Below are 137,540 nucleotides of genomic sequence, written 5' to 3' on the forward strand. Positions count from 1 at the left end.
ATGGATTGTTCTCCGTTTAGATGCTGGGTTGCACAGGTATGCTGCAACAGCACCCTGCACACAGTGTTGTGACAGCTGCAGGGAAGAATTTCACATGCTAAAACCAGTGTGAAATCTTAAGAGACCTCTGGCTTCTATATCTTTATTCATCCCACCTAATCTTTAGTGTGCCCAGGGTATTTTATAATGCCATGATATACCATGGCAGGGTTTAAGGGCTCAAGGATTTAGCAGTGTGACGTGATCAGCCAACAGACTGAGAACTAGTGGGAATGAGCATTATTTTGGTCTTTATGTAAAAAGCTGCTTTAATTACCCTCCAACAGCTGAAGATGAGAAACATGACTTCTATCAGCCCCAGATCTAAAATTATCAGGGATATACTTTCTAGTGTTTCTGTCACATTTTGTCTGTTTTTTTTTTTGTCTGTTTATTTTTCCATTATACACCAGCTGTTACTGTTTTCTGGGTCTCTTTTCTTATGCAATGAGGAGGATGATGTCATTATTATCGATTAGCTGATTTGATTTATTTAGTAGGAAGACCCATAATGCCTCAGCACAAAACAGTAAACATTGATTATTTCACTGAGTTTGTAGTGAAGTGAAATCAGTTTTCAGACTTTCTACATTTCGCAAAAAATAGATATAAAATAAAAATGTTGTTCTTCATAAGATGTCTGTTACAGCTCTAATATTATCAGCTGTACAGATGGAGCTAACGAAGTGAGAGGGAGGACAGAAAAGGAAAAAAAAGAAAAGTCTACCAGCTTGGCTTTCTTTTGTAAGCAATTCATTCAAAACAAGGTCTTGTATGTGGGGAGCTGACACAATAAATTGCCTAAATCAGTGTGGTGAAGAGAGGAAGGTGGAACGGTTATGAATGTAAAGACAAAACTTAGCAACAAATTTATGAAAATTATTGTTTTGAAAGCAAAAAGCAATAAGGAGTTGTAGAGTGGCAGAAGGCAAAGTCATATTGTAACTGCTGGGCTCTACATTGCATCAAATGTGATGCACATGCATGTGTGTGGACACCGTTTTATGCATTTCTGTGAGTGTATAGTGGACAGAAATTGCTACTGGCAAAGCACAGAATCAATCCCAATAATGTTGCATCTCTTAGGTAGTCAAGTTTCTCAGACAACTTGAATGAAATGCACGCTTCACATCTACAGTCTAAGACATTCAATTTCCAGCTGCTTCTTGGGGCAGAATTCTGCACTGGAGGATCAATGCAAAATGACTGGAAAATTGCTAATGTTATTTACATCAAAGTGAGACTGGGGGAAAGCAATTACGGCACTGATTCAGTGCAATAATTTTAAGTGAGTTGTCCTTTGGGTAATAAAGGCAGAATATTTTGATTATATTAATATTCAGAGACCTTCACAGTATTGTTTTTTTTTATTTTTTATTATTACACATGAACTCAGATGACCTAACTTCATGCGTCCGCATTTCTTTTAGTTAATATTTATATATATATTTTTGCTTCAAATGATCTTTGTAAAACTCATTTGTTTTGGTGGAAGTCCAGAAAATAAAATGCATATACTGGGTTTTGCTGTGGTGAGAAAATAACAGTGTGACATAACAAATGATCCCTTTGCTGATGTCTTTTCTCAGATGCAGTTATGCATCTCGTAGCAGGAGTTTGGTTGTATTTTTCATGTTTCAATTTGCAGCTTTACCACCGTCTAAAGGAAAGAGCTGCGAGATGATCTGTTACAGAGCAGAAATCAGATTTTCTCTCTGAGGTACTATAGATGAGGTGTCAAGAATGATGCAGCAACATCGCACAGTGTACGTATTGTTTGCTGACACTTGTGGGAGAAGGCCTTTTCAAAAAGAAAGCCCATCCACGCTGCTAAATCAGCAACAGCAACACGTATATTCAGCATCTACAAATGAACACGGGTAATTAAGAACAAAGCTCACTCTTATTGCCTGTTCATACTGTCCTTATCTTCAACGTTATGCTGCTTTGTTGCCCCTTGGGGATAAATAAAGTCTTCTGATTCTGATCCTGAAGAAAAAGTCTGATTGATTTTCTTGTTTATGAAGTAGAGTCCATTGTAACTGTAGTGTTTGTGCCCACAGATGCAAAAACTGGTATTTCGTGATCACTTTGTTCCCCTTTGCACCGTCATGCCTGCATATATAACTGAGGCAGCACAGAGTCAGTTTCAAATGAAGCTCATTTCAATCAAGCCATTTCAAAGCAGGCAAGCTGATGGAAAGAGAACAGCTTTCAAAAGTCTATGGTGCATTCCCTATCTCCCAGACCGAAGGAAGTACTTATTTAGTCGGGGTGCTTTATGAGAGTGCATTATCGTCGCAATTCGTCTGACGGTGAACTACAGTAACCTGCCAAGTGAATGCCAGAGACCGCGAAAAAAACATCTGCTACCATGAATATGTTGAGCATCCAAATATCCTGGTGTTATAGGTTTTCTACAAGTATTCTATCACTGCAATTTTAGTGAATTCTACACAGCAAAGAGCAAGTGGCTTAATTCAAGCTCTGCTTTCAGGACTAGTGAGGAAATTACACTTGATTATAGGAAATTCTTGGAACAAGCTGACATCATTTATTATGGCTATAATAAATTAACATGGAGTAACTTGTTAAGAGAAATACTTTTGCGGTCTAAACACTCATCCAAGGTTGTCCAAGCTTTCAACTGTGGAGATTTTTTAAAAGTATTTATTATACAGGTTGTTCACTCTTTTTTTTTTTAAAATTGTGACAGTCATGGGCAAGGGAATCATTTTTTTTTAAGTTTTAATAATAATTTCCAAAGTAGTTATCAAAGTGTTGTCTGGCGGACTCCAGGAGTCTGTGGCCTGTAAAGCGATCTGTGCAGAATTTGCTTGAAATCCCAGAACTGGGCTGTACCACTAAGAACTGCGCATAGGCGCACCGAACAAATAAGCATCATGTGCCCACAGCAGAAACTCTTCTTTTGTGATTGTGACACATCACTTCATTCTGTCATAAAATAACTCATCTTTTATGATAAAACACATGGTGTTGTTGCTTGTATCTTGGCTTATTGCTAGGAATGTCAGTCAGCCCACATCATCAATGAGGCTAAATCAAAACCATTGAAATCATTATGTTTGTAGCAGTGGTCCATGGAAAGATTTCTCCCTTATGATTGGTGCCTGGTGTACACTTGGATGAAGAAAAAATATGATACCCATTTTACATATACACTCACTGGCCACTTTCTTAGGTATACCTCTCCAACTCTATTTGTTAAAACAAATATTTAATCAGCCAGTCACGTGGCAGAAGCTCAATGCATTTAGGTAGACATGAACAAAAAAACTTGCTGAAGTTAAATTCAAGCATCAGAATGGGAAACAATGGTGATTTAAGTGATTTTGAATCTGTCATTGTTGTTGTTGGTGCCAAATGTACCTGTCTGTGTATTTCAGAAACTGCTGATCTTCTGGGATTTTGCCTCATGACCATCTCCACAGTTTAAAGAGTGTTCAGAAAAAGAGAAAATATCCATTGAGAGGCAGTTTTCTGAGTGGAAATATCCTGTTGATGCCAGAAGTCAGATTATAATAGCCCGACTGCTTCCAACTGATAGGAGGGCAACCATAAGTCAAAAAACAAAACAAAACAAAACACTTGTTACAACTCATCTTTAAGCAGATGGCTACAGCAGCAGAAGACCACACTAAATGCCACTCATTTCAGCTAAGAACAGGAAGCTGAGGCAACAATTTGCTCTGACTCACCAGAACTGGACAATGGAAGATGAAAGGAAAGAAGCTGCAGAGTCTGATGAGTCTTTGACATCTGGATAGAAGGATTGGAATTTGATGTAAATACTACCCTGCCTTGTATCAGTGGTTCAGGCTAATGTGGTGGATATTTTCTTGGCACACTCTGTGCCCCACAGTACAAGATGAGCATCACCAAACAACACCATAGCCTACCTGAGCATTGTCGCTGACCATGTCCACAGTGTACCCATTTTCTGATGGCTGCTTCCAGCAGTATAACAAACCGGTTTCTTGGACATGACAATGTCACTGTACTCAAATGGCCTCCACAGCCACCAGATCTCAGTCCAAAAGAGCTCCTTTGGGATGTGGTGGAAGACTAGTATCATAGATGTGGAGCCAACAAATTTGCAGCGATTGTGTGACGCGATCATGTCGCTATTGTCCAAAATTTCAGAAAGGTTTCCAGTACCTTGTCGAAGCTAAAGGGGACAAAAGGGGGTCGCCCTGGAATTAGGAAGGTGTATCTAAAGGTATATTCAGGTTGACATTAATTTTACTTGTCCTAACAGAATTACTTTTATTTAACAAATTAAAGAGTTAAATGCAGTTTTAAGATGTTTGTGTTCTATGTTTTGTGAAACACTGTTATACACCACGTGTCACTTGGCAAGTGAAAGTAGCTATTCTCAGTATGTGTTATGTATAAATGTCAACTACACAATACCTTATTGTTTGACACCAGCCTGTGGTGGCCCCCCCAGCGTGGCTTGTAGCATCAGGCAGTCTCTGTTTCGTCTGCTGCAGAACAGTTATAGAGATGGAGATAGAGCACCTGCCCTCGTGCCTGAGCACTGTTCCCAGCAGCTTGCTAATGTCAACCTGCCTGATACGCACAGCAGGGTGGGGGCTCCAAGACAGCAGCAATTTTCCACTGTATGCGAATGAGACTGGAGAGCAATCTGCTGGTCTAAGAGCCTCATAATCAGCACATCATTATCAGGAGGGGGTTGGTGCATGGGGTGGCAGCGGAGGAGAGAGGAAATAAAGGGAGGGAGCAATGGATGACACAAAATGAGCCTGTGGTAGCAATGAGACATTGTATTACATACGGGGGGGAAATAGAGAATTTTAGAAGCATTAGAATAAAGGACAGTGAAGCAGATTCACAGCAAGACTATATAAAGCAGAGAGTACCACCTCTGTTTACACTTCAGCTGGGCTCTTTGAAAAGCAGCAGCGGGCTTTACTTAGCTCACCGTAGCTGGGATTTTCAGTTAGTGAGTATTAGTGCTGGTCTTCAAAACTCACAAAATCTAATGGGACACATACAGATATATTGTGACAGCTCTTTAAAGCTTACCTTGACCTGCATGCATTTTTCAGTGAGTTCAAAAGGAGCAAGGACAACAAAAGCTGATATCACAGCCCATATGTACTCTTCTCTGTTTCCAAAAGTGCCCACCATTTCTGTGTACTCAAACTTGCCTTTAATCCTTTGTCTGGTGATGGAGGAAGCATTCTGGTGGGCTGAGAATTCACAGATGGCAACAGCCTGCCATTCTTTTTGATCTCAGACTAATTCCTGAATCACATTTAATTGCTCAGGTGTTTTTGTTAGCTATTTCTTGTGCTATTCTTTAACGCCTTGGCTGCTTTTAACCTCACCATCAAGCCAGATTTAACTGGGACCAATGCAAAGTAAAGAGATTTACTGAGCGGCACCCATACCACTTTTAGACTGTGACCCAGTTTATTCTTCCTGCTTGGCAGTAAAAAAGAAAACATCCAAACAGAGCTATTTGGAAAAAGCTTTAGTTGCCATCAGGTAGTTTTGTAATCCGTGCTTTAGGTTTTAATGTGTCAACAATCAATCATAGCTGTCCAAATAGAAATCCCCTACCGCTTTTTGCCGCAAGGTGGCAATAGCGCACAGAGCACTTGGCCTGGCAATACTTGGCTCGGGTTGGGTGCACTGCTATAGTCTATGTGATGGGCAATTCATTTAAAAAATGACTGTCCTGTCAGAGGCCTTCCTTAATGGCAAACTCTGAGCAGCATATGGGTCTTTTTTTCTTTTCAGTGTTTAAGATGCAAAGAAATCTTGTTAACCTATATTTAGTCTATTCCCACTGTCAACAGCTCATACACAAGAGCACACGTACAAGCGAGTTAGTGTGAAACCTTACTGCCTGCCACCGGTCGCTAAAGTGCCTTGCTTAAGGACAGCTGTAGTGAGAATTGAGGCTGTTTAGAAAACAAATAAACAAATACCTGTTTTTTTATGTTGTTGTTGTTTGTTTATTTTAGTTAGGAGGGGCTAAAAACTGTCCATTGTATCACAAGAACTTGGGAGGCTGTGTGCAGTTTCGTCAGTCCCGTCATTCCCTGTTATTTATTTCACTGCTCTCTGTGATATATTCAGAGGCTATTCGGAGCAGTAAGAAGATGATGTCAATACTCTGTCTCGCACACTTGACAGCCGAGCAAATTCAATTGGACTGACTCCGCCTTGCTCATGCGGGACTTGTCCACAGGCTTTTCATACTACCGCGTGCCTATCTGATGCACGCCTGGTGCTCTCTGACGAAGTCTCCCCGTTCTCCTCCAGTCACTCAACCTCATCACCAGTGAGGAGCATTCTGACGCACAGGACCAACGGCAAACAGGACTCTTCCCGGGAGTGTGTGCCCACGGAGCAACATGTTCCCAGCGTGGAGACGGGGAAACCGCACCGGGAGCTCGACGGTACCACTGCGGACCATGACTACAGCTGGACGGACTGAACCGGTCGGACAGGTGTGGGTGTCCTGCTGGGTTCTGCTGCTGACGACTTGTGTCCTCGGCGCCAAGGCGCAAGGTAAGACGCGCAAGTCAGTGGTTTTTATTCACACCGGACTGCTGCTGTTAATAAAAGCAAAGAAGCGCGCAGGAAAGTCTGTGGGAGATGTAGGTATGTGACTAATGTCAGTCAAACAAAAACTGTGGCAAAACTGTGTGCGTTTTCAGTTGAAAAAGTCACATTTGTTACAGGACAACCACACTTCAATTCGTCACTCGTTAAATTAATTGCTTCAGACAACGCGTAAACTGTCGGGGTTTCTTCTCCACAACGTACCCCCACTGTGACCACGGGGCCACTCGACTGCTCCAAACGCTCAAGGAGAACCGCCTGGCTTCTCAAAAAGAAAAAGAAAGAATAAAAAAGTCGCTAATATTTAGAGTGTAATGTAGATATGTTTTGTCTTTGTGTCATAATAGCTGAAAAACACCAGGTGTCTGACTTAATATTCATGTCATAACGTGTTGTATTCCATGCTATAACTGCTTTACAATGTATTATTTATAAGATTAAGCCTCATAAAATCAATCGGTCCTGAAAACCTCAGAACATTTCACCGTTGCTGAAGTTTGATCTTCCCCATCCGCCTATAGGTAGTTCAGCAGATGCTGTTATTAACGTGCATGAATATGGCTTTGGGACAGTAATGCAAGGCCTTTGTTTGAAGGCTGTGCTGCTGTGCTGTGCCTCTTTTGGTCCTTTGTAGTCTCCCACTTAGAGAGTGTGTGAAAGTAACGGGCTTGACGCAAAATGAATCCATTACAAAATATGTGGTGTTCATTTCTTCCTTGCACAGTTAAAGATGTAAGGAGGCAGGGAGACTATATCTGCACTAATTAAACAATTACTGTGAACTGGTATGACTTCTCACTTTACATCTGTTCGTGGATGTCCTCTTGGCCAGTGAGAAGATAATGAGATCTATAGTAAAAACTAAATAAAGACAGAAAATCAGAGAGAGCATTTCCACCTTGCTTTCTAATTTCACAAATGGAAAAGCCAGTTATCACAAGAACGGAAGATAAGTTTCTAAATAATAAAATGTACTTTGTGGGCTCACTTGACTTTGAATTTCATTAGTAATCTGAGTATATTTGTATTGAATCGTGTTTAACCTTACTGTTGGAATTCAAACACAGGATCTTTTTTTGGACAGCAGGTCTCGCAGAAAGATTAATGTTTGACATACAGAGCAGTGAAGAATTTACTTCTATAGATCCCAAAGGATGAAGAAAGTCTTGTTTTGGAAGTTAGTTCATATGAGAAGTGGCTCTCCTATGCGCGCGCCATCTTATAATCACAATGCTCAGTGAATCAAAGTGCTAAAAGCAGCATAATCCCTTTGCTTGTTTGTCTTTGAACAGGTCGCATTGCTCTAAAGTGCTTCCAACCTTATCTGAAAAGAGTCTCAGGCGTCTCTTATTATGCAGAGCACAGTTCCTCTAACAGTTATTAGCATCCTTTTCTCAAACTAACATGCCTGGAGTCTGTGAGGATCTGTTGAGCGCTTCTAGGCTACTTGACAGGGCCATACCTTTTCTCCCCAAATGGACCTTTTTCTCATCTTTGCTGTTGGTATTCTGGCCCCTTGAATGTTCCCGGGTGTGCATTAGCATTGGTGAGAGATTCACTCTTCAGTCTGCCTACTCTTTCAATTGAGAAGGGCCTCCTCTATTGCGCACAATTGCTGCTTTTGGTTCTTTAGTGAAGATGCAGTCGCAGTCTTTGCAGGGGGTCATCTCAGCATCCAGAGAGGTCTTGTTTTTCTGAAGTTGGAAGCAGATCTCCTCCTCATGGGGAATCCTTGTTTGCAAATGAGTGGCAGTGCAACAGTGCCTCTGGATAAAGTTAGACATGCTGTAGTCATTCCCTGAGAGGGGAGAACCTCTGAGGATGTCATAAATTAGGTGACATAGATGCACGTGCTTTTCCCCAGGGAGCCATAGGTGGTGTGAACTTGTTTTTCAGCAAGTTCCTAGCAAGGCTCCAGCTGTGTTATAAAAGCTGGTTGCTTCAGTGCACAAGAGGATACATGATAGATCCATGGGGGAACCTTTCTACAGGCTGCTCTCAGCAAGCCATTTTAAGACTCATTTAGAGCCCCTCATCAAAATACCAAGTAAATTGATGTGAGTTTTTGTCTTCCCCTCTGTATCTCCTCATTTTCTCCTCAAAGCCCCTGCTGCTGAAATCTTTCTTGCAAGTGATTGTGTTTTTTATGTGCATCTTGTCGTGCATTTGTAAAAGTGTGTGTGTGCGTGTGTATGCTTAGTGGTGCTCATGTTCCTGTCTATTGAGCTTTAATCTAGATAGCAGCATTGACATTCTGCCAACCGGCAGCTGCTATAATTTTCTGGACGTACGTTATTATGCAGCTTGACAGCTGTCAGCCATTTCCAAATCTTTAAATCTTATGATAATCCACCATGCTTACAAAAAAAGCGTTTGTTTAAAACACTCTGAATCCTTGTGTGATTAAAACTCCCTGCTCTAATGCGGGCACCAGATCATAATTCATCTACATCAGTGACACACAACTGCGCATGCATGCATGCAAAGTGCATCCACAGAAAGATACAAAAATCTATATGTACAAGATTACACAACTCCATCAAGAGAAATATAATACAGTTTTAATGGAATCAAAGTCATCTTCCCACAAAGACGGATGACAGACCTGTTCGTCTGCACCCACACATACAACCCTCCATCACAAATAATAGAAAGCTCAATCTGTTTCGCATGTAGCTCCATAACAGTAGACCTGCATAGTCCCATTGTTTCGACATTGGCCTCTGGCATCTGATTTTGTGATATGACAATAGATCATGAGATCTATCGGTGACAAAATCACAGCATATTCCAAAACCTGAAGCTCTTTGGATTGTGTTGGGAGTCCTATATGTGGCTTGGTGATTTGGGAGTGCTGTAACTTCTCAGCTGCCATTGCATAATTGCACGGTGTACATATTTATGACATATGTATCTCCCTGTTTGGTGAAATGCAGTTAATTAAACATGTTGACTGCTCCTGAGAGCTAACAGCTGCTGAAATTTGGACTAAATGCTTGTTTACTTCTCAATTTGGCTCATGCCAGGAGAGACCTGCTAGTGGCTTGCACAGCCTCAGGTGAAATGTGGCGGCAGCCTTACGACTTCCAAATCAAACAGCTGCCTTTTTTTTCTTGCCTTCATCTCTGTTTTTTTTTTTTTTTTTTTTTGGGTGGGGGTGCTTTTTGTTTCTGTTGCCACAGGAGGCTTTATCCTCCAAGATAGAACATATCACAGCTTAACTGGGGGGGGGGGGGGGGGGGGGGGGAATGAAATGGTGCTTTCGAATGACTGAATGAAAAAGACAGACTTTTTTCCTTCTAAATTAAGGGTAATATTTTCCCCCAAAAAAGAAAAAAAGGAAATACAAATGCCTCAAATGGGTTTAAGTGTGACAAATGATTACAATCAAGTTTATTGTTGAAGAACAATGGGGCTGTTGTGCTGTCAACGCTTTTTAGCTTCAGGAAGCCTTTAATTGGCTCAGTCGAGCAGCAAAACTGTGTTTATAGTTCATAAAGGAAATGTAATCAAATTAACTTGTACTGCAGGGTTTTGGCATTCGCCCCTTGCCCAGTAATTGCCATTTGCCCAAAGGGCTATGGAAATGGCTATTTGCATGCAGGAAATAGTCTTATCTCCTTCCATGTGTGTGCTATGCTGATGTCTGCCTATCAGCATAGCAGAAATCAATACTTTCTATGAAGAATGAAGGTTTTTGGGTTTTTTTGCTTTTTTTTGCTTTGTGAGTGTTTGGGACTTAGTGTGCGCCTGAGAATACAAGATGTGGAAGAACCTGTGGGATCTTCACTCAACAAAATTGTGTTATCCAGATTGATTCGTTACCCACAGAGAGTCCTTCTTGTCTTACTGAGTCAAAAATACAGTTTGGGCAAGGTATAGGGTACTCAAATTAAATTTTTCAATAATAACGGCATTGATCTGGAGGCAAGCTCTTCTTTTGGGGCCCATTTTAATCACATAGCTGAGAGTAGTTTCACTTCCATGTCTCCTTGTTTACAAATGAGACTTGGAGGGTGGAGTGCTGCAGGGGAAAACAGGCAAATTCTTCACATATTAATTCTCCTGGCTAAACGTCTAATCAATTTGACACAAGGCTGAAAGGCACCTCAACTATCAACAACAACAACAAAAAATGTCTCAAAAAAGGCCCTGAGCTGGGACGTAAGCTCAAAGAGGATGTGACCTTGAATGCTAAAGGGAGGGGAATGTGAAGGGGCACTTTTTGGTTAATTTGTGTAATATCATTTTGAAAAGGCAGCAGGATGTTGTGCATGCGTCTTCATCAAAGTATTATTGTAAGGAGCCATATGAAAGCCTTTAAAATTGTGTCAATACTTTTGTCCAGGGAAAAGAGAGATTGTACTTACCGACTATTCTTGGACCATACATCTGCCTTCAAGCCCCCAAGCTGTTCCATGTAAACATTTAAACAACACAAAGGCAACTCAAGGAAAACCATGGTGAGAAACAATGCTTTTTACAGCATAATGTGCTCACTGAATCTCTGCTCTCATCCAGCGTGCCCCTCCTGGGGACTGGTGAGTGTATTCTTGTGTTGTGAATAAAATGGCAAAAGAGACAAAGACATAGAGAAATGGAGGAAAAAAACTGTGGCGAGGCGGGGGTGGCGGGTACATTTTTTTCCTCCTGTCCTCATAAAAACAACTGGCGGTACAAGTATCTATTTTCTGTGTCCGTTCACATGAACGACTTCACATCTTGACATTCTGCTCCATTCTTGTCCTGACTTCAAACCAAGCCAATAACGGCGCTACTACCAGCTGTGAGTCCCTGCAGTAAGTGATGACATGAATAGGCACGCCGATATTGCTGTTAAACTTGGTACAGACACCCAGAGTCTGCTGAACAACAAGCTCCTCAACATATGAAGCTAAAGAGGTCCGAAAGAGTGTGTATATTCCTGTCTTTGCTTCCAGTGCATTTTTTTGTTTCCAATGAAAGCTGTGTTTTTCAGGTGATATAGGCACCTTTCCTTTTATTCTTCTTGCTTCGACCATGTATGAATGCAGGGTCAGTTGGTAGCTTTTAAGATTAGGCTTAAAACGTTTTTGTTTTTGATAAAGCGTATCCTCCCTAAGTTACACTACAGTAGGTCTAGATTATTGGGGGATTCCCAGGATGCATTGAGTGTTTCGTTTTCACTCACCTTTTCCCACTCTCTGTGTTTATACACCACTTTGCATTTAATCATTAGTTATTATTAATCTCTGGCTCTTTTCCGGAGGGGCAAATGGCTTCCCCTCCCTGAGTCTGACTCTGCTGGAGGTTTTTCCTGTTAAAAGGGAGTTTTTCTTTCCCACTGTCGACAAGGAGTTGGGGGGTGTCATTTGATTGTTGGAATTTTCTTTGTATTATTGTAGGGTCTTTACTTTGCAATATGAAGTGCTTTGAGGCAGCTGCTTTTGTGACTTGGGGCTATATAAATAAAAGTGAATTGAACTGGTTGGGCAGACTAGTCCAAGGCAAGGTTTTGTCTGTAAAGAAGGAGTCTCAGTGTTCCCCAATCGCAGGGCTGAGTTTGCTGCTCTGCTTCGCAGCAGTCTTACCAGACCCACTGGTGGGCTGAGAAAATGTATCTTCATGCCTTGTGCTCATTATTGATTAGGGCCAGAGCTGCTCCTCATTCGCCATTGTCCCGTTCTTTGACACATGGGATTTCACTTTGTGGCTGATTTTTCTTTTTTTCTTACACCTGCCATTTTGCACTTCTCCAAGATAGTAGGGAGCTCAACATCAGGTCCTCCCCCCTCCCCCCCCTCTCATGTCATGGCTTGACAGTACTCCACCTTCACTAAAAAACAAATGGTGTGCTAGAGAGTATCTCTCTTGCATCAGGGGTATCATTGCAGATGTTAAAGCATGGAACAGCCAAAGGCATCAACTGAGATAAATCTACAGAAACTCATACCTACCATCACATCCAGCAGAGCTTTTGTGTTTGTTGATAAGGAATTCTGAGCTGGTAGGCATGGCAGAGTGGAGCAGGTTGTCATTGTAGTATGACGGCACTTTAATGTACATATATCTTTGATCGGCGTCCTTGCCTGTGACATCAGCAGAGTGTCTCATAAGAAGTGTGATGGTGACAGGCACTGACAGTGGTACTGCTGGCTTCTTCTCTATGGCTTGTGTCACATCTGGATTCTCTTTTCTTGGCCCCTCAGTACAAGCCACAAAAGCGCTTCAGGTGCAAGACTAAAAGCATAAGAAGGGGTTCAACTTCAGATGAAAGCTGAGACAAATGCTGTTTACTCCTTTTAAGGAAGGTTGCATGTAGGTAGATATAGTCACACCTAAAATACAAACTTCAACGTGATCAAGTCCTGGATAAATATGTTTTTGCTGCCATTTTTCCTGAATATATTAAGTGATATTGTGTTTGACCATGTCCTTGATCATTGCTTTTTCATTTATCTGCCAAGGCAAGCAATGCCTGGTAAAACCTTACAGTACTTAATCAAAATACACACAATGAACAAAGCCTCCGGAAAAAAAGGTGGCCTGAGAGTTTGACTGTGTGAATGATACAAATTATGCAAGTGTACCGTACATACAAAATCAATACAGCCTGGCAGCTCCTATTGAAATTGGCAAATTGAGAAACTTGTGGTATTCATTCTTTTACATGCTTACAGGATTAATGGGCGCAGAGCCATGGAGAGCCAGTGTTTGACAATGAAGCATGAATCTGCCAATACGCAAATCGAGTTGGCCATGTGTTTCTGCCTGGAATGATTTAGGATCAGTTTGGGAGAGCTCCTCAGAGGTTAAGTGGGAAGTCTGTGGTGCACTGCACCTCTAAAAGCAACCAATACTGACAAGGATGAAAGAGATCCTGCGTAGATACATTTGCCTATTTATTTTAATTTCAAAGGCAGCTTGAAAGAGGAATCCAATAAAGTGTCTTTATTGCTTTAATGCATGTTAGCAGATGCACAAGCATGCACACGGCAAAAGTGTGCAAGTATGCTAATAACCAAACACATTTCCTTATTCAAACACATGCATTGACACAAATACATGTAGATTGTTTCATTATCGCTAAATAGAGCTTTCTCAAAAGACCAGTATTTGAATGCTACTTTCGGCACAACTAATGAAAGTGGGGCACAGCCATGGTGTCTCGTGTGAATAGACAAAATCAGAATCAGCTTTTTCAGTGTGAGGCGTCATGTTCTGATGGTCCTCTGTGCAAAATACTTTCCAATTTAACCTGTCTCATTGCCATGTCGCAGTCACTGCCAGCTGCAGTGAGGTGGAGGAGAAAGAGGAACAGAGAGAGAAATGAATATTACTAAGGATGTTGATGCTGGGTGGGGTATTGATGGAGGAAAGAAAGGAGAGCGCTGCATCAGTGGGGCAGAGATTGCTGTGGTGTACAGTAGCACAAATCCTAAATTCTGTGCAGATCCGACGGTAGCTAGGAAACAGCTGACAGTAAAATGGGGGGATCAAAGGGATTAGTGTGCCCAGTTTGAGCCCAAACAGTAACCCTTCCACTTCTCCTACTGCCAGCCTTTTTATACATTTACTGTTGTATTTCAGCACTTTACTCGGCTGATTAGACACAACCAATTTCTGGTTATCCCCCATGAGTCTAATTTTTTAATTTGGAATCACCCTTTTACACACTCTTTAGGTTTTGCGTACTCTCACAGACAGCTAATATTTATGAAAAGGTCACGGTTTCAATTTTAGATGAGGAGCAGGCTGAATGGACTCTTGCACACGCATGCACATGCACATCCGTAGACATAAACACACAAACAGAAAGAGGCTACACTAAAATACAAATGCCTACACGCAAGTAATCCAGACAAAACAAAGACATTGCATCTGAAGGAAAAGGATGCACATGTCAGACGCAATCAGTGCTGCCTTTTGTGATCTGAGTGAGATTTCCTGTCACTGGGGCTTGAGACGCAGCCTGTTTAATTCTGCAGGGGACTACCATATCCCAGATGCCTCGGTCACTGTCTCCTCTTGTCTCAAAGCCAGAGTGAAGTAGCTAAACAAATGGGCCCCAGTGTGCCCTATTGGGGACATGCACTGTACTGCACCAGCAGGTCTTCTGACAAAATTGGACGTCTGTCTCTACACTGGAGACTCTGCAACCTCTTGTATGCACTATGGGCTGAGACAGAGCTTCACTCAAGAGAGTAAAGCCAAATCAGATTTGCATCACATACGACACATATGATAGCTCAAAACTGATTTGTGATGCCCGAATTAACCGAAAGCATTACTGCAGCAACAAAAGAAGGGCTGGCTATTGTTGTCCCTCTTAGTGAGTAGATTGTACACGTGGAGGCCTCGGGCTACATTTCCACATCACTGTCCCCAAATCTTTTGTCAAACTGCTGGTCAAGCTGTTTGAATTTGTAAGTGGTGGTGGGGTGGGTGTGCTTTCAAAGAATAACTTCCTCATTCGGTGAAAAAAATGTTTGAGCACATATTTTATTGTAACAATACTGGACATGCTCCTTGCCTGTGGCACCTACAAAAATGGGGAAGTCAGCTGGATTGTATCAGTTAAATGAAGTTGCTCTGGCCAACATGGAATTCAGTAAGTAGTCTTGATTTCCATTTCTGTGATCACTCAAGGGGTTGTCATTATTAGATTACAGTGAGCAAATTGTGAGAAGAAATGACCAGTCAAAAATGTGTTCTCTTAGTCTTTGTTACACCAATCTCCAGATGCTTTAGAATGAATATGCTTGCTCTGTTAGGGGAGGAAAGCTGCAACTTAATTGTCAAGCAAAGAAACAGAAAGGAACAAAGGTAGTGTAACAATAGGTTTGCATGATACATGAGTACAGGATGTAGAGCTGCTAGAACCGTATCCATCACTGTTGCACAGCAAGTACCTTTCTGCTTTTATGTTCCTTTGTGGGCTTTGCTCTTGATGTTCCAATTTTATTACTGAATGTTGCTTTATTACTGTGTATGTTAAAGTGGACCTAGTCTTGGCCTTACTGCATTAGTGAGAAATAGGGAAAAAGGAAAAAAAAGACATGATAAGGGAAACTACAGAGGGAACATTTACCCTACCAGCCTTCTTGCAAACAGACTGCAGAGCTGACATATGCAAACTCAAAGGGTGGCGATGTTTAAAAGCTTTAATCACACCACTGCTCAGAGCCCAATGTGGCGTTCCTCGCTGCATCATTGAAAGCCTGTTTTATTTATGTTGTCCAGAGTGAAGTACAGTGGAGTAATGGGGGGTGTGGGGGGATGGGTGTGGGGGGGGGGGGGGGGGGGGGGGGTGCATTGTGCTGTTGATTTAAAGCAAGGTGGAGCAGAAACAATGGCCATGAAAAAAACATGGCAAGGCTGTGAGAAGAAGCCCACTTCCATCACTTAGGAATGCACAGTGCCCATAATGGTGCAAGAAAAAAATGCATGGGCGGCATACAGAAGAGCATCCGCAAATGAGTCTTCATGTAAACTTTATTTTATTTCAAAAAGTACAGTCGTGTCGGTCTAACCGGGAGAGCCGATTTTCCCAGCTAGTGCAGCGAAGGATCATGCGCTCATCATGTGCCCTATGTGGCGCATACAAGCCAATCAAGCCAAAGTGTGGAGTCTTTGAGCAAGCGTTTGAAGTTTTGTGCGAGCCTAATGCCTAATTGCTCTCATTAGCAGCCAGCGTTCACACAGTTATTCTGCACAATTAACCGGCTGCCACAAAGATGTCATGACGCAGAATATTGCAGTGGGTCAAGGGGAAAAAAAGGCTGTAATTAATTCTCACTTAAATTAATGATTTCATATTTCAAAGGCTTTTACAATAGCATTTTTTGGTGTGATTCCCTGAGGGAAAACCACTGAGTGGTTTTTTTTTGTGTCATCTGGAAGTGAGGAAGTGTGCATAGGTGATGGAAATCAGTAGCCATTGTTGTTTGACAGTAGGCACCTTTGCAGTGATTGCCTGTGTTATTAATTTGTGCGATGAGAGGAGGCAGGCTCCTCCAGCCTCTGATGGTTACGCACCGCATTAAAGAACTGCTGCTATGAATGACACTCAGGACTAATGAATATGAATACATTTATAAAAATAGGCACAGGCTCCCCTCTCATTGCAGATTGGGAGTGACAGTCACATTGGCTGGGCATGGTTGATGAGAGAGGGAACCGGTGCCCCTGGAGATGGAAGATGTTGCAGGGATCAGACAAACAGCCACACACACACACACACACACAGGTGAATGCCCCGGCATGATCATACTTAAAAAGGCTCCAACATTTAAGAAAGACACGCTTGTCATTTCATTGTTATTTCACGATAGTGTTTACTCACTGGATGCAAACAAACCCATGTATCAAGCATCTCTCTACCTCGCTGTTATATCACTGAAATTATAATTATCACAGCATCCATCATAGCTTATGCCTCCATTTGTGCACGATGTCACTGCACAAAAGATCGGTTAATATTATGTGTGAAATATTGAGCAGTTGGGAGGCTTGAAAGAGGATTTCTTTTACTTTTGAAAATCCACAGGTGTTGCATTGTTAGCTTGTGATTTATGCTGCACAAACAACACATTTACATTGCCTGTCAACCAACTTATAGATTATATCCTGTGGAAACAAAGTGCAGCAATTTATTGTCATTACCGCACGATTCATTTCTTTGAGATTGACTTTGGGGACATGAAGATATGTTAATTTATCTCTCTGTGGTTTGGCATTTAAGCACAGTCATTACCGTACATGCCCATTAATAATGAACCACTGTTAACTCAACATGAGCGTTCATATTGCATCCAGTATATAAAGCAAGGAGAAAGGCTTTCAGTTCTGCACTTGGCTTTTTTGCTGCAGCTGCTTGAAGCAGATTTTTTTTAAATTCTCAGTATGAAATGTATTTTATTTTTCTTTTCATCACTATCAAAAGCTCTGTCTGTCAGTCTTCCCATCCTAAACACATAAGAGAAACTGAATAGTGTGTGCTTCCCTTTACACAGATGAGAGGTATGACAAACAAGGATATGCAAATGCTTTCATCTGTTTCACTTGGTTGGCAACTATTTTAATTGATTAATTGAAGATGTTTATTTGATTGGTTGCGGCTTAATAATTCAAGATGTTATCTGTCAAGCTGTTCAATTTAGATGCAACAGCGTGACTGTTTCCCCCTCATCAATAAGAGTTAATGTCCTTATTTTTTTCCATTTTTGAAGCACAGGCAGAACCGATTCCTCAAAGATTTGTGAAGGACTTTGATTGAGATAAGTAGGATATTCATTGCCATTGACAGACGTAACCTTGGTGAGTGTTCTTTGGCAAGCACTTGAGGAGCATGGCAGGCTTTCAGTGTCGGACACTGGGCATGACTGACACCATGGTGCTAACCTTGGGCCAGGTTCCTGTAGAGAAGTGGTTCAGTATTTAAGGCCCAGAAAAAACTCATTGAGCAACTGACTTAACTGGGTTAGACTGCACCAATGGATGCAAGCCATCAAGTTGAACTAATTAACAGCCAAAACAACCTTGGGAGCTGCAAACAACAGTGTAATTGCAGCATTTGCTCACCCTTCTACATTCATTCCCCAAATATTTTCTGCTGTATGTTTTAGGTGTTGTGCTACTCAGTTCATTCCTTTTTGCTCTTGAGCAACAGTTACTTCTTTCTGTTTCTCTCTCATCAGCTGAAATAAGGTTAGAAGTTCTTTTTCATCACATTCTTTCTGCTGAAAATTGGAGGATCATAACAGAAAGAAGAAAAAAAACAATATCTGTTGTCCCAGGAAAAAAAACCACACACATTGGTTTGCAGGGTTGTAAAGAGAGCGAAGAAAAGAGCAGATGCAAAACCAATCTTAGAGAAATGCTCATCACTTAGGATGCCTACAACGACTCTGCTTATTGGGGCGACTCACTTATTTACTTGTTATTTCTATGTCGGCATGTCTGTGTTGATGGTACTGCCCTAGAAAGTGAATGTTTGTGCTTCTGAAACATGTTCACATAAATCAAAAACAGCAAAAAAGGAATTACCGTAATTGTCGGGCTATAAGCCGCTACTTTTTGCACAAGCTTTGAACCCTGCGGCTTTTAGTCAGGTGCGGCTTTTCTATAGATTGTCCATGATTTTTGTGATATCGTAAGACGATTTGTTTTGTTTGTTCCGCTGTTGTACGGCACTACGTTGCCTGGCGGAAGGATCGGGGTTCAAGAGTGGTATGTTGGTCACATGTCCATCCGCCAGGCAACATAGTGCCGTACAAGTAGCGCGAAAAACAAACTTCAAAGTAGCGCTATGCGTTCAGCGGGAGTCGTGGATGACGAGCGGCGATAAACTTGCGAAAAGCAAGTTGTGCTCAACTCTACCGGTGGATTCTGACAGCGTGGAAAAGTGTGAAAGCATCCACGATCACCAACGGATTTCGAAGGGCTGGACTGCTGCATGATGAAGAGGAGGACACCGCCACGGCCCTTCAGAGGGTGTTCGACTGACAATGACAACGAGGATTTCTTTGGTTTTGAAAGTGACAACGAAGGAAAGAAGCTGAGAGTGGATGACGAAGCCATCCTGAGCCTGTTCGTTTCCGACACTGGAGAAGAGGACTTTGGTGGTTTTAGTGCGCAGGAAGATGGTGGTGAATGACTGACTTTTCTTCTTGTTAAAGCCGTGTCACTGCACCTGAGCCTAAAAGGTAGTCTGAATCTATTTTTCTGGTGTGCTGTAGGTTACTGTTATGTACTACATTTGTTACTCATTTATGAAGCACAGCACATGTGCAAATATGTACCCATAACTTGATTTTCAAAATATTAATAAAAGGGGTGTGTCTCCAAACAGCCATCTCTTTCCTGACAATTCGCTTTGTGCATATTCTCTTACATATGATAAGTCAATATTGAAACACCTGCGGCTTTTGGTCAGGTGCGGCTAATGTATGTACAAAACAGGATTTCCCCCTGATTTTAGCTTGTGCGGCTAATATTCAGGTGCGCTTTGTAGTCCGGGAAATACGGTACTCAAAAGGGAGACTCATCAAATTCTGTCAGATTTGAACTCTCATACCACTGAGCCCCAGGGATTCTGTTTGATTTCCTCTCGATTCAGCAATGCTGCGATTTTCTTCTGAGGGTAGTTTGGCGTGAGCTGCTACTGGGGGTCAGGGGCCAATTCAGCCTTATTGAATAATAAATAAATAGAAATGTGTTCCGGTCGTAGCTGATCCCTGTTGTTTCTTCTCCTCTCGCTTCCCTGGGCGGATAGACAGCAGCTGGAGCCTTGTATTCTCTGTAATGGCCTGTATATATGCAGGGTTTCATATTTCAATCACCAGCACGGCAGTAGAAATTGGTGCTTTAGGATGAAGTTGAAATTGGAAAGTGGCTATCGTGTCTGCATGAGGAAACACATTTGAATCCCAGTGGAGAAGGTGCTTGGCAGCTGCATCTGGAACACAAGCGGACAAGTTCTTAGCATGGGGAGTTTAAGGTGGAGCCACAAGTGCTTCGGTTTCTCGCAAGCCATAGAAAAATCATTTTTCAGTGGAGATTGCTTCAGGGACACGTGATTTGAGGAAGTCTTTCATAATAGCACCATAATCAGTGATTCATCATTCAAAATGTTATTAAGCCATAAGTGATGTATTAGATTCTGATGATGTAGATGTACAATCACACCGTTAAATGCCACAGAGCTGTCTGTTCATGGCAATAAGATACATGTATTAATTTGTGCTTTAAATTTATTGGCTATAAAGTCATGTATGGAATGCTATGTGCATTCAAGAGATTTTAGTAGTTGTGCTGTGGCACCATCTGAAGAGATTTACCTTTTGCTGTCACTTATTTCTGTTCCTCACACACTCTCCTCTCTGCTACATTAACTGAATATTCATTATGTGGCTAATAGTGGAGCCTTTGAAGAGGAATGATCATATTTAATTTTCTTGCCTGAGAAGGAACAAGTCAGTGAGGAGAGAGCGTAGGAGAAGAGTGTATGGGAAAGATAAAGGCGAGGGAGAAGGAGAATTAGATCAAGCGATGAATGGAGCAGCACTGGGGCATTGAGTTTGGGACATATGGAGGGAGGTGAGATGAGTCTACAGATTACAATATGATTATGTCACTCTACCTGCCTGCATTAAATTGACCTACACCTGCATCTCATAACTTTCCTAACTCTTAATGCAAGTAGAGTGTATCAGGGTGCATTATTCTCTCACCTACAAGAGTCCCCTTGGAAGAAGGGGATCTTTCTCCTTTACTTTTTTTCTTTTACTCTTTGCAAGAGACGGATCAGATTATGAGAGGGGGGAAAAAAACCTCAACCAGTGGCCGCAGTGGTATTTCTTCGCTCCAGCAGCTTCGGTCCCCGGCTGTGTTTATCGCTTTATCGATTACCATCACAAGGCAGTAATTTGCCAGGACTTGCAGGGACATGATTAAAGATCCGCTAGCGATGCATGGTGGCTCAAGTTGGTGCCAGGGTGTCATGTTGATGAACACATGCTGACATACATACACGCGTACACACACACACACACACACACACACACACACACACACACACACACACACACACACACACACACACACACACACACACACACACTACTACATTGGTAAGCAGAGAGTACTTGAAGGAGGAGGTGTAGGGTGCATTGCTGTCATAGACATCAATGGCTTTAAATCTCCTGAGCTAACCTTTTAATGCTCTCAGATCCTTGTGGCTGGCTGGATAATTGATTGTGTTTGGTCTAATGGGATTAAGAGGCAGTAGTGGCCTTGGGCTGGACATAGTGGCAGTGATGGCAGCGTTGGTAGTGGATTGGAAGATGCTAGATAGGGGCATATAAAGTGAATGAAGTGTGGATGGAATTGAGGGAGCGATATCCTTCGAAGAGTGAGCATGTGAGGAAGAGAGGGAGACAGAAAGAGAGTGAGACAAAGAGGGGCAGGATGGAGACAGAAAAGCATCACTTTTGAAAAGGATTGAGAGAACAGAGAATAAAAAAACAGGGTGTATAGATAGCTGCAGGTTTGCTTCTCAGTCCATCCCTAATTAGCTGTACGAGAAAACCAGGGAGCTGATGGTATCCCCAAGTGAAAAGCTTGTTAGCGTAAGAGATGCTATCTGCTGGCTATTGGTTTTGGCTGTGTTTTGCTCACTGGGTGACTCACTGGGTCTACGCTGTTCAGCAAGATGAAAGCAATGGGAAAATAAGAGCCAAGGTGGTGAGACCCATCCCCCTCTTATCACCTGGGACAAAGCCTGTCCCATCCTAACATATCAACAGCACTGTGCTTTCGCTTCATCCTTTACACCAGAGCTTGTTGGAGTGTGTCAGTTTGCTAGCCCCCTCTTTCTACTCTGAATTATTTTTAACTTTCCTTCACACTTGGGATGAGATAAAAGCACAAGTTTGTGTGGGAGAGTAGTCAGGGATGAGGCTGCAGTTAGTAAATTTTTGCTGGAGTTCTCCCTGACTTGTCGCTCAGTATATTGCAGCTGTTGTACTGTGTGTGGCCATATCATGAGCGCACATTAAGCAGCACGAAGCTGTCATCAGTGGGTTCATTTTTTCTTAAATACCTACCCTGTCTCTAGTACAAAACACGTGCGTCACCTCTTTCAAACTATGGCACATATACGTCAAGGCAGAACCTCACAGTAAAAAGGTTAACGGGGTCTGCCATTGCTGGATTGTTGGATCTATTCATAAGTCCAGCCAGCCAGACCATGCAACAGATCCAGGTTTTGTCTCCAGTGAATAGAGAGGCCGCTGCAGCCCACCGGCCCTTTATAGTGGGCCAGATTTCCACTTGGGCTCGGAATATGCCAGGTCAGGATAAATGTTGCCATTTTTACCAGCTTCCTCTGGCACGAGTAATGCTGAAATGTGTCATTGTGTGCACGTGTCTATGTGTATGTCGGTGACAGTACAAGTGTTAGTTAATGAGAGGCAAACAGAGAGTGGAGAGCACAGCAGAGAACAAAGGGAGGGTATGAGAAAAGACAGATGATAAATCTGGTGTGCATAGAGTAGGCTGTATGTGTCTGCTCATGTTCTGGTAGGAATAAGAGAGATTATGAGTAACTGCACAGCACATGAAAAATCACCCTGCATGTTTGTGAGTTAGAGAAAATGTGTCACTCTGACCTGGCTCTGTGCTTATTCTTGTCAAGGAGACGACAGGTGATGGGTTGCTATGGTTACCCTGAGTAGGGGTAGGGTTGGAATGAATGTTTTTTTTGTGCGATGCCCTCACAATTTCACGGTAAGAACTTTTTTTTACGCCTCACATGTTCTAGTTTTGTTTAGGTGATAAGGTGATATTGTAGCGCCATATGGGTGCAGCAGGTGTTACTAGTAGGTGTGTGCCAGTCTGTGCACATAGTGGGTGTTAGAAAGAGCTATCAGTCAGACCCTTTCTCGCTCCATAGAGACTTCCCAGAGAGCTGTGTTGCCCCTACAAGGGCCAGATGCTGCCTTGGTGAGCTCTGCTGCCCTCTTTCCTCTCTTCCCTCATTCCGCAGCCTGTTTCCCCCACAGCTCTAAATCTCTTTAATTCCATCATCTGTTGCCCATTGAGGGCAGCAATTTAGTCTTTACGCAGCATTTTAGTGTGCTATTAAAAAATCTGTGAGGTTGGTGGCCAGGCCCTCAAGCAGAGAGGTGGGCAGTCTTCAGTGTGTGTTTCTGCGCTCTAACCTCTGCACTGCTGTCTCCAGGGACACATTTAACCATAAAGATAGTATTGCAACAGCTCAGTCCGGACACATAGAATACATTACATCTCCTGCATCACCACTGCAGCCATGCCATGACTACAGTATGATTGTCTCCACATCATTCATGCATCCCGGTAACCACAGAGGCACGGCAAAAGTAGTTTTCAGGTGTTATTTTTCTTCTCTTTTGCATTTAATTGTCTTACATGTGTGAAAGTTAGTCACTGGACACAATCTTTGAGCTCTATTATATGACATCTGACCTTAAACAAAATATGGGCAGGAAGGTTATAAGTATTGCTGCATGGATGCTAGTTTTATGCAATTTCCAACAATTCAGTGATTGGAAACGGTCTGTGCAGAGTTAATGACTTCCCTATCTCCCAGATGGAATGCAACACCCACACTCAAAACAATGACAGAACAATAACTTGCAAAATAATTGTCTCACAGTATTACCACTATGAATTGTTTACATCATTACAGCAACAGCACTATTGTCTAACCTGAAACTGCCCAAGCTTAATAAGCTGGCAGTATTGAGTCAGGGGTCTCCAGAGGTCAAATTTCACTGATTTGCTACAACTAATGGGGAGTTGGATGAACTGGTGTTGGTGCTCTGGCAAGCCACTCATCTTCTATGAGGTGAGAGAAAGGCTGTGTCCTTAGCAGACCTGACACTAAGAGTGATTGGCTTCTCTTAATCAGTGGAGTGCCTTGCAGCAGCAGGGAGTCCCTGTCCTTGGCGCACACCTAACCTGCCCCACTGCCCTGCTGCCCAACTCAATTTGTGACTTCCCTTGAGTAAGAGGGTGTTTGCAATTTCTCAGTCAAGTTTAACTACTGGAAGAGACAGCTATAATCCGAAATGCTAAAAATAAATATTTTATAGTGTGGTGGTTAACACGTTACCTGGGCAAGTGAAAGATCGCAGGTTTGATTCCAGCTGGAGATAAAAGTTGTCTTTGGGGTTCTATCAGGAAGGGCTTCCAGTGTAACACTCTATCAAAACCAAGCATGTGAAGCTAAAAGCTGTGGTGAACAGTAGCGTTTTTTTATTCGCTAAGACTTGATGCCATTTAGGCAGTTCATTCCACAAAAAGTCACCATGTGGTATCACAGCAGGTTTTTTTTTGTTTGTTTTTACAGCACAATAATGCTACAATTAAGGATGCTAAAGATTTTTTTTAAGTCACAAATCCCTATAAAAATAAATGCTGATGAAAAACAAAATAATAATAATGAAACAGAATAACAGAAATTATTGATGGAAAAGGAGCGGGCTGAATCTTTTCTTTATTACACCTCTATTATTTATATTGCATATTCTAAATGTCAATATTTTTAATAACAGATTTAATCAAAACAGAGAACAAAGGAAATGACAAATTAAGAATAAATAAATAAACAAAGGGAAAAAATGTTGTTTCATAAACAGTGATAATTATTCTTAAATTTCATATTTGCTTACTCCTGGATATTATTAGATTTTTCCTATCTTAAATCCTTGTCAGAGCCATTCATCATTTTTTAAATTTAAGATCTCTTTTTATGATAATAAAATAATAATAACAATGATCTCATTCTATGTAATAGTACAATAGTCTTAGACATTTTTCAATATTTCATTGTTTATTTGAGCTTTCCAACATAATTTATGATCACTTATCCTGCTCAAGATGATCCTTTTTGTTGTACTTTTTATTCTATTGCTTCCTTTTCAGTATTTGTTTTTGCTGTAATTTGTTAATAATTTGGTAAATTTGATCATTTATGAAAGTCAAACCAGTCCCAAACTTTCAGTTTGGCTTTCAGTTTGACTTTATTCACAAGCTTTTCCAAGATTTTTCCAGCATCATCAGCAAACAAAGTGAATTTTAACAATTTAAACATGTTATTTCTAAACAATATGCTATAAACAGTTTAGGACCCAGCACTGAAACATGTGGGAATCCACAAGTAGCCCTCAGTATACAATAGTCAAGGTTATTTATTTGTACAAAGTCATATGTATTGTCCGCGTAACTATTTAGCCAAGGATACGTACATTTATTTACATTTTTACTTACACAAATGTTTTATTAGGATTCGAAAACTGGGAAGATAACGATCAATGTTCATGTTGTTTGCTGGAAGCTAATTTCAGTACTAGTGATACCCAAGTTAAATTAAATAAATAAATAAAAACATAAATCGTATGAGACAAACTTCCACACACTAAGAAAATAGATTGAAAAATGTTTCATAAAAAACACTTTTTGTTCATACATACATTCATTTGATTATGTTTGTATGTGAAGTGACAAGTTTGTCCAATATTTAACATGAAAAATAAGTGGCATGCATTTCTGCCTGGAACGAAAAACTATAGATACATTTGCATGATATCATCCTCTTAATTTCTCACACGGTTGTGTAGTGTGACACTGATATACTCCTGCAGCTCCACTTACCAACGCCCCTGCGACCAAATGAAGGATCAGTGTCAAGTGACAAGAGCTAAACAGACCAGGCACTTTTATTGTGCCTCCATTCAGCTTCATTACCATTAAATGTAAACATGAATCATTATTTTACCATTTAAGGAGCATTTTTTTGTTTTGTTTTGTTTTTTTTCAGGAGTCTATGAGGCTGCGCTCCGAGGATAGCTGCAGAATATATTATACCATGTCGTATCTCCACAAATCTAACACACAAAAGATGTTTACTCCTCAGAAAAGCTTCATTCATCTGTTTGATGAGATTATTATCAGTAAATATTTCCTGTCTACTTGTTTACTCTGGTACATCATTGGCAGTACATTGCTCCCATTTGGAAATGTTTTCGACCCAGTATTTCACAGACAAACAATGGTGTTGTTTGCTGGTGAGGCAATGTCAGCACGTGTGATGTCATTGATACCCATTGTAACAAAGGAGACCGCGAAAACATCGATACAGGATTAGCTTCCCCACAATCAGGGATAGCCCAAGGACAGCAGAGATACATAGGCCTCCATAGTGTTTTGGGTTTGCTGACAGCTGTCTGTCCAAATGTCAGCAAGAGCAACAAATCTAATCCAAGGCCACATGGCACCTCAAACATACATCGACAGTGACAGTAAGGGGAGCAACAACATGTCCCCCCTCCCTTTCACTCCTGAAATGCTAGGTCCTGGATTACTCTTGGTGCGGCAGATCCTCTGAAGCCCTCTCACCCACCCAGTCAGCCTCAGAGGTGGATTAGAGTCCTGATAATCTGGCTGTGTGTGGTGACACATGTCAGCCATGGGATGTCTGCTGAGAGCAGTGAAGGTAAGTTAGAAATGGCTGGCTAATCCAGGATATACCACCCTGGAGTTTTTTTTCTCCTGTATTCCCACACCCTGGATGCGCAAAAACACACACGTACACACAGGTACGGAGGCATTTGGGCACACATATGCAGAAATTCCTGTGCTGGGCCTGTGGTCTTTCTTGACATTACCACCCTGACATTACCTCCTCAGCACAAATCCAGCCTGGGATTCCTGTCACATCCTTCCTTGGGCAAGACTCACATTTTCATTACGGCGGAGCCAGTGGCGCTGCACAACCTTTTTCTCCTCTCTTCCTCGTCTCTTCATCACCGTGTCAATCATCTCAGCGCTGTCACTCTACATCTGTCTCTGAACTAAGCTGTCTCAGAGTTAAGATCCAGACACACTTGAGAGACTGAGGCAGACGACTCACCCAGATGCGTCTCTCTTGAACTTGTACTAGTACTTCACTGCTTTCTGCCCCTCGACACTTCCCTAAGTTTTTTCTTTACCCATCTTTTTTTTCTTTTTTCTTTTTTTTTTTCTTTACTGATCTAATTTGCAATATTTCCACATATTAGATGAAGCCTGTACACGCGGAACAGAGTACACATGGCCAGGGAATTGAGAAGTGCAAATAATTCCCTCATGTGGAAAGGCTGCAATTAACTGGGGATGTCAGCCTTTGTAAAATATAATTGAGTTCAGGACGAAATGAACGTCTCTAATCCGGCCGACAGAGCTCTGTCAATCAGTGTTCTTCGCATCCCCAAAACCAACTGTCATGCTTGTTTATATCTGTCTCTTACTGAGTTTTTGGACACTTACACTCTGGCAGCTGCCTCTCTTTAATGGATGGGTGACTGGGTGACTTTGTGCATGCCCCGTGGGAGCTGGATACTGCACTATAGGGAGACAGTGGACATCTGTTTTCTCTGCTTGGCTAGGAGATAGCATTGTGCACTCAGGCATGGTCTCAAACACCTGAGTGATTGAAGAAACGTTTTCCCCATTATTAAGCATAAATCAACTGATGCTATCATCAGAGGATATATCTATTAGCGTGGCATAGCTTCACATTGGTTCAAACATTCTTGACCATTTTGCTGTCTCTCTAGGCAACGGGCCTTTTTCACTCCTGTAGATACTGCTTGTGAATTGCCTTTCCCATCATCGCAGTCCTCTGTAAGGTATCTTCAAGACACCCTCCTGAAAATGTCAGCCATTTATACTCAAATATTATCTGTCATGGCGAAAAGACCAGCTGACCTTAAAGTGTCTGGATAAATGAGCCTACTTAAGCCCCTTTCAGTCATGCACTCCTTTTTCTGTTAATCTGATGGCATCTGAATATGTTGGCTTCATGTCTGAATGAGCACCCCGGTAACAGCAATCAAGGTAGTTCAAACCTAGTAATATTAATGTATCACACGAGCGAACCACATGCAGTCACAATAATGGATAGATTCAAGGAACATTGTGATTATATTTCTCTTGTGCCTTTTTTGAGTTTTATGTGTTCATCAAAAAATCAAAAAAAAAAAGCTTAATTTTGTTTAGTAAGAGATGTGGGATTATAATTAAAGTGTGTTGAATGATGAAAAATGATGTTCCGCATTTGTCCTGCACGCAAGTCTTGGCACCCGCTTTTTGTCCAGTCTCACGCTTTTGGCAATTCTTTCTTGTGTACTATGGCTTTTTCCATCACTGTTGTGGGTATTTCTAAATAAAGCCTCGAGGAACATTCACAGCACTTTAATGTCACTTTAACACACTAATGAAGCTACCAGTGTAGCTGTTGCATATCTTGCCTTAAAATGGTTCTGACAACAATGCATTTTTTTTTCCATCTTCTGTATCACTTTCCCAACTGCCTCTTTTGTAGCAGCAGCTGCTTCAGGCTCTGATCTGTGGTCTTTTTCTAATCAAACCTCTTACTCAGAGTCAAAGGGTTAGGAACACGTCAGAGTCCAGTGTCACTCAAAACACGTCTGTATCTCTTTGTCGAGCATGTGTGTGTGTGTGTGTGTGTGTGTGTGTGTGTCTCAGAGCTGAGTTTTTGTGTGTCTAATAATTGCCTTTCAAGGGCCTCCTTAGTGATCCCTACAGATTCCCAACAGGCTCCCATGGAAATGGATTAATTACAGGGCATCTGACAAATGGCGGCCCACAGTTGTGGTGGCTTTGTAAACACTCTTGACTAATCAGCTGAAGACAGAGCATGGTCACTCTGGACAACCTCATCAACAGCTTGACACTGTAGTTGCTGCTAAAGGGCCCCAGGCAGAGATTAATTGTGCTGAACTCTCATTGCAGTTCTCTAACTGAGACTGTCATCTCAGCATTGTCGGTAAAAGATGGTTCTTCACCCCAGACACCTGTGAACTCTTTGTGATTGTGAAAAATCTATGTGGTCCTCTTCAAACCCTTTTATCTCTAGGGGTTCTAATCTCTAACAGATTTAGGATTGATTGTGTGCACCCGTTGTTTGACACGCCATGAATTTGCTTTGCTTATTAGAGGTGCTGTGTTAAACTTTAATTTTCTGCTTTGGGTTCGTTCACCATGTGAACGCTCTCGCTCTTTTAGCTTTCTTTGAGTAAGATTTTAGTTGATATTTTTATTCTAGCCCTTTTAAAACTCATGCCAAATGCATAATAATCTTCTTCTCTATGGTACATCCTGCAGTGTGTGTTATTATAAGAAACTGATGTTCACATACGCAACATAAATTGCTCTAAAATCTCTAATAACAAGCAGCCTTTGTGTTTGTTCCTGAAGACTATTCTGATTACTTTACAGTCTGTGATTGCACCTGCTCACTTACCATATGCTGGTTTTGAAACTGTTTACTTATCCAGTGCTTCAAAGTTAAGCAGTCAACTCTGAATATTCATTTAATGTATTCAATCAGCATTTTTCTTTTTCTTTTTTCTTTTTTCTTTTTTTTGCTCAAATGCAAGAAAATGCCTGAAGCATCTTTTATGAATTTGAAATCATAGAATATAGCAGGAATACAGAGCAGTGCTCTGGTGTACCTGTAAGAACACCTTTGTAAGTGAGAAAATGTGTGACAAATGTGTGTTTGTGGAGGAAAGAGGAAAATGGATGAGACAAGGTTTGGTGGGGTGTGGGCATGCGTGATCCCCTTGACTGGAATCCAGATCCAGAGGCAGAGAGCACTGAGCCCTCAGTCAGCACATCACATAAAAGCAGCAGGCTTTGCAGGATTGCAAACTGAGAGTTTATTTTTTTCCTCATTTGTTTTCCTTCCTCTCAGTGAGGACAGGTTTTCTACCATTGTGAGCACACAAAAGAGTCTGCCATTATCACAGCCATAATCGACCATTACGGTTTCTCTCCCGCTAGAGTGCTCGTTAACTGCAGGACAAAAAGCCTCAAAAACAGACAGCGTGTCCTGGTGCAAACAACGGGGTGGTTCTTCGTGCCAGCTTAAACCAGCAGCTTGTAAATTGAATCCTGTGGCATACAGTCAAGTTTACAGTGTTCAGTGGAGCTTTGCCACTATCAACCAGCCAGCAGAGCCCCAAACTGACCCTCAGGCTCTACAACACCTGGCTCTTCCCTTGTTAATCACAGGCAAGGATCCAATCCAAACACTAATGTCTGTGTACTCATTGCATTACATGTCTAACTTAAACCACGGTTCTACATATTTTAGGCTTCGGAAACAGTTCTTGTGGTTCATGTCTAAAGGTTTGCAGTCCGTGTCGGCTGTGCTGCAATGCGCCTTTTCACGGGTTAGTCTAATTCACTGTGCTTCTCACCGTGTCTGTATCCATTTTCAGGTTTTTGTTCCCTTTGTCAAACCATATTATTGATGCTAATGGGCTTAGATGCCATACACAATCCAGACTGTCACCATCAGGATAAAAATAAAGGCCAGTTGAAGATGGAGAATGTGTTTTCATGTGTGCTTCTGCAGGTGTGTATTTGGAAGCAAACGTCTATCTGTGAGTGTGCGTGCATGCAACTTTACCTAGGCTTCGGGTGGCTCATTTTGAGACCTCACTTGCAACAAATACAGTCACATCAGAAAAATAGTATGCGACAGCAATCACTTTGCATTCTCAGACCTTAACAGATGGAGCGTGCTATACAGTGAAATAATCTCACTGGTGAATAGCACTGGTAAAATCAAGCCACCTTTGTGGGGGGAAGAGCAGAAAAGTAATAGAGAAAACAACATTTGGCACGCTTTGTTCGGAACTGCTGATTATGTTGATGGAATTAAGGTAGAGAGTTAATCTGTTTATTAAAGTAACCGTGCGATCCACTCATATCAAACACATCTTTCCATCACTCACTCTGCTTTCTACTCTTTAGCTGTCTTCCTCTTTAAATGAATTGTGGTCAAATGGGATTATGAGGGACTGGACCACATACGGCCTGTGCTGGTCCCTATCTCTGTTGGGGAATGTAATCCCACCCCCCACCCCCTTCTGCCCTGCCTCATTATCAGATGGCCAGCATTTGTAGCAGTATTATGCCAAATACTGGCACTATCAGCAATACAGCGAGGGGAACCTGGTACTTCATAAAGGGTTTTTTCAGTTAACTGTCTCCTTTCTCTTTTTTTAGCTCCCTCAAATTGTGGCTGACCGAGATGTTTGATATACTATATTTGGTGGACAGAAAGGACTTGCAAGGAGATTACAGTGAGGGAAGCAGAACAACAACAATGTACGGATTACAGGCAGGATTTGTGTGAGGAACACATGATATCCTCTCTCATCCCTTTATCAGATTGGCCGTGATGGAGTGGCAGTCGTGGCTGCATGGGACCAGGGAGGAGTAGGTTTGAATTCATTTGGACAGCGCTAGGATAAGGACAGAGAGTGATGAGTGAGGCTTGGTATTTAATAGAATATCATCTCACAGTCAAATGAGATGACTGCCTGCAAAGTCTAACCTCAAAAGCAATGTTAGAATAATCTTTTTTTATAAAGCGAGAATAAATTGCTTGTTGATCGGATAACCGCAGCAATTTATCTAATCTCACGTTACTGTGTTTTAGAACAAGCAAAGTGACTTTATGGGGGGGAGACAGTCCAGTCTTCAGAGTAATTGGTCATGTATAGCAAAGAAATGATTCAGGTGACATGTTCAAGCACACGGTATCAAATGCGCCCAGTCCTGAAAGCACGAAACACAGGAAACTCTTGTCTCCAGCGATTTGGTGAAACCCACTGTGAGTAATATAAGTATGTACATAAAAGCTCAGACTGAAAAAATGCCACAAAAGCAAACAGAAATATCATCTAAAAGAACACAAGGCATTGGATTTTTTAATATCAATCACATGTTTGTTGAATGTCTGACAATTCTCAACAAAGAGCATATTAGGATTTGAAGGAATTCATAATTGAATGGCCGGAAAATTCATTATATTCCAACCATGAAGCTGTATGCAAGTAAAGGCTAGTCAACAACATGCCCTTTTTCCAGCTGGCAATACTCACCAAGGGAGAATGAACAGATTTTGTAGAGCCCAGCTTTGACAGCATCCACCCATCACTAGCCAAGCTGACACACCTTCTCTCAGTGCTGTCCTCCCACACCTTTCTCTCCACTCCTTCCAGTTGTCTCATCTACATAGGGCCTTGCAATGCATGCAATTACTGTAAAGACACAACTTGCTAAGGTCGACTTTCTGCAGTATACTTCTGCTACAATGCAGAGAGGAGGATTCGGGAAAGTGATAGACAAATTAAAATGCATCGAAATGAAATACTGAGAAACAGAGAAGAGTGGAACTAAGACAGACAAAGAGTTTAGGAAAAATAGACTAAGCTGAATAGGAAAGGAATTAAAAAAAAGAAAACAGTCCTAACAAGAGGATGCCATGACAATTATAGGTAACAGAGCCCCTTACGTCAAAGTGGAACCCTATTTCTGGGAGCTGTCTATTCTCCTGAATATAAGACTGTAAATACCTTGTTTCTATCTTTCCCAGACGTCATTGTGACCACCAGTGTCACAATGAAAACCCTGATGAGGAGCACATGCAATTGCTCTCTCTTAATAAAATCTCACAGTTCCCATTACACTCCAGCACAATGGGCCTCTCGCCTGGCCGCTGATTGAGTTCCTGCTTTCTGGGAGCTATAATAGCAGCCGAGACATTCCCCCCCCCAACCCGTTTTACCCCACGTCCATGCTCCGTTTTCACCAGTCTTCATGGAGTTCTCTCTCATGCGAGGGTTTTACGTTTTAACACAAGTGAGATTTTATTCCTCAGTGATCACATCCTTCTTTTTCCCTCCCTGCCTATCTTCTCTTCCCCCTTCATGCATTATCTCTTCTCACAGTGTGGAAAATAAAAATTAAAAGCAAGCTGATTTCTTTGGTTCATTTTGATGTAATTGATAAGTGGCTACTTGTAGAGTGTAACCTGGCTTATTGAGGTGAGTCACACCTTTATCAGGACAGCCTTAGCAGCCGCAGGGACACTCTGTCAAGGAACACTTGATGATTATGAGAGATTTTGAGGAGGTTTGCTAGAAGAGTCACGAGGTGGAATGGATTCTTTTGCTGGGGAAAAGGACAAAATAATTCTCAGAAGTAGGGTAGGTTGTGGGAAAGGGGATTTATTCAGCCTAATTGCACTCCTCTCTCTTGCAGTACTTTCGTCCTTAGCATTGAAGGAGAATTAAGCCAAAATTAGAAACAGTTTGCATGTACCAGTGGATGCTGACACTTTTCTCTGATTTCATTTTGATTTTCATTGCTGGAATGACTGCTCAGTTCCAGTGGTTAAAAACAATAAAACTTCAGCAGCAAGTACAAACTTTCACAGCTAATTAATAGCAAGTCTCGCAAAGACGGTGTCAAATATTAAGATGGCTTTGCCTAATGAAAGCAGAACTGTAAATGAGATGTAGTTTTATTTAAAATTATTTAGTCCATGCTGAACAGACTGTGACCTTATCTGACCTTTGCAACTTTTTAATGAGTGGTTTTGTTGTTGAAATGCAAAAGTGCTGGGAACAGTCTTGGTAATCACAAATTAAAGGATGAGCGTGAAACTCAGATTTATTAAAGTCTACTGACTCACATTGACTTTGAGGGCCTTCACAGCACAGCCCACATCCACTTTCTAGTGGATCAAAAAAGGTAATTTTCTTTTCCTTCTTGACTTATAATCAAAAGATGACATGAGCATATGCATAGCAGAATTATGCATGCGGAGACATACTTCCACACATTATGACCTGGTATATAAATAGAGACACATCAGTAAATGGACAAACACACACAAACACACACAGGTGGTAGGTAACCCATTAGAGACCTTTTGATGAGCTGTTTTCAAGCTGTAAGCCAGGTAAACCAAGGCACCCCCTGCAGTTTTGTGATCCTAGGAAAGGTCAGCAGCTGGTGGCTTCACTCCTATTTACAACAGCCTTACTATGTGTGTGTATATATATATATATATATATATATATATATATATATATATATATATATATATATATATATACATACACACACACACACACACCTTCAGGGTCATACGTCACATGAAAACCAAAATAATGAGGGTGGGGGAGGTTCAATTTGCCATGTTACAAGGAGACCTTAACTTCTGTCTCGCTGGCTTGCCCTGCGCTCTTCCTTCTGACGATGCTGTCTGTGTTGAGCGCTCAGTGGATCTGTGCTCGACAGTGCAGCCTAGGCGGAGTAGTCGAACGCAGATTCACTGAGCGCTCAACACAGACAGCATCGTCAGAAGGAAAGCTGATAAAATAAATTACAAATTTTGTATTGTTTGATACATATGCGTACCGAACCGAAAGCACTGTATCGAACGGTTCAATATCGATATTGCACCCCTAATGTATATGTGTGTGTGTGTGTATATATATATATATATATATATATATATATATATATATATATATATATATATATATATATATATATATATATATATATATATATATACATACACATATACACATACATACCTATGCAGAATGGTTAGCAGATTTTTTTTAGAAACTGCATTTTTATAGACGGTATGATTTCTTGAAACCCCCTTTTTCCTCCAGACAGTTTTACAGATTTCTAAACTTGGATCAATACTGAAAGCAACAGAGGAAAGTTTATTTCTGGTACTGTCCAGTCTACTATATAGCCGAAGCAGTTTCATGTAGGTCAGAGCTTTCTTTGCAGCAGGCTTTGTTTCTCTCTGATACTCCCTGACTTGGCATCAGCTGCTTATGTCATATTAATTTCATATGGACTAGTAGATGGGCAATCTTTGATGTACTTTATATTGATTTTGCGTGTGTATCTGTGTGCCTGTGTGTATTACTTACATTTGATTCAGCTGACTGACTTGTCTATGTCTGAGGGGACTGATACCATGAAGATAAGGGTGTCAGATCAGTGGGCCGCCATGCTTTATTTCCCCCTCGACAAATTTACCAAAGTTTTCACGTCTCATCTTCACACCGTGGTGACAGCCCGACAGGAGGGGTCCAGCCAGACGCATGACAACGATAGGCAGCTCACGCTGACAATAATGCCACCGTTGCTCACGCTGAAGAGAGCCCGTCCCCTTTCATTCCATTGAGAAGGAATGCAGAGAGGGAGAGGGGGAAAGAAATTGAGTATTGGGAAAGAAGGGGGAGACAGACTGGCATCCAGTCAAGGCAAAAGACAGTTTTTTGATCTGCCACCACTATGGTAATCCTTCAGCAACACCCTTCTTCGGCTGTCAGATTGAAAAACACATGCGTGGATTATATAAACCAGGCTTGTGCACACATAGTCGACTTGTATATATGATAACACTTTTAGTAATAGATAAACAAGTACCAATGGAAATTAATTAATTATTATAATAATCAAATCTAAACACTGCACAACAAAAAAACAGGCATTGTTAATGATGACCAACTAAGCTTGGAGGTCTTTTAATTTTTATGAAGGTTGGAGATTTTAATTTGCTTTGAACACTGAGCTGGTTCTAGTAGGAGCAGTCAATGCACTGTTCTCCCAGGATGTCACTTAATGCTGTTTTGTTAGACGCCACCTGCATCTCTTTGGTACCTTGATGCATCAGCCGCTGCAATATTAGACACCAAGAGATTATGTTTATGATTATGATCATGTTTTATAGACCTCTCCTGTTGGTTTATCAACCAGGACTGGATGTCCACTTTGGATTCTTCTGTTTTGCACTTTGTCTCTTTTTTTATGCTTTGTTTCACCAGCAGATTTATTTCCTTTTCACTTAGTTTCACTGACTGTTTAAGTTTGGGCCATAGAAAGTATTCGGTTTAGGTATTTAAAAGTAATGGGTTCTTTTTTAGGGAGTTTACGGGACTCCTTCGTCACTAAAAACTAGGGTTTGCTTAGAAAAAGACTGATCGCTGTTACAATGCGCTTCTTTATAATAGTAACCCTGCACAATGAAAAATGACACATTGGGAGTGACAGACCATAACCCAGTAGCCATAACCCAGTGCATCGGGCAACATAACAAAAGGACACCGTGTGTTTAACTGAGACACGCCAGCTGCTTTGACAAAAGGTCATTGTTTTCCCCAGGAAGAAGAATGAGCAGGAGATTTGTTGTGTCTAAAATCACCTCATTTGCACATATGTACATGGAAGTGTTTGATGTCAGCAAAATACTCCTCAAATGTCTTCAAATGTCAATGTGGTTACTATTTCAGCACAGCTGCTTGTTTGCACCTAAAATCATTAGACATTTGCTTTTTGCCTTGTGCGATATGTGCAGAAAATATGTCAAACTCACTCCACTGGAAACCTGTCAAAAAATCATGACTGATTTATGTTATATGCACTATACTGAGACACATGCACACATTCATCGCGTTCAAATGCGGGTGTGTGGTTCGTCCAGATTAATGCTATTGCGTTCTTTTTTTTGTTTTATATTGCGACTTTTTAATCCTGTTTCAAAAGTGAGTTTAAATCTATGACTCTGGTGCGTATCACAATAACTCACAATTTTTTCAAAATTTAAACTTTAATTAAAACTGGAAATTAAATCTATTTCCAGCCTTCTGTAATACTTGAATTTGTTTTCAGAGTTTGAAATACATCCTGTGAAGTCTAGCTTACATTTATGGAATGTATTAGGCACGTTTGTATAAAAAAGGACCCAGTGAGTAAGCAATGACAGGAATGACATATTACACTTTAATTAAATACAAGTATATAGAAAAAAGTAGTGAAAAACCTGCATTTTTTTCTGATGAGTGCGGATAGGAATAGACAGAATAGCATAGCAAAGCAGAACCTGCTACTCAGTATATAAACATGACACTGTTTGGCTGATATGCATTAGAGTATATCAGAGTGGATTAGAGGAATGTGGAGGCAGGTTGGTGAGAAGAGATCACCTAGATTGAAAAGGGATTTCTAACACTTCTAAATGAGATATGGGCATGCATTGAGAGATAAGAAGCTGCATATGAAAATGGGTCAATTGTTCTGCAGGTTTAGATTGTGATTAAGAAGATTACATTCCTCCAGTGAGTAACAATAGCAAAGTCAGACAGCAGCCCAGTTGTTAGCCACTCTAACAGCCTGGCTGATCCCTATTCTGTCCTTTCACCAGAATTCTGAGTTTCATTTTTTTGAGTTATGGGACTTAAAGTCTTAGGTTCTGCTTGTCAGGCAGCAGATTTTCTGCTGAAACAGAACATAACAAAGCATGGTGTAATTTGACTCATTCCCAGACCAGAGGCTGTTTTGATGAAACAGTGCAGGAGTGTGTCTGATCCCACCACCTCATCCTCCATTTTTCAGAAAGGAATGATTAGACCAGGGCCACTTAAGCCAAAGTTAGTGGACTTCTATTGATTGATCAAACCTGGCCGTTCAGTCCTGAATAAAAGGGAGGGTTTCTGTCACACCCTAATGAAAGGGAGGCAAGGTTTGCAGCTGCCTTTGATCCTGAAGGGATTAAAACAGTCTTGCTTATACAAGTAGAAAGATCATGCCTGTCTGTTTCTCTGTCTATCTGATGCATTGCTGGGAAAGCTATACAGCTCTCTGCTGTAGAGAAGGCTATGAGGCTGGGTCAAGTCACGGTGGGGTCAAAAGATTGGAATCCCTGTGTGGCCAACTAAAAGACCACCTGCTATTTCCAAGCTTTGATCACTGGCATCATTCCTTATTATTATGACTTGTGTGTCTGCAAACAGTTGTCTTTGTAATGCATCACAAGCCTTTGACTGAAGGCAGGAGATCTGAGGATTTTGACAGTCTGTCTGTTTGCAACAAAGAAAGGAGGTTAGAATCAATAGAATCGTTTTGATATGCACGACATCTCCTTGGACGGCATTTTGAAGGAAGTCCTGAAAAACACTAATAAACTTGAAGCCACGCTTTTAATAATTAAAGCTGATTTTCTCTGAGAGAAAACATTTTTGAGCGAGCTGGTGAGGTGGAAGGCTTTGATACAGCCTAGAAGCATTCATAAAAGTTTCAGATGTAGAGAAAGTAATTGACATTTTTCACAAGTTGGCAGTCATAACCACATGTGCTTTGCCAAGTGGACCCTCAAGTTTGTGTGGTCAGTGTCTCTCTGCTTTCCTCTCTTACTCAAACAGACTGTGCACACACATACACGCGCTTTCTGTCCGGTGCATTTTCAGTTTGATCTGTTTTATGGATTTCTCTTGCAGCTCAGTTGAAAAATCCGATTAATTGAGCCATGCTGTGAAATATCTATCAGATGAGGATGCAGTCATTTTTCAGAGTGCGAACCATGCAGTATTCATATCTCCTTGACACACACAGTGCAAAATATAAACTGTTGGTAACATTTGATTTATGCACATATCTGCCTGATTTATCTGTACGGTAACTTGCATACACACGGTAAAGCATTCACTTTAAGTGATGAAGCATTCAACCAGGTTTTCAAGCCCTGGGGCAGTGGGATGCTTTGTAATATGTACAGTCACATGCTGCTCCACTGTTATCCGTGCACTTGTTGTCCAGTATGCCCTTGAGAAGCACTGTTTGTACAGCCTTCCAGCTGCTCTGAGAATGATCCATTTATGTTAAATCTGGCCACCAGAGGGTTTTTGTGTGGCTATTTAATGTACACTCACTTTCCCCACATGCATGTTACCGGAAAGGGAGGTTGGATTTGTTAAACAGATGCTGCTGGCCGCTGGCAGACGCCGTAGCTCCCTGTGAACCTCCCTCCTTCTCTCGAGGATTGTTGTGTGCGAGAGAGTAAAAACAGAGTGGCATCAGAGGGAAACAGTCTCTTTATGATCAGTTCATCCTTTGCCTCCAACTACCTGATCGTTAGGCTGAAGATCAGGGAGCTGCATGAGACTTGATAACCGGATGCCTAGCAAAGGAAATCCTGACATTATTGCCTATTTTGTTGAAGTTGCTGAACTCGTCAGTGTATTAGCAGGCATCAATGCATCAATAAATCAGCAATCACCCTGGGGGTTTTGACTTCTATAGATTCCTGCCACCCTGACACACTTTTATATACTCCATTTTATTCACTTTTAATGTGCTGGGTTGATGTATTTTATCGAGCTAGTTACTACAGAACATAAAGTAGGGATTACAACCTTGTGCATAAAAAAATCTGCCCCCGGAGAGAAATGGAAGCAATCTGTTTTTAATATACCCTTCTTTCTCATTCTCTGCAGCGTTTCTGCACTTTTGTCACTCAGCCTGCCATCCTTGTTGGCTGTGAATGTATGCAGAAACCGAGCAACATTGTTTTTATATCCCATTATCCAGAGAATTCGCCTGGCCTTCTCACCCCTCCAATACATCCTGCCACCACCCTATAATTTACTTTCTACCTGTTAAGACTTCCGGAAGCAGATGCTGTTATCTTCCTGGCTTTCAACAGCCTGTCACATCCACTACCTGCTTCCTTCTTCAAAAGCTGTCTCCCAATACCTCACTGTGTGCACTCCCCGCGGCTCCCGCTACCTGCTGGGAGTCACACCCGCTGATGTCAAACTTGGACAACTTTGGAGGAATAAAGAAGAACCAACACAAGGGTCAGGATGATGAAAGGAAGAACAGGACCTAGGAGTGGAAGACTGAAGGGCACAGTCATAACTACAGGTGTTATTTCTTTATTTTTGTTTTCCTGTTTTTTATCCAAAGCTGACTTTATTGATTTCTCTAACCTGAAACATAGCCACAGAAGAACCTTCCATCGTTCTATAGATTGGAATTGATTGCCTTGAGGCTCTCTTGTCCTGTAAATATTTGCAAAGCTTTATTGATTCCATTAACAGCTGGCTGCTGTTTGTGACAGTGGTATGGATGGTTGCTGTTGGTGAGACTAAACTAATTGTGGAAGGCCAGTTGGTTTTTTCGCAGTGCATTAACATCTTGTTTCACACGTGTAATGTTGCATATAGCCGGTTTTTGCGGAAAAGTGTGACACAAATGGTCACCTGCTTAATTTGTGAGCTCATTTTTAAAACAAACGATTGGAAGACATACAAGCTTACATTTTCTTTGTGCATATTATTCATCTTAAAAGAATGCCATAGTACGCTAGTTACTATCAGAAAAAATGTATGTTGTTATAAGGCATAAACCTTGGATGTAACCTCTTGTAGCTCAGTCTGTTGTTGATGTGATGGAAAGGAAGTGGGGACCCTCATGAGTTAAGGCAATTGTACTCTCACACCACTAGAAACCTATATGCAGCGCTCATATAGGGGTCTGTGATGAACCATACATATAAACAGTGGGTGTTTCATCCAATCTGAGGAAATGAAGGGCCGGGAGAGTGCTGCTTAAGAGCACAAGGGAGAGCGAAGTGGCCCACGCACTGCTGCTCTGTTAACCCGCATCTACTCAACCCCCACCCCCTGCATATTCTACTGTTGTCTCAGGAACACAAAGACTATTTTCAGGCAGCCAATCCTCAGCAGAGTGGCAAAATACAGTCCTGCATGGCCCTAAAAGCCTTCATGACTTTTTAATTGGTGGCTCAGGGCTCTACGTCCAGCGGTTGGAGAGTAGACCCCACTGCCAGAGCTTCACTTCTGGAAGGGATCAAATCTCCCCCGCTTGAGTCTTAGGCCTGTCAAAGCAGTCAGGCATAGAGGCAGTGGATGGGTGGCATCTGAAGGTGAGAGGGAGGGTGAGAGACAGGGTTGGCAGTGGAAAAGAGCAGTTTGCGGTTGAGAAGGGTGGATGATAGAAAGAAGCCAGGAGCGAATGTTTGTAAAGGAAGAAAGAATTTATGTGAAACTGCTGAGGGAAGGAATAGCCCTGCACCAAAATAGCAATTTCTGAGGTGAGAAAGAGTTTGTTCAGTGGAGTTGTATGAGAAAAGTTATGTGCGTGTGTAAACGTGTGTTTGTGTGTGCATGCTACATCCGACAGGGGCAACAGAACATTTGGAAGTGATGGATTGTTACAGCATACCAAACAGAGTAGGAAAGGTGGGTGGTGGATTTTATTGGAGAGCTGGAAAGGTTTTGTGATGAATAATAGTCATGAGTGAATTGGTCATTGTCAGAACCCTCCAGAGCCTATTGAATCAGCAAGGCTAGGGTTTTACAATGAGCTTCAGCCATGAAGATCGGACTGTTGGGTCGTAATAGATGGAAAGTGAGTTGATGGAGGCAGGAGGTACAATAGATGAGGCTAGCTCTCACTGCTGGAGCGGCATTTGTCTGTGGGGAAATGGGCCCCAGGAGAGACCAGTGAACCTCCCACATGCTGTGCAGAGATCAGAGAGCAATATGGATGTTTGTGATGGGCATCTGAAGGCACATGAACACATGCACACGCATGTGCACACAAAGCAGAGTATGGGTAGCTTGCTCATTGATAATGACTTGTTGACCCGCAGCTAATGATCCCTTTCATCTCAAAGCGGAGCATGATAGGCTTTGATCTGTCTGTCATTAAAGAGCTGTCGACTACTTGCACATCCCTTTAGTCTGATCAGCAATTCAAATATACATTAGCACCTTATAGAAAGATATGTACATACACGCACTGTCACAGCTTCTATACACTTACTGGACACTTTATTAGGTGCACCTTGCTAAAAGTGGGTTGGACCCCCAACACAGCATACCTTTTTCTCTTTTTCACACTATTCTGTATAAACACTTCAGACGGCTGTGTGGGAAAATCCCAGTAGATCAGCAGTTTCTGAACTGCTCAGGCCAGCCCACTAACAGCTATCCGATATTGAAAGTAATTTAAATCACCTTTGTTCCTCATTATGATGCTCGGTCTGAACTTAAACAGGTCGTCTTGAACATGTCTACAGTTTTCATGTCCAAATGCGTCCATGTGATTGGCTGAGCAGATATGATCTAAAACTCAAATGAAGGTGAACACTTCTAGTATTACTGCCACATCTCTCTCACACACACACAGACACACATGCAGTGAAGCACAAAAAGTCCTTGAATCCATGCTACTCATTAAAGCACTTCATTTACTCAATATGTTAAAAGAGCAATACTAAATAAAAAAACTGATGATTTATTAATATCCAGAGTTGTAATCCACAGCATTATATGTGTATTAAAGCGCATTACTTACCATGGCATGATAAGTTAAAGTGCTTCTAATAAAATTCTTAAGTCCCTACAGGCATTTCAAAGCAGCAGCAGATCTCTGTGCAGTATCTCCTCAGTGTCTCACTAATGGGACTGATGTAAATATGTTCATTTGCAAATCTTCTCTCCAATTTAGTGCTGCTCATATTGTAGATGAAGATTATCCAGGGATTATGAGGTTTGAAAAATGCACTATTTGATGTGTATTTATGCACGGCTTATAGATGTAGTAATATGGAATTAGGTCCCATCATGAGTGGAAAATATGAATGCAAAAAAAGTGTCACTCCTACCTCCCCCATCTGGCTCCCTGTCAGGTTGTCATTTAACGATATTCATTCCCAAAAGTGGAAATTTAACAGACGTTTATGATGCAAATCACAAGCTATAACTCTGTGTGGTGTGGAGGGCCACATTAAGCCTTCAAATCACTCATGCCTTTGCTTGGGCGCCAGTAACATTATGCCATATCTGCTTGATCGTCTGCACATATTTCAGTGTGCTATTGCAGCCAACAGCAGTCAGTCCCTCCACTTTGTAGGTCCTTAGAGGCGGAGAAAGTTCAGAGAATTGCCAACATGATTTTTTTTACACTGGCGTGTTAAGAGCACTGGTGGGAACATTTCAATAACACAGCGTTGAAAAAAAAAAGCTCACTGAATACATTAACCTGATGAAAGATGGTGTTGCTATTTAAATTTATGTAATTTCTAACGATAACCTTCAGGATATACATGACATTGTGTGAAGACTAAAATTGCTGTGGTTGTAATTCCTTTTTGTACATAAAGTGCTACTTGCATATGTATAAGACTGTGCCACAAATAGAGCTAACCTTGGTTTTTACTTTCAGAAATTTAAAACTTCCTAGCACCTTTCCACTCAACATTCCTTTGCATGGGAACTGGATATGTTGCAGTGCAGAGAGTTAAAGGTTTAGGATGGGACAGGCTGGATTCTGGTTCTTAATCTTTGCTGTTTTCCAAAATGGAAGAAAACATCCTTGCCAATATCACTGCAGCACTTGGAGCGATGTTTTGAGTGCGGGTTTAAGTGTATAATTAGAAAAACATCATCAGCCTCATATATTAGATAGCATTGTTGGCACCGGGCTCAAAGCTGTAGTTATGTTGTGAGTGTTATAAAAAAGCTATTGATTAAGGGGTATGGTTTTCCTGTGAGGTAGATTGCAATTTATAGATCAAAATGACACAGTCTTTTCAAGTAGAAATGCTGGCTTGTTGCATTAATCATGAGGAGAAGCGATGACAGGCATTTTTGAAGGAGATGGGTGGTAAGGTACAAAGATATGTGTGTGTGTGTGTGTAACAAATGCTGTATGTAATCAAATTTAGAGGACAGATATTCCGCTTTCTTACCTTAAATTACCTCAATTAAAATCACACCTTTAATCTTCTTGTGCGGTCTGTAAAAATTAAGCGTTTAATCATTATTCATTATTTTCACTCGCAAGCACGCACACATTTATAGTATTCACATAGGACGTTGTTATGCGCAGCAGTTTTAAGAAGGATTGTTTAAAGGATTGTCAAGAAGAGCGCGAAACAATTAGTATTTCTGACTGCGAATTTTTCCTGCTTTGTTCAAGTTGCACGCTTCCCACTCAGCACCCGTTACTGTATCGGGTAATTGAGATGAGCAATGTGGTGTGAAGTCATGTAAGAACCAGCCAAACGCTACCATTAGCATAATGTCAGTGCGTTCAGATCTTTGTCTGCCTGCTGGCGTAGTGCTGGCTGCCTGTCTTCAGACAGTGCCACAGAGCTGTGTTTCTCCTTTGTGTTCGCTCCTGCTTGAGGTGCGCGTGCACTTCAGAGAAAAGAACCGGCGAAGAGAACTGTGTTGATGTCTCAAAGGTCAGATGAGTGACCTGCATGGAGGCTGGCAGTTTTGAGTGGCCATCTGAAGGAACTCAAAATTGGGGGGGAGGGGTTAGCTGTCACACCACACAGAGAAGTACTTGGTGGTCTACAGCAGCTTGGATGTTGGAAGAAAATAATGGTCGTGGGCCTCTCTTTAATGTGTTCTGGGCAGGGAGTGATGTGACAAGCTCCGTTCTGTCAGCTCTTACATTCCAGAGGTCTCAATTAGGAACAGGGGCTCTGTGCTCCCACAGACTGCCTAGTAGGAGCACAGGGCACCCCGTGGGAGCATCTGGTACACGTCAGACTTACCAAAATTAGAAAACATGAAAACAAGCATGTATTCCACCTTCCATACACTCTCTGGCTCTTCTAATATAATATCTGTGACTCTTTCCCGTCAAAGACCCGTTATTGCTCACAAGTAATCGAGTCTGTTTGACCTATCGTAAGTGTGAGAAACTCCTAGTCCCTGAGTGGATTATGCATTCACACCAAAGAAGGTGTTTGTTCTCTGCAAAACAGGTAAATAAAGCATTGCCAACACTGATTGCTGTTCACTCCTAGGCTCAGCGGAAGGAAGGGAGACAGACAGGCAGGCCGTGTAAATGTAATGAAGGGAGATAATAATTCTTTTTTCTGTCAGCTGCTCTCTGCCATTAACATTTACTGCCAGCCCCTGCCATTCACTGCTTGGCGCCCATGCACTCTGCCACACTGATAAGAATCACAATCACCAGCTATTCCACGCGCATATATTATAATGGCAGGCACCGTGATACCTTGCACTTAGCAAAACACTATTAGCATGCCAGTTGCATCGCTCCCATTCAGAGGTTCAAAGGGTTTGGTTGGGGAGAAAAGCACGGATGGGACATGGCAGTTTGAGTCCACGCATTTAGCCTCATAAAAATTCTGGTGTCTTTATCTTAAAGACACACTGTCACAAGCGCGCGAGGTTGAAAATGTGAGCACACATTTTTATGCACAGGGACACACCTGTACACACGGGAGCGTGAGGGACAGAGGCGAACAAGTACCACACAGGTTTTCAGATTGTTAAGAGAGTGAGTCCAAAAGCGTACAAGTTTATCTGTATGTTAATGATGAGGGGAAATGGCCCAGATTTGTTTAACGCATCAAGCAATTAAATCAAGACTTGTCTAATAGCTGCATCTTTGCTGAGCTGCCCACGGGTCCCAAGATGGACAGGCAAGGCAGCATTGCAGGTGGATCTGATTATCTCTGTCTCAGTGCGTGTGAAATAATGTTTCCCCCACCATACCATCTACTAATTAGGATCTAATTATCCAGCCTAGTGTAAACAATCACAGCAGATGGCATTATGCACAGTATTAACTCTAATGACCCGGGGCCCTGTAGAATTCACATTTCAACGCACTTGCTTATTTTATTTATTTATTCCATTAGTCTTCGCCCTACTTTCTTTTTTTCAATTCACTTAGGCCTGTTTTCAACCTTCTCATTCCCCGAGAAAAGACTACCCCTCTTCCTGTTCCCAATGATGCTCTTACAGTCCTTTTTTTTCTTCTTGTATTTGCTCCTTGTTTCACTTACTGGCATTTATCTATTTCTCTGGGTTTATTTTTGAAAAATATCAATTAGATCTCACAAAGATCAAGTAAAAATGTGTACCTATTTCTGCCACCTACAACCACCTGCCTTCTCTCTAGTGGGTAGGAAAAAAAAGGGAAAGTCATAACGATACGTGTATGTGATCTTGCGCACAAAGGCTCACTTCTTCCCCCAAACTGTAGAGGCTGTCTGTCACAGCTGGGAAATAATACTGTGATGTCAGTCACACTACACCAGGTGGGAAGTCTGGATCATTTCCCATTGCACTGAACCCAAAAGAGTTCTCCAAACCTCACTTCCTTAAGACCAAAACAGTTTCATACATTTTGTCCTTTGAAAGGAAGAAATTGCCTTGTGTCTAGCGTACATTTCTATGATACATTGATTTGTTGGATGCAAGGCTATGTTCACAGCTCGCTGCTGCAGTGCATAAATCTTGTTTGAGTGCCACAAAGTCAGGGAGGATTCCCAGCTTTATCTTGTACAGCGCTATGACTATCCCTTCATGATTAAAGACACAACTTTCTTAAATCTAGCTACAGTTGTTCATCTGCAGTTTCCTCTACTGCTCATCGGACAAGGTTGAGCTGACTAGAGACTCAATGCTGCAGAGGGTGTGTAATGGTGGTTGTGGGTGTGCGAGGTCTCATTAATTGATGCCGGGCCTTGTGCCTATGCTCCTCTGCGTGCCGTGTTCTCTGCCAGGAGCTGGACTTGCTAATTAGGCTCCTGGATATCACAGACATGTCCCTCGGTACGCCATACAATATACTGCTAGTGACTCAGTAACACTGGTAAGGAAAGTGAGAGAGAGTGGGACTAAAGGATAGAGGATACAGAGTGAGGAGGGGTGCAAAGAGACATAAAAAGATGGAGAGACATCTTGGCAGAGAGCTCAGAAGGAAGGGACATGGAGAGTAAGAGTGTGTGAGAGATGACAACTGATGAGAGGCCAGGGAAAGAAAGTAGGAAAACGACTGTACTGGGAGAGATCAAGGCTGCCGAGACGGAGAGATAGTCACAACATGCAGAAAGGAAACTGTTATTGTGGGGAAAGGGGGGAGAAAAAAAAGAAAAGAAACTTAAGATGGGAAGAGAAAAAAGGAGGAGGAAATCAAAAAGAGGAAGATAGTTTGAGACAGGCAGAGCATAGCTGAGAGGTAGAGGAAAGCACTCAGCGGAGCAGTGAGGCAAACAGGGAAGAATTCCAAACAGAAAGGGTGTGTGCGTTTGAGTGTGTGTGTGACTGTGAATTTGTCCACGCTGCCGGCTGGAGTGTGTGTCCAGATAATTCAATCTGCTGCCCATTGACTGGCCTCCCGCTCCGTCTTCACTCCTAATTAAATCTCCATTTGTTGGCTGGATGCTACTGCTTCTAATTGTGTTGCTCTAGCCTCCTGTAGACACACAGGCACACCTCAACACACACACACACACACACGGGCCCTGCAGTGGGTAGGATCCCAGACACGTCACCGCGCTACATTACACCTCAATTAATCACATCAATTACACATCAATTAACCCATGGCAATCCACTAAACACAGCTGGGATGCAGGCAGCATTTCATCTGTAGCAACCTGAGGACTCTTTCTGCAACATCAAAGCAGGCGCTGCATCAAAAAGAAAAAAAAATTCAAAAATTCAGATCAACTTAACATGAAAAATCCATAGTCCCTTTTCATTTCCTCCTCCAAGCAGAGAGCATAATTATAGGAGTATATGAGCTTTAAATAGCATGTCACGGGTTCTATATTTCCACAGCATAAGATCTCATAGGGGGCTTGTTCATTCTGGATTGCGAACAAAAGAGCATAAGCAGGAGTTGTGGGTGGACATCAACCTATCAAATACCACATACAGATGTTGAACTATGGGCCATTTCCCTAAATGAAGGCTCTTCATCTCGTCTTCCTGTTTCAGGTCTGGCGTGCTTGCTTGACTTCTACTGTAATGGGTCACTTCACCTTGGTGCCTTGTGTTGGAGGACACACTCCTCAATCTTTTCATTGCTCTCCTCCCTACTATCACTTTCCTCATCTCATCATTTCTTTACACCAATTCTCAATGTGTCTTTGACATTATCATTAAGCACTGTGTTTCTTTTTACCATCTGTTTCAATGCCGCTCTCGCTTCCTTCTCTCTGTATTCTCCCACTCAATCGCTTGCTTAATTCTTCCTTTAGTGTCGGTCTGCTTTCTGACTCGACTAGGTGATAGAGTGTAAATCGACAAGGTACCTGCTGTCACGGTGACGCAACCTCACCTTCAGAACCAACCATGTTCCGAAGGGCAGGTGGGCGGGGTGGTGGTGATGGTGGGGGTGGGACGCTGAGGGGTATATACACTTTTTAGTGTGCGCTTATGTGACTTCTAAAGAGCTCTGTATCCTCACTCCAGCATTCTTATCTCAAATCGTGAAGCACCATGTTAAGACGATCTATTATACATGTGTGTCAGTGTTCTTCTGTATGTGCGAATTCATAAGGGAAGAGCTTCATCAGCTTTCAAAATGCTTTTAACCCCTCTCCATCAACCCCGCAACCCACACCCTTACACCATCCCATTACTAGGCCAAGGTCATAGCCATGACAGTTGCATAACCCCCATCAGAGGGTAACCATGGCCCATTTCGTATCTTAAGGTCCAATTCAAGAGCCTAAATGACAGCTCTAAATTTTCCAGTATGACATGATGCACCATGGGTGGACTGAAGGTGGGAAGTTATACACACATATACAGTATGAGTGCATTTGTGTTGAGCTTCCAAGGTAGAGTGAGAAATGAATACAAATGGACCTTCAAAGGAAACAGGCACCGCTAACCACTATAGCTAAATATCAGAGATGCATTTGAGCCAAGTGCCAGCTAGGATGCTGTTACGTCGGCTCAAATGCAGGTGGCTGAGGATTAAACAGAGGTCAGAAGAGCTCCCTGCTGCTGGTGTGGAGCTGGGGTAAGAAGGTTAGGCAAAAAAAAAAAAGCTAGAGAATGAATATAAGACAAAAGCTGAATGTGAACACCGTTTGTGTGATTGCATGCCAGCATGGTGCAATGGGGAGCACAATGGCCTTTGGTTTATAAAGCTACCCCAGTGCCTGTGGTCTTTGTCTCACTGCCATTAAAATTCTGTGTATGCAGCGGGGGACCCGGCTGGAGCCATGCCACCATTCAACCTCAGCTGTCAGGTTAGAATAAGGTGTTTTTATATCTGTGGTGAATGGGCTGTGGTGGTGCAGACTGACTGTTAGGGGCAGCTGCTCTGCACAGCAGCCACATTATAAAAGCCCTCCTGGTCCTTCCATGCCAGTTTTCAGTCATCCATAGACCTGCTTGCTTCAGTTAGCTTTTACCTCTGGTCATAGTGGTGTAAGAATTGTTCCTCTATAAGGAATTTCCCCTAGCTTTCCATCTAGACATGAAACCTGCAGGTAACAATGTTGTGCACCTGCCAAACACTGCACTATCACTTCATGCTTCATAGGAAGGGAACTGTTCTCTGGTTAATTCCAGTCTCTGGAAGAAAAGAACTTTTCAGCTTCCTTAAACACTTATATTCTGCGATCCTCTGGAACAGGTTTGCATAAAGGACACTGACTTGTTTTCCATAGCGTCTCATCAGCCATGACCAACACGATGCTGCCCCCATTATTCTTCACTGTTGGGATGGTATCAAGCAGGTAATGAGCCTAGCCGGTAATGTGTCTGGTGTCCTCAGAATGTAACGTTAGGAACTGAGGCTAAAAAAGTTCTGGTTTTATCTGACCAGAGAATCTTGTTTATCACGTCCTGAGACTCCCTTAGGTAATCTTTTGCAACATCAAAGCTTGCTGTTATGTTTTTCAACAAGAAGAGACTTCATCTGTCTCCTCACACTACCATAAAAAAAACCAAAACCCCAAAATCAGTGCAGTGTTGTTTCTCCCACCTTCACACTGGACCTAAGAAGTAGATGTTGGGGTTCTTTGTCACCTCTCCTCCGAGGGTTCTTCCTTGATTACTCAGTTTAGCTTGGCCAAGTTCTGGGAAATATCATATATTCTACTGATGTCTTATGTTTAGGTCTTTTGAAGGCCACTCCTGGAATTTTTCACTGAAGCACAGAGAATCAAGCAAAAAAAATGAGAGATTGAAGTTAAATTTTATGCACATGCCAAACCCAAACCTAATTCACATCCTTTGTCATAGCAAGGGGTCTATAATGGTTTCCTGTGCTTTTTCTTTTAATGTTTTAAGAACGCTTTTAAAGTTCTCGTTGTCTTTCTGGGTGATTTGTGTGGAGTGATAAAAAAACAGATTGGGCATGAAGAAATTTTAGCATTGAGCTATAAGAAAGCTGAACACTTTCTGAATGCAGTGGATATAATATGTGTGTGCAAGTTAGGGCTGCCACAAACGATTATTTTGATAGTCGACTAGTCAGCGATTACTTTTGCGATTAGTCGACTAATCAGATCATCATCCATTGAACATACAGCATACAGCTTATTGCACCAGCAGCATCTGCTCTTATATAACTATCATTAGCTTTCAGCTTTAAGTGTTTAAGGTATGTGCTAACTAAAAATAAAGACAAGATGATAGTTTATTAAATTTTAATGACATTTGCAGAGTGTTTCGGTGGAGTTTAATAAACTCCTTGCTATCTAAAATATAACAGGACACCGGAGTAAATTCTCCAGCATCTCACACTTCTGATAATCAGCTGTCTGCTTGACGTTTATTCAGCTGTGTAAAAACTATAACTTTAATCTCATCCAAACCGATTTACTCAGGAACAAATAAAACACTGAAAAAAGCCAAACAACATTTTGAAGTTATCTAAGTGACTCATATATCATGTTTAACCTGAGTAGCAAAAGACGGCGGTGGGTTTGAAAACGATCTGCCGGGAGTCCGTGTTCTCACGGCTCTAGTTAGCCTAGCCCCCGGCTAGCTATCGAGCTAGTGGGTAACAGACGTCTCAGAAAACGTCGGAGCGCTTTTGAAAATATGTGGTGTCTTGATAAACTGAGCAGATATTTGAGGTTTACACAGCTACATTCTCGCCTGAAAATATGTTTATTTTATGACCCAGAAAGAATAATAAGAGTAATATTAAAACTAACCAGCTGCCGCCATTGTTGGAAACTAAGCAGGGCCGCGATGGGCCGCGCTATGAATTCTGGGACACAGTTTCTTCTTCTTCGGGGTTTAACGGCAGCTGGCATCCTTGGACATGCAGTGCTGCCATCTTCTGTTTCAGTCCATTATTACACTCTTAAATCCTACTACTGATTCCTGCGTCTTTTGTGATCTTACAAAGCTTCAAACGACGCGTCGACTATTAAATTAGTCGTCGACGATTTTGATAGTCGACGTAATCGTGACTAGTCGACTAATCGTGGCAGCCCTAGTGCAAGTCTATTATACTGTAGAATTTGCTCCACAAGGCCACAGTGGTTTAAAAAGAGATGACCCCTAAGAGAAATATTACCTGTGACACCAGAGTTGTAAGATATAATACACAGGTGCGGTACACTGACCCCCAAATCTTAAAGCTCTATTGTGCCTATCAAATGTGAAAACAAACAGAAAACCCACACTCGCTGCTAAGTATTCTTTTTAGTATTCATTGCTGGGCAAGACGAACCTATTTAGACTGATGATGAGAAGTAGATCGTGCTGATATGTCAAAGCCAAAGCACATTTGTCTTGCTAAACAATAAAAATTAAGAAGAATACTTTTCATTGAGTCCTGACATGTGCACACTCTGTATTGACAGAACTTTGTGCTCCTGTAAGAGCATGCGTGTCAATTTTCGCATGCAAAGAAAAAGTTATCCTAACTTTGACTTATGCAATGACAGTGCATCTATTCACACTTGTGTATTTTTCTGCCATGAAAAAAAAAGAAACACACTTGAAAATGTAATCCTGCCATTGACACCACACATGCAGAGCCTACCACTGACACCAACATGGATCAGCAGCGTGTGTCCTCAGTGTTTCACTGTGAAGTTCAGAAAGCACAGTGAGGGAGAGAGAAATCCGCATCCGACAAGAGGTTCTCCACTGGAAACTCATTAGATCCCAGAGGCCAGTCTTCGGAGGAGCTGACCTTGTCTTCTGTCAGCATTAAGAACTGTTGGCGGTCACAGGTCATTTAAGTTCTTACAGTCTCAAAAAGAAGATCACTTCAGCTGGGTCTTGTGTGGATAGCAATCATTTCTTGGGGTACGCAGCAGAAATTCTGCACACTTATGTCATGCAAGACTTATTTCCTGTTCGTGCTGGCTTTGGTCCTGAAAATATACACTTTGCTCTAGATGTGAAATTGGTCACAAGTGCCACAGATAACCACTGTTCGGGGAGTCATTATTAGAGCTTGTGTGAATGTGTCATATGAGGCAGAAAAAATGTGAATGCATGAATGGTGCTGAAACAGGTAACTGCGGTGGTGATTACAGGGCACTCAATTCCGCAGTCCACAATTTCACAACAGTAAGTCGGTATTATGTATTGCCCCAGACAATCGATGTGTGAGTTGCATGTGCAGGTCTCTAATGGTGGCTTTTTGATAGAGCCATACCGCTAAGTGCACATAGCCACCAAAACCCCAAACCAGCTGGAAGTGGTTGGGTGTGTGTTTATTCAGCCATAAGTGTATGTTTTGGGATTTTCTGTGTGTGTATGTGCAGATATGTGTGTGTGTGTCAAGTACAAATGCATTTACTAGAGGACAGAATTATAGCAAAGCCACCACTCAGCAGCTAGTGTCTGGGGAAAAATAGGGACGGCTTCTCCATTTGGGCTCAGACAAAGATCAGTTTGAAGTGGCTGTTGGGTTTAACAGTGTTTGTTTTTGAAAAGTTCATGTAAGGGTGGTAGAAAGAATGGATTACCCAGGTAGTTTTATCAAAAAAAGAAGAAAAAAAATTGCAAGTTTTGATCTTTTTGTATGATAGAAAATGGACTAAGCTGCAGCTAAGCATAGTGTGTGATTTGTGGCAAGCATGATTGCCGACGTGAAACACAAAGGTGCATAGTCGTTCTTTTATTTTCTGTTTCAATCAGGTCCAATTTGCTGTATCCCCTTCTCTGCCCAGCGAAGGCTGCCCTCACGTTCACCCAGTTCCGCCACACCATCCTCTGCATTTACTGCCATAAATCTTGGCTGTGAACTTGCATATGGGTGCGGAGAGCAAGGGTGGCTCCAGTAATCAGCCATGAGAGTGACTCACCTAGTAGACACAGTACCAGGCATGCTCCAGGCCACAGCGGCATACTGCAGCTATTAATACAGACTTTAATTAGCCCGCCACAAACACTGGCACAATCAGCTCAGTGTCGCCCATGGCTCGTGAGGCAGACAGATCAATAGGTCTGATCATGCCTTTTTCATCAGCTCAAATGAAAGCACTTTGTCTCCAAGCTCAGCCCTGGACCTTGCATATCACCTTAAAGTCTTTTTGTGGCTGTACTGGCTGTGTGCAGTGTTGCGGATGAGGCCTGTATAATCTGGTTGCATTAGGGAACTATAAAGATAAATGAAGGGAGGCACAGAGTATAACTCATCCTGTCACAGAAAGGATTTTAAGACGGGGGAAACTTTGTGTTTTCTAAAGCAGCCCCTATCACCCCTACCCCCCAACGCTTCCTAATTTCTCACTCTCTCCACCTCTAGCATGCTTGTTTTTCGCAGTATTTTTCTCCATCTGCTTTTGGCCTATTCCTCTTCCCCCTTCCCTCCATCTCCCTCTTCTTGCCTGTCTCCCTCCCCATCCTCTTTTACTGATGTAGAGGTATGGAAGTGTTCATTTACACTTCTTCTGCTGCACAAATTGCTCTTCTACCTCTATGCCAGCACATTTCAATTTGAAATAAAGGAGTAAGCTGCTTTCGCGGTAACAACTTATTCCGTGTGCTTTTTGGCAAGCTTTTCTGTTGACCTTCAAGTTCCCAATCAGTGCAGAAGAAAAATGGAAATAGCTTGTTCTGAGTCCTCTTTTTTTCCCTGTGAATTGCTCAAATTGTGTTGTGTCTCCTCGCAGAGGTTACTGAATCACTGCCATTTTTACTACCCTCACTCAGCTGCTTCGCTTTTTCCTTCTTTTTCTTCCTTTTTACTCATCTTTTCCTTTATGTTTTGTATGACTCAGTTTTCCTTCTTCTTCTTCTTCTCTTTCTTTTTCTAATAGATGATGTCCCACCTTATTTTAAGATGGAGCCTCCTCAAACCCAGGTTCACCTGGAGGGAAATCGCTTAGTACTTACTTGCATGGCTGAGGGCAGCTGGCCCCTGGAATTCAAATGGATCTACAATGGTACTGAGCTTACACGTTTCTCCTTGGAATACAGGTGAGGAATGCAACCTTGCTTGCCTGCAATAATTCTTTTTTTCCCTTATCTTAACCCTAAGTATCTTACTACATGAGGACATTTTAGAGGCATTTAATTGTAACTAATAGCACAATTGCTCATTTTTATTCATATTCCAAACTCATTTCTATGGATTTATTCAGGACTGATTTGGCTGCATATCTCCCTTGAAACATAGCATCTTGTGTTCAAGGGATTATCAAATTTATTCCGATTTGTATCTCACACTGCATTCAACATTCCGAGATGGTGTGTGCAGATAAATATTCTTTACTCTCCCCTCTCTTGCGGTTTGCTGAAACTATCACTGCCGTAATAAAATCAGACAATGCAAATTCTTTTTTATCAGCTTATATGGTGTGGATGGGCCACTTTGATCTGTGAGCTGTAGTATGCTTTTTCACTTATTTTGGAGATGTTCTGGACACCTCGTATTACATATTTCAGCCTCTAAACACAATGTTGAATTATTGGAACAACTCAGCGTGGTAAAAGAAGTGTTCACCCTGCGCTAACAAGTCCTCTGTGCATGTGTGCGTGTGTGCCCACTTCTACATGTACAGTATGCTTGTGTAGCATTATGCCTGCATGCGAGTTAACAGGTGACAGATGCAGTCCACAGTGGAAGTCACTTTCAATCCAATTTTAGCACAGTTTCCTAGACTCCACTCACAGTCATACCAAAACCCTAGACATGGACAGACACGCTAAGGTGGTAGTGTCTGATTGCTATCGCTGCCCCCCTCCCCACCATCACTTCGCTGCCTGTTATACCTACCTTCTTTCACACATCCTCTCTCTCCCCTTCATCTTTTTCTTCTCTCCTTGTCTTTCCTAAGCATTTGGCTGCGCTCTCACGTGGCTTAGTCTCTGGGTCTGCCTTGCAGGCCAGCCCTCTGCTTGTTATTCTTCACCAGCCCTGATCAAAGAGGAGAACTGGAATCCATTTAATCAGACCCCCCACCCCCCCTTACCCCCCGAATTGCAGTGCAGGGGGGAACATGGCTGGGGTGGAAGCTACACTCCTAAGTGGCTGTAGCAAACGGGAGTAACTGCTTAGGTTATTTTGCTAGTATTTCACATGCACCATCTAACATGAATGCACATCAAGGGGGAGAGACGGAGCTGTGGATGGCCAGAACATGCGCTTGGTGCTTGTTTGATTCATCAGGCTGAAGATGGAGGAATCGCGTTTTGTGAGTCCTGCCAGTCAGGACCTGTGCTCTACATTAAAATTTCATTCTTCCTTCTCTGGTTTACTATCCACTGTCCAGGATTACATCAGCAGCAAATAACACTTCAAAGATGCGCTGTTATTTTCCTTTTTTTTAGACCATTTATGTCTTATTACAAAGAGGAATGTCATTAAGGCACCGTTTCAGGTGCCCACTGAAACATGTCAATTAATTTAGCATCTTGAGTGTGGGTGATAATAGCAGCAAGATGACAAATGTTGCTGTCTGTCATGCTGATGATGACTAATTGCAGTTGTGTTGCGTGTGCCCATTAGGTACCTGATCCCCTCGCTGGACCGATCGCACGCTGGCCATTACCGCTGTATTGTGAGAAACCGAGTTGGTGCTATAATGCAGTGCAGCACTGAAGTGCAGGTTGCCTGTGAGTAAAGGATTCTTTCTATACATCCTCCATTCTGGCAGATTAAGGGCAAGACACTGTTTTTGTGAAAAGCTCGTCATGCACACTATGTGGATGAGTCACTTTGTTTTAAGGCGCTTAGCTTTTGAAAAAGGTACATAACATTAATGCTAATAATGGCAATTGTTTATTTCCATCCTTTTTGCTGGCAGGCATTTTCAGCATTTTCTGTTCTAGTATCTTTTCTCTGTCTCCCTCTTGTTAACTCACTTTTTATGTCTCCTAGATATGGGGGGTTTTGTGGAAGGTGAGAGGTCTCAAACTGTGTCCCAGGGCGAGGGTGCTCTAATCCGTGCACCACGTATACACAGTTTCCCCAGGCCCCAGATTACCTGGTTCAGAGATGGGCGTAAGATTCCCTCCAGCAGTCGCATGTAAGCCTCCATTCACCCCAATTTGATTGCTTTAGTTTAGACAAAGCATTTATGCATCTTACTTGTGTTTTTCTGTGCCTGTCTCAGAAAGTTCTCTCATATATGAGCTGTAGATGAATGCAGAGCTGTTGAAATAGAATATCTTTCACTTCAGAGAACTCTAAGAGGTTCAATACTGCTCACAGATTTTTTTTTTCCAATCCCCCCACACACCATGAGTGAAGTTGAGCAGAATAGTTGATGAACGAATGTTGGCACAGGCCTTGTGTTCATCATTGAATCGCCTCTCAGTGATAAAGCGGGTTATTATATTGGCCCTATTGACTTTGCAGGCAGAATGATTGAAGGGTAGAGATAGAGCAGGCAGCAGAGGAACCAATTAGACAAAATTGGACAAAAGGCCTCAATTGATGATAGATTTGACTGACAGCACTCACCCCTGGTTAGATTTCTGTCTTGAAGGGTCTATGTGTGTGTGTGTGTGTGTGTGTGTGTGTGTGTGTGTGTGTGTGTGTGTGTGTTTGCATATCTTGCAGACATTTGTTATGTTTATGTATTTCAAACAGTTTTTAAATGATGATTTCATTTATTAAGGGGGAAAAGGCTATCCAAACATAACTGAAAAAGTATTTCCCCCCCTTGTTAAATCAATAATTCACTAACCACAAGCAGGCCTGATTACTGCCAGACCTACTAAATCAAGTAAAAGTGAAGTAGGTTAAAAGATCTCAAAAAACCACCATGCCACCAGTTCACCAACTGCCATCATTCTGGAAAGGGTTATAAAACCATTTCTAAGGCTTTGGGATTTCAGCAAACCACAGTGATCGCCATTATCCACAATTGGAGAACATTTGTAACAGTGGTCAACCTTCCTAGAAGTGGTAGGCCAACCAAAATTACTGCAAAAGCACATCAACAACTCATCCAGGAGGTCCCAAAAAAAAGACCGAGAACAACATCTAAAGAACTGCAGGCCTCACTCGCCTAATTTAAGGTTAGTGTTTATGATTCCACAGTAGAAAAAACAGTGGACAAAAATGGCATCATTAAGAGTTTCAAGATGAAAACCGTTGCTGACAAACACAAAGGCCCGTCTCACATTTGCAAAAAATGTCTTGATAATTTCCAGTACTTTTAGGAAAATACTCTGTGGACTATCAATACAGAACTATCTGGAAGGTTCGGGTTCTGATATGTCTAGTTTTAAACAAACATCATACCAGCAATCAAACATAGTGGTGGCAGCGTGGTGGTCTGAGGCTGCTTTGCAGCTTTAAGACCTGGACTTTAAGGCCTTTCCCTACTTGATGAAACTATGCATTCTGCTCTTTACCAGAAAATCTTGAAGGAGAACGTCTTAAGCTCTAGCGCACTTGGGTAGTGCAGCAGGACAAGAGGCCCACCTATGAATGGCTACAAAAAACAAAATAAATGTCAATCAAAGTCCAGACTTCAGTCAAATTTCGATGCTTTGGCATGACCTTAAACAGGCTGTTCATGCTTGAAAACCATCCACTGTTGTGGATTTAAAACAATTCTGCAAGGAAGAGTAGGACAAAAATCCTCCTCAGCGATCTCAAAGATTTATTGCCAGTTATCACAAATGCTTGACTGCAGTTCTTGCTGCCACAACCAGTTATTAGGTTCAGAGGACACATTTCACACAGGGACAGTTCCAATTGGAAACACATTTCCAAGTGCCGGTCTGTGTAGTGAATTTTTCTTTATTTATCTGTTTCTGTTTTTTGAATTATGTGGAAATATCCAATATTCCTTAATAAATACTGTGAAATTAATATCTGTTATCCAGAAAAGAGATGTAGGCTGTCTATAATGTCACAGAAAGCACCTCCTTATCTATGATCACCATCATGTCATAGCTGACATGAAGACATTTACCCTGGGCTGCATGTTGTTGGTTAAAGCATAGATTTGGTGAAAGTACTTTCTGAGTCCAGCTGTAAAAGTTGCAGTAGAAGCACTGAGGAATATTGTAAGAAAAATCTCAGTCCTTTCCATGAATGTCCAACCAATCCCAGAGCTAGTTATCGTGTTGTTTAGAGGTGAATCTTATTAGAAGCAAAGCAGTGAAACTTTGCACCGTGACAATGTGAGTCACTGACAGGATACTCTACATTTACCGCTTGTTTGCTCGCTTTGTGTCAGGCCACATTGATATTCACAGGTGTGTGTCTGTGTATCAATGTGCGTTTCTTTAAGTGTCTGTTGAATCTGTAAGAGCCTCAGCTCCTAATTGTCCAGGAGTCTGTCTGTTTATCCTGCACCGATCAGGTGGATGCTGGCAGATACAATGAGCCTAATCTGGCCCCATGCTTGGCGTCAGCTCTCATTTTCACCAAACCATCAGCCTAACCTACATTTAGTCATTCAAGAGGGTGCTGGGCCACAGCAGTGACAGAAAAGATTGGACTTGAAAACTGCACCTTTTACACATTCATGGTTTTTATATGTGTGTGTATTTTCTGAAAATTGTCATAAATACTACAAATGCAATTACCGTGAGAAAAATCCATTTTAAGTGCATAAATAACTACTCGAGCGGTTGTTAGATTTATTGTGAAATAGAGCCAATATTTGATATTTGCCTATATTTCAGTCCAAGAAATATACAAATTTAAAGAAATATACAAATTTAAAAAGTAAAGAAGAGAAACACCCATGACTGATGATGTTGCATAGTTTGTCAATCAGAAGGTATTCTCCCTCTTACGCTCGCTTCCCTCATTCAAAAAATAGGGAACGCCACAAATACAACAACCAGCCAAAATGGGACATCTAAAAATGAGTAATCCACTTGAAACAATAAAAACTCATTATTTTTTAAACTGCATTATCATATCATCTTATTTGAGTCCTTACTAAGCATAGATGTCACAACCAGCAAATGTTAAGGAAATATGTCTGAATCAACGGCTTTTTAACCAAATATCAACATCAGTATTGGTCGTGAGAGCCTAAACCTTACATACTACTTTACTGCTTTTTAACTTTCTTTTCAAATCTCCATCAACCAGGAAGAACTGCATAAAGATGAATCCTGATGTCTCTTGTATACCTCAAATATGTTGAAATCAAAGTTCATTAGTTGCACCAAGCTGTCTTAAACTATTAAGAGAAATAGCCAACAGCGTCAATAGCCAGCCAAGCAACTGCTTCCATGGACAAAACTCAGACTGGCCGCAAGTGTGTTTCTGTAGAAACCCTCTGGGATCTATAACAATTAAAATGACAGTGAACCCTTTAATGAAGTACTTTATATATTAAGCAGATAATAAAAAGCAAGACATGTTCTGAGTTATTTCCTAAACACACTGTGTATATTGTAGAGAGAAGTGCTCATAAAATTGTCTCTCTCTGCTTCTTTTCAGTGGTAATTTATGTGATATGTATGCGTATGTGTGTCAGTTTACCCTTCAGATTTATTGACTGTGTGAAACAACTACTCACTGGTTTAATGATTTGAGTGTTTCTGTGTGCTTGTTAATGTGTTTATGTGTGCGAATGTACGGTTTTGAGTTTGTTTGAGGATGAATTTTGCAATGTACAGCAGTTGGCTGAAATGAAATGGACTGGAAATTTCTACCACTCTTTGCACCTTTTAATTGGAAGCCAAATTGGTGGCCTTAATTTGGTGCAGCTGCACACTACCTAAAGGCAGTTTGTAGCTTTCTGAGACTAGGGTGATTGTTGCAGGAATTATTATTCACTAATGCACTGTCCTTAAAACTAATGCGTGTTTTTATTTGCATGGATACTCAGTGCCATCGCCCTGGACAACACGCTCGTCATCCTGTCCACCGTGGCCCCTGACGCAGGACGTTATTATGCCCAGGCAGTTAATGATAAAAACGGGGAGAACAAAACCAGTCAGCCCATCACTCTCACAGTGGAGAGTAAGTACTCACACGTGCGCATACATGTGTACATGCGTATACACAGGAAACAGACTTCTTCGCCCACAGAGTAAAGACACAGCAGGTTGTTTGTGTCAACATGTTGTTGCAGATGAAAATGTAGTTTTGGGTTGTGTTTTTTTTTTTAAATTTGTGTATTTCCTCTTGGCGCATCACTTAGATACACATTTTATTTAACACAGTGGCAACACAACAGGTTGCTCAGCCAAAAACAGTAGAAACAGAGATAGCGCCCTCTACTGACAGGTGCTTTCTTTATTTCCTGATTTCTCTTTCTAAAAAATACATGCTTATCATACTCATTACCTGCAGCACAATAGATGTCCTCTTATTCTCCAAGGCCTACTCCAACCTCTGGCTTCAATAGCGAATTACAATGTTTTAGGTGGAACTCCAGCAGGACCTCTGTGAAAAGGCAGAAAGGCCCCATGGAGTACAACTTTGGTTGAAATCCTCCTAACAAAAAAACCAAAAATGAATTCTCAAAATGACGCTGAGCACACAGGGAATGATTAAGCATACACACGCCTACATCAACACACAAATCAAAGCAGAAGGTCGGCCTCAATTATAAAACCCACATGTGCACAATTTCAAATAAAGTTCGGCATTGGCGGCAGAAGCATGGTTTTAAGTCAAATGATTATGTAGTTTAACTGAACCTGCCGCTTCCTTATCCTCCCACCTACTGTCACCGTTTCTTATCTAAACAAAGTCACACAAATGCTCGCGCCTCTTATTTACTTTCATCTCAACAACATCAGTCTTTCTTCGCCTACCTCGACGACCCAATTAAAGGAGTCACTCAGTGTATTTTTCTAGCTATCTGGACAGAATTCCACATGATAGTATCCACATGATAAAAGTCACCATAGGGTTAACAGTGGGATGTTAACTGTAATATTGAAAATTAAAAACTCTTTGTTCTGCGCACTTTTAATGGCAGCTTCCTTCTCGCGCCAGCATCTGCTCATCATATCTTTAATGCAGCATTTGTAATTCAGTGCTCAACACGCACGGTACAGCAATCCCCGGGGATCAGATATCACTGGATATCACCCAGTCTGACCTTGCAGATAACACCGTTGTAGTTTGCATCTGAAAGCCAATAAGTTTATTTAATTTTACAACTGCATTTGTTCGTTGTAGCAATTCTCTGGATAAAAGACTAAACAATATGCAGTAGAGGGAGCACCATCTTCCTAAGGGAGCATACAAATGAGACAGAGCTGGGTGTAATAGTGAAAGGCGAACTGGAGTCGGATAAAGCTCCATGCACGCAGACATTCAGGCATCCTTTTTAATATTCCTTAGATTGTGAAGTGCTCTGTAGTTGACTTGGATTTACAGTTGTTTTTAGATACAGACAGATGTAAACAGGGTGGCACCCTTAGTAGTGAGAATTTGCTATGCAAGTCACCGCATTAATTTTTGCATTACACACTTGAGGTATCCTCAACACTGGGAGTTCATGAACTGCAATGCATTAATTACCGTGTGCCGAGGAACCAGTCGTGTCTACTGGAAAATTAAATGAGTTCTTTGATAAGTCAAATGGAATCCCACTTTTTGCTGCGTTGTTGGCAAACACGGGCTACATTTCCAGCCAAATATGTGGGGCATTTCACTTAATTAAACAAAACTGTTCAATTTCCGTGTTTACACAGATTTGTAAAACATTTAGTAAAACTCAAATCGAAATTAAAGTGTTAACAGCCACTCTGTGTAAAGGCGAGTACTTCACACAACATGCCAATCATCACATTTTCAGCAGCTTCAGCATGACTCTGTCAAGAGTTCTATTTAATAAATCATTCATAAATTATATGTGATCTTGGTGATTTTCAGCTTTAAATCTTCTTTGTAGAAGATTAATATTAATGCTGTTTGAGTGACTCTTTTCCATCAGTTTCTTTCTTCTCATTTTTCACTTTCACACTTACTTGTCGACTGAAACCTATGCCAATCAAACCTTACGCAAAGTCTTGCTTGTTAATTAGTCGCAAAATTTACACGGATCTGCCAAATTCTGTAATCTCACAGAAGTATAGCCAGTAACTGCAGAACCAAGTAACTACGATTTTTCCTCACTAAGCTCTTGGACAAAGGCAAATAATTGTAGCATGTTTATTTCTTTTTGTGTGGTTTTTTTTTTTTAGCTTTCTAGGGACTAAAAGGCAGCTATTATAGATGGATTGATTGGTCTTCATTATGCTGATTATTAATAATGTCAACAATGTATTCAAAATGATACTTGATACGTTGATGAAAGGATTTAATTAATAATACCAAGCCTTCAGACTGATGCAGTACCACCAATTCTATGTATTTACCAGTTAATCAATAGGTAATTTGTTGCCTAGAAATATAAAAGTAATTTAACTGCTCATCTCGATCTCTCATCAAATTTCCGAGATGACTGCAAAACATTTCTATCTGTTCATTTCCGTCTGTCAAGCGTCCTACAAATGATTTTTGCTTTCTCTTGTGTGTGTGTGTGTGTGTGTGTGTGTGTGTGTGTGTGTGTGTGTGTGTGTGTGTGTGTGTGTGTGTGTGTGTGTGTGTGTGTGTGTGTGTGTGTGTGTGTGTGTGTGTGTGTGTGTGCTGCCATGAAGAAAATCTTTGGATATTTGGGAATTCTTTGGCGTTAAATTTAATTGTTTATTTTTGAAATGTTTAATTCGTTCTGAAGAAATGTCAGCAGCATGTTAATTTTGTGTTGTTTGTTGTTTCCTTCCATGTTATGTTCTGGAAAGAATTTGAAGATACTTGGATACTGCATTTTAATTTGTTTAATATATATATGTATGTATATATATATATATATATATATATATATATATATATATATATATATATATATATATATATATATATATATATATATATATATATATATATATATACATACATACATATATATAAAAACACCCAGCACGCCCCTGCGGGCGGTTTATCCTTCAAGCTCGGGTCCTCTACCAGAGGCCTGGGAGCTTGAGGGTCCTGCGCAGTATCTTAGCTGTTCCCAGGACTGCGCTCTTCTGGACAGAGATCTCCGATGTTGTTCCCGGGATCTGCTGGAGCCACTCGCCTATCTTGGGAGTCACCGCACCTAGTGCTCCGATTACCACGGGGACCACCGTTACCTTCACCCTCCACATCCTCTCGAGCTCTTCTCTGAGCCCTTGGTATTTCTCCAGCTTCTCGTGTTCTTTCTTCCTGATATTGCTGTCATTCGGAACCGCTACATCGATCACTACGGCCGTCTTCTTCTGTTTGTCTACCACCACTATGTCCGGTTGGTTAGCCACCACCATTTTGTCCGTCTGTATCTGGAAGTCCCACAGGATCTTAGCTCGGTCATTCTCCACCACCCTTGGGGGCATCTCCCATTTTGACCTCGGGACTTCCAGGTTATACTCGGCACAGATGTTCCTGTACACTATGCCGGCCACTTGGTTATGGCGTTCCATGTATGCCTTGCCTGCTAGCATCTTGCACCCTGCTGTTATGTGCTGGATTGTCTCTGTCCAGCATATATATATATATATATATATTTTTTTTTTTTTTTTTTTTTTTAGGTATTTATTTGACTGATGATCAGGAAACTATGCAGTAATCACATGGCGAGTAGAGTCAAAGTGGTAATAACTCACAGGTCTATTTTTAGTCAGTGTTTGTAGAGGAAGCATTGCTACAGTACTGTAGAGATTCTACAGGACTGAGCAAGAAAAGGTTGAGATTTATAATCAGGTGCTGCAAAATAACAACAACAATAATAAAAACTTAATTAGAGCCCTTATTAACCTGAGATGGTCTCACACGGACATCCGGAAACAAACTTCAAAGCGATGCATGCACACAGCACACTGTAAATGTCCAATCACTCAGACATATACAAGTTCACAGGCCCATACCCGTACTCCGGGGAGGTGGGGGGAAAATGAGATCAGATTCAGAGAGAGATCACTGATTGAGGGCAGTGAATCGATGGTTGGCTGGAGGCTCTGTGAAACCCGTGAGTGATGGTGCCGCATTTAATCGCCTTTTCTGTTTGTCTCAATTATGTTACATAATGGCTTCTTAACACCTGGGCTAACACCATGCTCAGTAAATGCCGTGTGCACTAGAAAGAGGATCTAAAGTAAAGACAGGGGCGTTAATAGTTGGTTGATAGCATGCTGGCTACTTGGTTGTGATGGTGACAAATTGTCAGTCTCTGTGTAAGGATCTAGTCATGCTCAGTTGGCTATATCAGGCAGAGGCACAGGCTTAATCTGAGACTGGCATGCAATTTAAAGATTTCTTTCACTTTTGTGCGTTTCTGTGTGTGTGATAGATGTGGGAGGACCCGCAGACCCCATTGCCCCCTCCATCATCATCCCCCCAAAGAACACCAGTGTAACAGTCGGGAGAAACGAAGCTATCATGGAGTGTGTTGCCAATGCAAGGTAAATGTTCACAAAGAGACATGCAGATCCTGAGGAGGAGACTGCAAATACACACAGTCAGGCATTCACACATTATCAAAACACCACCACCTTCTCCCACCCCCGCATCTGATATTTTGTGATTTAAATGAATCTTGGAATCTTTTGTTTGAACATAATAAAAAGTGTTTTGCACATCTCTCATTTTGTACCTCTCCTCCATTCTTCCCTTTGATTCAGGGCTTCACTCTGTTCTTCCAATCTTGCACAATCCCGGTTCTGAAATCTGACTATTATCTCAAATTCAAAGACTTAATCAGAATGACAGATGTATCCCATTGCTCCCCCAGTGCTCTGTAACCTTGAAACAGAATATAAATCTATATTAAAAACCACGCTCTCGGTCTCTTGCTCTCTTTTTCTCTTTTTCATCTTTTTCTTTTTCAGGCCTCTTGTCAAAATGAGTATCACTTGGAGAAAAGACGGGGCAGTGGTCAATACAGGGATTCGCGATTTTGGCCGTAGATTGGTCATCAGCTTGCCTGCAGTTAGCGATAGTGGCTACTATGAGTGTGAAGCGTCACTTCGGAGCAGCAGTGTCCCCTCCGTCACGGCCGGGGCCTACCTGCATGTTCTTGGTAAACAACGTTACAACATACATTTTGACCCTACAGAAAGCAGCTTAGCCTAAATGATCAGTGCTAATCTTCAAGCTGAGATACTTTTCAGAGTCTCCATTCAAAGTTTATATTTCAGTATTAACGCTAATACTGTTATATAAAGTCGTGTAAATGCGCTATTGCCAGATGACTGTGATGATAAAAAGCACGCATTAGTTTTGTAGCTGTTTTTAAAGGCTATTAGCGAGCAATCACTTTTCTTCTTCGGAACAGAATATCCTCTGTTTGTAAAAGAGCCGCCGAGTCACATCAGCGCAGAAATGGAGAAGGTAGTGGATATCCCCTGTCAGGCTCGAGGTTTGTGGTGTTTTTTTTCCACTATGCTCCTGCATGTGTGAAAGACTAAAAAAAGCAGTAAAAAAGAAAAGAAAATGGACTACAGGGTCACAGTGACCAGAGACAAAAAATAAGTAAATCCTTTCCTCCCTCTGCAGGCACACCACAGCCAGAGATAGTGTGGTATAAAGATGCAGTGCCCATCAGCCCGGTGAAGATCCCCAGGTACAGGGTGTTGGTAGGAGGCAGTCTACAGATCAACGGTCTCCTGCCAGATGACACAGGGATGTTTCAGTGCTTTGCTCGCAATCTAGCAGGAGAAATCCAGACAAACACCTACCTTGCCGTTACTAGTATGTCCCCCTTGAAATTTCTTTTCAAAGTTATCCACACGTCTGCTGATTCATTCTGTTTGTCTTTCAGCTCCTTCCTCTCTTCTCTTTCCTAATCCTCTCTTGTCCCACTCTCTGTCTTCCCTTTCTACACCCATCTATCTATATATCTCTTTGCAGTGACACATTTGTCAGCCTTGGATGCTCGGGCAATTATTGCCTATTTTTGAATGAGAGAATGAGCAGGAGAAGCAGAGAGACAGAGGCGCCTTGTCAGATTCTCAGAGCTGTCTCTGAGAATGAGACTTGACAGCTGCCCCTTTTGTCAAGTCCATTAAGCTCTCAGCTGCTACCTGCTTTATTAGGGAGAAAGCTGTTTATGTCTCTCATTATCACCTCTGTCTTACCTGATTTTGCTTGAACCTATGCGTTTTTCTCTGTGTCTGTGCGTGTGTCTCATGTGCCTGACCCCTCCCCATCCAGGTATTGCTCCTAACATAACCGCTGGCCCCTCTGACAGTGCAGTGATTGACAGCATGTCAGTCATCCTACACTGTGAAACCTCGGGAGCCCCGCGGCCAGCCATCACCTGGCAGAAAGGTGCGTGGGCTAACAGCATGAGGTATTGGGGAGATTATTATGCTGCATTTTGACTCGTCAGTTAGACAAGAGCTATGAAAAAGATCCAGAATATATATTTTCTCCAAACAAGCTGTATTTCTTTACTGTTGCTGTGCTGCTTTCCCTTCTGTTTGTTTTCCCTGACATTTCTCCAATACTTTAATCTCTCTTGTTCTTTCCCCACACCCCCCCCCTTTTTTTGTTCCCCGTCCTTTCTCCCATATCATCGATCACTTCCACCCTTCCCTGCAGGTGAACGTGTCTTGGCCAGTGGATCGGTCCAGCTGCCCAGGTTCACCCTGCTGGAATCGGGCAGCTTACTAATCAGCCCCTCCCACCTGTCTGACGCTGGAACATACACCTGCATGGCCAGTAACTCGAGGGGCATTGACGAGGCTTCAGCTGACCTGTTGGTCTGGGGTAAGCGTAACAGCAACTGGACACCCTCTGTAGAACAGAATAGAAGTTTTTTGGAGCACACCATAAGACTGTGTGATCTAAGCTATTTAAGCTATTCTATTTTAATCTCTCTCTTTATTTTTTACATTGTTCAACACTTGTATAACTTGCTGAAAATGATGAGACCTACTCTAGACCTTTGGAATATGAGAAAAAATAAAAGGAGAAAATGTCTTTTTTGGTATTGTTATTATTAAATACATGACGTGTTAAATTCTAGAAGAATTACATGCTTTTTTTTCTCCTAGAGGTCATTGTCAAGACAGTTGGACTTGCACGTGAACTCATTTTTGTGACTAAATTCACATTACAAGTCTCTGTAACCTTGCAAAATACTTTGCCCACTGAAAATAGAATATAATTTATGCTATTTCAGAGAGATATTGAGTGAAAGATGAGACCAATTCCTGTAATCTCTGTTCGGTTCACTGATCAAACAGTCTCTGAATAACAGCCTTTGGGCATTTTCACAGCACGTACCCGCATCACTAAACCGCCACAAGACCAGAGTGTCATCAAAGGGACTAAGGCTGTTATGACCTGTGGTGTAACCCATGATCCCAGTGTCACTGTAAGGTAATTTTTTGGAATATGCTCTCTTTTCTTGTTGGTCTTACTCCTCATTCTTTTTATGTAAGTAAATGTTGTGCAATTAAGTAGCACTTTTCAAAAAGAGCAGTATACGTTCACTTACCAGTAACGTGCCCTTAGGATCACCTTGGATTTTAGTTTCTTGCCCAAGGACACTTTGGCTTATGGAGTTGACAGACATCATGTCAACAATGGGAACTGTAGACAACCTGTTCTACTACATGAGCCAAGGCCATCCCATATTTTTTAATCACTCCCAGCCTTGCGAACAAGCTTGGGCATCAGTGTTGTACTTAATTAGTTTATGAAATCTGCATGAGATCTCATAGTGTTTATCCACCCTTAGAAGACTTCCTATGGGAAGCATTCGAAATGCTTGGAGTCAGATTTAGGAATTAGTCCATTGCCTTCCCTCATTCTTTAGACAGTCTTGAGCATGACAGAGTGTGTGTACAGGCATCTGTCTCAGAGGGAGTGAAATGATGTCTATGGAGCCCAGTGATTAGAGAGCCTGTCACCTGTGGGCCTACGACATTGATCAGATTGCAGGGTAAACAGATGAATATGTAAACAGAGTAATAACTTCAGACAGCGCCTTTAATTAAACGCAACACAGAGGAGATTAGCTGCAGAGCGCGAATAGTCGCTATTAATCACGGGAGCTCCTAATATTTGCATGTCTGCATGCATGTGCGCATGTAATGGGGGGTGTCCATATGTGTGGGTGGGTTAAATAACGAGGAGCGAAATCCGCGGATGATAAGTTGTGACAGAGAGAGAGATTTTTCTGATCCAAACACTTTGCTGCCAGCTTTGTTGCGCTTTTCGTTGTTGCTAGCACCTTCTGTGTTTGGCGCATGAACTCATAAAGGGCAAACAAATTTGCTGTAACTGTAAAGTGTTAAAGTTTGCGTATGCGTGTGTCTGTTTTTTCGTGGGTAACATAGTTACGTTGTCACGCACGTGCTTTCAGACATGTGTGGGAGAAGAGCGGCACTGTGATTGACGTGAACACGTCCCCGCGTTTGCGTCTGGATCCTGACGGGACCCTGCACATCTCCCAAACGTGGTCGGGTGACATTGGAACATATACCTGCAGGGTGACCTCGGTGGGTGGCAATGACTCTCGCAGCGCCCACCTCCGAGTCAGGTTTGCATATTTACCCAATGTCTCCCCAGTCTTATCGTGCTGTTTTTAGTTGGTTTTTTTCCTCTGTGTTTTTTTTTTTCTTTTACATGCAACCAGGACATGATGGATGGATGTTTCCTCCACTGTTGTGGTTTATCACTGCTCTCCTCTCTAATCCATCAAACCCCTCGAATATTTACAATGCCTCGCTCTCACTCTAACTGTTCAGCTCTGTTATTTTCTGCCTTCTTGTCTGATTCTATTTCTCTTATCACTTGTTCCCTCTCACCCACATTTACACGTACAGGCAGTTACCTCATGCTCCAGAAAACCCAGTAGCAGTTCTGAGTACCACTGAGAAGAGGGCCATCAACCTAACGTGGGCCCAGGCCTTCGATGGCAACAGCCCCCTTATCCGCTACATCCTGGAGGTCTCAGAAAACAGTGAGTTTTTCCACCAAGCACCTCTATCACCTTTAACCATGCACACCTAATGCAAACTCACAAATGTAATAGTTTTATTAGTAATTTCAAAAGTGATATTGCTAGTTTGTTCTCAAAGGGAACACTAATTTGCAATCCCTCCTATTATATTACATTTCAATTGTGTATCTAAAATTGGCAGTTGCACACTCTCATACATTCCTCAATCTGTATAACTCAATTGCCTCACTTGTGCGTTTCCTTACAAATGAACAGGGAGACCAAATTGTTTTGCTGTCCAATACTCTTATCTTCCTTTCACTTGATAAAATCAAAGAAGTGGGAATGTTTTCACCCACTGAGACTAAATTGCTCAACCATTTCTCATCGAAGCTCAGGCTAACTGAGTAGATGACAACTCATTATAAGGAAAATGAATCTGAGGATGCAGATGGGATCTGGGTTTTGGATAATTGAATTGCAATTTGATATTTAGAGGGACTTTATGCAAAATAAATTATTTGTCTCCTATCAGTAGCTGCACTATTAATACTGAAAAAACGAAACAGTGGTGTGCAGGGATAGTCAGAAATAACAATGAATTTAAATTTAAGTTCGCAAGTGGTGGAGAGAGGTTTTTTTTCTCAAGTCTTAATGACCTCACAAGGTCATTCATCATTCTCTAGCTACTGCTCACAGCTTTATCTTTATGTGTGTCCTCTCTATCTCAGATGCGCCTTGGACAGTGCTGCTGGCCAACATTGAGCCAGAGTCTACTGGGGTTACTGTTGGTGGCCTCATCCCGGCGCGTTCATACCAGTTCCGCCTGTGTGCTGTAAATGACGTGGGCAGAGGCCAGTTCAGCAAAGAGACTGACCGGTGGGTGCTGCACTTAGCTGTTATGCATCTGCTGAATGTTAAAAATATTGCTCGTAGACTGTGTTTTTTAATGTGTACACTGGCCGCGAGACAAGCGTTGCACTTTGGAGGGCTTTTACTGTTCTGGAACAAGCCGTTCTTCCCCGCTCGTCTTGGCAGTTCAATAGAAAATCCTGTGATTATTTCCTGTAAGTCCACTTTTTGGTCTTCATTCCTCTGGGAGTGAGGGAGAGATGAGCCGGCTTCAGGATGGGCCTTTTCAAGATAAAACTGTGAATGAGCTGAAATTGCGCTTTGTGAAGACTTGATGGGTGCGCTGACCCAGCTTCGTCTCGCTCCCTCCTATTAACTTCCTTTGCCATACTTCATGAGTAAAATACAGAGAGGCTTGAAAGTGGCAGAGCTCAACACAGACTCAAATCTCAAGTGAATTTTCTTGACTAGGAAGAAGAAGCTGTCATAAACATGCAGGCCCACCTCCGCGCACTCTCACACACATTCTTAGCTCATCACTATTCACCTATGCACACTACTGTCTGACCTTGCGCGCATCAACACAACCCATTGGATGTTTTTTTCTAACTGCAGAAAGACCCTCCTCAAACCACACACTTTCGCGGAGCCAAATTCCAGTGTGAATCTGCCCAGACAAGAATGCACCACAGGAGGGTGACTGAGCGTCAGTGAGTGCAGGGCTTTTCTGAGGCACACCTCTTTGATCCTAAACACTCTGCTTTATCTCCTCCAGAGCAGTGCTCCGGTGCACTGGGAAGAAATCAAGATGTCATCTTAAATTGACTTAAGGGAAAAGTCTGCCTGGATCTCTCTTTCTTGTTCTTTTATATCTTTCGCTCACTCGCCCTGTCTCTCCATTGTGCTGCTCCATTTTTTACCAAGGCCTCTTTGATCTTTTTTCATGCCACAGCAAGCTGTCCCTCTGCGGACAGTATTATAGAGAATATGTTTTGGACAAAGACACAGCAACACTTAACCCAACTTTCCTTTATGGTGTTCTGAAAAAAACACAAAAAGCTGTCTTTATTATGTTTTGATGTCTATGATGAAATGGAATAGAAATATGCAGAAACCCAGGATAATTAATGCACGGCTTCACTTTGTCTCTGCTTTTACCTCTCCTTTATTCTTTCTTTTCTCCTTGCTCCTCGCTGCAGACTAACTCTCCCCGAAGAACCTCCCAGCGCCCCCCCTCAGACAGTCATCGCAAGTGGCCGCACAAATCAGTCCATCATGATCCAATGGCAGCCACCCCCTGAGAGTCATCAAAATGGTCCACTCCAGGGCTACATCATCAGGTAAAAAGACCATGACAACCTGCCTGTTTCTCTCTCTCTCTTTTTTTTTATCCAGGGATAGGTGCCTGTCTGGCCCTGTGCCATTCAGATGCGATAATAACTGTTATGCCAGTCCCTTTTCTCCCTTTCCATTTTGCTTCATTCTTGCTCATTGTGTCTGTAGAATAATTGGTGCAAATTAAATACCTTCTTCTACATCCATCTGTTGTCACCTCTCTTTTTGTAGCCATTTTATAACTGCTCTGCATGATTTTTTTTTTTCGTACTCTTACTGCTCTCAGTCCCTCGCTATTGGCAAAAAAATGCCAGTAAAATCCTAATATATGTTTATTGTGTTCTGTCTACTCCCCGAAAGCCTTCGGTTGATCCAGAATGCTGGAGCATGAGGACTGACAGGGCTAGAAAGAGAGACCATTTTTCTCCCATTTTAGCTTGTCTTCATGTTGTCCTTGCTAAATCCAGAATCTGATTTAAAAACCTTTTTTCACATATAAAGTCTTGAATAGTCAGGCCCCATCTTATTCTAAAAACTATATCGCCTTGAAAAACCACTTCCCTCTCAGACTGCTGGTTTACTTCATATTCCCTAACACACTTGTGGATATTTAAAAGTAAAATGGGAGAGAGCCTTCATGTTTCAGGCCCCTCTTCTGTGGAACCAGCTCCCAGTTTGGATATAGGAGACATCCTCTCTTTTTTTAAGATTAGACTTAGGACTGGATCAGGTGAGCCTGAATGCTTCCAATAAGCCTAGGCTACTGTGGGGTTTCCATTATGGATTCAGTATTTCTTCTTCTTCTCACCTCTTTTCACTTTCTATTTGTTTATATAACACTTTGTGTTTAATTATTAGTTATTAATCTCCTTTTTTCCTCACCCCCAACTAGTCACAGCAGATGGCTGTCCCTCTCTGAGCATGGCTCTGCCAGAGGTTTCTTCCTTTTAAAAGGTTTTTTTTTTTTTCATTTCCACTGTCACCAAGTGCTTGGTCACAGGGTGGTCTGATTTTTTGGGTTTTCTCTCTATTATTGTAAGGTCTTTACAATGTAAAGTGCCTTGAGGCGACTGTTGTTGTGATTTGGTTGCTGTATAAATAAAACTGAACTGAATTGAATGGTCTGTGCGGTCCTTGTCTTTCTGTCTTTCTCTATCCTTCAATTACTCTGCTCTCAGGTACTGTCTGTCTGGGCTTCCAGTTGATTGTCAGATGAAAAACATCACAAACCCAGACCAAACAAGTTTGCTCCTGGAGGACCTCATCATCTGGACCAACTACGAGATTGAGGTGGCAGCGTACAATGGAGCAGGCCGGGGCACCTACAGCCACAAAGTCACTGAGTGGACTCTGCAAGGAGGTGAGAGTAGCAAACAGACAATATTATAGTAAAAGCAGGGCTCAAGTTAATCGTTGTCTGCAGGCATCACGCTGTGGGTTTCAAAGTTTCCCTTTTTACTTAAAATTAAGCTTGAAACGTGAAACTTGACACATTTATCTTTCTTTAATGTCAAATTAAGAGTTATCAATCATGCAATCATGTTTTCATTTTTTTATTTACCACTGAAATGGTGATGTGTACACATTTTAAAGAGTACAGCCACTACATTTTTTATTTCTGTTTCCTATCTTGAATCATAAATCAGCATTCAGCACAGAGCAGCAAAAAGGTCTGTAAAAGGCATGACAAGTCATAAGTAAGTGCTATTTTCCTTTCAACGCTGCTTATTTTTAGTCTTAATAAATGCTGCGATAAACACAGTATACAGCTATGAGCCCATAAGCGTCATCATATACTTCAGCCCAGGCTTTTACTTAACTTTTAGTTTGGGGTTTGAGATTTATCTAGATTCATTAATTTTGTCCTTGCTTATTTTTATCACATATCTCTGTATGGTTATGCATAACACATGCTTACTACCTTTTAAATATATATGTTTTTCTTTGAAAATGTGTGTCTTTTTTACTGAGTGCCCCATTAAAATGCATGCTGTTGTTCAGACTTTCATAGTTTCATAGTTTCCAGATTTTTGCATTTGTCCTTATTTTTTTTATTTTAGAATGTTTTTGTTTGTTTGTTTGTTGGTTGGCTGGTTGGTTGGTTGGTTTTTATTATAATAATAATATGTTATACAGTAGTGGCAGCAGGAACAGCGCTATGATTAGCACTGTTGCCTCACAACAAGGTCCAAAGAGGGTTGTAGTTTTGAATCGGCAACGTTTCTATGGGTAGTTTGCTTGTTCTCCTCATGTCTGCATAGGTTGTCTCCAGGGACTTAAACTTCCTCCTACAATCCAAAGACATGCAGTTAGTGAGATTAGGTTAACTGATTACAGACATCCCAGTCTCCATAAGTATAACCTTTATTTTGACAGCCCAAAGACTTTGGTTGTTTTTCTCAGCACAGATTTAATTGTTTCTGCATATAAACTATCGAGTGATGATGAGTGTCAGATATGTGACATATCTTTTGATTTTTGCAGAGAGAACCTGTCTCGGTTGGCTTCTTTTCTCATTGTACATGCTGAGTAGTGTAATTAGAACACATATTGTGAACTTTCCCCGGTGTCATACAGCTACATATTTCGACACGCCTACTGATTCCAACACCTTAGGCTTCTTGTTTCCCTGTCTGTTCAAAATCTTCAGAGGATAAAAGTCAAATTAGCAAAATCTGTTTTTGCCTTTGTGGCAGCAGATCTGAAGGGAACAAGCTTTTAGATATTTAGCTTTCGGAAATCTGGCTTCATATTTTTTTCCAACGTGACGTTGTAACACAGTAACATGCTGACTTTTTGTAGATTCCAGCTTTTGTGTTAGCGTGTTGAAAGGTTAATCTGAGTTTTTACTTTAAGATTTAAAGATGTCATCATTGCTGCCAGTCAAGGTCAATCCATAGATGACAGTATGTCTAGAAATCTTCCTTCTATACTTTACCAAATGCCTTCTGATTCAGATGCACTGTGCTGACGTTGAATGTGATTTTAAATTCCTTTAACTTGTATATAAAGCTCTGACAGGCTTAACACATATCTCTGGATGCCTGTCGTGGTAAATCCATTACATGAACAGAGATCTCTGCACCATACTCAATAAATATTCCCTTGAGCATCCATAAGAAAACTGGGAGGGTTCACATTTCATCATATGTTCCATTTCCTGCTAAGAAACAGTTATCCAAGGAAAATTCAGAAGTTATTTTTGACTTCTTTGGATTTTACAGGCGCTCGGGTTTTTGCATTACTAGTCTGTTACACTCTTTTCAAGTCTAAATGTCAGGTAGCGTAAAAGAGAGTGAGAGCAGGCTCTTAGTTTGTTCCTATAGTATGGAAATAAATACACAGAGCTCTTGTGTCTGTCTTAGTTATGATTATAATTGTGCAGCTTCAGCAGCACATGCCTTTTGTTTATTTTAAGAAACACTGCTCTTCGAGTGCTTTCTCATTTCTCCCTCAGTTTCCTCTTTGCATTCTTCCATACATAGCCCTTTGTATAAATATTGTTCATTTGTGTAATGAGCCCTACATGTGTCTTTGAGATGAATACAAGCTGTCTCTTTGAACGCTTTGTTTTGTCTAACGACAAACTTTTATTTTGAAATGAGGGAATCTGTCTGGCACAACTAATCTTAAAACCTTGGAAATTTGTGCACACATTTTGTGTAACGTCTGATCAATTAGCCAGTTAATGATCGATTCCAGCTCAGAATCCGTTGCATCTGCAATTAAACAAATGTGTGGAGAAGCACAACCGTGCTGTGGCGAATTAGCAAAACTATGGAACCTGGAAAGTATAGCATATGTCGCAATTTTATTTCCCTTTTCTCTTCACTTGCAAAAAATGTAAAAATGGTTTCATCATCTGTGTCATTGTTAGTGAACACGAGCAGTGAACATGTTTAGCTGAGCTCTCGTTAATTGGATGTTTCCATCATTCGTGCCATTAAAGACAGAAGAGCAGAAGAGCAGGTTATGCTCTGAATTTCAATACAAGAGAATTAAGAAATGCACAAGGACAGGAGGACCAGTACCGGCCAGTCAGCTTCATTAATGTGCAACTCCCTGACTGTTTTCCGGTGTTACATCAGAGTGGCATGCTCGCTTCAAACAAACTGCTGCAGGGTTCACCTGGAAGCTGCCTGAGGCAACTGCTTTCACACCCGGTGTGATTGGCATGTTCTTACCTCCCCAAATGAGCAAAAATAAAAAATTCCCTGAGCCTGATTCTCACGCTCTAAATGAGGTTGGTCTGAAAGCGCCTCTTGAAGGCTTTTCCTTCCATGTCTCATCACTATTCCCATTTTTCTCTCTTCCTTTGCTTATCTGTCTGCCCCTCTCTCCCTCTACCTTAATCTTTCACTCTGCCTGCACCTCTTAATGTTTTTTTTTTTACTTCCTCTGGATCAGTGCCCACTGTGCCACCAGGAAATGTACAAGCCGAGGCTGTCAACTCCACTACTGTGCGCTTTACCTGGACTGCCCCGAGCCCGCAGTTTATCAATGGAATCAACCAGGGATATAAGGTGAGCAGCTCCTTTCTGTAAACTGGTGCACTCTGGTGGTCAAGAAGGGCATTGTTGTTACAGTATACAAGCACTATCAGTCAGATTTTTTTTTTAACTCACTTGATAAATCCTAAAAAAATCTTTGGTACCCAAAATGTCCACAATAACATCTCCTGTTATTCAATTTCCAGCTTTTGGCCTGGGAACCAAGTCGGCCCAACGAAGTCGCTGTGGTTACAGTGCGCCCCAACTTTCAGGACAGCGTTCACATTGGCTATATAGCAGGCCTTAAAAGGTTCACAGAATACTACACTTCAGTATTATGCTTCACTACCCCGGGAGACGGTCCCCGCAGTCCGCCTCAGCGGTTACGCACACATGAGGATAGTATGTGTCCCTGTTCAGGAAGTTATGTTGGTATTTAAAGATCATTATGTGCCAGGCTGTTGTCCTACTCATACGCTATTTGTTTTTATTATGTTTTTATAGCCCCTGGTGCAGTGGGACACCTTAGTTTCACTGACATATTGGACACCTCTCTAAAAGTTAGTTGGAAGGAGCCACAAGAGAAAAATGGTATTCTCACAGGTAACCATTAAAGATGACTATATAACATGATTATGTCCCTTTGCGTTGTCCACTGTTTTAAGTCACCAAGACATAAAACTGAAATTACTGCGTAACTGTTTGGTAATTCCCCACCACTTTCAGGTTATCGCATCTCCTGGGAGGAGTTCAACAGGACAAATACCAGAGTAACCCATTATTTGCCCAACCTGACTCAGGAGTACAAGGTTACGGGGCTCACTCCTCTCACTACTTACACCATCCAGGTGGCAGCCATGACCTCCAAGGGCCAAGGCCAGCTCTCTGCTTCCACTATTTCCTCTGGTGTACCCCCAGGTCAGGCCTTTACTGAGTAGTTTAACGATTAGTACTCGGTAGACACTAGAATAGTAATTTTACTGAGCGGATTTCTGTTCAGCAACCTCTAAATTCTATGAACAATTCAATTACTACTATTCAAGTGTTCATTCAATTCTTCACTACAGAGCTACCTGGCCCTCCAACCAATTTAGCCATCTCCAACATCGGCCCCCGCTCTGTCACTCTCCAGTTCAAACCTGGTTATGATGGCAAAACATCCATTTCCCGTTGGCAGGTTGAAGCTCAGGTATGATTTAGTTAGACATTTTAAGATTATTGTATTTATCTTTATTTTCATGCTTAGGTTGAACTGTCATTTTTGTTTCATTTGTTCAGCTGCTGATACCACTCCATTTCCCTATGCATTTTAGATTGGTATAATTGGAGAGAATGAAGAGTGGCTAATGGTTCACCAGCTGGCTAATGAACCTGATGCTAGATCACTGGAGGTTCTGGATCTGAACCCTTATACTTACTACAGGTGAGTGCACACGCATCAAACCACTGCGCACCCTCCACACACAGAAACTGTCTCTCCTGTCTAATGTTAGATTAGGAATTATTTTAGCCTTTAACTCTGCTCATAAAAAGATCCTGTTCCCTTTTGCTACATTGACCGACTTTGTTTTTGGACATCATTAAAGCCCCATTTCATCAGACCTGTAACAGATCAGTTCTAATCCTCTGTATCATGATCAACACCAGTTTATCCACAATGTTATCCACAGTTATCTGGCTTCCTTTGTTGCAGGTTCCGAATGCGTCAGGTAAACATCGTGGGCACAAGTCCTCCAAGTCAGCCGTCCAGAAAGATCCAGACCCTGCAGGCCCCTCCAGACATCGCCCCAGCAAATGTCACCCTGCGCACAGCTAGTGAGACCAGCCTGTGGCTTCGCTGGGTGGTAAGCCACCCTTCATTTCACATTGGTCCCAATTCAGTTAGTCTGAAGTTTATTGAGTTTCATCAGATATTATTAGGTCAGGACTCAATTTTGGATATGTAGATTTTAGCATGTTTTTGCATGCACCATGTAAAGGCTATTTTTAAATTACTTTTTTTTCTTCTGGAAATGTTGGAAAGTATGGTTGGGATAAGACAGAATTGGGAAAATGCCCTTGGGTTGTTAAAATTATTAAGATAAGCTTTGTAAAAATCTGATTTTGGTGAAGGACATAAAAATTCATCCATCCATTTACATTTTACGGTCCCATAAAAATCGTGGGGAAAAAATCACATAATAAAAAGTTTGCAATAAAATGATTACTTTGACAGTTTAAAATAAATAAACCTGTTTTCAAAAGCCTTAGTTTAGAAACCTTTTTTATGTTGTTTTTTTTGCTTCTGCAAATTTGCTGCTCTTCTCTGGATTCTCTTATATGATGAATAAATAAAGGAGATGATATTTACGATGGTTCAGAAAGCCACATGCACTATGTCCTTGGTTATGGCTAATTTCTGTGTCAGCAAGGTTCTCTTTGCGTCACCGCGGTGTCAACTAAGCACCGAGACACAGAGACTCGTGGCATTCCTGCAGCTCCTTAAAAGGATTAAAAAAGGTAGATATACCAGCAAATAGGTGTCAGCTGGGTAATAGGCTCTACAAATTGATGACATAGCTCACTGATCGTGACCTCCTTTCACAAGCTGAGTGTTAAACTGTCGTAAAAATTTTGTGGCTCACTTCATGGCTGTGGCATAGAAGCATCTATGAATCAGGACTGCGCTAATTTAAAAACTACAGCTCCTTATGTTCAGTGCACTTAAGCACTTGCAAACATCAATTGTTTGCAAGTGCTGGTGATAGCTACTATTCTCAAATAATTGATCTATGTTAATCTTATTAGTACTGACAGACAAAGTTAAGTGAAAGTGAAAGTGCACAACTCTGTTGCTTGTGAAGCTTGCACACAAGAATTTCACTCACATGTGCTGTACCAATGTACCTGCACATGTGATGTGACAATAAAAGTGATTTGATTTGATTTGATTGGAAGAATATTGTTGCATTTCAGTAATAATATATTTTTAAAAATCCGAAAAGCTATATTTATGCCCTGCTAAGCAACTACATTTTAATTGCTTTTCAAGACTTGTAGCCTAAATATGAACCTGTAGTTCCTGATTTAAAGTTCTACAGTTTTCTTAAAACATTATCGCATTTTAAAATCTAAGCTAATCCCTGCAATTCAAACGAATTCTTCTTGTTCTGGCAACACTTTGTACCTACTGTCAATTATGATGAAATTTCTATTGATCTTGCTTGAACTGTGGATATAAAAACAGCAACAACAAAAAATCATCTTAGCCTCTTCCAGAGTGGGAGTACAATGGCAATCCAGATCTGGTTGGGTATCGCATCCAGTACGCCAAAGCCGGAACTAAAGGGGGGGTCCTTTCTCACGTCATAATGGACCGCCTAGAGAGGGAGTTCACCATAGAGGACTTGGAAGAATGGACAGAGTATGAGGTCAGAGTTCAGGCCATCAACGGTATTGGCTCTGGACCATGGAGTCAGCCAGTCCACTGCAGGACAAGGGAGTCTGGTGAGAAAATAAATATCCTATGGCAACATAAATCACATAAATGTCATTGAAGTCTTTTAAATGTCCTCCTTTATCTTCTGCTGCAGTCCCCTCCAGCGGCCCCACCAATGTCTCAGCATTCGCCACCACCTCCAGCAGCATATTGGTGCGGTGGGGAGAGGTCCAAGAGACTGACCGCAATGGACTCATCTTGGGCTATAAGGTAACAGCTCTGACTGTTTGTCTGAAATTGAAACAGATTTCAGAGTAAAATTCATATAAATAATGTGCTTCTAAGTGCTAATACTCCTAAAGTCATTATGTAAAATATTCTGCATCTTTCAGGTTGTTTATAAGGAGAAGGACTCAGACACAGCTCCAGATTTCTGGACAGTAGAGGGAAACACCAGTCATAGTGTCCAGCTAACTGGTCTGGGCAAGTATGTGCTCTATGAGATCCAGGTATTAGCCTTCACACGAATCGGAGACGGAAGGTGCAGCTCACCGTCCATTCTAGAGAGGACTTTGGATGATGGTAAATTAACTTTTCCAAGCAACTTTAACCTTTCTGCTGTAGCTGAAGCTCTTCATGTTTCATCTCTAAACAAATGTAATATCAATAATGTTCTTTTTTCAAATGTATACATTTGCTTTTCTTAAATCACTGGATTTCTGTTATGTATGATATTCTTGCCTAATGATTTTTCATTTGCTGTGACAGTACCAGGCCCTCCAGTTGGCATCTTGTTCCCAGAAGTCAGAACCACCTCTGTTAGGCTTATCTGGCAACCTCCTGCACAGCCTAATGGAATTATACTGGGTGAGTTTACAATAAGCAGAACTTCCACTATAGACTTTGATAGCATTGGGAGAGAAAGTCAAGGCTGGTCAAGGCAGTGGAATTTTATTTTTATAACAGCTTTCAATATGTAGGAGTTATAAAGGGCAGTGAATGATATATTAAAGACATTAAGCAAAGGTATAAAAGACATAGAAGGCAATAAAAAGACACAAATTAATGGGATGTAAAATGAGTAAAATATACGAGAAGATGAAAATCAGTTAAAATAAAAAAGACAAATTAAACAGAAAAATAAAAACTTACAGCTCAGCTTCAGTTCTGGAGTGTCCCAAATTAAATTTCATAAAAATGAGGGGGGAAAAAGAGCCTTAAGTCTTAAGCCATGATTAAAAAAAAATTTTTTGACCAAGAGTGGAATTTCCCTTCAAATTTCCCCATCTCCTCTGGTTTGATTTTGCACTGGAGCCAATTTGTTCTTCTTGCTTATCCCTTTTTATGCACGACTTTATTTTGATATGAGTTTGTCTTCTTAGCTTATCAGATCACATTCAGAAGAAACTCTTCAAATAGCAATGCTGCCACCGTAGATGTGCTGAGCCCCAGTGCACGACAGTACACAGCAGCAGGACTGAAACCAGAGATGGTTTATGTATTCCGGCTCACTGCTCAAACACGCAAGGGTTGGGGGGAGGCTGCTGAGGCTCTGGTGGTCACAACAGAGAAGAGAGGTTAGTGTAAAATGCTGCAGCTAAAATGTATTATTTAAATGATCCACCTCTAAATATTAAGGCTGAGAGGGACCGTGTGTGTCTGTCTGTGCCCTTTAGCTCGACCCCAGCCCACGAGCCGTCCCACAGTGCCTCAAGAGGAAGTCCAGGCTCGTAGAGTGCTGTTGTCATGGGAACCAGGCAGCGATGGCTTGTCCCCAGTTCGTTACTATACAGTCCAGTACAGAGAGCTTCCAGACAGCAACTGGACTGTTCACTCTGCATCAGTCAGTCATGAAACAAACTCCTATATAGTGGACAGGTAAACATAAAAGTCTGCTTTAATAACTGCATTACCCTTATTATTGTTAGTAGCTCTGTGTGACATATACATGCCTTCTTCTCTCCCTCAAGGTTAAAGCCATTTACTTCTTACCAGTTCCGTGTTAAAGCCACCAATGACATTGGAGACAGTGAATACTGTGAGGAGAGTGAAGCCATCACTACGCTACAGGATGGTAAGAATTTGTGACTAACCCAGCACGCACCACAGAGACATTATCTATTGATTTTTCCATTGAGTTTCTAACTGCAAAAGCATGCCTTTACATTTAAGCTTTGACTTTGAATTATCGCAGTGAATACTTTACGTCAACAGTATGTGTATTTACTGTCGAGCTGTTCTCCACCACACTGTTTGAACGCCGTATCGCTTTCCACAGCTATGCTGAACTGGTAACACAATGTTGTTGGTTTTTTATCTTTTCTAGCTCCAGACAAAGCACCAACAATATTGTCTGTTACACCCCACACCACCACCTCTGTACTGGTCAGATGGCAGGTAGGTTGGTAGCTTGAAAATGCTTTTCCTTTCTTTTATTTTGCAAAGGATAATAGAATAGAAACTAATATTAATTGGCCATCATTAATGTTGGACATTAAGCAGACTTCCTCTCCTCCTAGCCTCCTCCTGAGGACCATATAAATGGAGTCTTGTTGGGGTTCAGAGTCAGGTACAGGGAGCTACACTATGACAGAGTACGCAGCTTCACTGTCCGCACAGTCAACAGTCCCTCAACCAACTGGGCTGATCTTACTGGTGAGTTAGCTACTTTTTGAAAGCTTTTGCCTGTTATTTAAATACCTTCACTTTAGCATCACCGAATGCTGCAGGCGATCCAAAAAATATAAACAGAAATGCGCTCTTTGCCATTTTTCTAAACCCGCTTTTATTCCTCCCTATTTTCCTATTTAAACTCCAGCTCCCTACAGCGTCAGGAACTTGAGTGAATCCTCGCTCACCCAGTATGAACTCGATAGTAAGTCGCGTATCTCTCTTTATGCCCCTCTCTTCCATTACCCTCCATCTGTTTGCATGTCATCTGTGAAAGTTTATTTGCACAAAATATGCCATTTGTATACTAATTTACAGCAAGTGTGCCTTCCATCCTCCCACTCATCTGTAGCCACTAAGGGACCACCGCGGTTTCTTACTGTGTGCAAATGACTTTAATCTCTCCAAGCTTCCCTGTCATTATTTCAGCATGCGTTCTGTCTTTTTAATCACTGACAAATCTTCCACGTCCCCACAAGAACCTCATCTTTTTATCAGTATGCTTCTTAATTCTCACACTCCATTGTTCTGCCACGGGCATCACTGTGACTGTCTCTCACCGGAGTAACTTCTTATTACTCTTTCATCCTAACTGTTCTATTAAAATACTGCTATGGGTTCTCTGCTTGCAGATTTGAGTAAACACAAACGCTATGAGATTCGTCTCAGTGTGTATAATGCAGTGGGGGAGGGTCCTAGCAGTGCACCACAGGAAGTGTTTGTTGGAGAGGCGGGTATGTTTCTTTTCTCTCTGTGCAGCAAGTTTGCAAGACTACTTACCCTTTATCTTTATTCAATTTTTAGCAGTTATATCACATAATAGCTCAATTACTTAAATCCTGCCCTTATCTAGTCCCAACAGCCCCTCCGCAAAATGTGGTGGTCCAGTCCTCAACAGCAACACAGCTGGATGTTACTTGGGACCCACCTCCTCTGGATGCCCAGAATGGAGACATACAGGGCTACAAGGTATCAATAATGTGTATTTATGTCCATGTTTATATTTTTTCATTGAAAACCTTATGAATCCCAAACTCTGTCATTTTCTTTCCAGATCTATTTTTGGGAGTTTCAGCTCCAAAATGAGACAGAGCGCCTGCGTACCCTGTTCCTGCCAGAGCTTGGGGTGAAGCTTAAAAATCTAACAGGATACACCACCTACATGATCAGTGTGGCAGCCTTCAACGCTGCAGGGGATGGGCCCCGCTCCCTGCCCACCAGAGGGCGCACTCAGCAAGCAGGTGAGTCACGCAAAATCCAGACGTGGACAGAAAGATTACAGTGATCCTTCAAAAGACCAGAGGGATTTATCTTGCAGCATCGTGCTTTTTGCAGTCTTTGGATCTATATATCTTATTCCTCTTTATCTTTCGTTAATCCCCCCTCCCCCTGTCATCTGCACAACGAGACGGCTCATTATTTAACCACATCGCTCGGTGGATACATGGTTTTCAAAGCTTTTGAAGAGTAGAGCGATACAAAAGGTGTTTTCATATTGACTCATTGTGTTTCTATAGCTTTAAGACAAATAACATAAAAGCTTTCCCTCCTATTCAGCAGGAAACATTCTCAGTGAACAGTTTAGTTTTGTCCTGTGAGATGTAGTATTAGAGATCTTTTTGGCACCTCCTACTGGACAAGCCATGGGGGAAGCAGCCTAATGACAGCAGGGGAGAAAAGAATACAAAGTGCGGGGGGACACATGTAGATTAGTATTTTTTGGCTACAACTGCACAAAGATGTCTGTGTTTACGAGCTAGTGAAAGTCCCTCCTCTGCGATTTCTGCAGAGAATGGTTTACAGTGTATATTTCTCACGTCTCTCCCACCCCCTTGAAGGCTGTGACATTGGCAAGGGGTACAAAGTGCTGAGAACTTAAAAACACAGGCAGGAATTTTGGCTCCTCACACAACAGGGTACTGGGAAGTGAGCCAACACAAGCTTTTGTGATTTTTATGCAGAATTGTGTCTAAATCCTGACACTTAGCTGGATCTGGGTTGGTTCAGCACTCAAATTTCTCAAAGCTGTTGTTCAAGGTCACAGAATGAATTTTAGTGTCACTTCAGTGTCTTCTTTTGGGTTTGGGGGAATTAGTTGCCTATACTGCTGTGCAGGACTTTGTTTGGTCCTCTTTCACGGTACCCAAATTTTTGAATTACATGCAACATTTAATTTCTGCTGATTATTCTTTTTATTTATTTTTTTTCTGAACTGTCCTAGTATTCAATTTCTGTGTTAATTTGCATAGCTTGTCTTTTATGAATTTGGCAAATGTTCTTCTTGGCTGTAGACACTAAGCACTGCCCATGGATTTCACTGATTTGCTGATCCAAAAACCAAAACTTTTTGTTGCCAGTGTAGCTTTGAAGGAAAAAGCACAAGTAACTAATAAAAAATGTTTTTAAAGAAAACTATTCATATTTACTTCACCGACATCTCTTGGTCAGTACTTTGCAGTGTTGTGACCAAGTCTTCATTGTATACATGGTTTCATCTCACGACTGTTATATTAACATCTCAACTTTTCCCACTTTCTTTGACAAAAGCGCCAAGTGCTCCGAGCTACGTGCACTTCAGCGAGTTGACCACCACTTCGGTCAACGTGTCCTGGGGAGAGCCGAAGCAGGCCAACGGCATCATTGAGGGCTACCGCCTGGTTTATGAGCCCTGCACTCCAGTTGATGGTGAGAAACTCCTGGAACCTAACAACTCTGCCATTGCTTGACATTCCTCAGCTTGCTTTTCTCACGCAGTGATTTACGACCTCAAGCCTCTTAACCATACTCTTTTTTTTGACCTGCGCTGCTTAAGCTTATGCTCTAATTTGTTACAGATGAGTGTAGGCCCTGCAGTAACATATATGGCATGGCTGATAAAATATGTTGGAGTGTTGTACAGTTTTTACCCTCAGTGAGAGCAACATGGTTAACAGCCAGCTAAATGCAGTTGCCTGAACCAGATTGTCGAGTAATTGGGAGCAGAGGTGGAACGCTGAGCTGCTGTGGTCCTGTGGCTATCTGCTAATCGACCAAGAGTTAAGCTAGATAAAGCAATAAATATATTTTCCTGGTCTCTGACAGTGAGTTTATCTGGTCTTGTGTGTGACTGTATGTCTGCGCTTATGCACAAAGCTTGGCTCTTTGTCGCTTGTAGAAAGCAGTATCTAGAGTCTTAGTGTTTCCTGTACAGACTCCTCTCCTCGCACTCCAGGTGTCAGTAAGATAGTGACAGTAGATGTGAAGGGCAGTGCTCCCCAGTGGATGAAGATCAAAGACCTGGCCGATGGTGTCACATACAACTTTCGCATCCGGGCCAAAACTCTCACTTACGGCCCCGAGGTTGAGGCCAACATCACCACTGGACCCGGAGAAGGTGGGATGCTATAGCTTTTCTTTATTACAGTGTCAGTAATCAAATCCTTTGAGGACTCCCTTGTCATTTTTTATCCACCGTTCTTGTTTTCTCAGGAGCTCCAGGCCCTCCAGGAGAACCCTTTATTTCTCGATATGGCACAGCTCTCACACTGCATTGGACAAGTGGCGATCAAGGCCGTGCACCCATCACGCGATACGTCATAGAGGCCAGACCATCTGGTGGGCCAATTACAAACATACATGTTGTTTGAGTTTTAATCTGTCCACCGTACACTTTAATTTTATTCACAGATTTTCTTATTTTGCCTTTAGATGAAGGATTGTGGGACATTCTCATCAAAGACATTCCCAGAGAAGTGACATCCTACACGCTTAATATGGACATGCTACGAGAAGGGGTCACCTACGACTTTCGAGTAATTGCCGTCAACGACTATGGCTACGGGTCCCCCAGTGCCCCGTCCCCTTCCATATCAGGTCAGTTGTAATATAAAATGAAGACTTACGCAGTGTTGTGCTAAATATCAGATATTAATATCTATTATTTTGGTTTCAGCCCAGAAAGTGTCTCCCTTCTATGAGGAGTGGTGGTTCTTGGTAGTCATTGCTCTTGTGGGACTCATCTTTATCCTCCTCCTTATTTTCATTCTCATCATCCGAGGCCAGAGTAAAAAGTATACCAAAAAAGCAGACTCAGGTATGAAACACACCTTAAACTCTGCTAATATCTCAGGCTCTCTCTCTGTTTGCAACCCAGGCAATCAAGTGGAATTTGTCTTCCTCTTAGACAGGTCTGCTGAGCGCTGCATTTTAATGACTGCAGCATCCAAAGTCTATCTTGTTAAACGGGAGCAAAAAGGCTCACACAGTTAGACAAATGGCCTTGATTTCCCTCCGTTGTTTGGCTGACAGGGGAAAGATGAGGGTTAATGTTATCAGTGAACAGCAGAAATTGGCAGATGAATAAATATTATTGTTCGTATTTTACTGCAGCAAGGATCAATACTGGAATAAATGGCTTGGCAGTGATTTAATGCTCAGGTCATTAGATAGACTGAGAGTAATTATTTAACAACAGCAAAGGTTGCTCCTGTATCACTGTATCAACAAGTCAATTATTTTCTTTAAACGCAAGGGTACGGTACAGGAAGTTAATCATTGTAAGTAGCCGTATTGTTGGTATTATTATTAATACATTATGACTGACACGCAAGAGTCGCATTAAACAGATGGGAGCAATGTTTGGGGGAGAAGTGAAAGTCAGGGCAAGCCTTCCTAATGCCTCCTACTACTGACTTTTTAGCTTAGCCAGTGTTCAGCATGGTGCCAAGGTTATCAGGGTTGGCCAGCTCAGACAAGGACTGTATGTGTGTGAGGACACAAAGATGACCTCTTAGTCCCTCCCAAACATTTCCCAGCTTTCCTAGCTGTGAACCTGTACTGCCAACTGGAGGCTGTTTTATCTGGAATCAGTATTAAACATTGGGCCTGACTAAGTGGTATTTACCTCAGCTTGTCCTGTACTTAAACAGCATTTTGACCTTTAGCAAGGTTTTGCAAATATAAATTAAGGAGAAACCATTAACAGAATGACCGTGCAAGTCTTTTTTTGTGTGTCAAAAATTGTGTTTTCCGAATACAGTGATAAAATAATCCAAGGTATTGAAATGTATTTTAGATTTGATTCATTTATTCCATTCCACAACCCACACAGTGTCATCCTCATACCCCCGTCCAGGCAACCACTCCAACTGCACGTCGCTGCCTCTGACGCACGGAGAGATGGTGCGGCTCGATGAGGGACGCTTCCCAGCCCTGGAGCTGAACAACCGACGCCTCTCTGTGAAGAACTCTTTTTGCCGTAAAAACGGCATCTATACCCGGTCAGTCAGCATCACCGTAAATACCTCCTGTGTGCATTATGACCGACGGTATTCAGCTGGCCACTGCTTTTAAAGCTTGCAAGCAGATATTCCATTTCTCAGATATATTGCTCTGTCAGTTTTGTCACGTTTCCTTTTCAAGTGTTTTTGTATTACTTACAATATATACAAGAATTAGTATTTGTTGTTGTGTGTTCCCCTCTTCCCTTAACAACAGTTCAACAGTTGCGAGTGAAAACAACTGAACCTTGAGGGCACCAGCTGGTGATTTGAGCCTCCTTCATCTCCTCTCATTGACATTCAGTGTTTGAGTGGTGCAAAAATACATATTGGGGGACAGCACAATACTGGCTAATTAACATTCAAAACCTCTTTGTCTGTTCATCAAAGCTTTAGGCAAGGACTGTCATGGATCGCGGGCTGCAGACCCAAATGCAGAGTTCTGAAACAGACTTTGTAAACAAAAAATGTAATTGTTATTCCAGGTAATCCAAAAGACAGCAGGAAATAACATAAAGAGGACTTATGAGACAGAACCGACTATTTATTTTTGGGCATGAGTGCAGAGGTTCTCTTACACGCAGTGCTACGCAGGCTATCACGACGCAGAATAATGTCAGCAGGACTTTGGTAGGCTGTGTCTTTGGTAATGATTATGCAAACATGAGATAAATAGAATTTCCCAAACGCTGCAGCATGATAAGCACGTGTGTAGACATAGGTCAGGGCTGGAGGAATGGTCAGTTGGTTGTGTTTGGGGGATGGTGCTTCAGCGTCTGCTTCTTGTCACAGCACTAAAATAGATGTTGTTTTTTTGCACATTAGTGTGCACATTGTGGTGGAATGTGTTAGGGGTGCACTAAAGGGCAGAGGAATCTGTTATTTTCTCCTTGACCAAGGAGGCCAAGGGGATCAAAGAGCCTTGAGTAGCTCCCTCTCTTTGAAGAGCTCCAAACTGGTACCGTACTGTTTGTTAATGATCTGTAGACTAAGGGAGGAAGAGCAGAAGAGCTCCCTGTGGGATATTTGAAAGGGTGAAGGAAAGAAGGATGAATTAGACAGATAAGGCGAGGGGGATAAATACAGTGCTCCTAAATAATTCAAAGCTCAGAATCTATTGCCCCTCCTCCCCTACACTCACATGGCTCCATCCTTTTTATGTCTGGTTCAACCTTGTCTTAATGTAGTTTTTTTTTTTCCACAGTCCACCCCCTCACGTCATCCCCTTTAACCCAGAGGAGATATCCCTTTGTTGTGTCAACTTTTTCATGGCCGTTGTCATGTTGTGTCTTCTAAGCCTGTTCTTGGCATTCCCGGTGATTTAGCGCCTGTGTGTACATATTAACTTTTTTTTTTTGGAGAGGTTGTCAAGGTTGTCTTCTTTATGCCTTAATATTCCACTTGACATCACAGCATTTTATGCTTGTCTATTCTGCCCCCACATACATTTTCCATTTCAGATCATTTAAACATTTACTTTCATGCAGTGTCTAGTTTATGCAATTCGTTAGTCTCTTTTTCTGAAACCAACTGAGCAAACCCTTCTTTTAATGTATTAGCCTGAGATGCATACTGAGCCCACTGATGTAGCGCAGTGATGCGAGGGTAGTGGTCCAGTTTTGGCTTTCAGACCATCCAATTCAATCTCAGCAGACCTTGAACGCAGCAGTAGTCATTACAGCAGAAGGAGAAAAATAATTGTCTGCACAGATGTTTCTCTCTGCTTCACTTCATGGACTTAATGACTGGAGCCAAAAGAAGTTAAGGAGTTCTTTTTTTACTTGACTTGCATTCATACTGTATGAGAACTTCTTAATGCTCACAAAGCTCAAGTCCACGCTTAGTTACCCAGCTTTTCTGCAGGAAGTCTAAAACTCTGATTGAGTCGCTCTGTGTATTAATTCAGCTCTAATCGCCACAGAGTGCTTTCATGATCTTCATGATCTTTTTTCTTTTTTGCATAAATTCTGTTCATGAGGTTGGCACAAGTCCACTGCCAAACTTCCACAAACACTTTGAAAGATTAGAAAAGAATAGCAAAAGTATAAGATCAATTCTAATCTCTGTCCTGCCTAATGTAGTGGCTTCCAGGAATGCACAAATAACCCATGCTGTGCTTGTCTGAATCATTTTTTTTCATAATCAATAAGTCTGTGCTGGATCTATTCATGTTGTTCCCACTGAACACCCTGTGGCTTCTGAAGCTTCATTTTTAGAACTGTTTTGGTGGCTTTCTTTAGTTGTCTCTGTGGTGTCAGTCACAGGATTGACACAGCTTTTTACTCCCGAATGAAAAAAAAAAAAAGTGAGAGCTTAAGAAAATCAGTTCGGAGAATGCAATTATGATCAAAAGAAACTTCTTTTTTCTTATATAACATTAGCTCTTTATCATCTTCTTGCTTTTATAACTCTCTTTCTTAACTCTCTACTTTTCTTAATGTATTTTATTTCTTTTTTTTAAATTCAGCTCTCCTCCAAGACCAAGTCCTGGAAGTCTGCACTACTCAGATGAGGATGTCAGCACTAAGTATAATGACCTGATCCCAGCAGAAAGCAGCAGTCTGACTGAAAAACCCTCGGAGATATCTGACTCGCAGGTAAGCGCTGACCCAGGCTTACAGTCTATGCCCGACCCTGCGTCTGGAATAAGCAATGAACTTAAATTAAAAAGTCAAATTCAACTGTTTAAATTTCTCACGGAGAAAATCCTCAGGGCAAAGCTGTAACCTTTTTAAAGTTTAAAAAAAAAAACTTCTCTGGTTCAACTTTCTGTTCTTTTGTTACATTTGGCAACTATCCTCTTGATAAACTCAATTCAGCTTGTCACAGTCACCGCTTTGCTAGATGCAGAAGCAAGACAGCTGTCTAATTATGAAGCAGCATTTGTGACGATAAATTAATGACATTCTGCAGCAATATCTGCCTCAAGTGGATCACCTCAAAATTAAATACCCTCTGTTAGCGTCGTGCAGTGATGGCTGACGTTTCTGGATCTTTTAATACTGATTTCTTTCATGGCAGGGGAATACACAGCCGGTTCCCGTGCCTCGCGTGTGCTGAAATATCTTCACAACTAATTCATTTTTGTCAAATAGAAATTGTTAATCTTGGCTTCCATGTCTCAGCTCGCAATATGATGAGTGTGTGCATAGAATAGTTTGGCCCAGTGAGGAGATGGGAGGCTTGAAGTGATGAGGGATGGTACCTACAACTGGCAGAGAAGCCGATTGTAGCAGATTCTGAACATTTGTCTTCCCACACCCGCGCTGTGTCTCCCTGGCCAATTTGTCTGGTACCTGCACAGGCAAAACATTGTTCATCCCAGTTTGAGAAAAAACAGATCTCCCAGGAGACGCAGGCTGGTGTTATTCTTTTCCTCTGCGTAGCCTCCCACTGTTTACCTGACACTTGTGCAAATAAATGGTGCTTCAACATCTGTTGAGCTACAGTGTCTCAATAGAGCAGTAGATGAGCAAGTGCTCATCAGGCACACAAATGTGCCAAATGTGTAATGCTTTCTGTGGGAGGCTTTTACTATTTTTTTTTTTTTAAACAAATACATGTAGCAGAATAACAAGAGGATTCACTCAGACAAGCTTTTGCCTGATGGTTTTGTGTTACAAGAAAAGGAGATTAATTCTGTAAACATTATCTTTCTCTAATTCTAGGACACACTTGTTTACATGTATCATGTTTGTACTCCATACAGCTATCGGTGAGCTTCTACATCTCAAAGATTCTCAATAGAAGTGATTATCTGGCCCATAGAAATGCACATGGATTCATAGATTTCCCATTGTCAATAGATATGTCCTGCTGTGCCGTGACTCAGTAGCTACTGTGTTGTTTGTCAACCAGCTGTACAATACTGGAAATAGAATTAGCCTTGATTTGAGACCATGAAAATGTAGCTGTCATTATACTCTGTAGTAAGCGTCGTAGCACGTGTTCTGCTTACTGTCCTCATTTTTTGCCAAAGTGACTTTGAACTGTTGACTGACAGGGCAGCGACAGCGAATACGAAATGGATCAGAGTCGGCAGAAGACCCACTCCTTTGTTAACCACTACATCAGCGACCCCACCTACTACAACTCCTGGCGGCGACAACAGAAGGGCGTCACTCGTCCACCGGCATACGGCTACTCCCAGCCCGAGCCCCTGGTGGAGCAAGAGTCACGACAACACCCACCACCCGTACCCCCCCTGCCCCCTCTTCCCCCTCTCCTCCCCCAGAGCGCCCAGTCACCACAGCCCCAGTGCCAAGGCCAGGGCACCCTCTTCAGGCCTAAGGGAAGCCGGACTCCCACCCCCTCCCTGCTGTCCTCCGACCCCCCCAGCCAGCACAGCACCCTGTACCGGCCCCCCAGCAGCCTCGGCTGTGCCGCTCAGGCACCTACCGCGGGCTTCTCCTCTTTTGTTTGACACACAGCTCTCCTTCCAATAACAACAGGACCCTGAGGACGAAACTTTGATTTTTGTTGTTGTTGGTTTATTTGTATTTTGCTCCTTTTCTTCTTCTTTTTTTTGATCTTTAGTTCTGTCTTACCGACAGAGTTGTTGCTCAATATTAAGCATTGCAGGCATCTTAAATAGTGCTTTCTCCTCTGTGAAGAGTGTATGTATGATTGTGCTGAGTGTGTACGGTTGGTCAATCTGTGTAATATGTATTTTATGAAAAGACAATCATTTGAAAGTTTTTGTGTTGCTTTAGCAAATTCATTTGAACGATCATCGATGTAAACAAGAGAGAACAGGACCTGAAGTTCTGAAAAAGAAATCCTTGTTTTCAAACCCCTGTATTATTGTTTAACATGAGAGCTTTATTGAAAACAACCACCTTAGAACCATATAGAGTATGGACCACTTGCATTGCTGAGACTGGACAATGGAAAAACTGACTCTTATGGAACAAGCGATGCCTAACAAAGGACAAAATGTTGTGAGAAAATGACTCTGAGTTGGAGAGAGGCACTTGCGGTCACTGTAGCCCTCAGCTGCCTTTAAGTTTCTCACTCTGCCTAATCATTGTTGGAAATGCATTGTGTATTTACTATATGTACTTGTCTCATCTTGTTTACCAGATATTTATATCAAGCAGCTTCAAGCTCAATATTTTCAGAGCATCACTAGTGAAAATGTTATGAATCACATTAAAGCATTGTGGCACCTTTATAGTAGTCTGAGGATGTTGATTGTGTGCTCATGTCAGTAGATATACAAGCAAAGGCAAGCTTTATAATGTGTATTTGTTTGCTTTAATGTTATTCACAGAAAATTACTAAGACCCAAAAGCACAAATCCCCTTGGTTCATTAGATACATACACTTATCGGCCGCTTTAGTAGGTACACTTGTTCAACTTCTCATTGAACTCGATCATCTAATCAGCCAGTCACATGGCAGCAACTCAGTGTATTTAGGCATGTAGATATGATCATGATTAAAGTTCAAAGAAAGCATCAGAATGAGGAAGAGAGGTGACATGTTTGTTGGTGTCAGGTGGGTTGAGTATTTCAAAAACTGCTGATCTACCTCATCAAAATTTAAAATGGAAGGTTCCAATGGTAGGGTCGGGATTTGGTGTAAACAACAATAAATATGGATCTATCCTGCCTTTGTCTTAGGCGGGTGCAAAATGGTCTGTATTTATATAGCGCTTTACTAGTCCCTAAGGACCCCAAAGCGCTTTACACATCCAGCCATCCACACACTGGTGATGGCAAGCTACATTGTAGCCACAGCCACCCTGGGGCGCACTGACAGAGGCAAGGCTGCCAGACACTGGCGCCACCGGGCCCTCTGACCACCACCAGTAGGCAACGGGTGAAGCGTCTTGCCCAAGGACACAACGACCGAGACGGTCCAAGCCGGGGCTCGAACCGGCAACCTTCCGATTACAAGGCAAACTCCCAACTCTTGAGCCCTGATCGCTCCATGGCATGAGGGGTACTTACTTGGCATATTTTGGGCCATTTTGTACCAATTGATCATTGTTTAAGGGCACAGCCAGGTTTACACACCATATCAGAAAGCTCATCTCAAACTGGTTTCTTGAACGCTACACTGCACTCAAATGACCTCCATAGTCACCAGATCTCAATCCAATACAGCAAATTTGGGATAGGTTAGAGTAGGAGATTCATATAATTGATGTACAGCTTAAAAATCTTCACCATCTGTGAGATGCTGTCAGGTTTGTATGGGCATCCAATGCATGTATTATTAACAAGCATATGAATCATTATATATTAATAGCTGTCAGTGAAAGAAAATAATAACTCATTTTGGTTAGTTTAAAAGAGAATGGAGAGTATCCATATCCACTAAGGGTTTCACAATGCAATAGATTTTACCTATAGCACAAAACCTTTACTTTTCAAAACTACCTCAAATTTTGGGGTGTTTCTTGATGTACTGGGAAGAAAACAGGAAATCAGTCACTTACAAAGATACAAAAGAGTAAATGATAATGTGCGGCAGGAGAAAAAAGTATGATGATGTGTGAAATCCGTCAGAATGGATTGTCACTTTTTTTGTTCATGTTACAAGGTGTGATTGCATTTATATAATTTCTGAATACATGATTCGTGTTACAGCTCATGGTACCATAGGCATATATTATAGTGAGAAATTTTCTAGGACATTTTTGCAAAGCTGTCTCTTTAGAAAAGGTGAATGGATTTTGCTGTGCTGGAGTGTGACCTATAGTGTGCACACTAAAGCATTCAGTCTTCAAGGTCTAAAAATGTAATCTGTCCAATTTCCAGTGTGAACATCTCTGTGTACATCATTAAAAAAGAGAAAAAGGCAGAATAGCCATGTTAATGCTAACTCTTTAGAATAAAACATTCTATTTTGTAATGACCTTTTCCTCATAAATCATAATGAAATGGTGGAACACTGATGAAAATAATTACAGGATTTATGATTCTGACATAAAGAGAATTGGCAACAAACTCATTATAAAAGGAAATCTAAACCATTTTAAAACCTGTAGAAATTAATTTTGCACAGACAGTCTTAAGTAGAGCATTTTGTATGATCTGGAATGCAAAGTCATTTTTAAGTGACACCTAATCCTACAGTGTACAAATGACCTGAATCTTAAACAAAACCATAATTGGGATGCAAAACAGCATGAGATACTGGGAAGAACTTGAAGAAGAACCTGATCCAGTGCAAGCATGCTGAAAATCTTAGGGATGGTTGGACAGGTAATCCCTTTATTTCAGGCCAGAAAACACTGATCTTAACCAAAGAACAGAAGGATCAGGCTCAAAGGTTTAGGGGTAAGGTGAAATCAGAAAACATCTTTCCACCATGGATATATTATATATAAATATGTAATTCTTCCGACTTGACTGAGCTCTTCACTCTAAGGAGATCACAGACAAATCTTCTGCTCACACACATTCAAGCCAAAGAGAGTGAGACAGAGACAGAAAGCGAGGCGCTCACGCAGATGGGGACAGAGAGCAGGAAAGAGATAGATCTGCAAATCTGGCACAGTTTTACATTTCAGTGAAACGTCTCCTCATGGGACTGACTTAAACAAAATTTGTCCTATTTCTGACTGTGTTTGTTGGAGTTCATAAGACCGCATTGGCAGCACAGTTAACTTGTCTGGTTGACTGGCAGGGGCCAAGTTATGGTGTGTGATAAAGAGAAAAATGAGAAGTTACAGCTTTCAAACTGTTTTAATGTGGGGGAGAGTTATTGTTAAACCAGAAGTCTTCTAGTTTATCTTATTTCACTCATAGATACAGTACACATAGTGCATTTCCTCTACATACACTTAGCTCAAGCCTCTTCTGCCAGATCAGTTAAAAACCTGAGGAGATGCTCATTTCATGAACACTGTCAGCTCCCCCAACTGTTTTCTTTTCACAACATTTCTCTGCAGTATGCAGAAATTTTTATGCACTAGTTCAATCAAGCAGAACTGCATAAACATTTGCCATTATACTTGCCCTTATATGTAGTGAACAGCTAAATTGATCTCAAACTGGGCAAAGTTATGTATTTTGGGGAGCGGTGACATGGCTAAATGGTCATCTTGCATCCAGTAGCTTCACAGCCACCCTACTCCAGTCTGCTAACACTATAAAGTTTAAATTGAACGTTTGAGAATGAGAGCAAAAAGCCAGATGATTTTAATTAACGTCAAACGACAGAAACGAGAACAACCGAGAATACCTAAAGAATGGGGTGGAGTGCAGCCCAGACAATATTGGATAAAAAATCATTTTCTGATGTTCCATTAGACAAGGATCAAAGATAGGTTAACTGGTGATTCTAAACGCACCGCAGGTGTGGATGTGAGAGTGTTATTATCTGTCTCTCTGCGTTGGCCTTGTGCTGGCAATCTGTCCAATGTGACCCTTTAGCCCAGTATGAGCTGCGATCCTAAGTGGGATAAGAGGTTCAGAAAATGGATAGAAAAAAGGAAATCACCTCCATTATTAAAGAAAATATGATTTTTTCTCCTTTATATCCACCTGGCAGTTGCTTAAAAAAGCTCACTTCATACAACTCCAAATGAAAAGGAAGAGTAGTACAGCATGAAATGTTAATAAAACAGAATGTGATGATTTCTAAATCAGAAAAACCCATAATTTACAACAGAAAACAGAACTCATATAAAATGTTTTAACTGAGACATATTACTGTTTTATCAATGATATTAGCTTCAAGTAATTAGATTAACTGGCAACAGTTTCACGGAAGTAAAGATGGGCTGAGGTTCAGCAGTTTACCCAATTCAAAACACTTTGAGAAATCACTGTCTTTGAACACAATTCAACGTGTCATCCACAAATGCAGGTTAGAGCTCTGTCACACAAAGAAGAAGCCATATGTGAGCATGATCCAGAAACACCATCTTCTCTGAGCCAAAGCTCGTGTAAATGGACTGAGGCAACGTGGAAAACTGTTCTGTGGTCAGGTAAATTGAAATTTGAAATTATTTTTTGAAAAACAGGGACACTGTAACCTCTGGACAAAAGACAAGAATGAACATATGGCTTGTTAGTGGCACTCAATTCAAACCACGGGCTGCTGTTACAAGAAGATGGGATACTATACTATACTATACTACTACGATACTATAGAGTGTCTGTCCATGTTCTCAGCCATCCAGGTCACAGTAATGTAAGGAGCTTGGAAAGAAAAACAACTAGACTTCTTTAAGTTACTTGAAGATGTTTCACCTCTTATCTGAGAAGCTTCTTCAGTTTGGGTCACAGGTATGTGGCTCATGTGATGAGGCACATGATCAATAGTGGGTCAGCAACACTCCCACAAGGGTTAAATACCAAGGGAGTTTAAGTTTACTCTCATCATAAAAAGCCATATTCTCTCATCAGCTGGTGGGACAGATCGTCGGAAAAAAGCAAAGGCAGAAATAACTTTCAAATATTTGTAAAGGACGCCAGGACATGCAGTTAAATATGGAACATTGTGGTTTCAGAGAACAGCGTGGAGAGACAGACTTGCGTCACTACATACCTTGTGAAGTACGAAAGCGAATAGTCATGTCATTGGGTAGAATGACTTGTGTCCTTTAGTAATTATCAGCCATTTATGCATACCTTTCTCCTGAGGTAAAACCTGGGGTGCATATTTCTGCTTATTTGCATTACAGAAGGTACTAATGAGTGGACACTGACCGATGTCAGCTCATCAACCACAAGTTCAATACACAAGATCAATACACAAGATCAAAGGGTTTGTTAACTCAATACAGTCTTTGCTGTTGTCAGAGAAAAATGTGTGGACGTGTAATAATTCTGACTAACATCCTTATTGGAACTGTAAAAGAAACGAAGGGCAAAGCTCACCTTTAAGCAGTTTGGCAATGTCACGCCTTCAAATCCCTCTGAAAACACCAGTCCCGTATAAATTTATCTTTGCCAATTTTTACTGATTTATTTAATACTTAAATCTTAAAACATGCAATGCTAGGCACTAAAACGATGACATCATTTCCCCTTTGACAAATGAACAAAGATATTCTCTACTCTTGCTCTCCGAAAATATCTAATAAGGCAAACGCAAATGAGTATTGTATAATACTAGAAAGGATATGAAGAATCATTTTAAAGAATGCACAACACTGCTTATTGATAAATGCTTATTACACCTTGGTTGGTATATAATAGCATCAATAAAAGGCTTAATATGTTCCTGGGTCTTTCAAGTACATTTTCTTGGTACATTAATTATTAAGTATTTAAACTGGCTAACCTATTTATATATTTATTATTAAAGATTTAATAAATTATCCTCGAGGTTTCCTTTGTGTCAGTGCGTCAAGGCAGTCTGAGTGGCCCCATGCTGGCACCCTGTGTCTTTAAGGACCCATGTAAAGAGGGCGTGTTCAAGCGCACTACCGCAGCAGGCGTTGTAGTGAGTTCATGCGCTTCAGAGTAGCAGCAGCGTTTGTAAGGATGTTGTGACAGCAGCTGTAATATTTCTCTAAAAAAACCCCGCCACACTCACGGGTCCATGATCCGCGTTGTTTGGAGCAGAAAGAACTAATCTGAGCGCCTCACAGCTTGTTTCGTTTGATGAATGCACCCCCATTGTTGGTCTGCTGGGGGCCTAAAAGTGGAGCAGCACCCGGCTTTTATGAATGGGGATGCTCGGTAAGCGTGTGTACTTTAATATTTGTACTTGCACTTAACATAAAACTGATCTTCTGGGTTGTGTGTGCACTTCAAGGACGCGTTTTAAACCGACATTTTATCGGCCCGTTCACCTGCGCGCACGGGGCTGCTCATGCTTCTAGTCCGCTGGCCTATTATTGTTCTCCTGCTATTGACCCACCCAGAATCAGCGCTTTATTGTATATGATCGAATCTCGCTGATCGGCAGTGAGCGCAACAGCGAATCAAATGCTGCGGAATTAGCGCTTATTTCTTTGTGTGTCTGTTGTCGAAAGAAACGAGCCATTTTGTCCTCTCAGAAACAAATTGAGTTTGTGTTTTTTGTTTGTTAGTTTATTTGGGGATGTTTTCAGGTTTAAGCGGATACACCATGTTTCCTTTTGTTTTAACCCCTGACTTTACTACAAACGACAACTCCCATAGGCCTGACTTTTAGAACACATGATAAACTTCAAAAATTCTCATAATTAGGCCAGTAACGTGTTTGATGGCTGTGCGTATTGGGGGTCCTTCATATTTTCTTAAAACACTTTGACTTGCTTCTGGGAACTAATTCTAGAGTGAGTGGAAGGTGATAGAAGGGCGTGATTTGGCACATTTCCTCGAAGTTGGAGGTGGCTTTGACTTGATCAGATAAGGCTGGGAAAGAAAGATACGTTATACAGTTTCTGCCTCCTTGGAGTGCACATTCACTTTGTCCAGGTCTTTGTACAGTTTTCCTGGTAAGGCTGGCACTTGATGAGGTCACTGACTGGTAGTGTGAGGTAATGGGCCTCAGGTCAGCGGGCTATCTCTCCATCACCCTGCACTGATAAGAACTTACAGCAATTGTCTGAAGAGGTGATGTTATCAGAGGTCTGTGCTTGTGAGGACGTTACGGTGGCTTTTAGGAAATTTGACCTGCCTTTTTCAAAATGTGCAAGGGCCTTTTATGAGATGTGAGGTTGTCTTGAAGTGGTGTGATGGATTCAGGTTGATGACACTACAACCATGCAAGCATAGTTGACCAGATTTACATGTTTTAGGCTTTCTTTAGCCTATTTACTTTGTATTTTATACAAAGTGACAGGATTTTAAACCAGCCCGCACAAGTTGTTGTTTTTTCTTCTTCTTCTTCTTCTTCTTCTTCTTCTTCTTCTTCTTCTTCTTCTTCTTCTTCTTCTTCTTCATCACTACAAAGTTGGTGTCTAATTGCCTGCAGGAGGTGGTTAGTGCCCGAAGGTGAAAGTTATCCTTCCCTCTTGTGTTGTTGGACACTGTGCCAAGCACCCTGTTATTATGCAAGGCACAGTGTAGACAGGATTTGTTGGCTCGTATCCTGGGAAGAGCAACCTGCTAATAAGTTTGTTTACAAGAGCAAGCAAAGTTGCTCACTTTTAATGTGGATATTCCAAAATACATCTGCGGTAATGCTGAAGGGAAACTCAGTTATTTGTGGCTACTGGCTAAATAGTCCTGCACCCATGTTTGCAGTTTGTGTGCTCATTTGAGGCTGTGTGTGTCCTGTCCAGCCCCTTCACATTCCAGGAAATACCAGTATAAACTGTTTTTTTTTTTTTTTTTTTTGTGTTTTCTTTTCTTTTCCCAGAATTCCTCTGAGGATGGTAGTAGGGAATATCTGGGTTACTTTGGAGAAGAGCCTTGGATTTGAACTTGTCTTTCAACACTTACACAGTAAAGATGTATTTTAGCCAGTTTGGCTTCTGACATATGGCAACTGTCATTAGTTTTCTGCCACTTACCTTTTTATTACCTTGTCCAAATATCAAATACTGAGAGTTTATCATATGACAGTGTGTGAATGCTGTGTCTGTTTGGGGTTTTTTGCCTTTTGTTTGGCTGCATTGTGTTCTTGGCCTATCCTGCATGCTGCTTTGTTGCACTGTATGCTGGGGCCTGTTAGCAAGAGGTAAATGTTTGTTCTGTTTCCTTGTTACTGGATGCACGTATTGCATGGAGTTGATGTCATTGTACCAAAAGACAATGACAGGGACTTCTGTTTAAACTCCAAATGCTTTCAGAGATGTCCTCTTTCACTCTATTTGATTTGTTGTTTAGCATTTGTGTGACATTCATTGTCCATTACAATTGTGCCATAGATACACAAGCATATTTATTTTATTTAAAATAAGAAATAAAAAAAAAATAAACCGAGTTCGTCCATGTCCCACCAGCCTGTGCTTTCCTTTGCTTGTCTGACCTCATAGTTATGGCACTGCAGCACTTTCAAACAGGAGTCTCCAAATCCTATTGCTTTTCTGATTTCTAAAATGTTTTCTGGTTTTCTTTCCATCAAGGAGAACAGATTTCTTCCCAAATGGTTCAAAATAGAACCTCATTCATCTTCTGCAGCTCTTAAAACACCAACCACACAGACAGCTGGGCCTGAGGCCAGAGCTGTCAACAGCTGTTGTGACTCAGCTACCTGGTGTTGTAAAGATCCGGTTGTGATCGTTTTCGAAAACGATTAAAGTCACCTGGACCTGACGCTCTCCATGTACTGATACATATTGCATTTGGAGTCTGCTTTTACACACACAATGTCCTACAGGCTTATTAAAACAGGGTGTCGATGGAGATATGAGCTGTTTGTTTGACTAGCTTGTCTGTAACACAGTATTATGGAGAAAAGCCTTGTTTACGTTATGAGTGATCAGGAAGGGCAGGCTGAGAAGATTTCCGGAGGGATGGGAGGGTTTACTGCCTAATTTTCTCCCTGCCCTTCCTGTGGATGTACCCTCCAACACGTGTCTTCATTAAACGGCTCCATCATGTGCAGCTATGTATGTCCAGCCTGTCCTTTTGGGAAGTTCTTGGCTAATTGCTTGTTTTGAAGAGACTGGTTTTCAGTGATGTGTCTCAGTGGTAATTAAGTTATGCTTTTGCAACTGTGTGCATCCACATTTTAAGAATGCTCAAATGTCTTCGTGCATACAGAAGGGGACAGTTGTTAATGACTTCAGACTGGTCGTTGATCTTGCAGATCCAGCTGGAACAGGATGGAAAAAGTTGGAAAGGTATTAGCTTAATGTTAAGTGTCTGTGAAGGTTCTCAGCCTGTCCTTTTGGGATGTTCTTGGCTTAATGTTAAGTGGTTACCTCTGGCATGCTCACTCGTTGATATTGCCAGCGTGAACCTGCTTTCCGTCAATTCCCTGTAATTATTCCGAGACACTCTAAATGCATGTTGTGCCTCCCACCCTCTGTTTGTATTTAGATAGCATGCCCAGTACACAAATGACGTTGGTGTCCAGCCATATTGGCTCCATTTTCAGTAGCGCAATAGTAACTTTTTATTCTGATCAGAGATGATAGCAGAGCTGGGATGGATAACATTGTTTGTCTATAAAAAGGCATTGTAGATCCATGAAAATAATGTTTATCAGCCTTGTTTAACCCAAAGAATACTTTTCATTCTTGAAGCGCAATGCAGCATTATTGTTTGCCATCCACTGATTGTGCCTGTAATAGAAGCTGTCAGTTTGATCACAGCAGAGGACGGAGAGAAAGAGATGCTGTGTCATGTCTGGAGGCTGTGTTGGCTGTAAATGTAAAAGAGACAAGTCATCCCCTCTTGGGTATCTGAGTTCAGCTGGTGCACGTCGAGCACGCCTGTTTTCTGCCACAAACCCTTTCAGTGACTGCCGAGGTGTCACCTTCTGTCCTGGTCTTCATCACTTTTCTTCCTTCCAGCTGGATGATTTGCTTTACTTGTAAATAGCTCCAACTTGAATAGTCTGCATGGTGAATACAGTGGCATTTTCAATTTTAAAGTGTTGCTTCGTGAATGTTGGTAGAGTTCCACGCTAGCCGCTTTCACCTCTTATGTTGAGAAAACGCCTACTAGCTTTGTCGTAAAATGAACAAATGTGTGTAAATAAGCAAAAACAAAACAGTTGTGCAGGAAACCGGCACACACTGGTGTCTGTCATGCAAACAGACCTAAGCCACAAGTCTGCAACCTAGCTAGCACATTCCCCACATGTCAAATATGAATATTTGTGGTAGAGCGTAACCCACTTCAGGCTAGTTTTAGTGATCATGGATTGTATATTGATCTGTCACCTCACTATATATCCTGATATTTCAAGAAAATTTGTGAGGATATTTATGATGATAAAGAAAAAAAAGTATACATATAAATAAAAGATGTTTTCCATCCAATATTTTTCAATGGCACTACTGTCACACTTCCTAATTTTCAATCGAAACAAGGTGCCAGCAATGACAGCATCATTAGCATGCAACAGTCATGACACAGCATAAATTAAATATAAGCTAAACTTCTAAGTAAAAGTATAAAATAGCTGCTTAAAACTTTAGTATAACAAAACCTAAAGTCCATTGACCCAGAGCCTGCATAATATTGTCACATGAAAAAAAAAAAAAATGAATAGATATTTTCTACCTCTTGCTAAAAGCCCTGCTTTTCCATCATGTTACCGCATAATTTAATCCATCCAAGTAATTTCCATTCATCATTTGCTCTTCCTGTCGTACGGCGCGCAACCAGCGAGTGCTAGCGATGCTTGATTGATTAGTTTGTTTATTTTTGCACATCGCCAGCTACTAGTATCTCCTCCTCCTGTGCCGTCCTAGTCTGTAACTCGTTTGTTGTTTCCACCTTTAGCAGGAAGAGTTTTCTCACATATTTTGCAAAGTGCTGCACTTTGCTGGAGGTTTTTGAGGTCGTTCTCTTTTTAGGTAACAAAATGTCATCGATTTGTAGCTCTTGTTCCCAAACGTGCTTCTCCTTGTTGTGCACATTAGGAAACGTAAACATATGATATTGCACTATATGACACTTTTATTTTATTTTTTACATGTACTGAATGATGTCATGACGAAGGTCTTTATCAATACAAAACAAAAGCTGTAAAACTTGTGAAAATACAATTAAGTCCAAAATCTATGCATTTATTCAGTTTGCAAAGCCTTCCAGTGGGCGGATTGTTGGGCGGATTCTGGCCCGTGAGCTTTGTTCGGTTTACACGATGGTTTATCAATGCAATGTTATATTTTTAACACTCTTAAAAGTTCTTGTCAGTTTGTTCTTGCTGCTTCTCTCAAATATTCCCCTCACTGTCTATCTAAGGATAGAAACGGATTTGGTACTCAGCAACATGAATACCAATTCCAAAACCTACAGGCACTTTTATTAGCAGGAAGGCTCTAAAAACCTCTTGTTCTTTGATCCCTACAGAACGGTGTGCCCCACTGGGTGAGGTGTGACACTAACACAGCATATCTCCTAACAGCAGCTTGTGAGGTATTTGTGGTCACAGAAAAAAGAACAAAAAACCCCCCAGAAACAATTTTTTCTTCTGGTCCCTGTGTTATTTTTCAGACGAATTGAATGGTTGAGATGTTTTGTTAAACTCTCTGTGATTATTGATGTCTCTACATTCATCATTTTCTGGAAAATGGGTTGTCTTGGGGTGTGCGATTTCCTGATTTGACTGCATGTCCATTTGGGGCTGTCGTGCACTGAAGTTTCCCGGCGTGCTTGGTGATGTGCCCAATTGTCCTGTTTTGTTCAGCCATTGGTGTTTTTCTTTAAATATATAAACAAACAAACAAAACATATCAGGGCTTATTTAGTGTGATCGTGTCTGTTCTGAAATGTTTTAGCTTCCGTGCTATATAGGATCTGCATGGTGAAATGGGTGGCAGGGTGTAAACGTACCAAAGATACCCTCTCGGTCAACACGTCTGAAGCTGCAACACCACAAGCGAATGGCACGTCTAGTTGATTGCCCCAAATGGGCGATTTAAGCAACGGCTAAATTTGGCTTTAGCGTAAGAAAAAGGGCTTTATTTGTAATTTCTCATTAGAGCAGTGTGTTTTCTCATTGCTGTATTTATCTCAGAGGGCATCATCAGCTTGATGTCTGTTGTCCCCCGTTTGTTTGATTGAGAGATAATGTGATTTCCACTGTTTGTCCTTTGGCTGCTCCTTCCTAAATGAGATATTCAGGCCCACTAACTGAGCTGCATGGCAGATACCTATCTACTGGAGGCCATTTGTCTGCGTAATTAGTAGAGTATGTGTGTGAGAGTCTGTGCTAGCCTGTTACTGAGCAACTGTGTACCTCTTGGTGGTGTCGCACTTAAACATTTGGGAATAAATTAGGGTTTTCACAAGCAATCAGAATGTTTACAGATTGCTTGATAATTGGAGTATTTTTCAAGCAGAGCAGTTTTCACCCCTTTTTTTTTTTTTTTTTTTTTTTTTTTTTTTTTAAATTTCCACACAGATTTAGGGTGCATCATGTGGCTTTTCCTCCCCCTAATGTCAGTTCACCCTCTGGTCATTCGATTGTCCGTCCAGGTCAGTGACTTCAAATGATGTGCACAGCGAGTCTGAACCCCTCCCGTCTTCCAGACAGCAGAATGCACAGAGCACAAAGAAGGCGCATCAATACTTAGTTCCGGAAATGGCCCATAAGTCATGGTTGAGACTCGGTTTATGTGTCTGCAAGTGATCTCTTGTGTTTCGGTATTGATTGGCTTGGTGCGAGAATATTGACAAGAAGTGAGAAGTTATGCTCGTCTAAGGTTTGCTGTAAAAAACTTACTGAATGCGGGTTAATTATCTCAGTGAATTTTGACTCGTAGGTTAAACTCGTAGCTATTTTTCTTTCCCCACTTCCTCCAGTGTGGCATTTGTTTATAGCTGTAAGAAATGACTGCAGGTTTAGTGAGGTTACTGTTTCATTTAGCGCGCTCCTTTTTGACCTCTTTAGTAGAAGTAAAACAGCAGATTTTTTTTCTTTTCTTTTGCTCTTTTTTTCCTGACTGAGAGATTTCCTTTTTTTTTTTTTTTTTTTTTTTTTTCCCCTCCAGGTTTAGAACTACTCCATAGCCTAAATACATCTGGCAAAATGGGTTATAATACCGCTTATAAAAAAGAACAACATGAGATGACTGAAGAAGTGGAGTAGCACTCACAACTGTTTGGAAACATTCCAATGTACTCGTGGTTACTGCAGTATGTGTGCGTGCATGTACTGCTGCTTTTACCGAGCAGCTCACAAACACCACATCAAGGCAGGTCAGTCAACCTCATAATCTATACACATCAGTTTAGACAGCTCTAGCTTTCAAGAAGCTGTACTGTCAAACTGAAAAAATGCAGATGTGCTTCATTTGCTGTTCATCCCCGTTCCTGTCCCGCATTTTAGTGGGCTCTGTTGCAGTTAGATCATGAGTGTTGTGAAAGTTTGTTTATAAAGTCAATCCTCCCCCCTTCACCCCTGGTGCTGCGATCCAGCGGTTCCCACGCTAACTGCTGCCTTCTCAGGCCCTTTTCCACTCTCCATCTATATCTGCCACTCCCCCACCTCCTACTTGTGCGTGCATGCACTTCCGCAAATATGACAAAGCCATAAATATAGAAGGTCTTGGGTTGGATGTAAATGTGGAACTGCAGCGGTTTTTGTTTTTTGTTTTTTCTGGTACGATGTGGTTTGGAGCTGACAATGAGAAGTCTGTCTGGTGGTCTATAGCAAGTTTCTGTATCCATATCCCTGCGATGGGCACCATAGAGCTTTTCAGCTTGATCCTGGCCTAGAGGGTGATATAGAGGAGTGGGAGGGAGGTTTTCACCATCTCCGCTTTTTTGATCCAGTAGTTGTTTTGTTTTGTTTTTTTCTTTCCTGTGTTTGTGCCACCCAGGAGCAACTATTCAGGAAAGAAAAGGCTGTTATTTTGGCTGGGTGTGAATATTTGGCCTTCCCTGAAACAAATCAGAACAGGCAGCTACAAAAATAAACACATTTCAGCAAAAAGTGACTTTGTTTATGTATCTTGTTGAAATCATTTGGAGTTCATGGAACGTTTTGTCATCACAACTCGGCCTCTGGTTTATCGAGCTTGCTTGCTTTATTTATTTATTTATTTTTTGTTGTTGTTTTTTTTCTACAGCACCGGAATATTTCTGAGTTTTAATCGATTTCCATTTTGGCCAATAGAAAGTAATAACACAAGGTGAGTGAGCACAGGCTATGGCTGACAGAAGGCCATACGTTGCATTTGAAGCCTGGAGCCACCCGTAGCCTCTGACAGGAAACGCTGTCGCTTGCACGAGGGAGGGTGTTTCTATGGAAACCGAAGCAGGTGAAGGCATTAACAGGAAGCGGAGAAGAGACTCAGCTGGCAAAGACAGGGGGTGGAGACCGAAGAATGAGGTCAATGCATGCAAAAGCTTGCCACTTTAAACAGCTAAAATCTCTTCCAGCATAAACAGAAGTGACTTAAATATGTTTTAAAGGGCTTTCTTACAAGAAAGCTAAAGTCAAGGTTAAGTGTTCCTCTTCCTGTCTTAGGTTAAGTAAACAAAGAAAACGGCACTATGAGCAAGCTAGAGAGACGCACGCTCAAGCCGGTGAGGTAAACCTTTTCTTCAGACATGCTTATGCACAACCACAGAGATTTTCCATCCACAAGTCAGCTGTGCATGTGTTTTTGATGTCTTTGTGTGGAAACCGCTTGCACTTCACTTTGTGGGCCACCATGAGAGTGCTCTTTTCATGTGTATTTTATATAATTGGACTGATGGTTAATGAGACACCCTGCTCCTGCCCTCCAGTGCATCACCTGAGGAAACAGCGGTGTCTGGCTGGCTGCCTGTGGCGGGGTTTCCTCTGTCTGAGCTCTCAGTAACGTAGAAACACAATTTTGTCAGCTGTCATAAACCTCCGGGGGCTTAAACACCACTGCCTAAGATGGGGAATACATTGTGATTTCTTTGTTGCAATAATCCAGCTCTATAGTTAGATGACAGGGGTATCATTGTTTTTGATGCATGTATAATTGTCCTTTTGTCAGTAGAAGATAGTTTTCGGTCTTGCAGTGAAGTATACTTTGCAAAAAAAAAAAAGAAATCTGTGGCAGCTCTCAGTTATCTTGCCTTGATTCATGTTGGTCTGTGGTTGGTGTTTTCCTCTAAGTTATAGCGCTGTTTAAGTAAAATCCTGTGGTGGTCTACTTTTTTTTTGGGGTTTTTTCTGCAGCGTATTTTAGAGTTCATCTCACAGAGTTTGCGCGTCATTATAGACTCAATAATTGATAGCTTCAGCTCTTGCAATTAGTGGCAACATTTGGAATTCCTTCATGTTTTTTTTTTTTTTTTTTTCTTAGAATTAAAGGGCTGAATGTTGACTTTCTTGGCAACATAATTTAAAATCTATACTTTAGCTGGACCATATAGATTCTTTCTTTTTGCTTTCTGCTGGTTTTGAGTCAAGTTACAATTTATTGTTTGAAATCAATTTGTGTGAGTGGACACACTTTGAAGTTTTTTTTTGTTTTGTTTTTTTGACTAAACAAACAATTTTGATTCGATTATGTCTGTTTCTAACTTATTGTGTGTTTTTCCAGGTTCCCTGGCTGATTGGATTTAAGGACCATCAATATTCATTCCAAGATTTCAAAGAAGGACTTTCCCAAAGATTCAGGTGATCTTTTTGCCACCCAGCTACCTCTTAGTGCACAACAATACCCCTGATCAGCCACCATGCCGATCTTAAAACAGCTAGTGTCGTCCTCCTCCCAGACAAAGCGTCGCTCCCGTATGGACCTGACCAGGGAGATGATCAGTGCTCCCCTGGGTGACTTTCGCCACACCATGCATGTAGGCCGCAGCGGTGATGCTTTTGGTGACACCTCCTTTCTCAGCACACGCTCAGGGGAACCCCCTCCCGAGTCCACATCCTTTCCTCGCTCTCCTCGGCCTGGACTCCTGTCACGCACCTTTAGGAGCAGCAAGCGCTCTCAGTCGGTGAACCGAGTGGACCAACAGAAAGATAGCGCCCTGGTGGTCCCCGGAGGATCACCCACCTATGTAAAAAATGCCATGTCCCTTCCCTTTCTCAATGATGAAGACGGAGGCGACAGCATGGTGACAAAGAGTTTGTCTTCAAGTCCGCTGAAGCTCCACAGCGACTTGGATGGGAGAGGTGCAGTTGCAGCTACTCGCTCTTTAGAGCTGGAAGAGCAAAGTTTTGGTGAGCTGACTGAGCTCCCAGAGAGCTCAATTCAGTACGGAGGTGGAATGAAGCATGCAGTGTCGGTTATGTCTTTCCACGTTGACCTGGGTCCGTCCATGCTGGGTGAAATCCTGGGTGTGATGGAGAAGGAGGATGATGATCTTGGCTACGAGGAGGGCAAGAGCAGCGAGGGCTGCACCTCGCCACTGCTTGGCGCCCATGGTGAGGAAGAGGTTTATGTAGAGGGTGAAAAAGATGAGGAGCATGTGGAGGCAAATGAAGAAGCAGAAGAGCTGCAGCACCAGGCATCTATGCATCTAGCCAGCTCTGTTGATCTGAGGCAGGAGGACGGAGGGCCTTACACTCCAGAGTACACTCCTGAGATACGCCCCAAACACTTGCAGCACCTAGACAGCTGCTCCATGTCCAGTTCTGGGTCTGCTGCTCTGGATGAGAAACCCAGCAGCCTGATCTTTGCAGGAGATACAGATAGCGCCACCTTCAGTGCCCCACCAGAGGAGGAGAGCAACTTTTCCTCTTTCTTGGAGGATGAAGATGATGAGATTCATGTATGAGAGTCTGGTGGAAGGAAAAAAAAATAAGAATAAGCTGTGGAAGTGGTTTATGCGCAACTGGCAAGTCCTTTGACAGTGTGGATTTGCAGTTAAATGGGAAGACGATACTGTAGTCAGGAACTGTGCGAATGGCCCTTTGAAGAAGATGGAGGGTTCCTCCTTTAAAGGGCTACAAAGAAAGAGTGACTGCTCCTTTAGGATGTGCCCAAACTCTGTCTGTCAGAGAGCCTTACCCTCCACTCCCTTTCTGTCAATCTGTGACTCCCTTTTGAACACCGAGGGAACTGACATGGAAGGGAACACACTTTCTGAATATGGAACATTCCAGAAGTAAGCAGGGAGTAGTGGTTAGAAAGGAACTTTTGTAGGAAAAACACTTTCCACAAGTAAAACTCAGTTCAGCCTTTCTCTTTCCCTCTCTCTCCCCTCTCGCTTGATGTGTCACATGTGCTTTTTTCATTCGGTTCGCCTCTTTTCTTCACTCTGGCTGTGGGACGTCATGAGGCCTGAGCTAAACAGAAGGCCTCTGTCACAACAGGATCACTGGTGGGTGTCTTGTCACAATAAAGGGAGCTGTGGTTGTCACTGGTGTGTGAGGCCCTGCACTGAGCCTCTTTCATCTGAAGATATTATAGCAGTACCATAGATCTATCAGATTTCTTTCTCCCTTAGTATAACTTATGTATCTCAGGGTCTTTGTGACACTGTTTAAAGGGTACAATTTCCTGCTGTAAAGCTGGACCTCAAAGCCAACACCAAATTGTCTCCTTCACATAGACTCTGTGAATTGTAGAAAAGGAAGTAGAGCTAACGGAGATGCATTGGGCTGAACTAAATAGAAAGCAAGGTGTTACTACAGCAAACTGGAGGTGTGAGGAGTAGTGTAGCCCACTCTTAGTTGTCTTTTATATCTTTTCTGATGCAGTTTTCCTGATAATCTCCATTAATTAACACAAAGTGACTTTCCTTTAGTCGTGTCAAGTTCGAGTTGAAACCGAATAACCACTTCCTTCCTTTTTTTTCGTTACATCCGAGCAACTGCAGCGGTGCAAGTGATCTGTGTAGAAGATTTTCATTACTCAAGGGGACTACCTATATGTGTAAACTATTTTCACCACTACGTACGAGTAGGGCTTTAGTGTATATGTGACGGATGAATTACGTGTACCAGGAGGCACAAGTAAATCAGACACTACTAGTATTTGGTGTTAAATACCTGCTGTTTTCTCTACCTTTGTTAGAAAGAAATCTTTACTGTGTTTGTTATGTCTGGAGAGTGGATTTAAAAAAAAAAAATTAAAAATAAAAATAAACGTGGGGGGGAAGAAAAGAGACAGCCAGCAATGGATGCAAGAGCATTAAGAAAAGATTGCTATTTTTGTGCAAGTTGCATAGTCGTTGCAGCTCGACTGCCTTTCTTGCATCATTAAAAGCCATGGCCAGAAAGTATTGAGGCTTAGTTGGGCTGATTGACTTCACTGCCTTAACTGAAACTGACAGATGTGCCAAATTATGATTTTTTTTTTTTCTTCTTCTTTTCTCTCTCTTTGCTTTTGGGAGAGTCTGCCACTTACATTTCACTTCCTTCTCTCTACCAGTATTCACTGTGTAAGTTTCAGCATGCAAATTAAGATAAGTGCTATAAGGTGTGATGTCCTGAAACTGAAGAGGTTGCATAACTGGATGTATATCACTCATGCACTACAAAATACACGCAAGTAAATCCAACTGTTAATTGGGTGCGAATGAGAAGTTGTTTGTGTTTTCTGTGTGATATTACACCATATTTTTGTCCCCACTGTATATTTACAGCCTCTTTTCTGTACTGCTCAAAATAACCTATATTTTTCAATAAAAGCTTGAATACTTTCACTGTTTCATATTTGATTGTTTGTTTTTATGTGAGTACATCAAAAAGCAGTGTGTGTTAAGTGCTATCCACTCAGCAGCATTAACAAAGGAATTCCTTGAGTGCCTCGTGTTTCCTGCCATTCACCATCTCTCCAAGCAGAGGAAGGAAGGAAGCAATTCAGACCTTATTGGCCTTAGTTGTACACTTTTCTTAAATATACAATAAAAAAAGAGTTTTGAGTAAAGCAGTGCATGTGGAGGAGAAAAGCATCTTAACTTAAAGGCTTAGTTTAAAAAATGTTTTGGTTAGTTTTTTTTTAAAGATCGTGCAGGTGTGAGAGGGGTGAAAGATGGATTCAGGGGGGAAAGTTTATCACCGAGGAGTGCTGCATTGACAAATAGCGAAGACGGGCAATTTCTCTTACCTTGGTGATTGGAGGATGGATGAGCTTTTTACTCACCTGAGACCGGGATCCTGCTCATCATCGCTGACTCAAAGCTGCTCTGTCACTCTTGATTTTAAAGGCAGTGTTTTGGCTTTTCCTGCCCTGGTGAGCCCCCTCGCAGCACGGGCAAAGTCCGGCGCGCTGTTTTGTTAACGCTCGCTGCAGACTGTTCAAGGTCTTATCCTGCATCCCTCTGCATTAAAACTGCATTCAGAAAGCAGCGCTCTGCTTCTCTTTGGTGTCTCATTTCGATTCTACTCTTTCATCTCCACTTCAGGGAATGTTTAATCTCTTTCCACTTTGAGTTTTTCATAGTCACATTATGCCAGTGTCCAATCTGCCAGAGGGCTAGAAAAAGTCATTATTCTTACACTTGTGGTAAAGCAGCCCATTTATATTGATTGTTGTGGTCAATACAAACCAGTAGTGGTATTGATCCTTCTTTTCTCTGCCTTTATAAAGTCATTATTCTTCTCTCAGATTGTTAGGATTTTTCTTTGAGAGAGACTAAATCTTCCCTGTGCACCACTTTGGCATTTGATTCTGAAAATCTCAATTTGAATTACTTCATATAACTGGGTTATATAAATGGGTGACAGTAAAGGGAAAATCGCATTGGAATGAAGTTTAGGGGTCACCAAGAACTACCTCAGTGTACCTTGCCACTGATTCCCCAAGACCCTGGAGCTCTACTGGACGTTGACGGATAATCGCTCATTTGACGTTTTCATGATGATGATAGTGACTCTATCTAGAGTCATTTCCAAAAAAGGAGTTGCAGCACACACCATCACATATGTTTAGCATAATTTTGATACTCATTGAGCCAGTAAGTAACTCTTTTATGGCTCGTGGATCAGAGCCTTTTTTTTTAAGCTTAAAATAGACAAATCACATTGGGATATAAATGTTCCATCATAGGTTAAAGGTGGATCTTTTTGAAGAGACCATTCTCTCACAGTGGACAGATGCACCTAAATGATGACAGGTTTAGGTCCGCACAGTATAATGGAGCCCCAGTTTCCCTTACTGTATGGGTCAAGGGCTCAGGTTTTTTTCCTTTAATTTGTTTCCCATCTGTTTTATTATTACGATACAGCTGCCTGCTGTAAGCCGAAAAGCTGTTATTTACTGCCATCTAATGGTTGTTCGAAACTCATGCAAAAATGGGTGTGTCAGGACAAGGGCTGGTTTGACTTTGAGGGTTGTAAATACCTGTGTGGCACTGTAAACCCAAGAACGTATTAGCTGATGTTGCTCTTGTTTTTAAAAATGCATTCAGAAACCAAAGTCCAAAAGGAAAACATTCAAATGAGTTTTCTTGTGGGTAATCTTTTGGACGTGAGCACAATTGTTTGTCCCACACTGGAGACTGCTGATTTGTTCAGGGGGCTCAAGCCACCTCCCTCCCCCATAGAAAATCATTGTAATTTGAGTCTTGCCTTGCAGCTGTTACCCTCTCTCAAGCGCCCATTATGCAGCTTTTCATCTGCTTCGGAGGCTGTCAAATGTCATTTCCCCTTCGCTTTCAACTTTCTTTGAAAGCTGTATTTTCTTACTTGGGCCACCAATGGGAGGCGCTCATTGCCTTTAGGTTTATTAGGTTAGGAGCCTCGGCCTGGACCCACAGCCCTTTTCCGCCAAATTCCATCAGCAGACTTGCAACTCTTCCAGGAGGCTGAAGGCATGCTGAAATCTGGAAAGTATTAAACAACCTGCTGGTGAAGGGGATTGAGGAAGGGAAGGTGGGGGGTGGCTAAAGGAGTAAGAGAGAGGGGAATCAAAAAAAAAATGGGGAGGTGGGGGAAAATAGGAACAGAATAAAAAATTGCTCATATACCGTCTTTTGCCTGTCTCTGCTACATTCCCCTCCCCCCAAAAAATCCAGACCACTCCCCAAGAAGCTACATATGCAACATTTTTTTTCATATCTGCAGCAGTATTTCGCAATTCCTTTTTTTTTTTTTTTAAATGGGTCATAAACAAACAGCCGTTTCTCCAGTATAGCTGTACTGTGGTGTGTGTGTGTGTGTGTGTGAGAGAGAGTGTGTGTGGAGATGTTTGCTGGAACACAAGTGGAAGGCTAGTGCCAGGGCTGAAAAGCCCCAACTGTGTGTTTGTGGTTGGTAGCGAGAATGAAAAAAAAAACAAACTGGATGCTATCCAGACATCCTTTCCCATGCTTCGATACGAACATCTGTGAGCAAATATATACACAATGTACAGAAGGGTGTGCTAAACTCTGCTGAGAAGATCTGCTTTTAAAAAAATGTATAGAATCGCAATCTTATTTATTATCATAAATACTTTTTTTTTTTTTTTTTAAGCTGAGTTGTCCCTTCAGGAGAGCGAGATGGAGCACTAGGGATATTGGCATTAACAGGAGCTGCTAACATAAACACTCCAGTACCCAGTACTGACCTCTTGACCTCTAAAACCTGGCTCTCCACGACCAGCAGCAGGAGACCACACACACGTGCTGGGGGGAGGAGTACAGAGGATGCAAAAAGTCTCTGGTGTTCTTGCTGTAAAGAGCTTCACATGCCTTAACTGAGGACTGTGAAAAATTAAACCATACTCCAGACATCTGTGTGGCTTTCCCGCTCATGGATTTTTGCAGGTTTTTCAGAATGTAGGTATGGCTTCCCCATATGGAAAGGTTATTTGAAAGGAAGCCGCTTCTGTCTCTTTCGTTCTCCTCCTGTTGTTGTGCAATGAGCAGTTTCCGTTATAAATGTGGAGACTTTGTCACAGCCTCCTTGGACTGGGCTCAAATCTTCATGGTAAAAATGTGGTTTTTCCCCTTTAGCCGAACCACGTTTGCTGAAATCACTGTAGACGTAGCTCACTTGTTCACTATGTTTTATAACTGTTATAGCAATCAGTTGACAATCAAATAACTGGAACAATTTAACACAAGGATACGTGGTTAAATTTTTATTCTGCATCCAACATGTAGTACTTAAACTTCAACATGGAGGACTAATTTTTGCCATCAGGATGGAAAAAAAAATATGATTCAACCCTTCATTTTCCATGCTTTGCTTCTGTCTGTGTGGTACTGCCTTCACCCCATCTCATTCTGCTGCAGAGCACAGGTCCTGCAGCCGAGTGTGTCCCCAGGAGGTCTGGCCTAGTCTGCACTCATGCACCCATGACCACAATAGATAGAGCTGGAGGCTCTGCTGATCTCTACACTTATTTCTGCCAGAGGCCGCTTTCCTTCCAATGCCAGTCATCTACAGCTGGTTGAAACTGGAGGAAGGCGAGCACTCTGTATACCTCGGCTCCTGCACTCCTCCGGACACCCACACATTCGGTCTCTGTCAAATGTAAAGCTTTTGCACATAAAGTTTTGGACAGTTATTGGCAAAACAACACACATTTGCAATTCATCAGCTTCTTTAAATGTAAAGTTAATAGATTTAAATATATACATGTATATATACTGGGAACCTACGACTGATAAAACAAGCCTTCAGGTGTTGATCACACAGTGAGACTTGGCGCCATTTCTACTGAGGCACTGTGTCTACACAATGCACCCCTTGTTTGGTAGCGACAGCATGTCCACAGTGGGGCAAAAACTGACCTGGAAATTGAACACAAAGGGTCACTTCCTGTTGTCCAACTTTAAACTTTGACCTTCCGGCCCTTCTTTTTTCTCCTGACAATATGAGTAATAATTGTCCAGCTTTCACAGCGAGGGCAGAGAGAGCTGAAGGGCCGACAGAGATTGATGCCTGATGCTAATCTGGAAATAAATGGATCCTTTCATGCACCACATTTCATTCATTAAACATCTCTTCTATTCAACAATCTAAAGTTATTTTGAATATTTATTAGCCCGCATAAAGCACATTTATAAGCATCTAAGTAATTCCAGTCCGTCACATCAATCTCTGTACTTCAAAATTAAAGTCTGCATGAGCAGATTTTGATGTTTAATGTTTTTTTTTTCTCCCTTTTCGGCCAATGAAGTGGAAAAAAAATATGCAGCTCAATAGCTGTGGTATTGCTTCAAAAAATGTTTGATTTCCCAGCTAAGATGAAAGATATTTAAACTAATTCTCATTCACATCACTCGGTCGGATGGATGGGGATGTGTTCAGGCTTCTGTAGTTAGAAAACACAGAGCCCACTGTTCATTTCATACTGCTCTTACTAATATCAGCACTGGCAGGGGCAACCAGACAGACTTTCCATTACAGTCACAGCAATCACCTTCCTGTTTTCATGCGACTTTATACGCAAGCTCTACTTTTGCTTGTGGAAATACTGCCGCAACCTAAAGCCTCATTCGCTTTCCTCAAATCTCAGCAGCATTATAAATCAAGGCGTGCCTGGAGATAGAAAACAACACTAGGGTGAAGAATCCCAGAGCTCCATGTGTAGAGATGATTTTTAAAACACACTGTACTGGGTGTTGGTCCTCCATTTAACAACTTCGTCATCCAGTTTATGCACTACTCCCTTTGGCCATGGTCCCCTCAGGATTGAGCTGGAGAGGAGAGGGGGAAAACTTCAACAGATGCTGGATCTTTTTATCGTCTTACTGGCCAGGATTTAACTCTCCTCCTCCAAGTTCACATGGCCAATCAGAGCTGACAGCCCATAAACAGATGTATTGTGTGTACTAGTGTGTTCTCTGTTGGGTTGGGTTGACTTGAGTTTATTATTATTTTTTTTATGATTTGATCATTGAATTAGGCTTGGGTTACTTTTTACTTTGGTAAAGCAATTAAAGATGTGACTTTGAATTCAAAACAGGCATCATACTGACTCAGGAAGAGGATGTTATCTGAGTTCAGCATCCCGGAATAATGTGCATCATCTCTTGCACGCATTCAATTCACACATATACAATTTCTGCCTTATGCTGAATTACAGAAGTCACACAAAAACCTTAAGCAGCAGTGGCAAACATCCGCTACGATCCTACGGGCATTCATGCTATAAATGTAAATGCTGGATAAAAACCACTGTGCAATTATTTGATCTTTTAAACAACCTTAACATTCTCACATCTGTCATGAGACTTTTTTTCTTTATTTTTCTGGGAAGATTTAGCCTTGAAATTTAAATCGGCAGTGTTTATTTTAAACATAAACACTCAGCGTGACGCTTTGCATGTGATGTAGAGGCGTGTCTGGCTCTCAGCTCAAAAGATCCAGCTGAGCATGAGGCCATCTCCTAAAATTCCTGTATCAAACAACTGCCTTCTGGCAGAGTAGCTAGCATGGTAAAGCCTGGTTTAAGCTCCCTCCGCCCTCTCCATCTGTAGCTGTTTACTTTGATTGGCACCGCTCTGCAGTGCTCAAAGGAAGTTGTTCAGGATTCATCTCAAGCGAAACACTGGCTTTCGCACACCGCCATCCCAGGAAAAATCTCGTGTTGACAGCAAACGCATCAATCTTTATGTGAGTGGGACTTGTATATTTCTGTGTATTTAGGAATGGAAGAATGCTTATGTGGGTGTTTGACCGACTTGGTGAGCTATATGGATGAGAGTCACAAAGCGAATCAGAGCAGGGTGGATCAGATAGGGAGGGAATGGATCATTAATCTCTCCCCCACTCCTTTAAAAAAAAAAAATATATATATATATATATAAATATATATTTATGTATTCTCTTGGTGCATGATCCAGCTGTGTTGCAGCTTTAGGCCAGCAAGGAAGTGTTGGAGCAGGATACAGGGTGGAGGCAGGGTGAGGTCACACTGTTGTTGGACCTAGGCTGGACGGATGTCTGTGGGGAAAGAGGAGACACTTGGCTCAGTGTTGCAACTGTTTTCGATTGCACTGTTAATTGAACCGTTCATCAGAAATACTCAGACTCTTTCACACAGTACTCCACACAGAGCTGCCATTTTGAACACTATCAAACACTGACCCTCTCTTTCACATGTGGAGCCATGTACACACACATGTGCGTAGTGAAAGTGAGTCACCCACAGAGGCCCAGGCGTATTTAGAGACCGCTATGTGAGCGCCTGGCCCTGCATGCTTGGAATGCCTTGGGTGTGACCAGAGTGGCCATGTGTGTTTGCGTGTATGTGTTTGTGTATGTGTAGTAACGTTGCTCCAGCTGCCTGTCGTCTCCAGCTTGTCCCATCGGTTCTCACTTAAGGAGCAGAGCCAGCCAGACAGTGACTCAAGCAGACACACACACGCACACAGAGGATGAATTAGTCAATGGAAAGAGCTGTACACATTGTTTGGAATTTCCTGGTCACCAGAAATTTTGCTTGAAAACGATCCATGGGTCATTTTTAAACTTTCACTGATCTTCTCACATTGAACTTCACTGAAGTTGTATTCATTAATGAAAATGAAGGATATTTAACTGTAATTACTGGAAGTGATCGTGCGAGCGGAACAGTTTTCCAGTTTTCCATGAAGTTTCAAGTTATGCATTGCACAACGGTGATCCTCAGAGGTTGGCTAGCACTGCCTACTCCCTCCTCCCACAACCATGTGTGTAGTTTTTACAAACTTGAGATCTACAAACCTAACCATGACCTCAGAGAATTAAATATTCTCAGTGGAAAACCCCCGTATCCCCAAAGTGGCATTTCGGACTTGTCAGCTGCATTGTATGTGTAGTTTTTCCATGTGTGAGTGTAAGAAAGAGCAAAAAGAGCGAGAGAAAAAAGAGATTTTGTTTGCAACTTCAAATACAGAACTATTTTCCACGAGCCTGCATCTCTCTGCTGTTGTTTATATAGTGAACATATGTTTGTACTTGTGGTATTTGTACAGCACACAAGTTATTAAAAAGACTGTCTTGCAGGAGCAGAGCTTATTTAACAAGGCTGAAGCTGCATTGTGGGCTCAGTGTAATGGGAGCCCAGGTAATTGTTTTGAAAGGGTAACTTTATAATGGAAAAATATAAAAACAAGCCCTGGCTTCAATTAAGCCTTTCCACCCCATCCCCCACAACCCCGAAAAAGTGAGGAGTTCCGTCCAAGCTGCCATGTATATTTTCTTCTCTGCCGTTCACCATTTGCCTGCTCCGTATAACCAAGTATGGGATTTAATGTAATTTTTCCGGCTGCACATTCGGAACCACAGTTTTGGGGTCATGGAAACTGCCTTAGTTTGCATTTTCAGTCATTCATTTCCATTTTTTATTGAATAAAATAAATGTTTTTTTAAAAATGGAAAGCTGAATCACTTTTCTTCACAGCTCTGCATCATTTTTCTTGACCACACCCTACTTTTAGTCTTTAAAGGGTAAAATTCATTTCTTAGAGGAACTCGAAAGAACAGATGTTTTGAAACTCTCAAATGGGTGTGGGGGGGGGATAAGCTATGGTCTCATCTGGAATGCGTAAAGCACAACAATACATCCCACAGAGTGGGCGGGAACTGTTATGACTTAAATCCTCCCAGAGCAGTATAGGATGATGGTGTAGGCTGTATAGATCAAGATGTTCTTTCTGACTTTCTTCACATATTTGCAAGGCATACAGAGTTCAGGGAGAGGACATTATTTTTCTTTAAAGTAATCTTGTGGTTTCATTAAAACCTCATTAAAGGTTTGGCATATTGTGAATCTGTGTGTTGGCCATCAAAATAGTCCTGGAGAACAACACAGGGGCTATCCCGTGGATAGCCTGTAAGCTTTTCATGTCACATATTAATTCAATATTATGTTATGGTCTAAACTACTCACCACTAGTAAAACTATACTTTCAATTTCCAGCATAGATTGAATTGGTTGTGGAAAAACAGCACTGAAAATATCGATCCTACAGGGAGCCTATGTGGCAGCATAGGCTCAGGGCTGCTTTGAGATTATTGTAAGTTCCCAATACTCACCAAAGTCAAATTCAATATCTTGTACCCTGTTAAGATTTGGTCACAATTTCATTTCTTCCAACTTGTGGCCCCAAAGTAATAATTTTCCCACGCATAAACCAATATAGCAGTTTTATTTGATGTTAGAAAGATACAATAATCAGTAAACGACATAAACGCCTTCTTGATGTACTATTATAAAACAATTTATTATTATTGGCACAATTCACTCAAAGCTACAAATGTGAGCCTTCTGGTTAAAATGATAGGATTTGTCCATCCGGGACTTTAATTCAGAGAAAAATGACTAAAATACGTTTACATAAAATGACAGATGAACTGACCAGCAGACTGAGCGTTATCCTGGTAGCAAGTTCAAAGTGAGGCATATTGGGGTCAGGGAAGAAGTGAAAAAAATGCTAGACTGGCTGTGAGTTTGTTGATGTTTTTAAGTATGTGGATTGTATGTTTGTAGAACATGCTGATGCACTGAGGTGTCTGCCAGAGTTTATCAGGCCATCCTCACCTCCTCATTCACTCAACCACTGAGAGGAGCTGTCAGTGGGTTTGGCGCAGATATTCTATGAGTGGCTGCTCTGGGCTGCCGCCCAGACTGATGCAGACAGATGAACACACACATACACCATCTCCGCTTCAAGCCAGGCTTTACAGCAAGGCCACAGTTTCCTTTGGCCAGGCCACAGTCTCTAGGCTACCCAACACATATGTATGGGTATCACCGCATTCGCTAACATTCGATCAGACAGACTACTCTCTAAACCGAGACTGAACTGAGCACCATGTGCATTGTGGATTCCACTATCAAGTTTGGTTTCATGTTTCAGCAGGCATGACTCATAGCTTAGGCAGTGAATCTGATCTGGAGAGATACCTGTTTAACAGCATGCTGAGGATTGTATTCTTGAATTTTTTTCTTTTTCCTCATTTCTTCCACACAAGTTGATAGCTTGGCCTTTGTTAACTGTCCTATAAAGAGCTCTGCTGTTTTGTGTAAAGAATTCATTAAAAGTCACGGCCAAGAGTAAGGGTGTGTGAAACCTGTCTGATGAACTATGTAAACACATCTTCCTTCAGAAGTAAATGAACTCTAGTTTCTACACTGGTATATCACGGCATTTGACCTCAGAAGCAGTTCTGCGGATAATTCCTACAAAGCTGCAACAAATAGTGAGATAATAGCCAGTTAGATGCAACTTCTTCCAGGAAAACCCGATTTACAAAAGCTTCAAAAGTGCTGGCAGCATTTCAGGAAAGAAAATATTTCCTTCTACGCACCTTTATTCTCATAAAATCTCAGTTGGCAGCTTGTGAAAGAAATGCTGCAATGTTAGCTGTCAAAGAAGGACAGCTACAGTTTCGAAAAGATAACACAGCAACTGGAATGAGTAAACTTCTGATAGCAAGTACACAGGAATTAGTTTCTTCTCTGAGAGTTGTAGTGGATTCTAGCTACAGATCTGCAGATCTCAGAGCAGTTGGATCATATGATCACGACTGCTTATTGCAACATATTTGATTGTAATTAAAAAAAATAGCAATAGAGCATGTCTGACGCAACTTAAATTCTTATCCACAGATATCAGAGCTGTGAGAACCGAGTAGAAAGGAGAGCAAAGCAATTCAAATTGAATTCTTTCATAGTTTTTATTGCTTCATTCTAAACCCCCGGAGGCCAGTCGCACTCTGATTCCAAGCAACAGTCTGTGTTACAGTCTTGCCTGTTGGGATGTGTGTCCTGATGACATCGACTCCAACAGGAAGCCAGGGGCTAATGATTACCACATGTTTAGGATCACTAGGGTGCCACAATCTGGATTTTGTCATGCCGTATGTCTCTCATTTATTTGGTTGTTGATTCTTGATAGGGAAGGACAGAGCCTTTTCTAAAGGGAAGGAAACAACAGCCCTAATCACTTTTAAACATGGCCTGTTTTATCTGATTTAACACCCGGCCAATGGATCTCTTCAGCTCAGTTATGGGTCTTCCTGGAGTTTTGAAATTTAAAACAAAAGAGACGACAAGGGGTGTGTATTATAGAGCCTGGCCATATTTTCAACGTGCGTATTTAGGATCATTGTCAACATGCTGTTGGTGTCACTGGGTGTCAACACATTACCATGCAAACCTTTAACACAGGTCAACTTGTCGTTCCGTTTCAGCTCTTTCTGTCTATGGGATGTCATTTGATAGTCACTCAGCGGTGTAAAACATAAACAGCGAACACAGGGTAAGACCAGTTCAGCCCTGAGGGTTAAGAAACACAAGAAAGTGTCATGAACATCCTGGAAAACATAAACAGCATCTGTAAGAGGAATGTCACTGTCAGCGGATTCACATAGTATCATATGTTTGGAAATGAATCTCGATTAAAGCAGGCAACAGAACGAGCAGTGAAAATGAACAAAATGTTCTGTGAATAGTGCAGAAAAGCATCCAATGATTTCCAGCTGTGATGAGCCAAAGATGTGATTTTTTTTTTCCTTTTTCTTTTCCTCAACGTCCCATAGGTGGAGAGGCTTCCTTCATTCCTTCATATTCCCACATGTAAAATTATTAGCTGTCCCACTAATGTGTCCTCAAGGCAGCCAATTCATGGTCACATCCAAAACCAAACCCTAATCCCCAGTTGTGTCACTGTTCCTTCACTCATATGTTTCCTGTTGGAGATGAAGCAGCCCCAAAAGCCCCCTGGCCACTCCTGCAGGTGGAGACCAGTGCTGTAAAACTGGGTTGGGCTTGAGCTGAGGCTGAGTCATTTTTATCACAAAATAGCAAACTGTTCCAGTTAATCCAGCTCATCACAAGTCTAAACTTGAGTCTCAATATGTCTGCTTTGAGAATATAAGAACGAAAATGAAAGTAACATCATGAAAGAAAACGCAGAATGTGCTCACCTAGCTCTGAGATTAACACTGGATCCAGAAAATGGTAGGTAGGTAGGTAGGTAGGTAGGTAGGTAGGTAGGGGAAATTGTTAAATACATGCAGATAAAGATGTCAGCAGCAATGCAAATAAAGTCATTCATACTGGGGATGCTGCATGTTGTGGTGAGGTTACTTTAATCTTGTATTAAAACTAAATACAAACCAAACAGTAGAGTCATTGTGACGCCTTTGTGGTTTGGTTTCAGGTCAGCTGTTTTGCCTGAAGTGAGTAGGTCTCACAAATAAGTGAGGTTTATTTAAGAGAATAAATCTGAGCATGCGCAGTAAATGGCCAAAAACCTTGCAATTTTGACATTTTAAACAGCCATCTAACATATCTCACTTTTAGTGAAAGTCTTAATTAAAAGGGTGTGCCAGTTTTAAACTCAGCTACTGCCGAGCCGCAATAACCTCGCACTGTTGTCGCTGGTTTTGAGCTGCTTCTGCCTGTTTGCTTTGTAATCACTCTCTACAAAAGGACGAGCCTTGTGTTTTGTTTTGGTTCTTTTTTGGGGTGGTGGGGGGTGGGGGGGGGGGGGGGGGGTGATGGCTTTGGGTTTGCTATCAGCCATGTAACAGAGATCACAACTCAACAGGGTTACAGTTGAGTCATCACTGAGCGAACCAAGTAATCAGTCAAAGCGAGCAGCAGTAGCTTTTACAGCATTCCAGAGTATGTGAGGATTTTTTCTTCTTCTGTTGTAGTCCAAGTGTGTGTTTCACACTAAAATATTCATCACTAAAACATCAAACAGCCACATAAAAATTTCATTAGAAAACCAATTTTTGTCCGTTTTTATAAATATGATTAAAAATCCGACAGCTTCATTAATGAAATGTTTATTGCATTCTTATTAGAGGTTATTAAATCAAAAGTAAAGGGTGGGGCACATTAAGGCTCACTGCAATAATGCTTCATTTGCTAAGGAATGCATCACCTATACTGCATTAGGAGATTTCACAACAGCAGCAGCAACAATCTAACTTTATAATTCATGTCCTATTATTGTTTGAAGTTTTCTCTATTTTTAGTCAGATCCAGCGTTATCCTTCCTGCTCTGTATCCTCTTTATAAGTAACAAAACTGCATTGCCTGTGAATTCTCCCTGACCACAGACTAGTGTTACACCAGTGAGATTTGTAAGCTTCTCTCACACCTGCTCCAGCTGCACTGCCAGGTTCATCTTTTCCTCCTGCTTCTCCTGCTGCTGGCAAAGCCTGCCCCCACTGACCACTGCACCAATTACATCTTCATAAACAGTGGCACGTCCATCCAGTGGTCTGGGCGGTTGTCAAAGAGCTGTCTCTTTTTTTTTTCTTTTCTTTTTTGCCTCTCCAGCTCTGCCAGGACACACAGTGCTGCCTCACTGGGCATCCCACAGGGAGGCTGTACAGCAGCCCACAGTTCATCCCTTTGCGTGTTTACAAACACAGACCACAGGAATCCACCTGATGGGCCAAGAACAGCAAGGGAGAGGAAAGAGGGCAGGCACGCGCTGTGTTCTCTGACTGCAGCAGGTGATGACTATCACGTTTGGACTGTGATGGTTTCAAAGCAGCAGTGTGCGCTTGTTCTTTTATCGCTGTTTTCACTGCCATTCTTAATTTGGGTTTACAGCTCTGTCACTGTGAGGAAATGGCACGAGACCGCAGTGTAATGAGCGATACAGAACTCTGACGGGCTTTGATCTGCAATCTTAGTAACCCATCGATGGACCTCGAGTCAAGCCGTTCCATCAGTGTAGCATGACCAAAACACTGCACTGTTTTAATTCCCTTTGGCACTGGACAAACCCCCCTGTTTCTTCATAGACTTGGAGAGACAACACATGAGGCTCAGTTCACACAAACACACACACACAGGCATTCTGGGCCCCCAGAGCACCTCGCTGGTTCACGTGCAAACACACACATACACACACGTGTACACGTGTGTTTTATGACGATCAATGAGTTTTGTTTGCAATCAAATGCAACAAAGTCAAGAATCATGACTGTCATTGTACAAATAAGAAAATGAATGAGCACTGTGGATGTAATGAATGACTCATTAGATCATAAACCAACTCTACATAGTTTTATATCAGCAGGTTATGTTAATGTTTTGGAAAGTGTGGAATTCTGTTTGTGTGTCTGTGGAAGTCTTTAGGTTTGCTCAGCAGTGCCACAGGTTATACTACAGTCCTGTAGATTTCACTTTCGTTGATGGGCCTCCACGGGAGGAAAGAGAAAGAGAGAGACAGAGGGGGAAAAGAAAGGAGTAGGCCTCTGGTGACGTGCAGGGCCTGCAGGGCGGTGTTCAGGCGGAGAAAGACACAGACTGGGGTGTGTGAGCTACATCTGGAATAGTATCTAGAGAGAGTCGCGAAGCAGAAGCAAGGTGATACTTTCCCAGCTCTTCTCTTCAGCTCGACCCGTTAAACGGAGAAAAAACTCCAACAACTTTTGATTGGCCTTTTTTTTGTAAGTGGGATTAATATATTTGCTTTTTCCATGCTCTTGTTATAGTCAGTGATCTCATTTTTCCCCCATTGAGTTTTACCCTCATACAGCAGGACTCGACCATGGATTTTACTTTTATGACGCAAAACCCGTTAAACCGTTTGAAGCTGTGACTTTGCCTGAGAGTCTCGCTCGTCTCTCCCAGTTTTAAAGTTAGGTGCTTTGTACTTGACATTACCAAACAGGGAAAGTTGTGGCTCGCGCATGGCGGTACTTTTCTGGAATGTTTTTCATAGAGATGGGTTGAGTTTGTTTTCCAGCAGCCTGCTCCCGATTAGTCGAGAAACCGTCTCCCTTACTCACACAGACAGCTGATTCATGGTCAGGTTTTTAGCCAACGACTTTTTTTATGCAAACCCGTATTGCTTTCATCAGTTAGTTACGTCGTTTGGATATTTAAATAGATCGAAAGTTCAATACTTTGATTCACTTTGACAAAAATAGATTAATTTGTGCAGCTCGACGTTAAACTCGACATTAATTATTAACTTCGGGAAATAGTCAATGGTCCTCCCTTCTTCGCCCTGTGTTTGAATGTAAGGGAATACTTTCACATTGAGGTAAACATTGCGGTCGATGCATAAGTGAGGTAATGCCGCCCTCTGGCGTGGAGATAGGCTAGTGAACACACCTAGAAGAGAGTTGGTGTAATGGCAAATTCACGTGAAATGTCTTCTCTTTTCTGCAGACCTACTTGAAAAAAAATGCTGCTCATCCTGCTTGGAGTGCTTATCTTGCACGTAATCATTCTCATTCTCCTCATCGTGTCGACAGCTGCCAGTGTAAGTTCTGTGAGACCTTTTGTCAACTTTTAAATTGCGAAAAATACAGAATGGAGCATGAGGATGTGATCTGAATAGACAAGGAGTTGTTTCAGTGATTGATTACTTTGTAATATTGCTACTGGACGTACAGCAGTAACAGGTTAAATGGTTCCGTGTTGTTGTGTTTATCAGGCCTGGTCTGTAGCTGACAACAGTGGCAAAGATCTATGGTACAAATGCTCAACAAACAATGGAGGTTACCATTGCCAACCATCCAGCAATGAAGGTTTGTTCATGTTTATAGAAAAACAAACAAAATGCAGCGTGCTTTGTTACTGAAAAGTGATGCACAAGTTAAATTTCATGCTATTCATCTCTTCTGTCTGCCTCCTAGACTGGATCCAAGCAGTGCAAGCTCTCATGATCCTGTCAGTGCTCTTCTGCTTCTTCTCCCTCATTGCGTTTTTATATCAGCTGTTCAGACTAGTTAAGGGCGGACGCTTCTTCTTCACTGCCATCTTCCAGATCTTAGCAAGTGAGTATGACTTCATCACATGCTGACAGTCACACCCTGAGAAGAAATGGGTGGAGTGGTGAGATCATCTACATTCATGCCTATTTCCTTCAGATTCCCCTCAACTCTCTTCTCATCTTTCCTAGGTGTGTTTGTGATGTGCGGGGCAATCATCTACACTGTGATGCGTCCAGATGATGGCACCCATACAAACTTCGGGTATGCGTATGTGCTGGCTTGGGTGGCTTTCCCTATGTGTCTCATCAGTGGCCTAATTTATATTGTCCTGAGGAAGAAAGAATGAAAGAATCAGGGGAGGAGAAATAAGGAAGGGTAGTTAGGAGGCCCTTTACTACAACAGCGCACTGTGCTTACTACCCACAGACCATAGACTGACATCCCAACAAAAGTGCATGTGTCACCAACACAAAATAATTTGTTTTTGTTGCTGTATTTCAGTATCCATTATTTCTCTGAAAACATCACATCAGGTTTTTTTTTTCTTTCAACACCACAGCTGTGTTATCAGTGTGTGTTTGGAAATGCATTGGTGACATATTGATTTTTGATGCATGCTGGCACTTGATTTCAACAAATCCATCATCGGTGATGAGATGAATAACATTGCATTGCTTCAGTACAAAGATGTACATAGTGTCTGTGGTTTTTAGACATATTTATAACATTTTTTCATACATTGTGTACATAATGTTGTCAAGTTAACATTGTCATGCTCAATTATGTGATAGAGTTTGTGTCTTTCACAAGTCATGCAGCTGTGCCAAAGAGATGTCGCTTCAAAAGCCAGAATATCAAGCTTCTTATTTTTTTTAACATTGTTTTTATGTCTTAACTGTCAGATGCTTTGATCCATGTGCCTTACTTAATCTGTTTAATTCTTGAAGGAAGTAAGAAAACCCTCAAAATTGAAAATAAGTGTTAATACTCATGAAGTTTTGTTTCCTGACTTATCATTGTACTTGATATACCAAATAAAAATGTTTTGCATTTTGTAACCTAGTTTTAAAAATGGTGCTTTTTTTCTTTTCTTTTTTTTTATTATTATGCTTGAACTGTATAGCCTACTTTGTGTTGCAAGTGTGTCATGTCCTGTGATTAATTTGCTTTTGTACAAACTCGAGTTTGCCTTTTTTTTTGTCAATATTCTAAATAAACCTTTTGAAAATAAATCTGCTTGTCGCTGAAAGGTTTAATCATGTGCACGCTTCACAGAAGTCCGTAGGATGGGCTATCTGCACTCTTTTAGTAGTATAGGGAATACTAGGAAATGGCACTATTGTGTCTTTACACCATATTTTTGTACCTCTTGGTGGCGCTATGACACACAAAACACGTAAATGCCTGCGAATAAGAGTGCTCACCATAGCCACAAACTACCGTGATAAATACTTTCACTATGTAAGCATGGTGCTACATTATATTTACATGGTGTGTGGCAAGAATGGTGCAGATTAAACGATCATGTAAATCAAAGGTTTTGAAAAGTTAGGAGTCTCTCTCTTGTTCATTCATAGAGTTGGAAGTAAACGCTATGGAGGTAAACTGCTGAGCTGCAGTTTTTCATGTAGCTTTCATTTAATTCCCATTGATTGTCAAGTATGGGTGAAATGAGAACAAGCAATTTTATGAATGCAAATAGCTCCACCTGGCTACATTTCGAGGACGTGCTTATCAAATTCTGGAAACTTGGCACCATATGCAGACATTATTTCAGCAAAACAGCATAAATCAAAGATCCCACTAAAACGCGGTTAAGGAAAGAATGTCTCAACAGCATCTCTGAGGATAAACCAAAATAAAAAAAGGGGGAAAATACAAGAAAAATGTAATAGTGCAAAGTGCCTCAGAAAAAGACATTGATCTGTTTAGAATTTGCTTAGACAGTTTCTCCCCAGCATCATTTCTATTTAATGTGACATATTGAAAGCATACTAGTAGATTTACATATGCTATATCTTTTTTTAAAAATTCAATTTGGCTAAGAATAAGTTTAAGATTCTTTTTACTTATTAACATGATTTGACCATGTCAAATGATCAGTTATGATTTTATTTACTTTTGTTTGTTTGGGCAACACATTGCTTTATGATTAGTATTTTATTGTAGTCCTTATGAGCTGATAAGATAACATTACACTCTGATGATACTGAGGCACATAAAACAATTAAACAGCAATATATTTTTTGCTAATGATAAACAATTGTAATAAAGATTTTATTACTGATCAGTGATTCTGTTGTAGATTATTAAATACATACAGAGTTAATCTCATGAATGGATGTATTTTACCCCCAAGCCCACATTTTTTCCCTAAACCTAACCAAATAGCATTGCTTACTACATTAATTTAACGGTCTGAGTGCCATTTATTGATAAGCCAATTATTAACAAATTATGTGATTGATCATCATTTTTATTGCTTTTTTCGTCTTCTTTCACCTGGTTGCTTCAAGGGGTCGCCACACTAACTGCCTGCCTCTGTCTCACCTTGTCTTTACTATCCACTGCATGTCTCCCCTCACTTTTTTATAAATCTTTTCTGTGGTCTTCCTCTGTTCCTGGTGTCTGACAGCTCCATCTTTAGCATCCTTTGTCCGATATAGCCACCATCTCAGCCTTGCCTCTCTAATTTTGTCTCAACATTTGTTTTTAAATTGTATGCTAACACAAAACTAAAGAGTACCAAAGCTTAATGAATCATTTTACCATAAAAACAAGTCTGAAGGAGCAAAAATAAAGGACCCAACAAACAAAGTGTGTTGCAGTCACCACCTAGTGGAATCATAAGCAGTGGTCAGAACATTTTTCTTTTTCCATGATCATTAATTGTCTGGGTGCTTAACTGCTTTGTGTAAAATAACACAAAAAAGTTGACTGTCTCAAGGGTGGTCAGAATTTTCCCAGGTTTTGTAAGATTGATCAGATTAAAAAAATACCACTACTTCTAAATAAATCTTGACATATTTAATGATTTTTGCTGGTGGAACTCAGTTATTTCATATCAGCGTATGATGCAAAAGTGCACTTAGACATGCATTGTCCATAGTTAGCAATAGAGCTGTGTATGACAGAACCTGTCACAAATGTAACATGGTCAAAAAAAGAGAAAGCTGTCAGCAGACAATGATGCCATGCCACTAGGTGGTGACTGCAACACACTTTTGTTGTCCATTAGGTCATGGGTGTTAAATGTGCAGAGGGTAAAAAGTGTCTCAGTGAACTCATAAATAGCTTCTTCTTCATCATCATCTAATAAGATTCACAGCCATTTCTGCTGTGAGGACACAGTAAGTGTAAATATGTGGAAATTCAAATCTTTTTTTTCTATTCAAAGTTGTAACATATGGAGCTTTTGTGCTTTTGTAGCTTCACTGTGACATACTGTTGAAATTGCAAGTGTTGAGAGAACTCAGGGTGTTAATTGTCTGCTTTGCAAATACAAATACACACATTTGGAACATTTTCAGTACATATATTTTCCAACAAATGGCAGACGATGAATTTGGAGGTGTTGGACTACAAAGAGTTTAATGTCCCTGGTGTAGGATAATCCAGATTTATTTTTACGGCTTTCAGAAAATAACAAAGCTGTAGCTGGAAGTTCGTACATTGTTTTATACATACGGCGTAGGTTATATTACTGGCTTTTCGAATCATGAAGAAGACACTCTGTTTCCTGTTTAAAGCATATGTACTGGGGTAATATGACGCTAATCTTCTCTCGTGCTTGCTCTCAGAAGTTGCCACCGCAGTGTATTGAGACAGGCTCCTGTCTTTGATCTAGAAGAGTCTGTAGATATCTTGCACTTCACATCAGTTTATGGGTGAAAGCTCTAAATTGCATAAAACTACAGTGTGCAGATGGTGTTTATCCAAATTATTGCTGAACTTCCTGACAGCCACTTTCCCCCCGACTAATGTGGTTGATCGTCGCTGTCTATTTGTCTTTTTTTTTTTCCATCAGCATTTACAGGAGAAGTGACACTTTATGTCATGTTACTTCTGACATGAATCACAACATCTCCAGTCTCCAGACGTTTTCAAAGATAACTTCGGTAACCGAGAAAGATAAATGCAAAGCTGCTTTCAAGACATCAATTTGCAGTTATCATGAATTCATTACCCAGCACTATCTCTGCAGACACTTGTATGCACGTGTGCTCCTTCAGTAATAAATGCAGGTCAATTCACAACACACAAAACGTGTCACGTTCAACACGCAATGCATGCGTTTTATACCAAGACTTATTATGCTTACAGAATGTGTAAAAACATCTAGACGGAAGATTGAAAACTTCTTCTCAGGTTTTTGGGTTAAAAGAGCTCTTCCAACTTCATCGGGACACAAAAGAGAGCTCAGTTAATGTTACTCTGGTAAAGGTCCCTGGGCATACAGATAACATATTGAGGATGTCAAGAAAACTCTGGAGGCCTATAATGGCCTCACTGCTCCATTTGAAACGTAGTTAACCTTAAGGGTTATTTATCACTGTTAGGGTCACTGGGGGCACTTAGTATTTACTGCAGGACATGGAGGATAGAGGAGAGGGGATTGAGAGGAAGCAACCCTTATCACTATACACTGGGTAATGTGGTTGAGGTATACATACATCAAAATTGTTTAACTGGTTGATAAAGACCAGGATGCTTCACTCTTCACTCTTTTTAGCGTTAAACTGTTTAACAGCAGCCAAGGACCTTTACATGTTGGCAGCCAAATGTTTTCTTGGTATCCCAGGAACACATCAGAATAATTTCCCTAAGTCTTTAGTTGGGAATTTCTCTGGAAAGGCAGTAATAGTCGTGAAGCAGAACATACAATGGGCCTCAGCCAGCTGATGGGTCCCCGAATGGGACATGTGTGGACTTCAGAAGAAGCTGCAGCCCGCCTTTCTTCTTTCTCTTTAGATTTTCTGCCATTTTATCCAAAGTATTTGTCCCCCGTAACAAACCCTGGAGCCTTCAGATGTAGTTAAACGATAGAGAAAATGGCCAAACCCTGTTTATTCAAAGCTGATTTCATCACGCCTATAAATCTCTGAGAAATCAAAGCCCATCTTAAACCCGCCCCTCAACTCCCCCATTGTCTTGCTAATTCACATTAGAGCGCGGCTGGCTGCCCACTTTGACAGCGGCCCTGACAGTCTGGGCAAAGTTGTAGATGTGGAACCTGAAATTCCCCTTTGGCCCATGACCTCTGACGCTACATCCTGCAACAAGACCCTCAAAATGCACAGCAATCTCCCAGCCATGTCTGTCCTTGGATGCATGAAGATACAATGAATAAAGATGAAAATCAATCAATCAATCAATCAATCAAAGCTTTATTCGTCACATGCAGGTTGCCCTGCAGTGAAATAGGACCCCCCCGACCTTACACATATAGCACAAACATTACATGGGGATAGTAGTTTTCTGATTTCTTTACACTGTGCATCCAGAAAATATTCACAGGGCTTTAACTGTTCCACATTGTGCCATGTGCCATGTTACAGCCATATTCCAAAATAGATTTCCCCCCTCAAAGTTCTATCAAAGTTCTATATACAATCCCTTTAATGAAAAAGTGAAAGAAGTTTGCTTGAAATTCTGTCAAATTTATTAAAAATAAAAAACAAAAATATAATATGTACACAAGTATTCACTGAGTATTGCTCAATATTTTGCTGGCACAACTTGAGCAGCAATTACCGCCTCAAGTTTTTGTTTTGTTTTGTTTTGTTTGCTTTATGAATATAATGCAACAAGCTAGGCATACCTATTTTGGGATGTTTCTTTCATTCTTCTTTACAAAACCTCTCACGCTCCATCAGGTTGGGTGGAGAGTGTCAGTGCAGAGCCCTTGCTCCAGTCTGAGGTCGAGAGTGTTCTGAAACAAGTTATCATCAAGGATGTCTCTGCAGATTGCTGAATTGACTTCAGTTTCACAGTTCCTGCTGCCAAAAATATTCACAATGCATGATGCTGCCCCGACCTTGCTTGACTGTAGGGATGACATTGGCCAGGTATGGTTAGCATTCAGGCCAAAGAGTTCAATCTTTGTTTCATCAGAACAGAGAATTTTGTTTTCTGTGATATTTTCATAGTTTTCATGGACAAGCGGGCTGTCATGTGTCTTTTGCTGAGGACTGGTTTCTGTCTGGCCACTCTACCGTACATGATTGGTGGGGCGTTACAGAAATGATTGGACAGTCTTCTTCTTTCCAAAGAGCAATGCTAGAGCTCTGTCAAAGGGAGTGCTGGGTTCTTGGTTACCTCCCTGGCTGAGGCCCTTCTAACCTGATAGCTCAAGGAAGAGTCCTGATACTTCCAAACGTCTTCCATCTACAGATGATGGAGCCCACTGTGTGCATTCAGGCCTTCAGTACTGCAGAGATTTTCTGCACTCTTCCCTCGACCTGTGCCTCAATACCTCCTATCTCAAATTCCTTGGATTTCATGACTTGGTTTATGCTCTGACCTGCATAGTCAGGTATGGGACCTTTATAGGTGTGACCCTTTCCAAATCATATCCTATTAACTTAATTTACTACAAGTGGACTCCAATGCTCTCCATCCAACCTGATGGAACACCAATTTAAGGTGTGCTATACACTGTACGCTGTAATTGCTGCCAAAGGCACTTCAAGTATTAAACAAAGGCTGTGAATACGTACGTATATTATATTTTTGCTTTTTATTTGTATAAATAAATAAATCTAAAAGACACAATTTTTTTTCACTTGATCTGCATGGTGTATTGTGTGTATAATTTTGTAATAAGCCTGTAACATGACAAAATGTAGAAAAAGTGAAGTGCTGTGAATATTTTCCAGATGCACTGTAAAAAGCTCATTGCCACAAATGCTCATGGCTACAAATACTATGTGGATGCACACGCCCACACAAACACTTACAGTGAAGCATACAAACACATCCGTAAAGTACATTAAACATTAACATATTCTATCTAAACTGAGCTTGAACACAAAATTGCCCATCATTCAAGCTCTTTATAGGTTTGTTTCCAATAGCAGTCAGCTGTGTGGAAGCAAAAGGGTCGGAGGTACTAAATGCAACACTATAACATCATGAATTTAATAAAAAAAATCCATTTTAAGTGCTGTTTTGTATTTAAGCCTCAAAAAATTGTCACAGTGTGCGTTCACCAATCTCAAGTGACATAGAATAGTATTTGATTCAAAACATTGCTTCTGCAACTCGAGACTTAATTAAACCAGCATCTTGTTAATAACTTAGTCCCAGAAGCAAGATTCATAATCATTGAGTAAGAAGAGATGTGATTACATGTGGTGGGGGAAAAAAAATCAATTATCGAATGCTATTTTTATGCACATTGGAATTGTCTCCATAAATAGAATTTGGGGGGGGCGGTGATGTTACATTTGGTTCCTATACGTCAAATTTCCCTTCATATTTCTGCGTGTGTGTCCTTCTCTCACAGATACAACTCATACACTTAATTCAGTTTCAAATGTTATATGGCCAGCTACAAAGACCTTGTAATTCAGTGCTGGTGGCTAACAAGGGTTTCTATACTGGTGTGACAAGACTAGTGAGGCAAACATGTCTTCTTTAATTATACGGCAGCAAGTTGGAGAGTGTTTGCTGCTTTCTGGTGTTTCAGGCCTGAGCAGAGATCCTCCAAATTAAAGAGCGGTGTGACAGTGCCGAGATGCATCGCTGTTGGGAAACATGGTACAGCGGTTAGACGGCTGCTGATCCATTTATGTGCTTCAAATGCGCTTCCCACATTTGAGTCGTAGATGAAAATATGTGGATAATTTGAGAGCGCTTGTGAGTGCTTGCACATGTGAAGATAATTACGCACAAAGTGGCACAAAAATTGATTTGAAACCATGATACAGTTGAGACCAAAGAGATTCAAATCTCTTCATACAGAAACAAATGGGTGATCTTCATCATGAAGACAGAATTTGTCACATTTGATCATTTCACCCATGAAATGTTTGGCTGTGACAGTCAGAGGGTGGTTATACACAAAGAAACAAAACCCATAATTGATGCCTACATGTATTTCACTGCTGGTGACCTGTTGTACACCAGTCATTCATTATCAAGCCTTACTGAAGCAAACAATGAATTACACATAACAGTCTTCCGTAGTATTGCCACTTAGGTTATAGTTATTTTCACAACTGACCTTGCACCTTTTGAAAATACCCAAAAGCCACTAATAGACAGACAGACACAGATAGTAAGCATACATAGGTAGATCCAGTTACAACCATTAATCGGTCAGTGGACTAAATAAGCCCATAGATGTGATATCTGCTGGCAGATCAAATGAAGGATGGCGGTCATGGCCTGATCTGGTGGGTCAAACTGAAGTAGCTGTGTTATTTCAACCTCAGTGACCCTGGCCAGTGGCTTAAGCCTTCCCAGCGGATTTGAGAGTGGATGAGGAGTTGAGACCAGAGCAGCTAGAGGTGTTTGGAGTGGGCGTCTTTGTTTGTCTCCCCAATCTGAACGCTTTTCTCTATAGTGACTGATCACCTGAGCCTCGATGTCTGCTGAGGTCTCGAGCAAGGAAAGCTTGAATTACACCTTTAGCAAACACTTCACCTCTCAGAGTTCATAGAAGGGTGGATAGCACGGTCGCTTACACCAGATAAAAGCGCCACATACTCAGACCTATTCACTCAGGTGAGTTCAGAGGTTGCTGGTTCCGAAATGATGATGCTCATACAGATAGTAGTAAAATCCCAGTCATAGTCGGCATGCTCTGAATAGAAGTAAGATAATCTCCCTCTTGTTCTTCAACTTCAAGTTACGTTATGTTTGTGTGAATTCACCTACATTTGTTACAACTGTATTTTTACAAGCTTAGGTCAAGTCTGTTGTTGCTATGCTACAGCTGCAAGTATGTTAATGATCAGGCCTATAAGCTACCAGCTTTGTACACTCTGTTTCAATAGCCTCTGTCTGATGACTGATTATGATTGGCTGATTGACTGGTTTAACATTTTTAACATCCACAGTCGTAGAAGGAATTTATCCTTATTTATAAATCCAAGACAAGGATGTATGAGTAAGAAAGCCCAATTAGGGTTGTAAAGAGTGTTGATATGATGGAGACCAGACGATGTAAGCAGCAGAGAGACCAGAAAACCTTTTTAAAGATGTCTGTAAACACGAAGGAACCCCAGTCGTAAGAGATTAGTCTAAATATTGTCATCCCACAGTTAACCCTGCCAGTGAGAATCTTCACATACCTAAACAGTGAGAGAGAGAACCCGAACTGAACCTCTGGTTCAGATGGGGTTAATAGGTTCCCCTAAATGTCTGTGTAGTGCAAATATTGACAGTGACTCCATGTTCTCATGTAATGACCTGCTTCGTGGAAGATCTCTCCTCTTTTCTTGTTGCTTGCAGCCGCAGAGCACAAACAGCTGTTCTGTGATTGCTTACTTGGACAATGAGAAAATCCAGGTCTCAGTGTACAAAGAGCCATATCACTAATGATTACCCAGGCTGCCCACAGCTGAAACATAAGCCTAAGCAGTATTCCAGACTCATGCCAGTAGTTCACTCCCAATAGCAAAAGTAAAGATATAATCATTTATCATGCATCATTTGATATGTGTAGTAATATGCCCTCCTATTAAATCCCTTTGAAAGGTAATGAAATTACATCCAGGGAGGGATATTATAAATAATTTCAATAATGCAATCTCAGTTTGACCACAGCCTAATTGGGTAGCAGGTATAAACATGTGAGCAAATGAACAATAAATATAAGATGTGAAATGCTGTTATGTCTCTCAATCAGGCTCACATTTCAGGTAGCAATTAAACCTGTTTATATTTAAGCTTCACTTGTAAATAATTTGGTAAGGGAGTGATGTATTGGCTCACTATCCCTTTCAGATTCCACCACAGGCAGGTAGAGAGAAGTTTATATGTAATATAGCTATATAGATACACACAGCTATTCAATGGTGCATTCACATTAATCCAGAGGAGATGAACCCAAGACACCAGCATCAAACAATCAGGCCTCTCAGTGTTTATTCAGTCTGTTCAGTCAAGTATACTGCAGTGTAGCTAACTGAAAGGCAGGTCTTCCAAAGAAAGGTGGTTCTTTGTTGTTAGCAGCTCATACTGAGCTGTAACAGTATTTGTATATCTGTTGCTTTGTTAATTTTGACAATTTTGAATCCAAAGTCCATCCCAACATGCTGACTACAAGTGACCTGGAGACTGGACCTTGAATACACAGGAGGATAAATATATACAGTGTCTCATGTAATGTTATCTGACGATAATGTAAATCAATTCTATTGAATAAACTGATGTTTTGGTCTTACATGTTAGAGGCCAGTCTTATGCAGACTGCTAGTCTATGATATTTTCCCTCTTTATCTCGGATAAATGTTGTATGTTTGAAAATTGAGAATGAATATGTTATTAAAATAATCAAAAGTTATTTAGGCTTATAATCCACCCTGGTTCAAGGCTTCCAATAAATGAATAAAAAATGTTCTTTGCCCTGGAGAAGTGTCTTTCTGTTGTCTTTCTTGTATGAAAGCACCAGTTATATATGATAAGCCTGGTTGAGTGAAATGTCTATGAAAGTGCCCCTGATTTAATTCCTCATTTATGGTGTCAGGCAAACAAAAGTGCCCCAGGCACACACAAGGCTGTGAACCCTTTAAATGTGTTTTGGAAAAGTCTGAACTGATGAGTGAGTTGTGCTTAAGCAAGGAAAAAATTTCCAGCAACACGTTGCTTTCACAAACACAGGGGCACACTTTGCACAGCTGTGATTCACCACTGGCTTAAAGTTAAATCTGCATCGTTGTTTATAAATCCATCAAAGAAAAGGCATAAAAAATTAAATTCTATAAATGAAATCCATAAAGTCAAAAACATGCTAAGCTTGAATGTTCATTCCCTGGATCTCTCACAAAGCCTCGAGTGGTAAAGGCAAACAATGGTGATCATTAGCTGTATCATAAAGAGCATCAGCTAATGATCCCGGTAACCTTTCAGCCTGAATACAGAGGTCCTCTGCTTAGCGGGGGAAGTCAAGCGTGAAAATTTGAGGTGCCTCCATCAAACCAGATTTCCAAAGCTGTGTGGAGAGATGTGTGATTTGTTTTGATGCTGTTACTAAGTATTCATTTAGGAAGCACAAATACAATATGTGTATACTTTCAGTGTGTGCATGGCATTACACAATATCGTAGAAACCTGCGTTATTTCTTCAATAGCAGTGCTATTGAAGCACTATTCAGGTATTGTTTTGGATTTTCTGATGGCTGGACCACAGACAAACCTCTAGCTTTTGAAATTCTTCCCTCTCAGCCTTTACTACACTACGCATCTTGAGCTCTCTGTGGTTGTATGGAAAACTGTCCAGTGGTAAACTTGGTAATTGTTTCTTTCTGAGCTAGTAGCAGAAAATAATTGCTGTCAGAGCCTTGACCTTTTTCGCTAGCTGCATTTGAAGGAAGAATAGTCTGCATACCTTCTATTGATTTATCCAAGAAAAATGCTACCTTTCTGTGCTCTTTGTGCAGTGCAGATGCAGTATGACTCAGCGCCACGTTATATGGCATTAATGTCTTCAATTAACCATCAGTATACAACACCTCCATGCATTTATCCATGCTCTAAATAAAAAAGATTATATAGAAAAGCTCAAAGGGAAAAGAAAAACAAATATGCTAAACTTGCTGTCAGAAAAGGCTCTATTCTAGTAGATATCATATTGTCTTCGACAGAAGTAACAAGTGTTTTTTACAGCTAAATTGACACCTCAAGTGTGTTTATGCACTCTAACAAGACTTTTCCGTCTGGGCCTGTCAGCGTGTCAAGAAGCCTTTCGACAGTGCTGAAGTTCACACCATGTTCATTTTGTCAAGTTTATCCCCCACCCTCGACATATGACCAGCAGCAGAGCAAACGTCAACACTAAACCTCTGGATCATAAAACGCAGGATTCATGAGGAGAAGTTCTGGGTTAGCCAGGGGTAAGATGAGGATTTGTTCAATGCAAAGCTGGAGGTGGAGCACAGCACTGCCTTGACATGGAACCCAAAGCTGTACATCATCACAGTGAGCTATTACAAGCACTAGGAGCTTGGCGCATATCAAAGTTCTGATTTTGTTCAAAAGGTGCACGTTGCCATTATTCATGTCACTGTAGCGTGACATGAATAATCGCCACAGTAATGCTACCATTATGTATAAACGTATAAACACTGAACAATTGAGTTTTTTTTTTTAAAAAAAGGACAAAAAGTAGAACAACATGTTGATGTTATTGATTAGCAGTCATTTCTCTTTCAATATCGATCAGAAAGGTCTCTTAATCCTCAGTGTGTGATACAGTCCTGTGCAAGGAAGGGACTGTATGTCACATGCTCATACCTCTGATCCTATTTCCCACAGGACAGAGGCGT

At 41.4% G+C, this 137,540-nt stretch overlaps 3 protein-coding genes across 8 annotated transcripts; all 3 read left to right on the forward strand.

The window, feature by feature from the left end:
- Positions 1–6,219: 6,219 nt before the first annotated feature.
- sdk2a (sidekick cell adhesion molecule 2a) lies at positions 6,220–92,203 on the forward strand. 6 transcript variants are annotated; one of them, XM_076883241.1, is made up of 46 exons: positions 6,220–6,606; positions 53,918–54,077; positions 55,609–55,715; positions 55,981–56,128; positions 59,912–60,045; positions 64,406–64,517; positions 64,944–65,134; positions 65,390–65,473; positions 65,611–65,805; positions 66,268–66,384; positions 66,658–66,825; positions 67,338–67,440; positions 68,429–68,605; positions 68,892–69,028; positions 69,739–69,886; positions 71,059–71,199; positions 72,373–72,554; positions 75,602–75,717; positions 75,891–76,086; positions 76,189–76,287; positions 76,411–76,602; positions 76,752–76,873; positions 76,998–77,107; positions 77,378–77,528; positions 78,933–79,170; positions 79,257–79,372; positions 79,495–79,684; positions 79,871–79,969; positions 80,485–80,679; positions 80,779–80,980; positions 81,073–81,176; positions 81,429–81,499; positions 81,622–81,757; positions 81,921–81,977; positions 82,405–82,506; positions 82,626–82,741; positions 82,827–83,013; positions 84,320–84,457; positions 84,963–85,145; positions 85,241–85,366; positions 85,460–85,624; positions 85,704–85,844; positions 86,862–87,030; positions 89,498–89,627; positions 90,699–90,745; positions 91,034–92,203. In XM_076883241.1, exons 1-46 carry the CDS (start codon positions 6,450–6,452, stop codon positions 91,473–91,475), a joined length of 6,801 nt encoding a protein of 2,266 aa, XP_076739356.1. In that variant the 5' UTR covers positions 6,220–6,449; the 3' UTR covers positions 91,476–92,203. The 6 variants fall into 6 exon arrangements, with proteins under 6 accessions (XP_076739356.1, XP_076739358.1, XP_076739357.1 ...); XM_076883243.1 differs by having other exon boundaries at positions 6,221–6,606; positions 86,886–87,030; XM_076883242.1 differs by having other exon boundaries at positions 6,221–6,606; positions 84,984–85,145.
- Positions 92,204–97,406: 5,203 nt separating this feature from the next.
- On the forward strand, positions 97,407–110,130 carry cdc42ep4a (CDC42 effector protein (Rho GTPase binding) 4a). Its single transcript, XM_004559481.3, has 2 exons — positions 97,407–97,676; positions 107,078–110,130. The coding sequence occupies exon 2, from the start codon at positions 107,214–107,216 to the stop codon at positions 108,258–108,260; it is 1,047 nt and encodes a 348-aa protein (XP_004559538.2). The 5' UTR covers positions 97,407–97,676; positions 107,078–107,213; the 3' UTR covers positions 108,261–110,130.
- A 13,482-nt stretch (positions 110,131–123,612) lies between these two features.
- On the forward strand, positions 123,613–126,278 carry pmp22a (peripheral myelin protein 22a). Its single transcript, XM_004559482.4, has 5 exons — positions 123,613–123,771; positions 124,499–124,592; positions 124,767–124,860; positions 124,969–125,109; positions 125,235–126,278. The coding sequence occupies exons 2-5, from the start codon at positions 124,515–124,517 to the stop codon at positions 125,390–125,392; spliced, it is 471 nt and encodes a 156-aa protein (XP_004559539.1). The 5' UTR covers positions 123,613–123,771; positions 124,499–124,514; the 3' UTR covers positions 125,393–126,278.
- Positions 126,279–137,540: the final 11,262 nt, after the last annotated feature.

Source organism: Maylandia zebra, linkage group LG4, assembly GCF_041146795.1.
Source record: "Maylandia zebra isolate NMK-2024a linkage group LG4, Mzebra_GT3a, whole genome shotgun sequence".
NCBI classification, from domain to species: Eukaryota; Metazoa; Chordata; class Actinopteri; order Cichliformes; family Cichlidae; genus Maylandia; species Maylandia zebra.

What these genes read in the sequence shown, in the direction of transcription:
- sdk2a (XM_076883241.1), top strand. Translation starts at nt 6,450, where the DNA reads ATGTTCCCAGCGTGGAGACGGGGAAACCGCACCGGGAGCTCGACGGTA. An exon ending in TATCCCCTGTCAGGCTCGAG is followed by an intron (nt 65,474 to 65,610) that starts GTTTGTGGTGTT and finishes CTCCCTCTGCAG; the next exon opens with GCACACCACAGCCAGAGATA. An exon ending in GGTCACAACAGAGAAGAGAG is followed by an intron (nt 80,680 to 80,778) that starts GTTAGTGTAAAA and finishes TGTGCCCTTTAG; the next exon opens with CTCGACCCCAGCCCACGAGC.
- cdc42ep4a (XM_004559481.3), top strand. Translation starts at nt 107,214, where the DNA reads ATGCCGATCTTAAAACAGCTAGTGTCGTCCTCCTCCCAGACAAAGCGT.
- pmp22a (XM_004559482.4), top strand. Translation starts at nt 124,515, where the DNA reads ATGCTGCTCATCCTGCTTGGAGTGCTTATCTTGCACGTAATCATTCTC. An exon ending in TCGTGTCGACAGCTGCCAGT is followed by an intron (nt 124,593 to 124,766) that starts GTAAGTTCTGTG and finishes TGTGTTTATCAG; the next exon opens with GCCTGGTCTGTAGCTGACAA. An exon ending in CCAACCATCCAGCAATGAAG is followed by an intron (nt 124,861 to 124,968) that starts GTTTGTTCATGT and finishes TCTGCCTCCTAG; the next exon opens with ACTGGATCCAAGCAGTGCAA.